This window comes from Rousettus aegyptiacus, unplaced genomic scaffold (assembly GCF_014176215.1).
Source record: "Rousettus aegyptiacus isolate mRouAeg1 unplaced genomic scaffold, mRouAeg1.p scaffold_m13_p_15, whole genome shotgun sequence".
In the NCBI taxonomy this organism is placed as follows: Eukaryota; Metazoa; Chordata; class Mammalia; order Chiroptera; family Pteropodidae; genus Rousettus; species Rousettus aegyptiacus.
Window position 1 is genome coordinate 1,414,896 of NW_023416290.1, and position 138,649 is coordinate 1,553,544.

General features: G+C 53.0%; 6 protein-coding genes across 11 annotated transcripts; 1 reads left to right on the forward strand and 5 right to left on the reverse strand.

Annotated features, from left to right (window-relative positions):
• Positions 1 to 5,508: 5,508 nt before the first annotated feature.
• On the reverse strand, positions 5,509 to 19,059 carry CA2 (carbonic anhydrase 2). The gene is made up of 7 exons (XM_016153140.2): positions 18,903 to 19,059; positions 17,804 to 18,001; positions 10,445 to 10,563; positions 9,374 to 9,466; positions 8,354 to 8,416; positions 7,233 to 7,388; positions 5,509 to 6,256 (listed from the first exon to the last, which is right to left on the reverse strand). The coding sequence occupies exons 1-7, from the start codon at positions 18,934 to 18,936 to the stop codon at positions 6,137 to 6,139; spliced, it is 783 nt and encodes a 260-aa protein (XP_016008626.2). The 5' UTR covers positions 18,937 to 19,059; the 3' UTR covers positions 5,509 to 6,136.
• A 7,547-nt stretch (positions 19,060 to 26,606) lies between these two features.
• CA3 (carbonic anhydrase 3) lies at positions 26,607 to 35,824 on the reverse strand. The gene is made up of 7 exons (XM_016153139.2): positions 35,743 to 35,824; positions 35,013 to 35,210; positions 32,823 to 32,941; positions 31,273 to 31,365; positions 30,142 to 30,204; positions 28,699 to 28,854; positions 26,607 to 27,459 (listed from the first exon to the last, which is right to left on the reverse strand). Exons 1-7 carry the CDS (start codon positions 35,774 to 35,776, stop codon positions 27,340 to 27,342), a joined length of 783 nt encoding a protein of 260 aa, XP_016008625.1. The 5' UTR covers positions 35,777 to 35,824; the 3' UTR covers positions 26,607 to 27,339.
• A 28,436-nt stretch (positions 35,825 to 64,260) lies between these two features.
• On the reverse strand, positions 64,261 to 76,231 carry LOC107514917 (carbonic anhydrase 13). The gene is made up of 7 exons (XM_016153138.2): positions 76,138 to 76,231; positions 73,569 to 73,766; positions 72,810 to 72,928; positions 70,657 to 70,752; positions 69,625 to 69,687; positions 68,946 to 69,101; positions 64,261 to 64,791 (listed from the first exon to the last, which is right to left on the reverse strand). The coding sequence occupies exons 1-7, from the start codon at positions 76,172 to 76,174 to the stop codon at positions 64,672 to 64,674; spliced, it is 789 nt and encodes a 262-aa protein (XP_016008624.1). The 5' UTR covers positions 76,175 to 76,231; the 3' UTR covers positions 64,261 to 64,671.
• Positions 76,232 to 81,769: 5,538 nt separating this feature from the next.
• Positions 81,770 to 89,495, forward strand: RBIS (ribosomal biogenesis factor). 3 transcript variants are annotated; one of them, XM_016153134.2, is made up of 4 exons: positions 81,770 to 81,869; positions 83,636 to 83,752; positions 85,570 to 85,686; positions 85,940 to 86,339. In XM_016153134.2, exons 2-4 carry the CDS (start codon positions 83,639 to 83,641, stop codon positions 86,009 to 86,011), a joined length of 303 nt encoding a protein of 100 aa, XP_016008620.1. In that variant the 5' UTR covers positions 81,770 to 81,869; positions 83,636 to 83,638; the 3' UTR covers positions 86,012 to 86,339. The 3 variants fall into 3 exon arrangements, with proteins under 3 accessions (XP_016008620.1, XP_036088667.1, XP_036088666.1); XM_036232774.1 differs by lacking the exon at positions 81,770 to 81,869 and adding an exon at positions 88,936 to 89,495 and having other exon boundaries at positions 85,940 to 86,018; XM_036232773.1 differs by lacking the exon at positions 81,770 to 81,869 and having other exon boundaries at positions 85,940 to 86,018; positions 86,148 to 86,339.
• Positions 86,058 to 96,668, reverse strand: E2F5 (E2F transcription factor 5). Of its 3 annotated transcripts, none has more exons than XM_036232770.1 (8): positions 96,372 to 96,666; positions 92,981 to 93,090; positions 91,997 to 92,158; positions 90,951 to 90,994; positions 89,794 to 89,858; positions 88,698 to 88,938; positions 87,749 to 87,796; positions 86,058 to 86,801 (listed from the first exon to the last, which is right to left on the reverse strand). In XM_036232770.1, the coding sequence occupies exons 1-8, from the start codon at positions 96,582 to 96,584 to the stop codon at positions 86,692 to 86,694; spliced, it is 993 nt and encodes a 330-aa protein (XP_036088663.1). In that variant the 5' UTR covers positions 96,585 to 96,666; the 3' UTR covers positions 86,058 to 86,691. The 3 variants fall into 3 exon arrangements, with proteins under 3 accessions (XP_036088663.1, XP_036088664.1, XP_036088665.1); XM_036232772.1 differs by having other exon boundaries at positions 86,681 to 86,932; positions 96,372 to 96,668; XM_036232771.1 differs by lacking the exon at positions 87,749 to 87,796 and having other exon boundaries at positions 96,372 to 96,667.
• Positions 96,669 to 98,969: 2,301 nt separating this feature from the next.
• LRRCC1 (leucine rich repeat and coiled-coil centrosomal protein 1) lies at positions 98,970 to 121,693 on the reverse strand. 2 transcript variants are annotated; one of them, XM_016153132.2, is made up of 19 exons: positions 121,508 to 121,689; positions 119,348 to 119,553; positions 118,970 to 119,035; positions 116,207 to 116,374; positions 114,293 to 114,468; positions 113,992 to 114,201; positions 112,467 to 112,663; positions 112,071 to 112,218; positions 111,023 to 111,171; positions 110,364 to 110,568; positions 109,759 to 109,898; positions 108,308 to 108,509; positions 107,656 to 107,841; positions 106,990 to 107,164; positions 106,064 to 106,227; positions 103,203 to 103,411; positions 102,983 to 103,120; positions 102,004 to 102,139; positions 98,970 to 99,489 (listed from the first exon to the last, which is right to left on the reverse strand). In XM_016153132.2, exons 1-19 carry the CDS (start codon positions 121,663 to 121,665, stop codon positions 99,343 to 99,345), a joined length of 3,180 nt encoding a protein of 1,059 aa, XP_016008618.2. In that variant the 5' UTR covers positions 121,666 to 121,689; the 3' UTR covers positions 98,970 to 99,342. The 2 variants fall into 2 exon arrangements, with proteins under 2 accessions (XP_016008618.2, XP_036088662.1); XM_036232769.1 differs by lacking the exons at positions 98,970 to 99,489; positions 102,004 to 102,139; positions 102,983 to 103,120; positions 103,203 to 103,411; positions 106,064 to 106,227 and adding an exon at positions 106,593 to 106,843 and having other exon boundaries at positions 106,907 to 107,164; positions 121,508 to 121,693.
• Positions 121,694 to 138,649: the final 16,956 nt, after the last annotated feature.

Below are 138,649 nucleotides of genomic sequence, written 5' to 3' on the forward strand. Positions count from 1 at the left end.
CCCAGCAGCTCTCGGTAACCGGAAAGACCCCAAGGCCAAGAGAATGGGAAAGAGGAAGTCGAGCCCATTTTTGCAGGAAGACAAGCAGACTTTCCCCAGGAACTGATAAGCGCAGCCTCCGCGGGGTGTTGCTGGCGGCAACTGATTCCTTGTGTTAGGTCTCAGCGTCTTACCGCGACTCTCAACTGTTTGTGTTCTATACTCCGCCTCACATCTTCTCAGAAACAGATGGAGCATAACTTTAAAATAAAGGTATAAGTTCGTCTATATGTAACTACAGAGTTGCCAACATTTATGCACATAATATGTAGATATTTCTATTTATACTTACGAGATTAAATTGATCAACGTTGTTACCTACAGGAAGAATATATTGCTTTATTTATGAGAGGTTTAAACATTGCTACCTAAATAGGGAATGTGTCTGGCTGCTTAATTTAAATAGTTCTCACCTTTGCCCTGTGCAATGCATGATAAAGAAAAGATAAGAAAAATTGGGCTCCTTTTAAGTTCCTGGGGAATATACATTTTTTAAAATACATTTAAGAATAATCTGTCTAAAATGTTATAATTCGAGCTCTAATTATTTGTTTTATATTTTTAGATATTTGCTATCATTTTCTTTATTATATTCTCTGCCATAGAAAGAGTTGGCCATCGCATCGGACAATATGTATTTTTAATAAGGCAATGGAAGAACTTTGCAGCTTTAAAACACATAAGGTCTTATAAAAGTTCTCCCGTCTGATTCTAAGAATAATAGGTAAAATTACAAGGCAGATTCGGAGTCAACAAACGTTTATTGAAAAGCCGCTGCATGTGCCAAGTGCTTTCTCACAAAACGTCCTTTGGTCTTTGTAACTATGCGAAAATGAAGATATTATCACCATCCCCCTTTTCCAGATGGGCAGCCGAGACTCCTGGGGACTGAGCAAGTCCCTTACTGTCACACGAATGGCACGGGAAATGCCCGTGAAGAGCGCGACGCACAGCGAGCATTCAGTCGGTGCTCGCTGACCTCGAAAGGAGCCTCTGAGGACAAACCCTGCTCGCTCTGCACGCTTAGACCTACCGCACTAAACGCGCTGAACGGGTGAGCACGAGGCTTGGCGAGCATCCGGCTTATTTACATTTTCATTTTTGTAATTTATTTCATCTGAACAGGATGTTAAACTATCTGCCTTTTTTTTTTTTTTTAACTCTCTCAGCATGATGGAGGTGCATCTTCTCCAATTATTTTGTATTATTGGCCCAACACATTTCTTTCCTTTATTGTTTTAACTTTTTTTTCAGCCAAAGGGGTTTGAGATTCTTTTAGGCCATCGGGAAGAACATCTATGTTTCATCAATGCGTACATGTTCTAACATTGAAGCCTGAGGTGTGCAAATGGCAAATCACGTTGAGGCCAAGCTTTCCTTTTTGCCAATTTTTTTTCACCCAATGCCTAGCACAGTGCCTAGCATATCACAGAGATTCAATAAATACCAGATAACTGAATGATGGATGAACAACGTCCATGAGGGACGCCCCCTCACACAGGAAGGTCGAATCTAAGGATGCAGAACAGAAGCAGCATCTGTCTGAAAAGCCTGTACCCGTTCTGAATGCCTTCTGTGTGTCACACTGTGTATAGGCATTTTCCATGCTATCATGTGACTGTAAGAGGCTTACTCAGTCCCCCCGAGTCTCGGGTGCCCATCTGTAAAGCAGGGATGGTAATAATTCCCTCCTCATCACATTGCTGTAAAGCTCACGTGAGGTATGAGAAAGCGTATTGATAGCAAGAGTTGGAAAGGAAGAAAAGAGGGAGGGAGGAAAGGAAAGAAGCTAACAATTATTGATCAGTCACGTGCCGGGCACTCTGCTACGTACTTTAAAATGCATTATCTTTTTTTGGCTCTCACAAGAGATCTTGCCGGGTTATTATCTACATTTTTCGAGATGGCAGAATCGAAGCTTGGGGAAGTCAATTTGCTTATGCAGCATATGGAGTCAATGCGTGGTCTAAGTTCCAACTGTAACATTAAATAGAATTTAATTGCTATTACTGATACAATCGTCATCAATGCAGGCAGAAATATTGTCACAGAACTATGGCGCATGGCTTTACTTCTTGCTTACATTGATTCTGAGTTATATAGAAATTCTTAGACTTCTAGGAAGCTCTGTTTCATTCCACCTCAACTGTTGACTGCAGGTTGTGTGTCCTTCATGTGGCCACACTCAAAGGAAGACATCCCATACCTCCGGTTCAAAACAGGCATGTTTACAAAGTCTTTCAGGAATACAGAAGGAGCAACTAAATTGTTCTTGCCACTGTCTTGATGGAAAACACACATTTAAGTGGTCACTTGTTTTAGGAAAATGTATAAACGATTTCTCCTGTGCACTCCTGGGAGACTAGGGCTCTGGCTCAGGGCCTGGCGTTGAGGAAGGGCTCAGCGAATAGTCACAAGACACGGCGACCTCTGATTCTGAGTGCGGGGGGCGCCTCGGACCGGCAGGAAGGAAGAATAACTCAGGCCGCCTCAGGAGAAGGGAGGCTGAGCGTCCACGCACGGGGCAGAGGCAGAGCGGGCGGACGGCCCGGCCTCCCCGCCTCTGCCGGGCGCCCGGGGCTTTGCGCCAGAGCGGGTGCCTGCTCCCCCCGCCCCCCGACTGCCGGACAATCCTCCTGCGGTCTCCAGGCCACTTTGCAGAGGAGGTGGGCCCGATAGGCTCAGCGACTCGCTGTTATCTCTGTGGGGCAGAAATCTTTGTTCCAGGCCTTTCTGGCTCTACGTTTGAGCTGGGTCCCCTCTTCAGTCCGATAGTGGCTGGCGGAGCCCAGAGAACAAGCACATGCTGCTTCCCGGAGCAGAGAACTGTGGGCCGGAAGGGGACCTGGCAGTGTGGTCGTGGCCTGACTTCCCGTGACCTTTACCCTGATGATCTCATGTAGTTGGCATCAGCAGCATGAATTTTGGCTAACTCTGCCCTGGATCATTGTAATACTCATTTAATGCTTTGCTTCCTGTTCCTGAACAAAACAAAACAAAGGGAAACTGTATCAAGTATTGATTCTGAATTCTTTTGAAAAGAAACCAGGTGTGCCGGACTATGAGACATTTAAGTAAGGAGTTTGAAAGTGAACTGTGTCTCCTCGGAGACTCAAGGAGTCATCATGAAACCAAATTCATGCACCACTTACTTTATACCAAAAGTGTTTTTGTCAACAAACAAAGCTGTTGGAGGTTTATTTTACCCGAAGATGACAGAAACGCGATATGCCGCGGCAGCAGCGTTGCATTCTGAGGCCCGAGGAGACAGCTCTGTCCTCGGTCGCCGAGTCTGCAGAATGACAAAAGGCCGTTGAAGCAGCATGCGAGCGAGGGGTTCTCTGCCCCCCCCAAAGTGAACGTTTCTAATGAAATACGTGTTCAGGCCTCGACGTGAGTGTAGCTTGGTAAGTGTTTACTTTGTTCAGTTTGGCACCTACTCAAGTATTCTGTAAAGATGTCTGCCTCCTGTGAAGACGTAAATTTACACAGAGTGTAAACACACAGGGAGCCCGGATTGCCCCCCTCCATCTCCCCGCTTTTCTAGTGAATTTCTGTTGCAGTGATTAAAACTTGCCATATTATTCCATATTTTTTTTTAGAAGAAAGTGATAATAATTAAAGTATAGGCCCAAACGGGCAATATAGGGAATTTCAGAAGGCTATCATTTCACTCTGTCACATAAAACAAATATTATGCGAAAGGACGTTTAAGGGTGTTACGGGTCGAATCCTGTCCCCCGCAAAAAAAGACACGTCGGAGTCAGGACCCCCCAGGACCCCAGAACAGGACCTCATCTGGAAACAAGGTCATTGCAGGTGCGACTGCTTAGGACGAGGACGTCATGGCGTAGCCTGGACCGCAAGCCGGTGTGACCAGTGACCTTACGAAAAAGAGGGATTTGGGTGCAAACACAGAGGGAGAACGGCCCGTGAAGAACGGAGCCACGTGGCCGCACGTCAGGGAAACAGCCGAGGCGGGTGGGGGCCTGGAGGGAAGGCTGCCCGTCCCCCAGCGGCCCGGCCAGGGCCTCGGGCTTGGACCTCCAGCCTCCGGAACTGTGAGATGCAGGGAAGTTTAAGTTGCTCAGTGTGTGGGCCTGTGTCGCAGAAGCCTGGTGAGCCAGTGCAGAAGGTCAGCTGCTGCCGTGAGTGGACCCAGGAGTCCAGAGGGACGGCCGGGGCCTCACGCGCCTGCCGAGCGCGTGCGTGTGCGTAGCCGCTGGAAATGTGCCCTTGAAGGACACGAATCGTTGGCCCGCCAGAAAGTCCCGTCTGTAGAAATATGCGAACCACGAGGCGTGTGAGTAAGACCAGAACGGACCACGAAAGGGGAAGCGGTGGAGGGCGGACGGGTCTGGAGCCTGAGCTGCCCCGCGGCCCGGGGCCACGCCGCCCTGGTGCCATGGAGCGTCCCAGAGAGGGTGACGTGAATGTGCGTGGTGTGAGAACTGTGCCCAGCGCCGTGACAGGCAGGGTGCCCAAGCGAGCCTGCGGCGCAGGGAGGGAGTCACCAGGAACCTCGCGCCGGCGTGCACGGAAGGCCCTCCGCACTGAGGTCACAGGCCTCGCGGCTTCCGCTGAAGGCCCGGCGGGGCTGGCGGGGCTGGCGGGGCTGCGCGTGGGTCCCCACCCCCTCACAGGTCGCAGGAGGGACAAGGAGACACGGACTCGGAGGCCGCCCAAGCCCTGTCGCCTGTGCAACTGCCCATGGGCGACCACAGTGAGTTACGCCCAGGGAGTGTTGTTTGAATAAACGGAGGCACTTTTCAGATGTGAAAGACGTGAATTTACACAGAGCGTAAACACGCAGGGAGCACAGAAATATCTGGAGAGAGGATCTATTTCTGTCCGGTAAAATAGAGGGGTTGAAAATTTAAACATTAAATAAACGTTGCCTGACTTGCATGCAAATTCAGATGTAGCAATCTTACTAGGTACATTTAAAATCAAGTTACTGTCTTCTACATAGATATGAGATGAATCGTTTAAAGGATGTTTAAGGGGTTTTCTGCAGACACCACTGCGATTCCCCAAAGACCGGGTGAAGCAGGTGCCTGCAGAGTTAGGCGGGGACCCTGACCGGCCCAGGCCAGCCACCACGTGGCAGAGGCCGGCTCGGATCAGGGGACATCTCGCAGATCCAGGCCGCTCTCCGGTCGCCCGGCACCATCTGTGTGGCCCCTGCGGGAGCGGAGATGAGAAATCTAAAACGCTGCTTGAAGCAGACGAGAGGGAGATGCCACTCTGTCCCCCAGGGGCATAGATTAGCCGGGCACGCTCCGCCGCCTCCCCCGGACGCACGCGGCAGAGGGCCTTCAGGGCTTTCCTTCTGCGCGGACGCCTGGGACTGTGCGTGAGCCAAGGACGATAGCTCAATCTTCATGAGGCGTCCACGCAATTCGTGAAAACAGACATTTGCTCCTCCACTACCACCCACTGCCCAACGTCAGATAAAATCGCCCAAAACAGAATTCCAGATTTTATTAGAGAATATATCTAAAATACAACATTTATTAACTTACGATATATTATTTGGATGGAAATATACTCTGTATGACAACTATAGTTATGACAACTTTTACCGATAAGACTTCATTTATAGCTCTGTGATTCAAAAGTCACTGAATTATAACAGAATTCATATCTAAGATAACTTCGCTACAAATATATAAGAACTGTAAAATTTTTCTTTAATATAACATCTTGGAGTCGTGTACACATGTTTTACCTGGCTTCCGTTACACGGCTCACTTTACCTCATGATATGGATCTATGCGCAATCATCCTACTCTCCTATGTTTATTAAAAATAGCATTTTAGCGTGGGTGCTAGCCACCCACGTGCTGCGAACAGAGTCAAGCTACGTTTTCCATTCTTGTTACAAAAGGCCACCCTGTAAGCAAAGCCCGGGTCACAGCAATTCTGCCAACCATGACGATCGGTCTGGCTCTTTGCGGTTTATTAGAGATCTCGGCAGGGAAGAGCTGAAGGACAGGAAGACCAGACGCCCGGCCATCAGAGCCCGGTGCGCCCGGCGGGTGGGTGCTGGGTAAGGGACACCCACTCGCCCTCCTCGGAGGCCGCCCCGGCGGCCTCACCGGAAGGACGCCTTGACCTGCCTGCAGTGCAGTGGCTGAGCCGGCCGCCAGTTGTCCACCATGAGTTGCTCGGCTTCGCCCTCCGCATTGAAGTTAAGTTTGCGGAATTTCAGCATCTAAAAGACAAAAGATTGAAAAATACCAAATAAAAGTTTCACAGTAGAGCACTGACTTCTGTGCTACTGTCAGCCCTCTGCAGCCACGGGCCCCACGCCCGCGTTCGGGGTTACACTCGCGCCCCGCGTCACGCACGCACACACGCACACTCACGCGCACGCACACACGCACACACACACTCACACGCACACTCACGCACACACGCACATTCACGCGCACGCACACACGCCGCTCTCCCTGAACCACTGGGTCTGCGGGGCGCACGCCGCGCCGTTGTGATTTGATGGACGTTCTCAGTTTCCCTCCCGTTTTCCTGTCAGAATCAAATATCCAAAGCCCAAGAAATACCTCTGGGAGGTAAAATGGTGGTGACTACTCTAGATGCGAGTTGGGGTTTCGTTTTCCGCCCCAGTCACGCCCGTGAAGTCAGCTCCCAGCTAAGCCGCGACGGTGACCAGCGACCCCACCACGACCGCAGGGCAGAAAGCAAGGGAAATGTGGGCGTCGGGCCTGCCCTGGTTCCCCCCAAGGCCTGCCCCTGCCCTGCGTTCCCCCCAAGGCCTGAGTGTTCCCCGCGTTCCCCCCAAGGCCTGCCCGTGCCCTTCTCGGGAAGTCAGAAGCGCTCTGGGACACACGGGAGGCGCAGTGAAGCGCCCAGCGGGGTCAGGGGTGGCGCGCATGGGCCGGACCTTGCACGTGAACCCTCACGGCTCCGCGCCCCGCCCGCGCCAGTTTACAGAGCTGACGGGCACCTTTCTCGTTCAGCCCTCCACGTCCTCCGCGCGTAAAGCGCGCCGCCTGCGGCGCTGGCGAATGGCGAATGGCCGCAGGGGTTTGGCCCGGGCTCGTCATCTGCTCGGCCCGTGGGCGCGGCCTGCAAGGCCAGAAGCAGCCAGGAGGGTGACCGGGCCTGGGACTCCCAAGCCAAGCGCCCGCGGGCCCGCCCACGCCCCGCGGGTTAGGGCGCGACCTGACCTGCTCCCTGCTCACGGTGATGGGCTCCCGCAGCACCAGCCAGGTCACGCACTCCAGCAGCGGCGGCGTGGTCAGCGAGCCGGGGTAGGTCCAGAAGTCCAGGCTGCAGGGGAGGAGGCCGCAAGGGTCGAAGTTCGGGAAGTCGGCGCTCTTACCCTGGCGGAGGCAAACGCAGGTGATCAGAGGCGGAGGAGGACGGGGAGGGGAGCCCCGGGTCTCCCCCGCAGAGCCCCGCGCTTTACGAGCGGGCCGCCTTCCCCAGACCGCAAAGCCAAAGGGCTGCACGGGAGACGTTTGACCTGGATCCACGGACGTGAGCGAGAACCTGACGCCCCTCGCTGAGCCCGGGGTCGCCGAGGCCCGGCCGCCCGGTCACGCGCGGTGACATTTCCTTTTCTGTGTCCGAATGCTGCGGCCCTGTAGCTATCTACGTCACATCCGCTTACCCGTCCCCCCGGGGACACTTAGGCCGCGTCCACGCCGCGCCCGCTGTAAGCCTCCCTGCAGGGCGCACGGCGCAGGGAGCTTTTTGCCTTGGGATTTTCGGTTTGGGTTTATGCTACGGGATTCAAGGGGGCGGAGCTACGAGAGACAGGTGAGCGCTCCGGAGGTCAGGTGCTCCAGCCTCACAGGGCCGGGGCTGCGGCTCCTGATGGCCACGCTCGAGCAGGTGACCTGCGCACGGGGCAGGTGAACTCAGCGAGGGCACAGAGCGGAGACGGCCGGGGAGCGGGGTCGCCCCGCCGCGTTCGCCCCGGCCTCCCGCGCCCCGCAGCACCCCGCACGCAGCATGTGCGGACCAACGCCCGCTGCGCGGGTGAGGGTGAGGGGCGGCCGGGCCAGGCGGCCTCGCGGCCTCGCGGCGCTCACCGCGCCTCCGAGTCGTGGACGCGGACGGCCAGGGGGCGAAGCGGGGTCACACGGCAGAGAAGGCCGAACGTTAGACCCGCATCTGGTTCAACGTGTGGAAGACGGAGAGTTCGATATGGAGGCGACATTCACTCTACCTCCGAACACCGCAGGTCAAACCCGGACTACTGCAGTCGACCGAAAGAACTTTCCAGAACCAGCGGGGTGTGGGGCGCGGGCGCCCCACGCAGGCGGCGGCGAGCGCGACGTACCTTCGTTTTGATGGAGTCCAGCGCGTCCGTGACCTTCTGCAGGCCGGGGTTAGCGTCGCCGATCTATGGGAGGACAGGGGCCAAGTGCGCCAGGTGGGACTGACCCCGCTGTGGCGTAAAATTTCTCCAGAGAGTGAACCGAACTCCCCGCTGGTCGCTCGGCACCCATGGGTCTCGGTCGGGTTCCACGGGCGCCGTGACTCCCCTCCCCGCCCCCCACCCCCAGGAAGGCAGCCGCCCCCGGCCGGGGCCCCTGCAACTCCCCCGGAGCGGCCTCTGGGGTGTCCCCGGTGATCCCGACCGGCAGAGCGCAGAACGCGGGTCGGGTCGCAGGAGTCTACACTACCGTCCTCCCTCCTTTTGAGCGTTTCTCCTCTGGCTTCCCGTCTGCCCCCCGCCCCCCGGAGTCGCCCGGAGTCTCGTGCCCCCTGCGGTGGGTGCTGCATTCGCATGGGTCGCCCGGGGCGCACTGCCTGCGGGGCCTCTCCCTCCCCTGCCCCGCGGCTCGTCGCCTCGCCCCGCATGCTCGCCCCATGGCCCTGCAGACACGCGCTCCCCGCTTCCCGCAGCTCGGGCCGCGACTCAGCCGGACCTGGCCCTCCAAGCTTCCGACCGCCCAGAGGGCCGCTCCGCCTGCGCGTCCTCTGCTGCCCCAAACTCTCCCCGGCCGAGCCACCGTCCCGCCGCCCTCCAGAGCCGCATCTGCGCTCAGCATCGTCCCTCGGAGCGCGGGCCATCCGGCTGCCGGTACCGTCGGCTCCGCCTCGGGTCGGGAGGCCCGGGAGCGCGCCCTTCACGTTCCCGCCTCCGCGGCACCCTATAAACTCAACGCGGCTCGGGCTGTCCGTGGCCCCGCGTCTTCACTGCCGCCCGCAGAGAGGAGGGCAAGGTCGGCCTGGAATCACTTCAGAGCCAACTGCGTTTCCCAGGCTCTTGGTGGAATGTCTGTTTGTTACAAATGTTCTGCCTGCTTCATTTTTTTTGAAAACAGGGGAGAAAAGAACCCAGCCATTCACTAACCTTCAGAAAAACGCCCAGAACGGCCAGTCCGTCGGGTTTCTGCACGGCTTCTTTAAAGTCCTTGTATTTGGTGTTCCAGTGAACCAAGTGAAGCTACAACAGGGAACAAAACCACAACAGTGACTCCCACCGAACACGCCCTCGGTCCCCTGGTGACCTTCACTGCTCAGCTAGAGACGGGAAGGAAGGGGATTTTTTTTTAATTTTAATATTTCAATTTGAGTTGACATACAATGTTATTTTATGTTAGTTTCAGGTATGGAGAGTAGTGGTTAGACATTCGCATAGTACACAAAGTAATTTCCCCCATTTAGTCTAGTATCCACCTGGCGCTATACGTAGTTATTACAATGTTACTGACCGTGTTCCGTACATCCTGTGACTACTTCGTAACCACCAATTTGCACTTCTAATCCCTTCCCCGTTTCCACCCATCCCCCCAAGCCATCTGGCAACCATGAGTTTATTCTCTGAGTCTGTTTCTGTTTTGTTTGTTCATTTATTTTGTTCTTTAGAGCCCACATATAAATGAGATCATATGGCATTTGTCAGACATTTGTAATACCCTCTTGGTCCATCCACGTTGTTGCAAATGGTAAGATTTCATTTTTTATGGCCAAGTAATATTCCCTGTATATATGTACCTCAACTTCTTTATCCAGCCATCTAGTGATAGGCACTCAGGTTGCTTCCATGTGATAATTTTAAATATAAACTTTTCATTCTAATTATCACTGTTTGGCACAGTAGCAAGTGATTCCATCAACAACTCTAAGACAAGGAGTTGCACATTCTGAGGGAACGCACAAACTCTATTTCTAGATTTATGTTGAAACAGGAGCCCCCCATTTGAATTCCTTTACTTTGTGCAAACGGTGTCCTTGGAGGAGGTAGAGAAAGCTTTGCAGCATTAGCCGTAATACCACGAATAAAGGTGATAAAGCGATTGTGAAGTTCTTTTGTAAAAAGAAGTCCCCTTGATGTGAGTCAAATTCACAAAATTAAGCTTTTGAAATTAACGCCAGATATCACCTTACGTTTTGCTCCGGAAAGAAAAACCGCGCGTCTTACCTCGGCAGCGTATTTCTTTTTGTTCACGGTGTGCTCAGAGCCTTGCCCGTCGGATGAGCCCCAGTGGAAGTGGAACTGGATCAGTCTGTAGGTGCCCTGCAGGGGCCCTCCCGCCAGCACTGGAAGTTGAAAGTGTATGTGTGTGCGCGCGTACACACGGGTCAACACGCACACCTACTCACCTGCGAGCACGGGACACACACATGCTTCTCAATATCACCATTTTTAATCCTGTTTTGTCCCTACTAAAGTTATGCCTGGAGCAATATTTTCGACCGGAAATGGAATCCGGACTCAGGTTTGGTCCAGTACTGAATGACGTTGTTTGAACAGCTCCTTCCCTCGTGTGCGTTGGGGGAAGGATGGGCGCCTTCCCGTGGGTCCTCCCAGCACAGTGACAGTCCTGGTTTGCTTCGGGGGTGCGCCGGGCGCTGGCCAGGGTGCTGAGCGCGCACCGCTGTAGACGTGGGGGCTCCGCAGCGCCCCCAGCCCTGCTCTGGGGCTTCCGAAACGGAAGCATCCTTGGTGGTAACAGTGCCAAATCCGATTTTCCAAAGTCTTTGGAATTCGGAGGGTCGCCGCTGCTAACCAGCTCGGTTCCCTTAAAGTGTTCTATTTAACCTCTCTGACCTTGATTCCCTCGTCTGTAAAATGGGCGCGACCGTCCACGGCCTCCCTAAGACCTCGACGACTGCCCACCGCACATGCTGCGACGCATAGGCTCCAGCGACTCCTGGAACTCAAAATTCTAACTTCACAACCCGCCCCACGGCACTGACGGAGGAGGTCACAGTAAAGCCAGCGCTGGAAACCGCAATGCCAGATCTGTCTGTCTGCAGATGATTAAGGAGTTGCATCTTAAGGGAGGGTTAAAGCAGTCAGAGATCACTGCTTCCCCCGCCCTCCCCAAAACTTACACGTGTGGATGGGATGTAATCGATATATTTTAAAGCTTTTAAAACTAGTTTAGTCTCACTATTTCAATTTTATTTGTCCAGACCTACATTAAAACACATTCCTATAAGTGCATTTTATTAGCTTTGGTTTGTAATTCTGGAAAGTGATGAGCCCAAACTTACTCTGACTTTGCAAAGCAGCGGGACTAAGTCGGTACCTACAACCAAATGTCCTGACTTGACTTTACCTAAATATGCTTAAATGGTAGCAACACTTCTGTTCAGTGGAAAGCTGAAGCCACAGGCAAGACATTTTGGGGGGGCCTCCGGCCGCCAGCTCTGCCTTACGACGGGCCAGGAGGAACAAGAATGGAAAAAAATTGTAAATGGCGTCACATTATAGATCTGGTAAGGAACATTCATTTGTATGTGTTCTGATGATATCATATCTCTTGAAACTTAAAAATAATATCATAAAAGTTTCTTTTTAATACGATAATTCTATAAGGAAAGAATTAGCATTATTCCCCAAGCTTTTTAAAATGGGAGAATTCTCATTTTTCACGATATACCCTTAAAACAAAATATACATTTATGAAATAAATTGATATGGAAACTAATTCCTTTATAATAACTTTTTAAAGTCGCTGAGTAGCTGATCATAAAAATTGTTAATTCTACCAAATGGCAAAACCGGCCACATAAAACCTTATTAAGCATCTGCAATAACTGATCTTTCTAAATTCATCTCCTTTCCCTGTGAAGAATCATATCAGAATCTTAAAATCGAAAAACAAAGCTTGTTGCCATTTCTTATTCTTATTCATTCCCTTACAGACCCTAAGATTCCATCCTAATTTACTTATTTCAAATAACATTCAGAATTAGGCAAGAATGTGCATGAGCTTTTGTTAAAGCTTGCTAATACTAAAAAAAAAGAGAAATGCTTGGGGTCTGATGATTAATCAGATTTGTGCTAACTAACCCATTAATACCAGATACCTGTGTTTTAGCTCCTACTAAAATAAAACTATGTCGCTAGGTAGATTGAAAGCCCGTTGTAATTTTTAAAAATTATTAGATTCTTAAGGTTTAACTGCTATCAAAAGCAGCATTTCTGGTTGTTTCTCAGCAAATTGTTAGCACGCAGTCTAGTCAATGAAGTCCCTCAAAAACATTATTATAATAATAAATTGCCATTAACTTGAATGAAGGTAGCATCTGTCTTTTTATTTGAAAAATAGAAAAGACAACATTTGGTTGAAAGACAGGAAGCTGATGCTATATTCCAGATCTATTTATTTATTTGCTTGTTTTGGTTGCCACATACTATTTTCCAAACGACTCCAGCTTACAATGAAACCTGTTTTTCTAGTACAAAAATAATTTTTAAAGAGAGAGGAAACTGCCCACGGCATATTTTTTTCCTCTGTAAAGAGCTACCTTGCTAGGGGCTCTGAATAGGCAGTGATTTATTGTACCACAGGAAGAAGTCCCACAAGCCTTGGAAAAAACTGAAATGGATTTTCTATTAAGCTTAATTTAAATCCAAATCTAATACCAAGCGGTCCAGCTGATTGTAATTTTCATGATCTGCCCTCGGTTGTACAAACCATATATGTAAAACCCAAAATAAGTACCAAGTATATTATAATCTGTCTTCCTGTATAGATTACATGGGAAAATTACATCACATATATGCTACTTGTGAAAATAAGATAGTCACTCCTGACGTACTCAAATAAATCAGAATACCTATACAAACCGAAAACTGAAAATTTATCATTTAAAAATTTTTTTCTTCCTAATCACTTTATTGCTACTTAACACAAGATGCATCCAGATAACAAACTTAAAGACCTTCATGGATGTCAGTAATTTCTCTTAAATCCAAAACACAAATAAAATATCCCCAAAAATCTCTTTTAAAATGCAAGGGCTCTCCTATTAATGAAGTAAATGAATAAGTCCACTAAAAACAGAACACTCCAGGCAGGTGCACAGACTTCTCTATATAATAACAGAATAACTGGAAAATTACTAAATCACGCGTTACCGCTTGGCTTTCTCCGCAGCGGCCGAGACTCCCGGGGAGGCCCACTAAAATTAAGAACATGCACGTCGTGCAGACCAATCTGAGAAAAAAAAAAAGCCCGCGTTTCCTCTTCTCTTAAAGGAGAGACATGTTCAGCTGTCACTTTGCGTACAGGAAACATTAAAATCCGAGAGAACACGCGTTTTTAGTTTCTGACATGTGACAACGACACGGGAGTAAAAACAAGAAGCCTCTGGCGTGAACGTCACTGACCCCGGCGTGGGCCCGGCGAGCAGGCGCTGAGCCCCCCGCCCCCCACCACCTGCCGCCGGGCCTGCTGGGTACGCGCGACAAGCCCCGTCTGCCCCTGGCTGCTCTGTTTCCTTTCAACCTCAGGTTGTTTATGGGAAGGAAGTTTCAAGCTTCAAAAGCAAGTCCCTGGAAATGGAGGACTCAGCTAATATATCACACAGAGGGTATGCCTGCACTGAGCCCAGGCCCTTGTTCTTAAACTGATAAAAAAAAAAAAAAAAAAAAAAGATAAAAAAAATTCGAATTTCTAAAACAAACGAACAAACAGAAATAATGTGAAGGTTGTGTATGGGTTGACTCAATGTTCCGGGCAATAATTTTTCAATGATATTTGCCTCTAACTCTATAATAAAGCAAAAGCATTTTAAACTCATTAATAACAGTTAATAATGAGTTAGCAGGAGTTAGTAAACTGGACTGCTATTCTTTACTCTCGGAGAAAGCTAATCATAAAAGATCTCAAGCAGGGAGAGTTATTTTTTAATAATAATAATTTTAAAAAACCTAACAGGATTAGCAGTTTTTCATTAATTTAAGGAGGTTTATTTTTAAAGGAATTTGGAAGGTCGATGAGAGCTTTAACCCAAGCTGCTAGTTACAGCCTATTAACTCCGCATCAAAAAAGAATTCTCTCAAGCTGAATCATAGCAATGAATTCTGATACCCACGTGTGTTTAAGTTCTGGTAGAAGATAACATTTAGAATACATTTGAAAATCTGACTCTATGAGAAATTCTAAAAGGCTGAAATCTCACTAAGGGGAGAAAAAAAAGAAAAAAAAATGAACAGAAGGCTTTAAAGCAGAAGGTAAGTTGCAGAGGACACCTAAAAACGTTAACAAAAAACAACCGATAGAAAGCAACGTTAGAACTCTGCCTTAAAAAAAATGAATGACCAAAATGAGACATTATTTTTAGACGTAAGCGTGCAGAAAAGCACATCGGTTTTTTGAAACATGGCATGCACACGCATGTACACACCTGTATGCACGCGTGCAAATGTTAGCCGCGGCTATCGTTCGGAGACGTTCAACTCCCACTTCTAAGTGACCGTCATTTGGTCTCCCTGCAACGAACTGGGGAGGAGACGGCCAGCAAGCTCCTTCCCCTCCGGCATTCGGTTCTCCATGTTTATTTTAAGAGGGTTTGGCTAGAGGTATCGCTGCCGTTTCTTCTAAGTCGAGAGTCTAGGGTCTTTTAAAAAAAAGGTTTAAAGAGTGCTTCTCTGCATGGTATGTTTTTTTTTTTTTATTCTGCAGAGGTATTTTCCCTTAATATCTGGATTTAATATAGTCTGCATTCTAGAAAAAAAAAGAAAGCCTCCTTGTTTAAGCAAAACAACCGAAAATGTTCAGAGAACGGACACGATTCTGAAGGAGGCCTTTCCGGACAAGGACTGCGGTTCTCCCCGCCGTCCGCTCCTCCCCTCACTCTGCCTCCCCGTTTACTCGCTCCGTCGCCTGCCCAGAGCAGGGTCCGCCTTTCTCATGTCCCCGGAGGCCCCTCTGAGCCACCAGAACCCTTGCGTCTCGGCCTCAGCCTTCCTCACCCTGGCCTGACTTACTCGGCCGCTCCCTAAGTCTCCTGTGTCTCCATTGTTTCTGATACTTCCTCATGGCACTTATCAGAGTGACTTCCATGTCTTTGTACTCGGGCAGGGCCAGCGTGGGCTCCAGGTACGGCGGGCGGACCCGGCCTCCTGCCCTCAGCCCGTACCTCATCATTCATTCATCACATCGTGTGAGTAAGGATTTCTTTTTTTTAATCTAAGAACTAAGCAAATAATACATCTGTCTCTGAAGGCATGGGTTTGAGCCCCCAACAAGACCACCTGGTTTTCACGTTTCGCAACTTAAACGTGACCACCTTTCATAAAATGTGTGTCACTCGCCAGGAGAAGTAGTTAGAAAATGTGCCTGGCTCCCATTAGTCACTGCTCGCGCAGAAATCCGTCAGAACGTGATAGATTTGTGGTCAGATGTGAAACTATAGAATAAGGCCACGCGGAATCAGCACTTGCCTTCCCATGACAAACGGGACATGCAGGGGCACAGGAAAATAAAATCATTCAATCTGCCTCATTCAAGACTTTCTTTAGAAATCCCACCAGAGGCGTGAGAGCGATCGCCAGTGAACACGGCCAGGGGCTGTGTAGACATGCCGCCAGCCGCAGTCCGCGCCCGAGGCGCGTTATGTGCCAGGCCCTGGGCCAGGCGCTCTATGTCCGCCGTCCCCGTTAACCTGTCCCCTGTGGAACCGTGCTACCGTCACTCCAATTTTACAGCTAAGAAAATAAAAATGGAGAGAGGTGGGTCATTGTCATTCCCTGGGCCGCCGGGCTAGTTGGTGGCAGGGCTGGAACCTGACCCCAGGCCTGCGTGACCCCGGTCTACGCTCGCACTTGCCAGACGAAATGCTTAAAGCCTGCCTCCCGGTAACGGGCACTCCGGGAACAATCTATTTTATGATCAGATTTATAAGGCGCGCAGAGAGTCACCTCGTCTGGTTCCATTTGTCAGGCTCTCGTTTCCTCATTGTTCCCGAACAGACTTTAAACACTTGATCGGCGTATCATTTTGTATCGGATTCTATGTAGCATCCAATGAGGCATGTAACTTGTCCGCCCACTGAAAACAATGCTTTTACTAGCAACATTGAAACATACATTCAATCTGCCTCTTAAAAAAAAAAAAGTTGACAGTCACAGACTAAAGTAGCTCACTTCTTTCTGTTTTTAGATAACTAAACATAAAATTTTATAGCATCCTTTCTATATGTGCAATACTGCCCAGACCTTTGGCCTTGTCCTGTTATAATCTAAACACATCACCTTGTTTATGTGAAGGAAAGGCATCATTTCCCTTACGTTCAACTTAATCACTTAATCAAAGGACCGATGTTCCTTTGGAGGGGGAGGTGGGCTTGGGGCGGGACTTAGCAGAACCCTTGAGGATGTGTCCTCAGCGAACATCCCCACTCAATCTCATACTCAAAATCTGATAAGTCCTGACACTGTGCCAGGACACGCGTGTGTGTGCGTGTCCTGGGCTGTTATCTCTGCATGACCCTCCACCAAACTATCTTCCAGAATCGGTATTTCATGAAGCCAAGCGTCAAAGCTTTTTCTAAAGTGGGAGGAGGGAAGAATCATCTTTTTCGAGATGGTGCTGCATCGCTGGGTAGCTGCCGAAGGAGGAGCCCACCTGACTGTAATGATTAGGGCCGCACTTCCACAGCAGCTCTGTAAGCCACCGCTGCAGAATTTGGACAGCACCAGGCGACGTTTTCCCTGCGGGGTCTCATTTCGCTCCAATGCCCCGACCCCCACACGCCCCGCAAGCCTAATGAGTTCGCATCACCGTTCATTCAATGACCTTCAGAGGAAGGCGCTTGGGAAAATAGGTCACTGGCCATAAACTCAACCAGGGGGCAAAGAAGGCCTCTGACGTCTGAATGAGGGTATTCTATTTCTAAATAAGGAAGAAAAAAAAAAAGCATGCAATGGCATGCTGTAAACAGCTCATTACGAGTAAATGATGGTAATTGGTTTTGTCTGTGACGGCCCAGTGATCTACCAACTCTAAAACGTCTTCGTTTGTGGAATGACTTTCTGGGTAGATACGAGACACACTGCCGCCTCCGTCCCCCTCGCCCGACGCCCAGAAAATATCCGTAAGTGCCATGTTTCCAGGAGTTTCGGCATTTTAAATAGTCAGGTGCTCACCACACCTCACTGCCTCGCTCAGATAATTTTACTGCACAAGCACCAATTCTGGAAAACAAATATTTTCGAAAGACTTAAAAGTTACAAGTTCTGATTTTGCAGATCCCATCGCTGCCAGGAGACCTTGCCTGCGGTGACCGCGCTCAGGGTCGGGTCGCCTCCCTTACCCAGCGCCCGGCGCAGACAGCAGGGCGCTGCGGGGAGAAACAGCCCCCGTTCAGCTCGGGGTGACCGGCCGGCTCCTGGGGGCCCCGGTGCAAGCCCCCGCCCGCCCGGAGCGGCTCCTCCTGGGCTGGGGAGGGGGCTCCACACCGCCCCCCCCACGCCCCGCCCCGGCGCAGGTGGGAAACCGGCTACTGGGTGACGGGCGCCGGGCCTTTTGTAAACACTGACCTGCTTTGTCCTGGGAGTCATCGAACTCCACGTTGAAAGAGTGACCGTTGTTGAGGATTCTCCGGGACGTGGCCCGCTCGTAGCCCACGCACAGCGGCTTCAGCGAGGGGTCGTGAGCGGCCGCTTTGGTGTCAATGTCCACAGGGGACTGGCGCTTGCCCTTGGCGATGGGGAAGTCCTCATGCCAGCGCTCCGGGCCTGCGTTCGGGAAGGCGCGGTGAGCTGCGCTGCGGGGAGGCGCCCCGAGCCCCGCGCCCCGCGCCCCGCGAGCGGGCTCCGACTCTGCTCCTGCTCGGCCCGAGGGGGCAGCATCTCGCGGCCGCGTTGCCGCCGGGGAAGCGCGCCGTGCCTCGGTTTCCCCGTTCGCATTGCGGCCGAATGAGGGCATCTAGCTCGTGGAGGCTGCTGCGGGGAACTGGGCTCCATGCGTGGGAGGCTCGTAGGGCGAACGGCGAGCGCCACGGCAGCGGGAGCCAGCTTCACGCGCCTGGCACGGAAACGCAGCCACCGAAACGCGGCGGGCGCTCGGGGCCGCGCGGCCGGGGCGTGCGCCGCGCCAGCTCGCCGAGGACGCCCGGCGGGTCCGGCGGGCTCCCTGCCGCCCTGACGCCGGGCGTCGGGCCGCGGCTCCGGGCAGGCCGCTCCCCGCCCCCCATGGCCAGAATCTCCACTACCTGGCCAGCCCCCGCCCCAGCGGGAGGCGCATCTTTCTCTTGCGTCCGCTGGCTCGGGAGAACCCAGACCCGTGGCGGGCAGAGCCGGGCTCCTGGTCACCCGCTACCGCTGGAGTCGAGGGGCGAAGGGAAAACTCAGCGGTCAGCGCGGCGGCTTCCAACCCGCCCCGAAACGTCCCGGGGCGGCCGGCGCTGCGCGCCCCAGCCACAGGTGGGGGCGGGGGGTCCCCAAATCCTCTGCCCTCGACACCTAACGTGCCGCGTCCCGGCCCTTGCTCGCGTCTCCCAGGTCCAGAGAGGACCGTCTCCTGCTCGGGACCCGGCGCCGACCCCGCGTCCGGCGCGGAGGCGGCGCGCCCTCGGGCGCGGGGCGCGGGGCGCGGGGGCCCCGGGCGGCGGCGGCGGGCGTCGCGCCGCGCACTCACCGTTGTGCGCGCCGTACCCCCAGTGGTGGGACATGGTGGCGCGGCGGGCGGCAGGGCAGGAGTTGGCGCGGGTCCAGCGGCGGCTGCGCGGGGCGGCGCGGTGTGTCCGCGGCCGCGCTGTCACCGGCTTTTATAGGCTCCCGCCAACTTGGTGCTCTGGGGCGGCCCGCGGAGGGGGCCCGGGCGGGCCCGGCGGCGGGGAGGTGAGGGCGGAGGTGCGGCCCCCGCGCGCAGGGCGGGCCGGGCGGGGACAGCGCCCTCTCGGCGGCGCCCGCTGCGCTCCGAGCGCCTCTCCCGCGGCCGCGCCCGCGTCCCTGGGCGGCACCGGCTCCGGGGCGCACCGGGCTGCGGGGCGTCTCCTCCCTCCGGGGCGCAGAGTCCGGCGGCGGCTCCCGCTGCCCGGGCCCGGGGCCCCGCGCCTTTCAGCCCCATTGTGATCGCATCCCTGGCGGCCAGCGCGCCCCGCCCCGCCCCGCCGGCCCCGCCCGCACCGGGGTCTCGGCCCCGGCGCTCGCCGTCCCCCCGCCGCGCCCCCGCCCCGGCCGGCGAGCTCGATCAGGAGCTGTGACCTTGGGGCAAGCGGCGCTGCGGTCCCGCGGGCGCCGGGAGCGAGCGGCTTCGCGGCCGGGAGCCGCGCGCCCCCCGGTGGCCGGCCGCGGAACAACGCCTCGGAGGCTCCGGCCGCGGCGCTGGGGCGGCGGCGCGACAGGGCGTCTGAAAAACGGGGCTCCGACCTGCGCTGGGCGCGCTCGGGTTTCCCACCGACCCCCTCCCCCGCCCCCAACCATCAAAGCGGCGGGAGAGGGCACGCGCTCCACATCCCGCACGCAGACCGGCTCCCTCCCCTCTCTCCTTGGAAAAATGCGTTTCATTCTTCCAAGTGTAGCTCCTAAATGTCTTTGTTTCTTCTTCGCTAGTAACATTGAAACTCTTCTCTAAGGAACCAAATCTCTCTCGCTTTGAAGAGGAGTTGAGGAATTTAGATATTGTTACCAAGTTTCGCTTTCAGCCAGAACTGGAATGGAAAAATTAAGTGCGACAATTACTCTAAACGATGCGAGTCGTGTATTTAGAATAGTTTATGTTCCACAAGAGCCGTCACAGGCACGTGGCACCAAGGAACGCTCAGCTCACCGAGAATAAAAGCCCACCTGGTGTCCGAGCGTTGGTCCTCAGCTGGGGCCATTTCGCCCCTCAGAGGATATTGACAATGGAGACATTCCACACATCACACTACGGGTGTGTGTGCTATTGGGGCTTGAGGATAAACACCCCGCAAGGCACGGCAGCCCCTAAAACAGGAAGTGTTCCATCCAAAATGCTAAGAGCATCAGGACCGGGACACCCTGTCTCCCGAGTGTCTATCCCGTGGTGCTTTCGTGAAAGGCCTGAAAAAGAGTTATGTGTGTGTCTTGTGAGCCCGGGGACAGGGCCTGGCCCAGGACGTGCCCTGGCTCATCCTTCCATTGGTCGGATTGGGTAGAGAAGAACAGAGCCTGCCTCTCTGCACCTCCATTCACTCCGCGGGAGCGTACCTGCGGCGGCGGCCTCCCTGCCCAAATCCTGGCAGCCTTTATCACCGGCAGCTTCGTCGTGGGAGGAAGCTTCCCTTTCGCTTATAAATCAGCACCTTATACGGGGGATTTTTTACTTCCTTTTAGCTACAAGAGCGACTGAGTGATTTCCGTGCGAGGGGAGGTGTGGGCATCGCAAGTTTCCCCCCTCCCCCATCCAGTGTGAGAGTCGGGGTTCCCCGGCATCATACATGGAGTGAACCCTCCCCAACTTTCCCTCTGCCTGCACCCTCAGCTCAGCCCACCTGGGCGAGACCTTGCATGAGGGCAGCCTGGATGGGGAGGGCCCACGACCGAGCCCAAGCCCACCCGCCGGCGGGAGGCCTGCGGCCTGACATCGTTGGCGGGAGGCTCTGCTGCACAGAGGGCACACCCGGGGTGCAGGGCGCACGCCTAGGGCGCAGGGCGCACACCTGCCGGGCAGGTACTGGGCCACTGCCCGGTGGGAAGAAAACAGGGCACCTCTGTCCATAGTTCTTCTTCACCCTTTAAAAATGCCCACTCCGCCTGTATTTCGCGATGCTCGCCATTGCGTAGTACTGTGTGAGCATCGCTGTGTCCGCCCGGTGCTGGGCGTCCGTGCTCTGTCGCCGGGCCCTGGAGGCCGCGTCACCTAGAGTCTGGAGCCGCCGCTGGCCAAGGGCACGGGAGACCTGAGCCACGCTTCACAGGTCGCCTGTGCCCTTGGCTCTGCTATCTGCTCCTTCCTTCGACTGGCACCGATATCGCTTTTAACATGTTTCTTGTGCCCAGCGTGCCGGGCACGGTGGCCATGCCTGATAAGCCCTTCCTGGTGCGGCCGCCATGCTTCCTGCTGCTTCTCTTCAGTGTCGTTTGGGGGTCACCCTACTCTCTGTTCGTCTCCTCGATGCTTCTACTAGTTCTTAGACGCAGTCGTCTTTCTTCCATGCTCTACACACGAACATGTTTGAAAACGTGAAATCTTTGTAAAAGAGGGGTGGTTTTTTTTTGGCCATTCGTGTATATGTCTAAGATTATATATCAAATATGGAATGCTTCTGCTCAGCTAAAAGCTCTACCCTCTTAGCGAGTTGCAAACTTTCCTCTTGATGCCTCGCGGCTGTTTCGTAATTCCTCTGAAACACTCCACCTCTCTCGGGGCCTAATCAATGTTTCATATCAATTAAGCTGCTCAGAACAAGAGGCTTAGTACAGCTCACCGTCTTGACAACAGACCCTTTGTTAGAGAAAACAACTTGAAAGGAAGACATCAGACTTCTCTGATGAAATATCATTAAAATGCTCCTTTAAACTAAAAAAAAAAAAAAAAAAAAAAAGAACTAACAACAGGCAGGCAGAGTGCACATAATCAAGTTATGAGCCGAGCCACAAAATTCCATCCCCACCACCACCAAAATAGGCCCTAAATTTGATTGCTGGTAAATTCGCTGAGTTAAAATTCTTTTTTCAAAGACTTCTCCACTGCGTTATAAAGTAAGCTCCATGCAGTAGTTGCAAGGACAGGCGTGGGTGGGAGGCGTACCTGGCTGTGCTGCTCGTGGGGGGCAGGAATTTACCGAGGTGGCCATCTAGTTGGCTGGGGCGGGGCGGGGTGTGTCAGTTGAAAACATTTATTGAATTTCCAAAAGTGTCTCACTCTGCTCACCTCTGGCCATGACATGAGCCTCTGAGTTAGGAAGAGTTACCTTTCTCACCCAGGTACGATTCCTGTGAGCATCTCCACATCAATCTGAGTAAATGGAGAAAATTCAGGCAAACTTAGGAAAGGTCAGGCAGTAGGACGGGCCCTGCCGCCTGGTGACCCGGCGTCCACTGCCCGGGCCCACTGCCAACCTGCCTCTTCGGTTTGCACATTGGAGGCGCAGGTGCTAAAAGAGATAAATTGCTGGGTAGAGGATCTCCTTTTATATCTCTTAAAACATGTTTCTTCTACACTAAGTCAGCGTCACTTTTAAAATTTAAATTCGCCAGTGATAAGGTCTAGATGCGCGTGAAGCCGCTGCTCCCATCCCCACCCTCTTTACAGAGAAGGCTGGAGGCAGCAGTAGAAACCCCTCTGAGGTGACATTCCTGGGATGGGGACACAGCTCCCGCCAGCTCGTGGTCTGAGAGTGGCATGCAGTGTTTTAGGATCCTCATCGCCTCATCTGTCCGTCCGTCCGTCCGTCCGTCCATCCATCCATCCCCCCACCCACCCATCTATCCGTGTGTCCGTCCATCCATTCCTCCCTCCATTTCACAAATACTTGTTGAGCACCGACTAGGTTTCAGATGCTGTGTTAGGTACCGGGGCCTTTGTGACATAACAAGACAAGACTCGTCACACACGCGCATCCGCTCAGATCACAGAGAGAGTTTAGAAGTTCTCTCATTGCTCCTAACCTTGGTTTCCAGTGCAGAAACCTGACCCTAGCTCTGACCCCTTCACGTGCCCCAGCGACCACCCCTGGTCCTCCGCCAAGCCGACCCGCCTAGGAGCAGAAAGGTGGATTCCGTGAGCTTAGCCTGCGCAGAGTCTCCAAACACTGCATTTGCGACAGACACGCTTTCGTGGGAGTTGAGTGCCCTTGGAGGAATGAAATCCCTTGAACAAACGTGTTTGGAACCATTAAAATTTCAGAGGAGTCAAGGGAGAGTGATAGAAATTTATAGACATGTTGGAACAGAGAATATGGATATTTAATGGCCGAAATATTTTCCTTGAGCCCCCAGGCTCTACCTGGGGTGATTTAAATACGAGGGAGAATTGGCTTCTCTGTTTACTGCCCAGAGTGGAACCTCACCTGGCTAAAATTAGCTTTTCAGGCACCGGGTGTTATGCCGCTGCAGTGAACTTGGTCCCCTGTGACCGCGCTGGTAGGCTCGCTCCGGCTGCTGCTGATCACCTGTGATTTTCACCTGGCTCGGTTGGCTGGTGGCCGCCATCAAGCACCGTTAAATCTAAAGCAGTTCACTGGCTCTCCATCCCAGATCGTACGCCTCGTCTCTTTGATTTCCTTTCATGCAAGAACTCGAGTCACTCCCAAGTGCATAAACGTGTCTCCCAGCTCGACATGTGCATCCGATTCGGGATTCTGATTTTACGACATGCTCAGACGAGCCCCAAATTAGTTTGGTGGCAGGAAACTTCCTGTGCCGAGGGGGTGGATGGATTTTCCACTCCAAGACCATCCTACCAACTCTGGAAAGTCAGGAGCACAGCGTGGCGCTGCCCCTCCTGCCTCTCACCTTCCTTTATTTGCTGACGTCCTGCTCTTCATACCTGTCCTCAGGTAAGGGGCTGTGCTCAGGAGCAGGACTGGCCTTGGGAAAAATTCTCTGGTCCCCCCCCCACCCCGAATCACCCATTCTGACATCGTGCTGGTTTCTGATGTGGCCCCATCGTAAGGGACAAGCGTTATCGTCTTGTCTTTAGACTCCATTTCCCCCGGCGCCTGTTATGGCCACCCCCTAAGTACTATCTGAGTGGACGAGTTGTGGATTCATGATGTTACTGATAGATACGTAAAGAAGGAAACACAATTTAGGGGCCGACTGAGCCATTAGAATTTTTCTCGGTTGAAGGAGAATCGATTTACAGAGATAGTTAATGGTTAACCACTATTGAGAGTTGAGGATGGTAGGAAAGCAAATCTAAGAGGTTGATATGTATTAACTCATTTAATGATCAAAACAGATCTCTGGGGAGGCGCTATATTATTTTTAGTCACAGATGAGGCACAGAGAAACAGACTCGCCTGCGGCCGTGCACACAGCAACCCCTAGGCCCTCTGGAGACTGGACAGGGTCGTGGGATGTTTCTTTCTCCTTTATTTGAGTTTCGTTTCAAGAACTGCTCCCATTTAGTAGCTCAGGCCTCACTTTGGGCTATTGAAATTCTCAAGAATATGCAGCAATCCCTTACACTCTTCTCTGTTGTACAGAAATATTAATGGTTAACGACAAGCACCTCAGAAGAGGAGCGAGGGTATTCAGGATTGTTAGGAAAATACCAACTAAACCTCTTTGCTCTGAGAGTTTAACAGGAATAAAACAGCGGGGCTTTTGATTTCATTCCTGCAATTGTTGTGCTGCCATCTAGTGGCACGAGTGGAAAATGACATGCAAACCGGTTTGCCTCATTTGCATTTTAAGTCTTTAAGTGCCGCCTTAAGAGTAGTTCTAAACAATCATTCAAATTGCACACATAAAATCTGAAAAGATTTAAATCTGAAATTCACAGTTATCATTCTTTTTTCCTTCTCACTTATCCTTCTTCTGCTAAAATAACGTATTTTGCGCATGTCCAGAATTCTTTAATATAAACAAGAAGACATTAGGAAAGAAAGTAACATCGATTTAATTTTACTTACATGTGGTCTTCAGTGTGGTTTTGGGCCATATGTATTTCCTTTAGACAAATTTTATTTTTGCCAATATCGACTTGAATAACGGCCATACTGATTTTTCTCATGTGTCCCAGTTTGTTTATAGATAATCTCAACTGTATTTATTTAATTATATAAGCAATTACAGGTAGATATTGAAACTGGCGGCCTTGCATGTTCTGTGCAGAATACTTCCCCTTTGTCTATGTAAATATCCCCTGACTGCACATGAAAAATGTAGGATCGGTGATCCTGAAGAGTCATTTGCCATTTCATAATTGTTTATGAAATATATATATATATTTCCCATTAAAAGGCACTGCAATATAGTCCCGCCTGCAAAGTTAGCAGGCCCCACATCCGGTACGTTCCTGGTGACCATGCTCTACTCACAGACTTTCGGGGATGTGGTCATCTGAATCTTATGACACACCTAATTCAAATGAGTTCCTGCCCTATCCCGAAATGTTAAAATATCTTCCATGATCACACTCCGAAGAACGGACAGTGGCTGGGGAGACACGTCGTCACCCTCCGAGCCACGTTCCCTCTGTGGGCTGTGTGCCTGAAATGCAACTGGTCAGAAGCCTGTGCACGACCAGGAAAATGGCCCCATGAATAAGGACACACGTGTGGTTTCAGTATTCTAACGGACACTTCCAAAACCTCAGCGCTTTGGCCCAGGGAGGAGACGGGAGGAAGTGTTACGCTGGACAGCAATCGTGAGTGCCGGCAATGACCCAGCCTGGGACAGGGGGTGGGGACAACGTTCCAGTGAAAAGCCACCGCCTGAAGCTAAGGAAATCATTCCCGAAGGAGGGCTGAGTAAGATGAACCAAACACCAGTGCCGGGCAGGGTGCTGGGTGCTGGGTGTCAGTGTACAGACGCACGTCGCCCCCGGCGGGGCTCGCAGCCTGGGGACCCAGCTCCCCCTGCCCCTGGAGACGGTTCCGGCCTGCCCGGCCCGCGTACTTCACGCCCGAGCTGGCGCTGGCAACCCTCGCCCCCACGCGGCGTGCGCCGGATCAGCTTGGCAGCGCCCTGGGCACGACCAGTAAGTGCCCGGAGAGGGCCAGCTGTGTCGCCGCTAATGACGGCAGCTCCGCACCTGCTAATTGCAAGGGATTTAATTAACACATCCGGCGCGCACTGACCGGCCTGGTTTCACTTCACCCAAGTGGTTATCTATGGAATTACGCCAGCCTCCCGGGATCTGTCAGGCGACTTCCGGCCTCCCAGGCCTCGCAGGCCCCGCCCGACTCGGCACCACTTCCATTTCTCAGGGGAATGAATTTATTGCTGCTGTTTGCTAAAGTGAGGTAACGTATTAGCCAGTGAGGTGGCGAGAAACACACCGAAGCCACTAACTGCAGTGTTAGAATTCAGGACTAAAGGTTATCAGTGTTTTGAAGGTCTAGGTAGATGAACTTTGGTAGTGTTGGACCCGAGTCATCCCAATGCACATTTAAAAAAGAAAGAACATAGAAGCCACAGCCTGACTGGACTCCACGCCCTTCAGGAGCACCCACGGTTCCAGTACCAACCCCAAACCCTAAACCAGCTTCGAGGTGTCTGGAAACTAGTCCATACTCTCAAGTTCAGGGCCACACATCCATCTCCGGGCCTGCAACTTCCACAGGAGCCTTAGGCACCCAGAGAGGAGCGGCGCCCCCGGCCGAACTCTGAACTCTGAACTCCAGTGGTCATCACTACCCCTCAGCTGTAAACACAGACTCACGAAGTTCGCCTTTCAATAAAAAAAAGAAACGCAATGCTCAGCTTCTTGCATTCACGTCTTTATTGGTTTGACGCTCGGCCCAGCTGCTGTGTGTTACCCGAAGCCCTTCACGCCTGTGTTCTAGAACCCTTAGCTCCGCCCTCAAACGCCAAAGATGCGGGAGGCAGCTTCCGTTTTAACAAGCATGCAAAAACAAAAGTAGCAAAATTAATAATAAATGGCCCTCTTTCAGGTAAAGACAGATAAGTATTAGGATAAAGTCGACCATCTTTATGAAGAAGACGTTACAATACTGGGTCAGATTTTTTAAAAACCCTTTGTTACGTGTGTGTGTGTGTGTGTATTGATAATCAAAACCAGGTCACCTTTACAGTAGCTAGAATTTTAATGAATGACAAACTCGTTGGTTTCATGTAAGGGTTAAAACACGTCACCTCAATTCAGGGCCATTGCGATCTCTGCTTAAGTCCAATCGCTGTCTGATCTACACACGCCTCTGCTCCTACATAACTACTCATTATTTCTTTAAGCCGAAGAACTCATAATGAAATGCGGGATGACAGAAACGTTCCCTCTCCCAGACCTTGCCGGAAACGCTACATTTGCAGGCAAGAGGGTTCCTACGAAGGCCAGATGCTTTCCTACTGGGTGTCGTCCGCGGTGACCTCGGTTTCGCGGTGAATGCGCCTCCCGCTCGTCGCGCAGCGTGGAAACCGAGGCCCGCGCGGCGAGGGCGCCACGGGCCGCACGGAGCTGGGCGGCGGCAGCGGTCCCGTCACTTGAAGGAAGCCCTCACCACCCTGCCCTTGATGGGCTGCGGGGGCCGCCAGTTGCCCACCAGCGGCACGGGCGGCTCGTTCTCGGCGCTGGACAGCAGGCTGCGCAGCTTGGCCATCTGCCGGAGCGGGGGACAAGGGTCAGGCGACAGCGCAGCGAGTGGACACGGGCCGCGCGTGCGCAGCAGAGTCGGGGCCCGCTGGCCTGTAAAGACCAGCGAGCCGCCAACCCTGTCTCGAGGCCCAGCCCCGAGCACCTGCAGCCCCGAGCTCCTGCAGCGACGGGGACCTGCCCTCGTCCAAGGCCGCGTGGCTTCGTCTCGTGCAGGGCTGCCCCGCCCCCAGATAAAGCCTTTTCCTGCTGAATTCTGAAATATCTAAGTTTGTTTGAGGGGTCAGTGTGGACCCTGCGCCATCAGCGCAAATAACACCTTTGCTTGGTCTTTGTCGGATGCATTTATAGAGTAAATATTTTTTTTTTTAAGCGCAGAAAAAAATGAGAGTCCTGCTACATTTTAATTTTTAAGAACTGATTTTTTCAGGGAGAAGAATTGAAGAAATCCTTATCAGTAATACTGTATTTCTACGTTTAAGAGTGTGTGTGTGTGTGTGTGTGTGTGTGGTTTAGCGTTTCTCCTTAAGAGAATTCCATTCCTCTTTCAAAATGCTTATATCAGTGAACCTGACGATTAAGTCTGACCTTTTGATGAAAACGATCTATGTGTACCTGAGTCCCCGCCCGGCCGCAATAGCAAAGTGAGGGGGTCACCGGCAAAGGACCGGACCGCACTGCAGGGCATTGGCCACCTGGGCTGGGAGGCCCCCAGCCCGCCACCTGCTGCCACGGGGCCTCCCCACGCCCGCCCGCTCGGGAAGGGGGGCGGGGGAGCGGGACCCGCAGAGAGGAGCGAGGTGCGGGGCGCAGGCAGCGCTCGGCTGCGCGATCCCCAGCAGCCCACTTGCCGTTTCCGGGCCTCGAGTCACCTCTGAGAAGCCAGGGGCGGGGTACCCCTCACGAGGACGGCGGACCCCTGCGGCTGGCGCCCTCCCCGGGCCCGTGTCTCCCCTCCCGGCCCCACACCAGTGCTCAGCGCTCCGGGGTCCCGCGAGTCGCACGTCAACCTAAACGCTGAGCGCTTAGCGTCACCATCACCGCGGAACGCCTGGCGCTGACCCCGGCACCTTAGGGGGTCAAGCTTTAGAGAGCGGGGCGGGCTGTCTGTCCGAACCACGCGGACGACGACAGCTCTGTCTGGCGCCAGGGCCCTGCAGCGCCCACTCCGCCGCCGGCACGTCCGCCGGGGCGGCGCGGCCTTCGGAGCGCGTGCGGTGGGCGCAGGGCCACGGCCGCCGCTCACCTGGTCGGAGCTCACGGTCATCGGCTCCTTGAGCAGCAGCCACACGATGCACTCTTCACAGGGCGGCGTCGTGAAGGAGCCGTGGTAGGTCCAGTAGTCCCGGCAGGCGGGGAACAGGCAGGACGGGTCGAAGTGCGTGAAGGGCGCCTCCTTGCCCTGCAGGGCGGGGCCAGCAGGTGCGTGAGTACGGCCTGCCCCCCCCCCCACGCCCCCGCGCCGCCTCCCGCCTCCCGGGTGAGAGCGAGGTCAAATGCAGCAGAGGAAAGGGAACTCAACAAAGCGCCTTTCAGAGACAAAGGGCAGAGGCGGAAGGAAGCTGGCCCAAGCTCTGACTAGACGGGTGCGGTCACGTGACACTGTGCTCCCTATTAACTGTCCCTGGGACTGTGTAGTTGGCACCTCTCAGCACAGAGTGGAAACGCAAATCTAAACTGCAACACAGGCATTTCACATCGTTGATGCTTTGGTCCTCAACGATTACCAGACGGGCTCGCTTCATTCTTGAATGTTGATTACTGGTGATAAAACTGACTAGCATTTGGTCAGAACTGTCCCACAGACGAGTAAAATGAGTCTGTTAATTAGAAGAGTCTACTGGTAAGACGAAAATGCCGGGGAGAGAGGGCGACCCCAGGAGCAGACGTGCACTACCTCTGTGAGTGTGTGCACACGTGCACGTGTGTGTGCACACCAGGACCCAGACGCGTACTACCTCTGCACTTATGTGTGTCGTGTGTCGTGTGTCTGTGTGGTGTGCGGTGTGTGTGCATGTGCACTGCATGTGTGTCCCTGTGTGTTGGTACATATGTACATGTGGCGCATCGTGTGTGTGCATGGGGTGTGTGTGCATGCAGTGTGTGTGTGCATGGGGTGTGTGTGCATGCAGTGTGTGTGTCCATGAGGTGTGTGCGCATACATCGTATGTGTGCATGCATCGTGTGTGTGCATGGGGTGTGTGTGCATGCATCGTGTGTGTGCATGGGGTGTGTGTGCATGCATCGTGTGTGTGCATGGGGTGTGTGTGCATGCATCGTATGTGTGCATGCATCGTGTGTGTGCATGCATCGTGTGTGTATGAAGGGTGTGTGTGTGTGCATGGGGTGTGTGTGCATGCATCGTGTGTGTGCATGGGGTGTGTGTGCGCACGTTGTGTGTGCTGGGCGTGTATCTGTCCGTGGGGATCGACTACTCCACTTCTCTCTTGTCCGCTTCATTGAGAAAGTAATTCTCTAAAAAATTGTGAGGATTCAAGAAGCTGATGTATATGAAATTGCTCTAAAAACTATAAACCATACAACTGTAACGGCATTTATTTTCATATATATGTTCAACATATTCATCAAACTTAGTAACAGATCTTAGGTGAAAGAAATATACTTGAAATGTAAAAAGAAAAAAACGACACACTGCTTTCTATTCTCAGAGAGAAAATGATTTTTTTACCTTTGTCTTAACTTTGTCCAGCGCGTCAAGGAGCAGCTGGAACTCTCCTTTCTCACGTCCTATCTACAAGAAAATAGGAAACCAATAATTATATCTTTCCCTTCTCCATCATTTCGAATTGTCTCGAAAACTGATTCTGATCCCTCCGTCTGCAACTAGGGTTTATAAATCTGCCAGAAAATTGTGCACTAAGCAAAAACATAAGTTTATTTCCTCCCCCTCAAAATTTTAGACTATTTTCTGAACTAAACTTGGACTCCAGGCCTCTGAAGCACAAAACCACAAAATTGCATGTTGATTTATCTCCATGTCCTTGACCTTCTCAGCAAAGTCATTCCACTTTTTTTTTTTTTTTTTTTTTTTTTTTTAAAGAATTCGAGCTAGGATGGACTCAATGTATCGAAAACAAAACTCATTGTCTTTCCATTCGGGCCCTCCCCACTTCCTGGTGTGTGGTATTCAAGCCCAGAAAATGGTCCAGTGAGTTAAGGACATAAAACAAAGTAGGTCATTCAAAAAGAAAGAAGCCGGATTTTCACCTCTGGCTTAAAACCTAGATTATGTTACTAGTAAATTCATGTGTTAATGACACTAAGTCCTCTCTAAACCGAGGCTGGCTCGACAACACACACATTCCAAGTGCTGTCTTATCCAGGGTCACGTGAGTGAGCGGTGGCCGCCCTAAGCCGCAGGGATGTGCAGCCAGGCGCCCCACACCGGGTGGCTCCCAGCATTGTTTTCCTGGTTTCCAGTGCAATGCAAATGGGATAGTGGCCTAGGATAAAGAAAATGCTCCCTCGCCCTCACCGCCACCGCAATGAGCCCCTTCAAGGACTCTCGTCCGCAAGCCGCCCAAAGGCACACATGCTCGTACATAACGCCCATAAACGCCACACCCCGAGAACCATCAGAGGTGCTGGGGGTCCCCGCGGGTGGCAAAAGGGACTTTGTTAAGGGAAAGCAAAACATTTTGAGCTGATCTCAGCAAAAATACCTCGATTAGTTGAATGAATAATGAAATCCATGCCTTTCTCCCCTTTAAACAAAAGGAAGAAGTGACTCTCATGCTATCCTAAGCGCTGATAAGAAAGTAAATTTGGAAAGAACAAATATGGTCAGCTCTTGCCTTACCTTCAGAAAAATGCCGACCACGGCGACCCCGTCAGGTTGCTTCAGAGCTTCTCCGAACGTGTTATACTTTGGGTTCCAGTGGACCAGATGCAGCTGCAAACACAAGACCGGCGGTGAGGTGCGTTTCCAAATGAGAGATGGCTGTCAGAGCACTCACGGTGAACCCCGGAACCGTATTGTCTGAGGTCCCTAACCACTCTCCTAGAGTGTGATGGAATTCCATTACCATCCAGTATTTTGGTGAAATTTTGAATGGTTCAAATCAAGATTTAGAACTTTAATAAACGATAAACAAAAGTTGAGCTTTTCGTTAAACGAATTCTAAAGATTTTATTTTTGCATAACATTACTCCTTTTTCTGACCAAATCTGACAGTGAAACACAGCTATGAGCAGGACCCTGCTAACATCCTAGAGTCACAATGAGTTAGGAAATAAAGGAGGAGAAATAAGGGGGAAAATTCTTGAACATTTTCGTACCTACCTCCTTTTAGCAGCCCGGGGTAACCTTATCTTAATTTAGAACGCAGGCTCCCGTTAGGTTAGTCAAATGTTCCACAATGAGTTACGTAGAATGGCGAGAGAATACAACAGTCCACAGCGGTTAAAACTATTTCATGCCAGGTCAGAAGTGCGAGATAATGCCATGCACAGAAGTCAGACTGCAAGCCTTGCCCGCGGGGTAAGGAACACACTCAGCCTCGCTGGCCAGTGGGGGAGGTGGCTAGGAGCATTCGCAGTAACAGCCAATCTAGTGACCTAGCCTGCCCTGGGCTCTCCGGCTGGCCCATGGAGAGATGGAATGATCTCGGGAAGCATTGTGAGTCTTCCAGAGTAAGTTTAACCGGTGAGGAAGCTGCCTAAGAGTCCCACAGAGCCCCTGTCACGCCTACCTCCAGGGCTTGTCACCTCTCGTAGACTCGGGTTTATGGCTGAACGTGGCGGGGGGCTTATCTTATTTCTCTGTCATTTGGGTCCTTGATCTGAGCTACAAATCATGCTTTCTTCTTTTAATGGGTTAACTGAGACAGAGTTGTGTGTGTGTGTGAGTCTGTGTGTGTGTGACAAGCACACCTCTCACGAGGAGACAAGGACGTGAGCTTCCACCCCCTTACGAGGTGCCATTCATTGTCACAGCGCCACATTCTCGTTTGAGGTGGCCTCGGGCGCGGCTGGCGGAGACACCTGCAAAGCCCCTCTGCGTAGGCAGAGCCGCAGGCCTGACACTGTCCGGCCTCAGTTTCCCCACCTGTGGCCTGTCCGTAGAGCTGCCAGAGGACCCAGAGCTCGGAATGAGTGTTGGCTGTGCCCGAGACCTTTTTTCCGTCCAGCTCCACAAAACCTCCCCCAGCGTCCTAACGCCCGGCGCTCACGCCCCCTCCCCCTCTCAACAGGCCAGCCTGGAACGTTCTGCAGCTTCATCTCGCTCGGGCCCAGAGACTCCAGCTCTTTCCCCTCCTGCAGGCCGGGAGCAAAGCGGCGCGCGCGGCTTGGCGAGAGTCGGGTTTTCACTGCGCGAGACCCGGAGTGGGCGACAGCGGTGCCACCTACCTCGGCGGCGAACTTGACCCCGTCCACGGTGTGCTCGGAGCCGTGGTCGTCGGCGGAGCCCCAGTGCAGGTGGAACTGGCGGAGCCGGTAGGGCCCGCTGAGAGGCCCGCCCCGCAGCACTGCGGGGGGCGGGGGGGACGCGGGGTCAGCGCGCCCTGCCCTGCGGCGCCCCCAAGGCCAAGGCGACGCTGCGCCCGCGCGGGGCCCAGTTTGCGGGGCGAAGGCCCGGCGCACTGGCCTCCCGCACAGAGCCAGGTCCCCGGACGCAGGCGAACGAAGGTCTCTCCCTTCTGCCTTGCTCGTTTGCTCGTTTTATTACGCTTAAAACGTCAATGTCATACATGCGAAAATAGACGTAACAGGGCAGGTGGGCGATTGGGGTGTAGACAAACCACGTGCGGGCGGCCGTGGGCGGCAGTGGCAGGAACGCGGGGGGCGGGGGGCTGCGCGCTCCGGCCCCCTCACGCCGCGTGCTGGTTGCGCGTCCTCGGGCAGGCGGCTAGACCCTTCTGAACCCGGTTTTGCATCTTTACGGAGGTGATAGTAATACTAACCTTTCGGAGCCGCTGTGAGGATTGACCGAGATCAAAGACTAGCACTGGGGGCGGGGGGGGGGGGGCGGTCACCACGCCCAGCGGGCAGCGGGCCAGCTCCCTCTCCGGGCCCTGCCGCCAAGCGCTTTCTTGAGGACCGAGCGGGAGCTTTAGTCCACGTCTGTTTTAGACTAGGTCTGCTGGGCGCGGGTGGGGTGGGGGGAGTTAGGGGCCTCCAGGCCATGGAGCTGTGTGGACGGATGAGCTAGGTGATTCTCGGGAGCACTGATTTGACCTTGGTGTCCAAATACCTCGACCCTGTTGCTAAACTTGGTTTCAGTCCAGCCAGCCGGGGTTCAGATATTTTCTAAAGGATAACGGAAACTATGCAGAAACCTTAAATGGAAGATTTCACAATACAAGCGAGATTGAGATAGAACCCATCAGGTAGCTATTCTAGAAAGGGCTGAAATGCATGCTGAGGCCACAGGACACCCTCACACAGCAGAGCACATCTCCCACGAGCTCCGTCCTGCAGAAACGACTGGTGTGATTTATTGCATTTTCCTGCAGGACCACTAGGGACATTTATTATTTGGACATGTGCATCCAATTTATTAGGATGAACCCTGTGAACCTGTCAATAGTCGACCGTTTTGCTTACAAAAAGAAATGAGATTTTGATGTGGTCTAACCTAATAGATACTGTTTAACTTTGTTGTTTATCCTTCAAAATGGAACTTGATTTAAATGTAGAGGGGAGAGAAGAGCAACCGTAACATGAGATCATTGTTTAAGGAAAGATAAGTTTCTATGCTATTCCCTGCAGGTTTACAGCATCATTGAGAATATTCATTTATCCACATCCTAAGGATGACTTGAACTTTTTTACAGGCGGAGTCATAAAATGTATTATATATGTCTAACACCACCATATTCAAGGAATATTCTTATTTCATTTACAGTGGAAAACAAAGCATTTCTAATTGGCTTCCTTTTAGTTCACTGATTTGCTTAATAGTGTAGGTGAAATGAGATTTTTTGAAAACGTGGTTTTTCACTTTCTCTCTCACACACACACACACATCATCATCATCATCATCATCGCCCAAGAAGAAAGTGCTGGATACTTCAAAAACACTCACCAAAACGATTAACCGGATAACCCCCACGCACCCCCGAACATCAGGGCCTGACTCCTGCACTCTCTGCCCAGCCTCGGCCCCACCCACGGGGAGTGGACCCCGAGTGGACAGAGCCCCCCACTCTGTCTTTGCCACTTCCTGCTCTGCAAAGCGAGTCCCTGCGACTCGGGAACAAAGCCTTGCTCCAGACGGTGATGAGGAAGCACAGGGACCCCCCCCACCCCGGGCGAGCCCTCGCCCATCCTCAGCCGTTTCGGGAATGCATTGCCACCTTGAGCGTGGCATAGGGCCAGGTCACAGAAGCAAAGTGACCAAGCCTAGACCACCTTGGTCACTTTGCTTCTTCGATGCATAAATACTGCTGTCACGACTAGAGCGAAGTCAAACGTCATCTCCACGTTCAGAAGTGAAGCGTCTCTGCTCCCCACTGATTCTGTTACTTTGTCACATGTCACCTTTCGTCAGTAGGGACTTCGAAACGTCCATGTGCTCTACCCAAGGGCCATACTTACTTGACCGATCAAAAGTATCATCAAACACGACCCTGCAGGTCTTCCCGTTGTTCAGGATGGTCTTGCAAGAGCCGGGGTCATAGGACACCGACCAGGGCGGCAGAGAGGGGTCGTGGTTGATGTCCTTGGTGTGCAGCTCGATGGGCGACTGGTTGTCTCCCTTGGCGATAGGGTACAGCTCGTGCCAGTGGTCCGGGCCTAGGAGGTCAGGGCGAGGGGATCGATTGATTTGGTGGCGCCGCCCAAACCCTCCTTCTCATTGTGGGGACCGTGAAAAGGCCTGGGATGCAGGGCAGTGCACAGCTTGGCGTTTGGGTCCCGCGCACAGGTGACCCCTCCACTGGCTCCAGAATGCGGCCTCAAAGGCTCCCTTTGAAACGGACTCATCCCCTGCTTTCCCGGCGCCCCCTGGGGCGAAAGCAAGGCCACCTGCGGTTCGCAGAGCGCGCCCACGCTCCCTCCCCGCGGGCCAGCCCGCAGCACCCGCGCAGAGCTGAGCGCTGCCGGGAGCCGTGGGAGCGGCGCTCCTGGCCTGACGTCTCGGCCAGGACAGTGTGGTCCTGGGCCGGCGACCCGGCCTCTCCGAGTAATGAATGACGGCTCCGCGCCGGCGGACCGAGGAGACGGAGGCCGGGCCGCAGCGTCCCGCACTGGTAAGCCTCGTGAGCGTCGCCCGGTCCCGTGCGCTGCGCGCTCCCACTCGCGCGCACGGCCGCGGCCTCGGACTCACCGTTGTGGCTGGCGTAGCCCCACTCCTTGGCCATGGCGCGCTCTGGCCGGCTGGCTGCTGCCCGCTGCCCGCGCGCAGTCCCGCGAGCTCGCCTTTTAAACTGGTCCCCACCCCGTCCTGCATGGCCTTATTAGGTCCGCAGGGGCGGGGGGGCTAAGCTGGCTCGGGGTGCTATTCGTGCGGGGGGGGGGGGCGAGGTGGGGCGAGCCAATGAATTCCCAGGGCTGGACAGCTGTCGGGATTGGGGGGAGCGGAGGTCCCCCACCCCCGCCGGTCTCCAGTCGCGTCCCCGGGAGCCGCAGGGCTGTCCAACCCCGGCGCTGGGTGGAGGGGCAGCGCCTTTCGCCCGGTTCCCCCTGCCGCCTCCATGCATTATTATTATTTTTTGTTTGTTTATTTGCGGGGACGGTGTGTGGCAGACGTGCTCAGCCGCTGGGGGCAGCGCCTCTGCCCCATCGCGCGCCGCGCCAAGTGACGCCGGCTGGAAGGAACTCGCTTATTTGCCTGGCGCGTTTGCGACTCCCCTGCAGGCAACTTGTAAAGTTATAGGGCCAAAGGATGGGGACGAGGGCCGGGAGGGCAGGTCCCCAACGCCGTTATCCCCAGCCTGAGAGCCACCTGCCGTGGAGCTGCACCAGGCTGCGTCCCCGCCCAGACCTGAGGTCCCCTGGGCTGGGCCCTGGGCTGGGTCGCGGGAGCCCCTGGTCCGCGCAGCACACAGCAGGGGCGGGGAACTGAGTGACCCCCGCGGCCTGAGCCGCACCTCCACTCCCCAAAGTCCAGGCTTCTGCGTCGCTGAGAGAGAGGGGCCTGAGCAGAAAGTGAGCCTGCTGTTTGAAACTGGAAACCTCACTCTCCCAGACGTCACCCTGTTGCCCTGAACGTTTGGGAGAAAAGGAAGAGCAGAGGGTTTCCAGATTGCCTGTATTTTTCCTGCGTCTTCCAAGTTGTTTTGCAACAGGATAAACCGGGGGAAAGGAGACTGCACGGGCTTGTGCAGTGTGCACATGTCAAAGATACATGTTTGCACGGCCGGTCATCACTGACGTTGGAGCGTCTGCGTAGGGGATACTTACTTATATTCCAAAAATACATTGTAAAGTTTCTTCTTTGTCCTGGGTCAATGATACCTTTATTTTTAAAAAGATAGCAGAGCAAGTTAAACCTAATTTCAGTGCTGTCTTGAGCAAGATTGCAATCTGCATACCCTAATTTACTCTGACTTTGACTGATGCTGGCGTTTTGCGTTTGAGGATTACCAGCCTTGAAAAGGAACTCTCTCATCATGGTAAAGCTAGCTCATCCACCAGGCATGCAGGATGGCTGGCCACACTCATAACCCAGACGCCAGGGAGTCACTCCCCAGGGTATTTTTGTGACCAGGGATTATTTGATCCACACAATAGCAGTGTTGGAATCAAGAAGTGATATAGTTTGGAAAATTGAAGCAAACACAGCAAGCAAATACCAACTCTTAGACTCTGAGCTCAAATATGGCAGTGCGGGATCAGAACGGCGGCTGAGTTGGGCTGTCCTGTCTGTCTTCTGCTTTGCCGTGACAGCGTGGTGTGTAGTTTGTGGTTAGTGAGGGTGTTTTAAAAATTCTTACTGAGGGCATAATTATTTATATTACCAAACTATGATCTTGTTCCAATTCATTAGATTGTTGCAATCTCGCTTTTTCTGGTATGTGTGGTTACATGACTGGTAACTAAATTTTATGTTGTTTATGATACAGTAGTAATATAGATAAAGGGTTTAATAAAGTCTTTATACCAAGCAAGGCCAACAATCTGGGAATTCATCATATTGTTACTATTTATGCATAGGAGCTTTACAAATGGGTTATTTGTCGTTAATTAAAATAAAAGACTGTGCACAGTGAATAAACAATAAATAAAAGACTTGGACAGCAGCAACATAATTTCAAATAAACACTAGGTAGAATTTGCAAAGTGGAATATTTAATAGTTTTAGGTGCAGTCTTGAAAAATGATGATTTCTTATAAGAAAGTTCATAAAATTAGGAATTCCAAGACAATTTATATCAAATCATGTTGTTTTAGACAACAGTACATTTTTCAGAAACCACAAATTAATCATCTACATCTTAATTGATTTACTCCAGCAGGTTTGTCTATAAATTTCAAAATTCCCTGTCAACAGAGCACAGAGATCATTTTAAATAGCATCCAAGACTGAGATTTCTGGAGTGGCTTAAAAAAGAAAGCCATGAAGTACACACTGAGATTATTAACGGCAGCAGAAGAGCTGGGAACCATGGACCAGCAATGGTCTCCTAGCATACGGACTGCGCTTCTCCCAGCACTGGTATTAGAAAGTGGATATATTAGGCAATTTATAGAATTCCGCCCTCCCCAAATGAATGTGCTCATATAGAGGGAGGGAGAGAAAGGGGTGATGGGAGGGGGGAGAGAGAGAGAGAGAGAGAGAGAGAGAGAGAGAGAGAGAGAGAGAGAGAGAGAGAAAGCATATGAACAGAGCAACCTAGGAAGGTAATTTGGGTAAACAGAAGTTGGAGCGCGGAGGTGGAGGTCTGAATGTGGAAGTTTCAACTAGGTTGTATATTAAAATTATAAACTTCAAGGATCTAAGGTGATACAATTTAAACATATTTTTACACTTGATTTGGCATTTTGTTTTTGCAAGATACCAGGTGGTATAACTAAGTCATGTCTTCTGCAAATTGGTATCAATAGGTGCTCCTACGGCATATGAAAAAAAAGAAAGTGAGAAACCGCCTACTCATTCACTTCTGAGACCGAAGCGTAAATTAAAATTTGAAGTAATTGTATAATTGTGCTTGAATATTTTATATTGTAGGGGCAATATTTTCTACTACATTTTTGTTTTCATAGAACAAGTTCTAAACTAGAAATGGAAAAATAATAAAAATCAAATCTAAAAATCTAAAAAATCTAAAAAAATGAAATCTAATTAAAATCGAACTTTTAAATTATTTAACTGTCATACATAATATAACTTTTGCCTTTTTACCTTCTCCCTGACAATGTTTTTTTTTTTTTCAAGCGGCTTGACTTAACTATATTATATATGAACATGACAGGCCCAGTTCTTGAGTTTGACACCAGTGACAGCTGAGCCACTTGGATGGGATCGTAAATTTTGACTCCTGTTCATGGCAAATTTGTAGGAGAGCAGCCTGAGGCCTTGTCTCAATCACCAGACAGAGACGGTCCCTTTACGTCAGAGTCGGAGCAGGGCCATACGGCAAGACCTCACAGATCCATGCAGTAAGATTTGATCATCGGGGTTCATAAATTCAAAACGTTTCTTCCAAATGCAAACTCTGTTTTTAAAAAATACAGTCAGGGCATCTTAAATGGAGAAAAACTCATTAAGTAAATTTCATGATCCCTTTCCTTAGGATCGAATTTAGATGATCAAGTCTCGTTTTCGATAACTTTATGATAGTAGTTGTTTGTAAAATTAAGAGGTGGCATTGTGTTTTCTCTTGCCATTTCATAGCATGTAGGTCTCTGAAATGCCAGCTCCCCAGGTCCCCAAGAAGCAGGCACGGCTTTCTCTCTGGGTTCTCGGAACGCAAAATGCAACACGAATGAGAATCACACGAACCCTGCACGTTGCACCGCGCTGGCCGAGATGCACGCCGTGCCCCACGTCTAGACCATGAGCGCCCTGCCGCGTGTGGGGGTGCACGTCCCGCGGCCCCCGACCCGCGGCCCACTCGGTGTCTGACCAGAACGGAAACTTTGGGAATGACGATTCCACATCAGAATAAACTGGAGTCGCAGGTGCTTTTCTTCACGCGTTGGAAGTATGGTGTGAATTCGAAAGACTTTAAAGAACGTACATTGAATACTAAAGCAAATGCTCTTGTGAGGTCCCATGTAGTGTAACCCTCACTTTGATTTGTTCGAAGGTGAGAACAAAATGTTCCTCGAGAGAAGCCAGAACTAGTCTTGGTCACTTTAGCTTTCGGAATACCCTGTTGGCAAGGAACTCGGAGCGGCGGCAGGTGCGGGGCCAGGTGCTCACGGGCGCGGGAGAGACGCGCGGGGCGGGGCGGGGCCAGCGCTTCCTGCCCGGGCGGGCACCGGAGGCGCCTCGCGCCGCACCCCGCACCCTGCACCCCGCACCCCGCAGGCAGAGAACCGCCGCGGGCGTCTGCGGGTGTCCGCGGCGTGGGGAATCGGGAAGCACATCCGCGCTTCGGGCCGAGGGAGTGTCAGGCTCGACCCAGGGGGACGCAGAGGGTCGGAGGGGGAATGACCCGACCGGAGGCCGGGGTGCCCCGCTCCCGCTGGGAGCAGATCTGCCCTTTGCTGCCCCAGCTAATGGCGCGCCACGCCCCGTGTCCGCGACAGTCCTCAAGGGCGGCCGTCAAGTCAGATCTTTGGTTTTCGGTATCGTGGGCCGCGGTGACATCCTTCTTTTCAGAAGGTGCCCCGGAGATGGGGGACCCCCCCCTGCACCGCAGGGGCCTGGGCGGGGCGCACGAACACGCCTCCCGCGCGCGCCCCCCGATCCGCGGGTATCGGACCCGCAATTTCTTGTGCAAGGCAACCCTTCTTCCACGAGGGGTGGTGACTGCGCTTGAGAGGAACAGCTGGTCAGGTCTTTGCGCCTTCGGCCTGAGTCGCAAACGCCCCAGATTGATGTTTGATTGACAGGGAGGCTAACGGGCGTCGTTGCCATTGCGGGGGTGGGGGCAGGACCCGTTACCCCGCAGCGTCGCCTGGTCTGCCCGTGACCGCGCGACACGGAGCCAGCTGGCTGCGCACTTGGGTCCCCGTGTCGTCACTAAGGAGTGGCAGGGCCCCAAGCTGAATTCAAGAAATGAGGCCGTCAGTCCTGACTCAGGAAGGGCCATTTCTCCACGCTGCGCGTGTGGAATGTCGCGTTACTCACGTCTGCGTGGATTTTTCTAAGGCACATTATTTACGGCAGCGAAGGAGGCCCCCCTACTCCCCCACCCCCACAGCGGAAAACTAGAAATTGTTCGGGTGACTGGCCCTGTGAAGAGTTTTATGGTTCTTTTACAAAATGGAGTAATAAAAAGAACCCAGATATGTAATTATTGAATTGCATGGAATATACAAACTACAAATTTTTTTTTCATAAATTTAATGTAATTCGACTTGAGTATATATCTTCAATTTAGATTTTACTGCCGATGTAGATCAATTGACATGTCACAGATCTTAGCATAAATCCCATCTCTCGGAATTGGTTTCTTTGCCAACCCACAGACAGACACTTCCGCGGTCCCCGAGTCCCGTTTCACGGTTTCTGAGTCACCGTGGTGCGGTCGGAGGTGATGACTGCTCCGACACCGCTCTCCAGCCCGTGACGCAGGTGACTCGCCGTGGTAACTGTTACTCTGGAGCTCCTGTGACCGCATTTGACACTGCGCTGGACGGTAGTGACCCAGGCAGAGGGCGAGGCCGGGGGAGGCTCAGGACGATGGTGGCCGTCAGGCCAGGCCAGGCCAGCCACGGGGGTCGCGGTGAGGAGCTGCTGTTTTCCTCCGGGACGGTGGCAACTTGTCAGGGGTGTAACGCTGGCGAGAAGCCTGCCCCGGGTCACCTCTGCTCTGACGACCGGGCGCTGCGGTGGACTCACGTGGACGGAGGTTGCCGGTGGGAGGGATAATTTGCACTATTATGATGCTGGCGAAACATTTCCATCACGGGATGAAGCTGCGGATCTCGGCGTTTACAGAGCCGCGAGTGAAACTCATACGGCCGCCGTGGAGCAGGGAACAAGAAACATGACTTGCTTCTTCATTTCAACACGGTTTCCACTCAAATAGGAACGAAAGTATGGAGAACACCTTGCTTTTCTCCTCAATCGGAGATAGGGGTAGTTACCGGCTAGAGACTTGGGGTAACTCGTAGGTCTGTGACTCGGACCCTGGTGGTCTCCGTTGGGTGACTTCTCTTGAAATACACCTGAAATGCTGTAGACTGGAAAGGCCTGAGAGAGGGAGGGAGGTATGGAGGTCCCCAGTTCCCAACCCCCCAAACCAAAGGAAGACAGGGATTCAGCCGAAGCCAGAAACGGCGGGTGCTAGAGCAAGATTTGCCTCCATCTGTGTACGTGGCTGGTTAGTTTTTACGTAGAATTTAGAGAGGCCACCAAGCCTTGCGGAGAAGAGCTGGGCTGAGACCGGCAGGACAGCTTGGCCACTGACCAGGGCTGGTGGCCGCGCAGGGCGTCCGCCCCTCATTGCAGAACCCCCGAATGGGCAGATACTTGTCTTAGGGATTAATTATGAGAACACGTGTGAGTATGCTGCCTGGCGTTTATAAGCATTTAGGAATTACTAGTTTAAAAAAACACAGAAGTGTGAAATAGAGAAAAATTTTGTCCTGGGTCCATCGGCTCCCAAGTAAATGAAACCTTCATGAAGGCAGGAAGGACTGTCTTGCTCACAGCCACGGGCTCGATGTCCCACCCAGGCCTCAGCGCCGGGCGGCCAGGTGTCCGCACTCTTGCAGGGAGGTGGCCGGCAGTGAGGAGGGGGTGTGGGGAATGTCGGGGGGCAGGCGGGGAGGGAGAGACCAGGAGATTCTCAAGAACAGCAAGTGAATCGTCTAAAGGGGCGGTCCCTTCTCACCCATTAAGGAAAACGAATTACTTTAGTCCAGAAGGTTTGACTGTCTTCCCGATGCTGCAGATCACATCCCCCCGACTTGTTTATTTTTATAACCGGTAGTTTGCATCGAATCACTGTGACGTGCACCTGAAACTAAAAGGCTACCGTATGCCAATTGTGTGACAGTAAAAAATAAGGATGAAAACATTTGGTAATTTCTCGAGATCATGGAGCGTGGGGACAGGCATCTAGGGTTATTTGTTCGCGAGTGCAATGCACTTGGGGTTTGCGCGTGTGCATAGGGTCCGTTCTGGCTTCCGATGTCAACTTCCACACTATGCCTTCGGCGAGCCCACTCGTCGGCACCCAGTGTTGTCACCCCGGAGCCGGCCGCAGGTAGCCGTCGCCTGGACTGCCACCGGCCCTTCCGTCCACGCCAGGAATGCTCGCGCCTCCTCCAGCCGCAAGCTCGCGGAGAGCCCTTTCGTCTGACGAAACCCTTCTGAATCCTGATTCTTTCCATCACTCAGGCTTCAGCTTAAAATAATCCAGGCTTAACGGTCGCCAGCTCGAGGTGGCCTTGGCTGGCCGTGCCTCCTCACTAGACCCCCCCGTTCGGCACGAACGCTTCGTATGCATATTCTTTCTCGTATCTATCAACAGTTACAGTTATTCAATGTCTCCGTTTGTTTCCTACGAGGAGTAAGTGAATGAGCGAAGACGTTATCTCCGATGCGATGGCCCAGAGTTACTCTGCACTGGACGAGAGCTTGCGAAAGCAAACGTTACTGCCCGCCCGCCCTCTTTTTCAGAGACTTACCCCTGGGGCGCATTGAAGTTAAACACAAATTTTTCCAAACAACATATCAGAGAGCCCCCGTTAGTCACTGGGTCACTATTTATAGGGACATAGCATCGCCGTGCAAGCTGCAGCCTGCCCCTCGCAAGAGTCAGTACGGTAATTTCCACCCTCTGGCAGGCAGCTGCTCGCATGGCACGGGCCCCGAAGTGCCGATTCAGGAATGAAAACCCGAAACCGAGCTATCTGCTTTTGTGTACTCTGGCAACGCCTCCGTCAAAATAATCCAAGAATGAAAATGTGAGTTAAGCCGTTTGCTTTTTTAAACACTGAACGTGTCGATCTCGAGATTCCACGGGTCGGGCATTTGCTCCCCACCCAGGTGAGCGTCCCCGTTGACCTTGTCTCGTTTGGGCATCTGACAACACAATAGCCTCCGACACACATTCGGCCTGAACAGAGAGAACCTGAGCCGCGTCAATGCAGCCCATCGACCCGTTATAACGCGAGGCATGAAACAGAGGCTGGAAACGCTTTAGGACAACATTTAAGACCTGAGGCCCCAAGACCACGGGGCGCTGAGTCTGAGAGCCGATTCCGGCGGTGACGCGCCGTGCCGCCTCGGGGAGCTCGCTCTGCCCACCTGCGAGCCCCGCTTCCTTGTCTGTAATGTGGGGATAGGACAATCTTCATTCAGTTCCCGTCAGAGCGAAATAGGGTATTGCACGTAGAGTTTTTACCATGTTAACTTTCTCAATATGTGTCAGCCGATAATAATGATTATTAAAACTCTTATTAGCTCTTTGAGTTCAAATGGACCTTACGGGCCCCTGAAGCCAGCCATCTGTGAAGTTCTGGGGATCTCCTCTAAATTTTTTACAAGTGACTGAATGATCCCCACGAGCACCGCTCACTAAATTACAAAGTAGACGATCCCATTTTCCACTACTCCGATGATGTGAAAATAATTTTGAGAGCATGAATCTGTCTTTGTGTCTCGTGTGGATCCTGGTCCTGTCTGTTGAACAGAATTGGATTAAACCGTCGGCCCTAAGGTCCCCGCTCCGATCTCGGGGAACAGACATTTGCTTCCCTCCTCCCACCTCTCACCCCCCACGGGGGGGTCTTCCCGCTGAGCCAAACAGCCCGGGGTCTTCACCTGACCCCGTCCACTCTCCGGATCTCGCTCTCCTGATCGAATCCGCTTTGTCAACACCCTCTTAGCAGCCGCTGACCGACACCGAGCAAGGCGCTCCAGGACTCGCCTGGCGAGAGCGGGGGCCAGAAGGGCGCTCCCCGCCTCTTCCTGGACGCGGTGTTTCTTTTAATGCAGGATAAGAAGGCCTCGGCTTCCCTGGCTCACACCTTCGGGTCATCGCGAGCTCACGCTCAATTAAAACATCAAACTCTTTTTCATGTGAATTCCTGTTAAGCCTGTCCCCCCTCCATCCGGTATTAATGTCAGCCCGAGTTCCAGTCCCACGAAATCTTCTCGAATCCCCATTCACTCTCTGGGCGTATTAACTATCACTTTGTGTCAACAATGAATGTGGTCAGCCGGCCTTGTGCGTCTTCATTTATGTTGTTGATAAGGCTATCAAAGAGGATCCGGCCATGCGACAGGTCACCAGCCTGGCTGTCCCTTCAGGGCGAGAGGCCTCCCCGAAGCAGCATTCTCTGCCTGCTGTCATTCGACTGTGTGACTCCCCATAACGATGCCCTCGGGCGTCTTGTGTGTGCTTCTCGGCCATTGGTGTCTTTTTTGGAGAAAAGTCTGTTCTAAAGTATTTGCCCATTTCCCAACTGCATTATTTGTCTTTGCATTGTTGAGTTGCGAGAGGTCTTTTACGTGCTGAGTACTCGTCCTTTACCAGACAGACGATTTGCGAACATTCTCTCCCGGTCTGTGAGTTGTCTCTTAGCTTTCCCGATAGTGTCTTTCGAAGCATTTTTCGGTCGGATCAAGTCCTTTTTCTTTCTTCTTTATCTTGTTTTTGTGCTTTCGGTGTTGCAGCAAGAAGCCACTGCCCAATCCACAGTCACAGAGCGTGATGTCTGTGTTTCCTTCTGAGATTGTCACAGTTTTTGCTCTTAAATCTAGGTCTTTGATCGATTTGGCGTTAATTTTCACGCGTGGTGCGAGATGGTGGTCCAGTTCCCTTTTATTTTTTATGTTTTTGTACCCAGCTGTCCCAGCACCATTTGTTGAAAAGGCTTTTCGTTCTGCATGGAAGATCCTCGGTGTTCTTGTTGAAAATCGATGGCCGGTCAGAGCGAGGCCCCCTCTGTCCTCACAGGGCTCTCCGACGCTCGGCACGTCTGTACCCACCCCAGCACTGCCCTGCTCTGCACGCGGGAGCTTCGCGGTCAGCTCTGTGACCGGCAAACATGAGTCCTGCATCTTCGTCCTTTTTCAAGTTCGTTGAGGCCATCTGGGCCCCTTGCGCTCCTATATGAATTTTAGGATCAGCTTGCCCATTTCTGCAAAAAAAGGCAGCTGGGATTTTGCTGGAAATTGCATTTACTTCGTGGGTCGCTGTGGGGGGCGCGGCCATTTCAGCATGGAGTCTTTCAATCCATGGACACGAAATGTCTTTCCATTGATTTAGGTCTTCTTTAATTTCTTTCAATGATGTTTTATGGTTTTTCATGTACAATTTCTAGATTCTTTTTGTTGAGTTCGTCTTTAATTATTTTATTCTTCTCGATGCTATTGTAAACGGAATTTTTAAAAAGTTTCCATTCAGACTATTCGTTGCCAGTGTATAGAAATATAGCTGATTTTTCATAATAGTCTTGTATCCCGAAACCTTATCGAATTTATTAACTCTAAAAGTATTTATTTGTTTCTTCCCTAGGATTTTCGTATATAAAATCATGTCACCTGCAAATGGAGGTAGTTTTACTCTTTCTTTCCAGCTGGTGTATCTCTTACTTCCTTGTCTTGGTCACTCGCTCTGGCCGAATCTCCGGTCCAATGTTGAGCTGTTTGTGGGGTGCTGAAGTGGCGAGCGCGGATGTCCTCGCCAGGTTCCTGATCTGAGAAGAGTTTCTGTCTCGCACTGTTAAGGACTGTGGTAGCCGCGGGTTTTCACAGCTGCCCTCTGTCACATGGGGGCCGTCCCTTTTATCCTTGGTTTGTCACATGTTTTGATGATGATGACGATGATGATGACGATGATGATGATGATGAAAGGCTGTTGAATTCTGTCAAACGCTTTTCTGCATTTATCGAGACAGTCGTGTAATTTCTGTGCTTTTATCCTCCCAATATGGTGCATTACATTGATTGATTTTCATATGTTAAAACAACCTTGCATCCTTGGATAAATTCCACTTGTCATGGAATATAATCCTCTTATTAACATTGCATTCTGTTTGCCAGTAACTCAATGAACCAGTATTTTCCAAATAGCTAAAAGATAATATTACAAAGCCATGCATGGGTAAACAACCTATTTAAAGCAGAAGATAGGCCATGTGTTTCAATGTGGCAGAGCGTGAAAAGCTTATCAATATGGTTTTAGATTCTACATTGAAGCTAATCTTTAAAGAGCCTACTGTTTGTTGAGTAGCCATAGTTAATGAAAAGGCTATTCAATGTAGGCACATTTTGCTTTAACGCATTTTAAAAAGTACCATATTCATTATCATATTTATTTATTCCTTAATCATACAACTTGTGTAAAACTGGGCTGCTAATTTTATTGGATACCTACCTGTTTTAAAATTAAACCCCATCTGCTTTTTATGTGGCCCTGGGAAGCTGGTGAGTATTGCATCCCTATTTCTCTATCAGCCTTGTGGGTCTTTTTCATTAAGGTAAAGTTTACTGAATATAAAATCCACCACTTTAAGGATTCTACAGTTCGCAACCAAGTGGCTTCCAGGGCATTCCCAACATGTGGAACCGTCGCCATCCCCCAAAGAAACCCCAAACCCTCACAGGGGTCCCCCGCCCCCGCCCCCACGAGCCCGGCAAGCACTGATCCGGTCTCCCTGGATTCGCCCGAGCTGAAGGCCGCGTGTGTGGAATCGTGCGACCTGCGGCCTGTGGTGTCTGGCCGCCTTCGCTCCTGCTGTGTGCAGTCTGCTCTGCGGGGTGGCGTGTGCCAGCACCTCTCTCCCTTTGATGACAGAGCGACATTCCCTTGCATGAACACATGACAGTTTGTTAATCCATTGTAGTCCGTTAGTTGATGGACATCTGGGTTGATTCCACTTCGGCTATTACCAACGGCGCTTCGATAAACACTGAGTTTCTCTTTGCAGTTCTGCGGGCTGCAACCCTCAGAGCAGGACTGCTGGGTCCCATGGCGACTCCGTGTGCCGCCGTGGGGCGGGTGGCCCTGTCGTGGCCGTCACAGCAACGTAGAGCCAGACCCAGACATCCCTGTGCGACACTGACACGCCGAGGTCTGAGAAGCTCAGTCACCTATCCCGGGTCACACGGTGGCGGACGGGCAGAGCTCGGGCTCCAAGCTGGCCCGGAGACCCGAAATGGCCGTTCTAGCAGTTCCCGTGACGCTGGGACCCAGACCAGGTGCACCCAGTGCGCAACAGCCGCGGACCCGGACATGCAAACTGCAGAGCTGGCCAGCCAAAGGGGGGGGGGGGGCGCCTCCACTCTGCACCGTGCCCAAGGAGAGTTCGTTGCAGGACCATCGATGCATGTAAACAATCGTCGCGTGGTTTGCGACATGGAAACAGAACAGAGACCCCAAGTCCCGCCCCCCACACGCACAAAACGGGGGCGGTCTCAGCCGGGTGCCTTACACGGCTCTCTGTAAGCCTTTCGTCCTCGGCACGACTGAGGACGGCGGCTGCGTATCTAACGAATACTCAGGCCCGACGTAGCACGGCAGTGAAAATCCAAGACGGGAGTGTGAACTTTCGCTCGGGTGCAAAGCGTAGTGAGGGAGGGTCCCCTCCCCTTAGCGGGGTGACAGCTGTCCAGCCGCCCCTGAGGCCGGTCAGTGCGGAGAGCCATGAGTCCCCAAGGGCACGGTGGTCACTCGGCCAGACGTCACGAAGGTTCAGGCCCTGGCCAGTAGGGACGGTGAGAGTGTGGGTGGCCTGGAGGCCACAGAGAGGCCCCTGCGGGGAACAGTGGCCCGGCTGCCAGCTTTAGCCGAGGACCAGTCACCCGTGTAAGCACGGCTACTGCACAGCCTGTCACCGACCACGCCCCCCAAGGGGTGTCCACGGTGCTCTGGCCGGCGGGCAGGGCCCAGGCACCCCAGGAAGCCGGGACCTGCACATTCCCACCCAGCACTGCCCAGGCCGCGAGGAGACAGGCGTCCGAGCTGTGTGGACACGGCGCGCTGTTGCCGCTCCCCGGCCGCCTTGGGCCGAGCGGGTCCAGCGGCAGCTCTGGCGGGAAGCCTCGCGGGTCGCCTGGGAGCAGAGGTGCACGTGCGCGCCAGGCAAGGACACCGTCCGCTCCACCCTTCGTCCCGAGACCCTGAGCCCGAGCGGGGGTGGGGGCAGGAGGGCAGAGGGGGCGGCGGGGGGGGGGGGGTGGCGGTGGGGGGGGGGCGCAGCATGCCACCGGGAGCCACGGCGAGCCTGGCAGCCTGGCGGCACCGCGCTCTCCGCTTCGAACAAGCGTCCCCTCGGTCCACAGTCATCGGTGCGCCACCCGCAGCCCTCGGCGGCCGGGGACAGCGCGCCCACCCTGCGAGACTGGCCACTGGACACGCCCCAGCCGCGGGGCGCGTCCCGCCCCCTCCCCGCGCGGTCACGGTCCCGCGCCGCATCGAGCCCACCGCGCGCTCTCGCCTCCTGCACGGAAAGTGACGGCCCGGGAGGGGGGAGGGCAGACGATCCGCGTCCGAGCGGCCAGGGCCCTGGGGCGAGGCGCCCCCCTTCGGCGTCGGCATCGTGTTTCTCGAGCACGCGTGGCCGGGTGGCCAGGACGCCGTCCGCTCCTCCCCGGCCGTGGCCGCGCCGGGCCGGCCTCGGGGGCGCACAAGCCGGTCGCAGCGAAGCCCCGCGGGAGGGGCCCGAGGTCATCCTGGAGATCCGCGGGCTGGGTGGCCCCCGAGCGGCCCGGCTCGTCGCGCCCCGACTTCATTCCGGAGCCAGCGGGCTCACGAGGCAGAAAAGGGGGCCCGCTGTGGGGTTACTGTCTCGGCAAACGTGCTTGGTTCCCACAGAGCGGGTTTTCTGGCGGGGAGAGATGGCCTGACAGACTCGGGAGGTGGACCGTGTGTGCGTGGACGTCGGGCGGGCGACTTGCCTGCAGGCAGCCGAGGCCTAATGATTGACACCTGCCAACGCGGCATCACTGCTCGGCATGAATAGAATAAGGAGTGACCTAAAATCATGTGCGCCCAGGAGGGACGTTATTCTGACATCGCCTTAGCTCACCGTTTATCTTCTAAAAGATTTGGCTGGTCGCGCTCCACCTGTCTCTCTCTTGTCAGAAGCAAACTGAACTCTGTATAAATATCAGATCACATTTCCCACAAGACGGGGTGGTCAGAGGAAGCCAGGGAAGACGAGGCCACACCAGCCTCGAAAACGGCCAGAAGCCAGACTTAAATGTCAGGGCGAGCCGCTTGTCCTGCGAGGGGAGCGTCATCACCGCCCAAGGGATTTCAGACTCTGCGTCCAGAGCCCTGGGTCTCCAGGGCTCCAGACGGCCGCTCAGAATCCGAGGGGGGAAGGAGCCGCGCCTGAAGTTTATAGTCGTGGCGCCGAGGCCGAGGGCAGGGCCGGCCCATCGAGCGTTTGCCAACGCGGCGGCTTTCGCAATGGTGATTTAGGGTGATCCACTTTCCCCCCTTCCTTTCCTCGGAGATTTAGGTGAATGTTTTTATTTTGGGAGAATTCTCTTACTTAGGGGAAATGATTCTTAGCTTCGACCTTGGGACTGACTCAGAAAAACACACCCAAGAGTTTAACGGCTTTCCGTAACAATCATATTAAGTGTTATAAACAAAAGGTGGAGAAGAAGTTACCCCTGAAGTGTCCACAGCTACTTCTAAACCGAAGTGAAAACTGAACACAGAATTTGTAAATGATCTAGACTGTGCCTCTCTCCTGCTGCTTTTACGTGGCTTTGTCTGGGCACTACGAGCCGCACGGAGACTGAGGACGCGGAACGGCTTTGCCTGTGCTGTTTAAAACGAACTCGAAATGAACACGGCCACGTTCTCACTGGCATTGGGTTACGCTTCGCTTTCGACGGATTTCAGTGGGCACATAGTTTTTCCTTTAGGAAACAAACCAAAAAAAAATGTAAATGGCTGAAGAAAAAAGTCGGATGCTATCGTTTGTCATTGGAATGGTTCGGAGTTCTCGTTTTTATTTTGGGTGACAAGGTGATCAGTCATCCCGTTCGCAAAGGAGATTTAGTCTGTAGGCGAGTTAAGTAAATTCGGAACAACATTTTCACCCCACGGCCCACACCTGGTGTTTTGGCCTTGGACGTCCTTCCTTCCCTTTGAATGTCCGGGCAAGTGCATGGCCATCGCCCTGAGCGAAGCGGTCGTCTACGGCGTTCGCGTATTGCCCAGGTGACATTCTCTCAGCCCGCCGACGCGTCCTCTGCAGCGACCTTCAGCTGGCCTGGTCTCGGCATTTATAGAAGAACGGGACATTAAGACATCCATGTGTGTGTTTGAAGAGTGACTTCAGAAAATTTACAGGACAGCTGCTCCATCTTCAAAGTGTCTGCAGACAGGTGTCAGGGACCCCCCCCCCCTCCAAAGGCGTCGGGAGCCGTCCAGGCACTATGTGCAACGCCAAAGCAGGCGAGTGACATTATTCACGGCACACAGTCACAGAGCTCACAGGCCGTCTGGTCCACCTCGCTGCCTAATTCAGGAATCCCTCTCTGTCGTGGGCGGAGGAAAGAGGGGTGAGCAGGGCGTTTGTGGGGCCCGCAGTCCTGGGCCTGCATCCTCGACTCTCATGTGACTTTTGATCTTGGGCAAAATTCAAACCATCTGAACCTCAGTTGCCATGTCAGTTCTTGGGAACACAGCAGGTGCTTAATAAGTACTCCTGAAGGGCGCGCGCGGCAGCCCGCCGGAGGCCCCCGGCGGTTCCCAGACCACCGCGTCTCGGCTGTGCTCCCGGGCGCCCGTGCCCTCTGGCTGGGGTTACCTTGGCTGGCTGTCTCTGCGCCACCTGGTTGGCTTGGCCGGGCACAGCAAACGCCAACACCGGCCTGGCCTCCCGCTCTGCCGCCCGAAACTCCCCCAAAGCCAAGTGTTTCCACAGACACCTGACCTGACGTGACCTGGACTCCCCCGCGAGGAACCCCGAGCGGACGCAAAGCTCGGGACAGCGGAGTTGGCTCCACATCGCTGACCGCGCGCGTTTTGCTGGAAAAGCGGTGCCGTCAGGTTGCAGGACGCGCTCCCCAGCCCCTCCGCGGGCACCGCCCCCGCGCTCGCCTGCGACCCCTCACTGCAGGCCGCACGGCTCCGACCTCTGCCACGCAGGCGGCCCGGGTTCACGCGGGGCTGGCAGTCCTAACGAGTCACGTTCGTGAACGACCGATCATGCCGGGCACGGTGCGTCCTCAGAGCTGACCGAGTTGCATTTTCTTTTTCTCTGGTGCATAAAAAGAAGTTATGGGATTTTTTTTTTTTCCCCCAAGTGCCCTTTTTTTTACTTGCCTACAAGACAAGCTTTATTTCCTGTTTTCAGGGTGTTTACCAGACTTGATTCCAAGGGAAGTTTTGGGTCATTTTTTTTCATGCAGAAAGACACTCATTTTTTAAATGATATAAAACGAAAAGGGGGAAAAAGAACTTTCCAGAGGCGCCGATGTTTATTTCGGTTAAATTAACTTTAAATTTTTAATTCCCTAAAATAATGCCTTAGAAGAACTTTAAAGTCAAGGCACTAAATGGATCCAGCAAAATGTATTCGAAGGTAATGATTAGATATTGGACAATAGAAGAAAATCATCGTGATCACAGAGTGGGTTCTCCTGGCAAGCGGCCCTCACGCTCAAGCGAGGTCCAGATGTCACCTCGTTAACGTAACACAAGACACCTTTTTGCTTTCATCACTTAGAAAATTCCAAGGCTCTCAGGAGCCCTGTGCCAGAAAAGGGAGAAAGACCAAATGTGCATGATAAATCACGATATCACACGCGGCCTTCTTGTCTCGGTGACTTCTACGGGCGACTCTAGCTCGAGTCTGCACTTGATAACATTAAACTAGTCAGTCCCTGTCCTACGAGCTGTTTGCTTTCTTTTACTTATACGCGGCTGGGGAACCGGATATTCCTGAAAGAGCCTGGAGAACAGAAAAGGGTCTCAGCACGCCTTTACCCGCACGCCTGTGCTAGAAGCAATACTGGGCTTCGCCAGCACGTGCCGGGCGGATCGGAGGTGACGTGCCTGCCAAGCTTCCCATCAAAGAAGGATGCCGCCTTCGCCTGTCCTGTGTGTTTCCCCTCAAGGGAAAAAAAAAAGCACATGTCACCTCCCCGGCCTGTAAGGATCATCGGGAGGATCTCAGTGACGGGTAGGTGGGAGCACATCGCAGAGCCGGCCGAGGGCGGCGCTCGCCGTGCCCGCGGTCCCCGGCGAAACGCGCCCTGGATTCCAGCACTCCTCACAGCGACTGGACGCGGTCCAGAGCCGCTAGTCATCGTGGAGACCCCAACAGCTGAGTGTCGTGACGCCCCAGGAACGTGTCCTCTACGCGGCGACGCAGCCACATTTCAACGTGTTAGGGCCCCAAAGTGTAGCTAGCATTTGTATTTTTAAAACAAAAGAAAACACGTGTATTTATTGTCATGTCGCGCATCGAATGTCTCTAGTAGAGTCCGAGAGAAATCCATGGCTCGGTTCTCTGTGGGATGGAGGAGAGAGAGAGAGTCTTCTACTGTGTACCCTGTTATACTTTGAAATTAGAACCCCACGAACAGCTTACCTATTCAAAAATAATTGAATTTATCAGTAAACATAGGCGTAAATGGTTTTTCTCGGCAGGCCGTGGCGCGTGGCCGATGGCTCCTGTTCTCGCTTCCGCGTTCTCCTCGTTTAGGTTGGATGTCGCCCCCATGTCGGCCCCCGGAGCTCACACGCTGCCCCCGGCTCCTGGCCCATGTCGGCCTGTGCTGTCCCCCTGCCACTGAGGCCCGTCCCTGAACTGTCGGCCTCTGGGCCAAGGAGTCATCTGGGCCTGGACTCTGGAGATGGTCAGTATTGGCCCCAGCACAGGGTGGGACGAGAGGGTCCTGGGCTGGGCTGGGCTGGGCTGAGGGTGGGAGACGGGGTCCCAAGGTGGGCAGCAGTCAGGGTCCGTGCTGGGAGGCCCAGCCCAAGTCAAAGGCAAGGTCAGGGTCCGGGTGGGGTTGGTGAGCTGAGGTCCAGAGAGCAAAGCTGCTCGGACGGCCCTGGGCAGGCCGAAGCGGCACACGGGCACAGGCTCACCACGCAGCCCAGGCACCGCGAGCAGAGGTCAGCTTCCAGAGAAGACGGGTCACAGACGTCCTCTCCAGAACAAACTGTGACCTTTCCCCTGGCCTGGCTTTACGTGCTTTTCCTGCAAAGGACAAACAAGACGGGGAGGCGGGCTCAGCAGGTGCGCTCGGAGCACGTAGTGGGGCCGCGTGGGGCTCCGGGCTCCCAGCTCAGGGCGTCTGCCCCACGTGGCATCCCCGAAGAAGCCAGGGGTCACTGCGTCCGTTCCTGGGAGCTGGGCTGAGTGACTTGGGGGGCGGCCCTGGCGGTTAAGGAGGCGGGCCGGGGACGCAGCGGCAGCGTGAGTAACCGTGGCACAAAACAAAGCCACGGTTCATTTCGGCGACCATGGGTGGCGGGGCCTAGGGCAGCGCCCGCCTTCCACGGCGCCCCGCGTTAGCTCCCGTGCGTGCCGTGAGGAAGGGACTGACTGCGTGCCATGGGACTGACTGTGTGCGCTTTAGCTTCCCGTGGACACAGTCCCACGTCAGCAGCTGCGTTTCGAGCCTCCCGAACGTAACGGCAGTGCTCAGAGTCCCTAAGGCTCGTCCACCGATCGCCGAACCTTTGCCTTGGTTCGACAGGCGCCTGCCTGACCAGTGACGGACACTGTGGCAGGTGGTCCCACCTCCAGGTCCTCCGCAGAGGTGGAGGAAGGGGCTGGCTTTTCAGCCTCCCTCTGCAAGAGGCGAGCAGGAAGGAGACTAAACCGAATCGTAAATCAGTTGCCTTAGGCAGGACACCTGGCCCGTCAGTCTCAGCGACGTCCACATGGAAAAATCAGTGATCTAGGATTACCGGTGGCATGCCAGGGGCCGCGGCCGGAAAGGTCAGGTCCACTCCCACTGGCATTCCGCCCCCCGGGCTGTCTTCTGAGTGGATGCGCAGGCATGTCATGCCGAAGGCACGTCCACCGCGTCACGGCCTCGCTGTGTGAACTCGATCTGAGCGAAGATGCTGGCCTTTCCTGCTTCCAACCCGGCCGTCTGGTGGCCGTGCAAAGGTGACCCTCACCACGTTGCCCGAAGGACTCGGGTCCTTAAGCGAAGTCTAGTTTGCCTTTTAAAGTTAAAGCGACTCTTTTAAAAACATTGCAGTACCCAGAATGCACGGCACCGTCAGCCCCGTGCCCAGAAGTGACGGATGCTTTTCTGGAAGAAGCCGCTGGCCCTGACCTCAGCCATATCATGTTCCGCAGTGAACGATTTGGCACCGTGCGCGTAATATCAGAAGTCGGGGGGAGGACTCGACACACAATCTTAACCAAGAAGCAAAATCAAGACGGAAAAGTGTGGTGGGGGCTGGTGCCAGCTGCAGGCCCCGCACAGCAGAGCCCCGCTCGGCTCTGCAGGGGTCTCCGATTCCGGCGGTGGGGGGGTGGGAATTGGAGCGATCGGTGAGCCCTCGGCCAGCGAGCACCCCAGGAAGCACCCACAGGAGGACTCGCTCGGAACTCACCTTCCTCAGATCAGATCACCGCGTGAGGTCACCCCCCCTTCTCCGGTGGCGTGCCCACTGCAGCTCGGCTCTTAGCCGGTCGGGCCCCGAGGGGACCCCTTTGGACTCGGTGGTTCTCCATTTTAAAAGCATTATTGGCATATATGATTTTGCTTACGTGTGGAATCTGAAGAACAAAGTAAATAAAGCAGAAACAAACTCATAGAGACAGGAAACATTTTGAGGGTCTCTGGATGGCGGGAGGCGTTGCGGGGGGTGGGTAAGAAAAGAGGAAGGGATTAAGAGGTACAAATGGGTAGTTACAAAATCGTCACAGGGCTGTAAGGTGCAGCGGAAGGAATACAGCCCGTAATATCGTGATACCTGCCTACAGTGTCAGGAGGGGCACTAGGCTTATCGGGGCGATCACTCCGTAAGTTATGGAAATGTTGGATTGCTCTGTTGTCCACCTGAAGCCCATTCCGTGTGCCAACTGTCACCGGAAATTTTTTTAAAATTTAAAAAGAAAAAGAAAAGAGAAGCGTCATCGGCATGAACCTGGGAGGTGTTTTACCCAGAGTCCTTTCTCGCCAGGTGGGTCCCGGCTGCCTCCGGGTGACGGTGGAAAGGCCGGGTGCTCACCACGTGCCATCCTCTTGTTGTGTAACCCCCGGGAGGCTGCGCAGAGGTCGCGTGGAACTCCACCAAGTCGTTCAGGCAGAGTCTGGGACAGTCCGAAAGGGTTTGGGGACGTTGCTGCAGGGCCCGGGCATTGCATATGAAGAAACTCCGCCCCAGGGCCAGACAAACTGGGTCTAAGGGGACGTGGCCGGCAGGCCTTCGCTCCACACCCCTCCTGCTGAGCCTGGAGCAGGGAGCCCCGGGCCCTCCCAGTGGCGGTCGGTCCAGCAGCCCCTCCGGAGTTTTCTGATTCCAGAAACTAAAGAAGCCCCGAGACACCGCGGAGGAAAATTCTGAGCACATTCCCTGCAGGCGGGCATCATGGCTGGAGGAAGTCACGCCCTGTCTGAGGCCTTCAAGAGTCCTTAAAACTCTTGGCTTAACTCACGGCCAAACCCCAGCGGAGAGCAGCTCAGTGTAAGTGAGTCACGCCTTTAGGTCACTCTCGCTGGCTTGGAGCAACTTGAAGAGAATCGAAAACCAGAGCAAATTCAGAGTGAGACGCGGGGCCTCTGCCGACCGGGCGAACTGCCGAGCCCCGTTCCGCGTGGGAGGGAGGCAGGGCCAGGAAGGGCCGCCGCGAAAGTCTTGCTGTTTTGCCTTGAGTTAAGAGGAGAGGAATCCTTTCTAAAACCTTGTTGAGGGAAGTCTAGTACAAATTTGCTGTTTTCCCCGCTTCCGGCCCCAGAAACAGCAGGCGGGAGGGCCTGCTTCCGTCCTGCCCTGTGCCCCCGGCCGGCAGCCCTAGGACTGGAAGAAATAACCGGATTTCTGTGGACGTGTGCGTTCACCAGCCGCACCGGACACGAGGGTCTGCATCGTGCGGTTTCTCCCCAGGATCGCCAGGCATGTGGCCGTGGGGGGCCCAACAGGGGCCCTGAGGGCCTGGCCGGGCCGGCCGTGGAGACCATGAAAAATGCCACGCGGTCTGCTCACCCGGGAGAGCCGGCGGCCCGCGCCGCGCCCGGGCCCACACGGGCGAAACCGAGCCCTGTCCGTGTGGACAGCGCGGGTCTATTTTAGGGACCCCGCAGTGACCGTTTGGGGTGCTGGGTGAGCATGTCGCTGCCCGCTTGTCACCGAGAAGCGGGAAGCGATGGCAGAAAAGCTGTTCTGCGTTTGGCGCAGTTCGAAGGCCTGAGGGACGCAGCGCCGGCTCTGGCCCCAGCCAGGCCCCGCCAGGCGCCGGTGTCCGCGGCTGACGATGGGCGGTGGGGGGGGGGCAGGGCTGGGTGGGGGGAAGGGGGGCTGCGAAACGCGCTCCTCGCGCTCGCCCTTCAGCGGCCCGTCGTTCCGCAAAACCCCGGCGCAGTTAGCGCCCTGGCTGCCTTTGCTGGAGAGACGCAGGGGCACGAGGCCCTGTGGAGAGGGCACTGGCCAGACGAGCCCTGCGGGGGTGATGGGCGCTCCCGCGACGGCGATGGGTCCCGGCATCGCGGACCTGACTCGAGCGCGCGCCTCAGACACCGCCGCGCGCGAAGGCTCCGTGTCTGGCATGTCCACCTGGTGGATGAAGGGGCGTCGCCAAAAATGGGGGCGACAAAGAAGAGCGAGCGTTCCCCTCCGCAGCGGGGAACTGGCGGAAGCATGAAAGGGTTTCAAAACTCTCGGGGAAAAGGACTGGCTTAGTAAAGCAGTGGATATTTTTTAAATGGCTGTGAGCATTCGGTCTGCTTCCTGAGAGAGAAGGCATGGGACAAGGTGGCGCTCGGGGTCTTTAAAACGTGTTGGTGAAAGTGTCCAGACGTGTCTTCAAAATACCACTCGAGAACGCTCGTTAGAAAGGCAGGTGCCCAGGCCCCGAGGGAGACGCCGATGCCGCCCGGCGTGTGTCCACGAGTTCGGTGCGGAGAACGCCCTGGTCCGCGTACCCTGATGCATGGCGAGGCCCGCCCAGGACCCCGCGCCTTCGCAGGCGGCCGCTCAGCATGTGGCAGCTAACGGAACACCGGAAGGCTTATGATTTACCACAGAGGGTGTTAGAAACAAGCTTGTGCTGGCGAAATTAGTGATACCAAGAGTACTAACTGGGGAGAATTCGCTCTTGCACAAACAGGACGCGTGAGTAGGCACATCCCTCACGTGTGCGCCATTGCAGCAGTGTGTAAGCGTGTAAGTCTAGGCCCCGCTGGACCCGGCGGCTGCCCCGGCAACAAAGGTCACCGGTCCTGATGCCATCGGAGCCTGTTTGGAGCGAGTCCTTCATGAAAGGCGCCGCTGGGGGCCCCTCACCTGCAGCCGGGCTTCCTGAAACATCACATGACTGCTCTGTGCCCGTCTGCCAATAACGAGTGCACAGCTGGGGAGTCTGGCCAAACTGGGGCTCAGTGTGCTTTCACCGAGACATGTCTTTTGGCAATTAGATTGTGGAGGTAGAGTCACACAGCCCGCAGGCGTGTCAAACAGGGTGCCAGCCAGTACTTACAGAGAGAGCTTGGTAATCGTCAGCCACCCAAATTGGCTTAGGTCGTTTCACAGAAGGATGGGGTGATACACACACCTGTGCATTTTAATTCACGCACACATGTGACTTTCAGGCAGGTGCCCTGCAGACCAGGCCCTACGACACACATTCAGTTGCGAATGTGTTTCACAGAGCTAGTCTTTGATAAGAGAGTTTGAGAGCTAACACAATTATTAGGGAGGTCAGCAGGAACTTTTGAAAAATCTTTAGATAACTTTGGGGTAGCTGGTCCCCAAAAAAAGTTTGCACAAAAGATGTTATGGCAACGTAACTAATATGACCGACCGTCACCTCCCGTGGTGTTTACACTTGAGAACTTATCTCCCTTCTTAGTCCCATGCAGGATTCGGTTTAGTCTGTGGCCAGTCGATTTCCGTTACGCAATCGTTTGACTTTCTGGCCACGTGCAATCACTTGAACTACTTTATTCTATTTAATCATGTATTTACTTGAGAGTTAAACATCAAGCTGCTTTCTGAGGGCAGAGGAGGTCGAGGTTGGTCATTTATATTCGCACAGTATTTTTTTTTTATGGTTTGCAAAGCATCGTGTGCGTCATTGTTTTTTACATGAGAAATATTGCTTAATAATGTCGTCTCACAGACGGGCGTATCGATTCCCTCGAACTGCTATGGGAGATAAGATAGAAATCATGTTTTGCCCAGGTTTGAAAATAAAAGTGGGAATGGTACCATTGAGCATTCAGCTAGTAGAAGAGGTCCCTAACCATCGCTTTAAAATTCACGAGCCTGTGTTCCCAGGGTTTCATCCTCTTTCCCACCATCGATTTCTGTGAGCATGATAGTCAACTAGATATATTTAAAATTTAATGCTCCCAAGAACATGAAATCGTAAGAAACTGCGAATGCCTCTGTGTGGTGCGTTAAAATAGCTACCTATGTAGAGGTGACTTGGTTGTTAACGACAACAACAAAAAAGCTCATTAATGGGTTAAAAATTGCCTTCGGAAATAGAAATGAAATGTTTCCAGACAGAAAACGTAAGGTTGAAAGTCTTTCTTGAATTACAGTAACAAAAGCCGTAAGAGTTAGGATTTTTGGAATTCGCAGGTCAAGAAGTTCAAACCACCTTTCAAGAGTTAAGTTTTGACACTTATCGAGTGTCATAAAATTTGACACTTGTGAAGACCGACTTTCTCACTCTGCCAGGAATGAGTGACAGGCGCAGGTGGGCCGCCTCATCCCTCCCCTGAATAGAACCGCGATGGGAAAGGCTCTCGTCCCTCAGTGCCAAATGCGAGCATGAGTTCACCCCCGCCCCCCAGCTCATTCCCACATCAGATGCCACAGGGCCCGGTTCAGGCCAGCGCATCTGGGCGCACGCCGGCCCTGGTGGGCATCCTGCCCCCCTCCCCCCCAGGTCTCTATGCAAGTACAACCGTCAGAGAGTTAAAAATGACTTGAATTGTTCCCTCTACAAGAATCTATCGGGCACTGGTGTATTTCCTGCATGTGGCAAGCCCGCGACCGCCGATTAAGACGGCCTGTTAGGGACGGCCGTGTGACTTAACAGAGACGAGGCGCACTCACCGGCTTTGGAGCTCGCTGGCGATGGGTCCAGATCCTGGTCCATCAGCTTGAATTCTCCGGGCCTCGGTTACTCCGCTTCAAAAGTGGGGCGAGACTAACCCAACTCCCAGGTCTGCGGTGAGCACCGACTTAGGTCTTTATTTTAAAGGCCGACAGATGGAAACGACTCCGCGAGCAGCAGTTTATTTCTCGCCTCCGCCTACCCCCTAGTATGACGCACCGTGAAAGGGTGTCCTTCATAATAACAACAGTAAATCCTGTAGCATTCTCCGAACTTCAGTTTAAGTTGTTGTTGCAAGAATTTTATTATTGTGGAGGAAGAGATAAAATTGTGGGGGGTAGAGCTGGGGCCCACACCACTGCGGGGTGGGGGGCGGGTGGCTGGAGCTGGGGATCGCGCGGATGCAGAAGGGAGCCCTGGAGCTGTGGGTGACACGGCCGCACGGGGGCGCCCCGGCGCCGGGGACGACAGCGCCGCAGAGGGGGCGCCCGCAGCGGAAGCCGAGCTCAGGACTCAGCACGCGGCCGCCGCCTGGCTCTGTGCGGGGCGCATGCGCGCTGCGGACTCCCGCGCCGCAGGCCGCCAAGGCCCGCGGTCCGCTCTCGCGTCCGCTCTCGGATCAGTCCCCACGCCCGGCCTTACGCGTCCGCAGACCCTCGCGAGGTGGCGCGGAGGTGGCGCAGGGCAGCCAGGGGGCACCGCGGGCCAAACGCCGCGCGGCTCTCTCGGTTTTGCATATAAACGGAGGTAACACGTGGGACGCGCCAGTCCAGTAGCAGCTGCGCCCACGCGGGTTTCAAGAATCGGGACTCATTTTATTTTTATAAAAATACTTAAGATAACTTACTAGGCAATAAGTAAACAATAATAATGTTTTACGTTATTTATGAATCGCTGACAGTTGGACATTTGACCTACTGTCAACATTTTTACGGCGGGCAATTTCGAGTTAACCGCCTAGCACGCCACGCACTCGAAGCCTTGCACGCTGCCTGCACGTTCCTCCCGGCGTGGATCTGATGACACGGTAGGCGTATTCTCATGCTTTCGGGGTGCCATTTCCTCTGAAGAGCAGACTGGTGTCATAGCCAACAGTGAGGGGCCGGTCACCTCTGCTCGGCAACCACCAACCGAATGTGGGCTCTAAGGTTTGATGAAGAGCCTCTCCTCGGGGAAAAGAGGAGGCTTGAGCTGCATTTTGGGGGAGACGTTACCTGCCCCGAGCCTCACAGACCCCGCGGCACCCACGCCGCCCCTGCCAGCCGAGGGGTGGCAGGCGGCTGGGGAGGTGTGTTCCCACGCTCACCCGGGGGCCAGGAGCCACCTGCCCGTCCTCGGGGGCGCGGGGCGCGGTCGGCCGTCCTTGAGCGGGAGCGAAGCAGCCAGGCGCGGGCTTCCCGCCGACGCCGACGCCTCGCGTCGCAGAGACGACACCGCTGCGCCCCCGCGTGGCCTACAACAGGGCGCAGCTGCCCCGGCCGCGCCCCCGTCACCGTTAGCTCCGTGAGCACGCCCGCGTGTCCCCCACTCGTGTCTGCACGCCTTCACCAGGCACGTGCCTCCTCCCACACGCCTTTCCTGCCCTCTCGGGTGTATCACGCTCGTTTCCCTGCCGCGCAAATCCCTCCACCGGCACGTTGTCTGCTGCAGTGCCCCGAGGACGGCCCCCGCCATCCCGGGGGCCCAGGGGCCCGTTCCCCTGCCCGGGTCCCCGTGACCCTGGCGAGGGTCCCGCGCCCAACGTCCGGCTTGACACGCAGCCCGCGGCCCTGGAAAGCCGCGCGGCCCCCCACACGCCGGTCCGCGCCGCCGTTCCGAGCTGGTGGCCGTTTTGTCTGGCGCTCGCTGTTAGCTTCGGGTTTGGGGGGCAAACGGGACTGTGCTGGGGTTGCCCCTGGCCGTGAGCGGCCTGGGACCGGCGGCTGGGCCACGCCGCTTAGAGTGCATGTGAATGCCCGCGCCCACGGGGCCTAAATAAGCTCCAGGAAATTCAGGGCAAGCGAACGATGGAAAGGGGGGAAGGAGTGCACGTACAGAGATGCTCCCGTTACAGTGCAGCGAGGGCAAAGCGGCGCTCAGACCAGGCGCCGCGCCCCGCCGGAAGCGGTCCCCTCTCCGCCAGCGCCACCTGGTGGCCAACGGGAGAACAGCGCCCGGCCGCCTCCCGCCCGCCGCCTGCCCTTTCCGCCATAGGGAGATTATGCTCTCATTTTCCTTCTTAAAGTTTCTTTTAATTCCTGTTAACATACTCTTTTGCCGCACAGTCTCCCTTTTACATGCTGACCATCTGCTGCGGGAACGTCCTTCCCCTCGCCCTCCTTGACCTCTCTTGTGCTTCCTTTCTCTTCGGGAGTGGGGCGCCCTGGCAGGACCCCTGGGGAAGAGACGGTCCCAGGCCAAGGAACCACCTCCGTTTGGAGATGCCGCACCCGTTAGTCGTGAGGAGGGCGTTCCAGGGAGTCCGCAACCTGACAGTAAGCCACACCTTTTGAACACTGCGGGCTGTTTCCACACTGGAAACAGACGAGGGACCGGACAGGCACGCGGTCTCCGCGCGAAGCCCCGGTGCCAGGGCCCGCGCATCGCAGAGGGCGCCGCAGCGGCCGCCAGGGGCCCGGGAGGCGGCGGGGCCTCCCGCCGAGAGCGCGTGAGCTCCGTGAGGGGGCGTGGGGCTCCCCGCCGTCCGTGCTGCTCTCGCCGCCATGCGCAACCCCCGGGGAACACGGGGCGCACCCAGACCGAGGGGCACCGAAAGCCCCGGCCCATCGTCTCCGCAAGGGCAGGACGGCCAGAAACCGCAGCCCGAGGGGCGGCGCCCGCACGCGGAGCCTGGTGGCTGAGCATGGTGGCCGAGCCTGGTGGCCGAGCGCGGGGCCCTGTCGAGGGAGCTGGCGGCGTCCGGATGCCCCTCTGGCTGCTGCTTCAGCCGCCTCACGGTCACAGGGTCATGTCCTGGCTCACGGGGCAGACACCGGAGCCTGCTGCAGCCGTCAGCAGCGTGGGCTCAGTAACCCAGGACCAACGTGGCTTTTGCTGCGTTTGCAATTATTCTGCGAGTCTGAAATGATTTTCCAAAAGGAGGTGTAGAAATGGCATCTCACTCTGTCATGCATGTGAAATCCCTGATGTAGTTCAAAACGTGTCTCACTTTCTATATTGTGGTTGAATCTGGTTTAAATGAAAATCCCAAATGGTTAACCCACACTCAGACCTTTGCCTCTGAGAGAGAAATTAGCAACCTTCAAGGACATCACTCAGAGTTACAAAGTCCAATTTGTAGCCTGGAGCCGATCCAGGCTGGATAGGAAGCCACAAGATACAAAGTGGCCACATGGTACTTAGCATCCTGGTCCCACACACCCCCCGGGAAGCCGCTGCCTTCTCCCGGTGTGAACCAGACCTCGTCCTCCAGCCGGGAGACCTCCCGGCGGGTCTTTGCAAACGAAAGGACAGGCGATACTTGCGGTTACACAAGCAGCGTTAATAAGTGTTCTTTTAAGAAGGACCGGTTTTCAAGGGATCACTTACATTTTACTTGTTAGGTTAACTTATAGTGCATTCGATCACAGGCAACAGGACGATTGCCAAAGACAAAACTAAAAAAAAATACTCCGCTCAGTACACATTTGGCAGGCGCCCTTCTCCTGCATGGCCTCAGGCTGGACTCAGGGGAAACAAACCCACCAGAAAAGAGGACGCTTCAGTGCATCTTATGCAACTGCACAGACCATCACACGATTTCCTGTCAAGTTGGCGATCCCAGGATCGTTTCCAGTTATTAAAATCTACATCTGGAGGAAGAGAGGTGTCTGAAACAGATCCTCGAACCCAAGGAAACTCAGTTAAACGTCCCTCGGAAAGGGGCAGACGTGTGGCATGTGGTTGTGTCTTGAGGTGGTAGCTAGGTTAGTGTTTGGTGTCACACCTGTACCAGAAAGCGCAACAGGACCCCCGTCCCACCCTCCTTCCCCCACATGAACCCCAGGACGCCAGAGCGACAGGCTCATGCGGGTCTCCAGAGCCAGCTCGCGACACTGCTCGAGAGGTCGCGGCACATGCGTGGGGGAGATGGGCTTTGGCTCGAGGATGGCCGGAAGGGTTCGTGGATGGCTCGCACCTTCGTCCGAGGCTCCGGTGGTTGTTTCCACCAGGTGACGGGACAGCGACCTGCCGGGACCGAGCCCGGCTCAGTGGCCAGCACACGGGACCAAAGCGGCAGCCAGCATGGCGTCCGGGGCGGCGGTGCCCGCAGGGCTCCGTGTGGTCCGTTAGTTCCGAGCCAGGTTAACGCCGTCGGATGGTGAGCGCCCGGCCCGCCAGCGCCGCCTGTTTCATCTGTAGCGTCTCGGTGACTGGGGTCCGTGGCATGACCCACCAAGGCTTCCGCAGGTCCCGAGGGAGTGCCCGCCAAACCGTGGGGCTGTTTCTGAGCCGCGGGAAGACACAGTGACTGGCTGTCCCCCGCCCCCGACACACACACGCACATGCTGTTCAGTCATTAAAGGCACCGTGCAAATCAGCAATGCAATCCAAACAAAAACTCACATCGGAAAAAAAACATCAACTTTTTATGAACTGCAGTGGTAGCAAGACAGGAAGCAGAAGCAGGTGCCCAGAAAGCGGGCCGCGGTTCTGCGGTTCTGGGCACGGGTTTCCCCTGGCGCCGCGGAGAGACGTGGTGAGCCCGAGGCCTGCGCCTCGCCCGCCGTGCAGCCGCGGATGCACCCGGTGGGTGTCAGTGTGTGTCGGCCGGGCTCTGTCACCTGGACCCCGTGACTACGAACCCGAGACGGACGAGGCCCTCTGATCCGGGGTCTGGTTTTCTTCACGGTGCCGAAGCCACCAGCAACCCGGGCCCGTCCGCTAGGCTTCTAGGAGGGTCGCCGGGGTTCGTGTGCACGGCTTGCTTGGCTGTCTCCCTGCAGACGTGAGTGGGGCGGCCCGCCGGGGACGACCGTCAGCGGAACGAGGCCCTGACCTCCCGGCCCCTCAGCGGCTGCGGCGGGCGGTGGTTGCTCAGCAGGAAGGCGGCGGCCTCGCCCTCCGCCGTGCACAGCAGGGAGCGGAAGGCGGCCAGCTGCGGGGAGAGGACGGGCCTCAGTCCGCGCGCGGCACACGCGTCGGGGTGGGGGGGCTCACGCGGGCCACGTCTGGGCATCAGGGGCCGTCCCCTACGAAGGCAGAGGGTGCAGGGCAAAGGGACACCGGCTCTGGGAGCGAGGTCCCATCCCCGGCTCTGTCCCTGGCTCTGTCACGGCCAGCGTGTGACCTCCAGTCCCCAGTCTTCAGTTTCCTCAGCGGGGAGGGGGAGTGGTGGGCTAGCTCCCCTCGGCAGGGGTCTTCCTGCCTTGGGAACCACTCCAAACACTTACAAGCACCCCAATACGGCGGGGCCCCGATGCTCACGGGAACCAGGGCGTCTCCACGGCATCTCCACACTTCCGAGTATTGTTTTCCTGTAGCTAGAACTTTCTTGTTTCTGCCATATTGTGCCTTGCAGACAACTACGGCAAAAGCCTGAGGTCCTTCGACCTCTGATAATGTTCAAATACAATTTAAGGCGTATAGATAAATCTCTGCACAAGTTATTCAACAGACGAAGAATCAAGAAAATGAAGCACATCCTCAAAGAAAGAGAACATCAACAGACTCAGACACAAGGCGAACCAAATTTGGAAGTTACAGGCTTTTAAAGTAGCTCTAACTACCGGGGATCGCGCGAAGTTAAACAGGGCACCTTCAAGGCACGAGAAACCTCTGCAGAGTAGCTGAAAGTCTCAGTAAAGAAACAGAAAGAACAAATGCCTAGCTATTGCCACGAGATATGAAAGGACGTGTCCACCCAGAGGCGCGCCTGTTGGTTATCCCTAGCATCCGAATATGGACAGCTGTCTTCCTAATAGCTCAAAACTAGAAGCAACCCAGATACCCTAGGTACCAAATGGTAAATGGATTCTTTTAAATAGCAGCATATCGGTACCACACAGTATTACTTAGTAACAAATATAAATCAGATGGCTGAGCCTTAAAAACAGGACGCTGAGCAGAAGAAGTCAGATGCGGAAGCCCACATACTGTACAATTCCATTTAAATCAAGTCCCGGGCAAGGCAAACGTCCAGTGACTGCATCGCAGAGGTCGCCCGAGGCCGTGGGTAAGGAAGGACATAGAATGCAAAACAGCACAAAGGACCCCTCTCGGCCAGGGGTCTAGTCCCTGCGTTGATTCTAGGGGTGGTGGTTTGCTTCCCCCCATGCTGCACTGTAATCCGCAGTAACCCAGATCATCTGCACACCAACATTCAGGAATTTTGTTGTATGCAAACGATTCCGTAACAAAAGAGGAAAGGAAAGTTTTCAAAGGAGGATAGAACTGCAGCCAAGTATTCTGCACATTGAATTCCAGAAGACGAGCGAGCCAGGATAAGCCAGATAGACTTGGCGAGAAAAGCCAGCCTTTCAAAGAAAATGACAGCTCTGTCGTCCAAAGCCTCAGAAAACGGTCTATCTGTCCACTGGCCTGGAAGTTAAATCAAGCGTTTCAGTAAGCGACTCTGGGGAGAAAAGTGGACTCGAAAAAGAAAAAAGAGAACGAAAACCATCTGACTTGCCCTTGAGGTCCAACAGTGACTTGGCAAGAAACAGCGGTTGCAAAAAAACTGGCACCGACTTACTAAAAAGAGGACTGAATCTTTGCGGCAAGTGACATTACATGGCTGGGTCGGAAAATGAATAATAAGAACGTTTCCCAGCGACTTCGAAAACAAAGAGCTGCCAAAACCGAGATTAAAAACGATCGTTCGGAAAGTGACTCTCACGGCAGTGGCAAACACACAAAAGACATGTTCGCGTCGCGTCACACGAGAGCCAGGCGACCGGACGATTTTATCGGCCCTCCCACGATTTGGATTTTTAGAAGAAACTAAGCTCACGGCAGCTTCGGACTTACAGGATCATCGCACACCCCGCACCCGGCTTCCTCTGTTATTGACCTTTACGTCATTAGCGTGATGCATTTTTCGCAAGTGATGAACCAGTGAACGAGGCGTCATGTAACCAAAGTCCATTCCCTACCCGGGCTCCCTTTGTTCCTCGGCCCGCGACCTTCTCTGCTCCGGCTGGGACCTGCCCCAGGCAGGCGGGGCCACACCTGCCAGTCCCTTCTCCTTGCGCGTTTCTCAGTGACGCCCGTTTCCCTCGCTGACCCTGTCCACGGTCCCCTCGAGAGTTTCCAGGGGTGCTGAGCAGGCCCCTCCCGCCCTCCATGGGGCTTTGTCTGGTGTTTTTCTCACGGTTAGACTGGGGTTGGACTTGAAAAATATCTTTTGCTTCGTTCTTTAACTCTTAAAATCTCCGTAATATCACATAATAATAATTTGGATTTTTAACTCAGATAATCATTTCGATGTGGTTAAAAATGGAAGCGTCGGAAAGCGCTCCCGCTACGGTAGGTTTAAGTGAGTGGTTCACAGTGAATTATCCATCACCTGCTGCTCTAAAGTACAGCTGCTGTGTTATATGCGCGCCTGTACAGAATAAAGCACATTAGGAGTTAATATTAAGAGAGCCTCAGATAGAGCCTCGGACGAGCTGCGGAGGTGAGCGCACAGCGGGGAGTCATGATTCCTAAGGTCACAGGGACTTACTTCTGACTAAGTTAACCTCATGCATTTTAGGGAACTAACATACATGTTGATATATTTTCATCCAAATCACGGGGGGATTTTTAAAAAGTTATTTCCCAGGTGGCTTTAAGGACATCCCTGAACTCCGAGGGGAGCCACGGCGCATCGTTACCGCCTTGATGTTGTAACGCTCACCGTTACCCCACTGTTCAGATTCGCCATCTACTGTGAACGCCAGCACCTCGGCACGTGGAGAGGAGCGAACGGGCCCCACTCATGAGGCCACCGACTCGGTGACAGGTCACTGCTCTCATGACGCAACACGCCTTCTTGCTGACGGGAAGAAAGCATTCGCAGGAGCTTCCGTGCCCGTCGAGCTCTGGGTTTTCATCCAGACCTTTACAACATTTTTAATGATTTGGCTGTCGTCCTGAAGACAAGACCGGCAGCAGTTGCAGGGGTTGTGCCTAGCAAGGGAGTTCCCTGACGGGACCTTGGTAGACGCGACCTTGGTCAAGGTGAACCAGCTCCAGTCTTGGGGGTGGGGTGAGGGGGAAGACAAACTCCTGGGCTGGTGGGCCGGCCAGGAACAGAAGTGCTTTATCAGGGGCAACAATTACTAGACTATGTTCTCGCTAAGATTTTGCAACGCGTAACTCAACCAGGAAAACAGAACACGACCCGCTACGCACAGAAGCCCGAACACACGGCTCCACCTGTCAGCAGCGTCAGGGGCCACGGCCCTGTGCCGAGCCCTGGCAGAGTCGTCCTGAGCTGCAGACGGCCTGGCCTGCCAGGGGTCTCTAATCACGCTTCGGAAAAATGAGTGGGGACACATCTTCCCAAGAAGAGCACAGGCCGCTCAGGAAAAGCGCGAGGCCCTCAGGCGGCCCCACAGAATCGTCAACAGACGCCGGCAGAGGACAGAGACGCCATCGCCTCGGCAGGCATGGGTCTCTTGGGGCCGCATCTACGGCCGGGGTCACTGCCCGCTTTCTGAGAGTGAAATCTATGCAGGGGCAGGCCGAGGGACCGAGGTCAGAGGGAAGAACGCCCCCTTGTAGGGCCCCCCACCTCCCGTTGCTCCCGTTTCTATCCCAGCCCGTTCGTATCCCAGACAGAACAAAACGGGAGTCAACGGCGACGGCTCGAGAGGGGCACCACGGGCGTGTCGGGGTCTGCAGCCCCCTCGGAGACCGAGGAAACGGTCCCGTCACAGGGCCAGAGAGAGAGCTCCTCCCGCTCCCCCACACTTCCCTTCGTGAAGGGAGGAACAGGCCTCATGACACGGCAGAACCCACGCGACCGGTGGCTTCGTTGGCTTGTTCGTTTTTAGAGACTCAGTCCTCCCCCGACTGTCTGTAAATCGCCCATTCTCACTTCTGAAATCTGTGACCAGGACCCCCACTTTCTCCCTTGTCCCAAAACATCATATATATTCGCAGCGTGGCCTCCCTGTCTTTGGAATGTTCATGCTTTTGTGAATTCCCTATGCACAGTGTAAAACATCTGGTTTTCTCCTGCTAAAAATAAACAAACATAAAAAATAAAAAAGATCCCGCCGTTCCCGCCAACGAATCAGGTTCAGCCTGGACATAGTCACGCACCTGTTGAGAGCTGATATTTATGGGCTGTTTTAAAACGATCCACGTGACGCTCTCAAGGAGAGGGGGGACCGTGAGGGAGCCCGGATACGTCCAGTAATCCCGCGATGGGGGAAGCAGAGATAATGGGTCGAAATTCGTGAATCGCGTTTGTTTGCCCTGGGAGAGAAAAGAGAGTGACACAGATTACAACGGAAAAGTCCTATGCGGACTTCAAAAAAAAAAAAGAAAGAAAGAAAATACACCCAATGAAACATAGTTTCACTGGAACTTATTCATTCGTGGAATTACTCAGTATCTGCCTTGTGTGCCTTAAAAAATGGATCTGCCTTCATCTGAACATTTTAGAGGAAGTAGGCCATCACTTGGATTTAAGAAGCGCTAGATTCATTTTCGCATAAGCGGCCATTAAAATGTGTTGCATGAAGGCTTATTCTGCTAAACTCCAATAACAGGCACTAATTGTGCATGCGTAGGCTGATTAGTGATGACGGTAGGTGATTCAGACACCTCCGTAATTTTCAGGAGGTAAGCGGAAACGGGTGAGCTGGTCAAGGACGTCGCAACCTGCGTCAGAGAAGGCAGCACGTGCTGGTCTGGAGTCTGCCTTCTCGAAGGGGCATGAGAGCTCGGGAGACAGCAAGGCATGCATCAGCCATCGGCCCTCAGGGACTGGTTTTACCTTTTCTTTAATGGAGTCCAAAATGTCAGTAATTTTTTGCAGCTGGGGATTAAGTTCGCCAATCTGAAAACACGAAATGTCAAAAGAAATGGTTACTGTATCAGATTGTGTCTGAATCACTCCCTTTCAGTCATTACTTTTAAATTCTTAAACAAAACAAAACAAAAGAAAACAAAACAAAAACAAAAACCCTGAGCCAGCCCCAGAATAAACAGTGGTTGTTTTAGAATGAAACTCTCTTTCACGTCTGGCCTCATCACACCTGAAGAATCTGAACACGATAGCAGGGCTCCTTGGCCGAACTGTAAATCTGGTCCCCAAACGAGCAGCAACAGCTTCCCATTTCTGCAGCTTTATGAAGGTTTTAGCTACAAGTTAACTCAAGAGAAACCTTGCTTAGGACACTCTGTAAAAGCTGCACCATGGAACCAGGTGAGGCGTTTGGAGCCTTGACCCGAACTGACTATTGTGAGGAAGACGTCCCCCCCTTCCAGCCCAAGATGATTTGAGGTCCGCCTCAAGGCAGTCCGTGGCTGGAGAGTCCTTCAGAAAAACAGGTGTGCTGCTGTAAAGAAGGTGCCCCACCCACCCGCCCACTGGTGTGACAACAGCCATACCTGTCTGACTGTGCGCGCAAGACAAAAATAAATAAATAAATGATAGAACAAGAAAGGGTCAGTGCGTTTGGGACAACGGACCGCCGGGGGCCCAGGAGGTCGCCCTTCGCTCCGAACTGGTCACTGGGCTGAGCCCAGAATGAACGTTTTCCTCTCGGCGGCTCGGTTCCTTCCGCTGCTCCCACCGCCGCTGTTTGGGCAGCAGGAGGAAACCCCAGGACGCGGCTCCCGGGGTGCCCCGGGCCCCTCGCTGAGCCTGGGCCATGAAGACGCTTAACAGCCGTTTCAAAGGGAACACTTTAGACCTGGGACGAAGCGTTGCCGTAAAGACAGTGGGTCGCCCGTCCGTTCCCGGCGGAAGCGCTCTGGGCGACACGGCGATGCGTCACTTCATACGAAGCCCGCGGGTGCTCACCTGTAGGAACACGCCCAGGACGGCCAGCCCGTCGGGCGCGTGCGCCGCCTCCACGAAGCTGGGGTACTTGTCCGAATTCCAGTGGACCACGTGCAGCTGGAGGGAGGAACGCGACGCGACGCCGGCGTCATTGTCCAAAACAGTCTCGAAGCGGAGGAGCAAACGCAGCAGCGGCACAGGTGTGCGGGTGACGCGCGCGCGCGCGCACGTGCGACGCGCCGGTCACGAGAACCCGGACAGGAGCCGCCTCTTCGCTCCGGTCCGAAAACCAAAGCAGAGAGGGGAGGGCGCGCGCGTGGCCAGCCAGGGTGCGGTGACCGGCAGATGGGGCTCCCGCGGATGGGGCTCCCGCACACCCCGCCAGCTCCGCCCCGCCTGCCCCGCCTGCCCCGCCCGCCTCCGGCCACTGTTCCGGGCCACAGGGGTCCCCAACGGAAAGCTTGGAAGAGGCCGAGCTGGTGAGCCAGCCGGGGAGCCACGAAGCCCGAAATCGCTGGATGGCAAAGCCACCTCCGCTGGGCTCACAGAAGGACGGTGTCCCAGAGGGAGGGGAGGGGAGGGGGGCAGCTAAGCGGCTTCGCGGGGCTCCAGGTCACCGCACCTGCTCCCTCAGTGAGAGGTGACAGGACAGGCCCAGAAAGATGCGCAGCCACTCCCTCGGGGTATGGCCAGGCTGGGCAGAAAACCGGGGAGCGGTGGGCAGAGGCGAGCCCCAGCGTCAGCCGCGGCTGCAGATCAACCGCGGTCTGGAAACCCCGGGGAAACGAGGGCAAGAAAGCCCCGTGTGTGTGTGTGTTTTTCTTACTCGAGTCTTTCTGCCTCCCACACACCCGGCGTAACCAGCAGAACTGCTGTCGCCTGCGCAGGCATCTGCCTTTGCCCTGAAACTCGGAGGTGCAGCGAACCGGCATTTCCTGACCCGCGATGCGGCAGTGATTTCAGCCGAAGGTCCGGTTTCTGCGGCTGCCGCGGAAGCAGAGGTGACGAGCCTCCCCCATCGAAGGCGAGTCCTGGATACTACTGTTACCCGACTGGAAAGCCCGCCCCGGACACCCTCAGGACAGCTCACGTGCCGTCGTCTCAAAGAGGCGCCTCCGGCCCCTGGGCACTCACTCCATCCGACCATGGGCCTCGTCCAGCAGGGAACTTACCACGGCCCCGACATGTTTATTTTCTACCGCAAGCGCCCACCCAGGCCGCACCCCCACGTCCTCTCTGGGCAGCCGCGTCCCCGTCTCAGCCAGCGAGAGGCGAAGCCCCAGGGGCCGCGCCTCCCACCGGCCCCCAACCGCAGGGACATCTGCCCCTCGCCTAAGTCTATCCTCAGGGTGTGGCTTACATGACACTGAAAACGCAGAGCGACCTCTTCACTCCCCTGAGGCCGCAGCCGCCCACTGCACTTGCAATGAGGTCCGTGCCCCTCCCGGACCCCCTCGGGGAGGTCCGGCCCCCTGGCCTCTCCCACTGAGCCCTGGCGCCTATCCCCTCTGCTGGCCCCGCGGGACCACTGCTGTGCCTTCCCTCTGCCCGGGTCACCCCTCCTCCACAGGGAGGCGACCCCCGACCCGGCCCCAGTTCCCGCCAGCAGCCCCTGCGGAAGGAGGAGGAGGAGTTCCCAGAGAACCCGAGGAAGGAGCTCAGGGCCGCTCTCGGGCGCAACGCGTCCCGCTGGCCGGACACCTCCGGGCCTGCGGACGTGGAGGGGAGGAGTTCGGGGTGCCGGGAGGCACCCTGCTGTTTACTGCCACCCCTGCAGAAGGGGCTTCACACGATTTTCGTGTATACTCGTGTCTGAACCAAGTACACGCACAGTTGGGCCTAAAACAGAGATTTCTTTCTCACCGGGGTTTGGGAAACGCAACAGGTCTTACGGGCAGAGTTGGTGGTTTGGGCCTGAGTGGAAACCCACAGCAGCGGCTTCTGGCTGCGCGTCATCCCGTCTCCAAGCCCCCCGTTCGCTGGCCTTCATAACGGGGCGCAGCCCCCCGCCGCTCCGAGACGCAGCCGGGCCGCCCCGCGAGCCCCCAACGGGGCCATCAGCACGAACACCGTCGGAGGAAGCAGCTTCGCGCGGCCGGGCCTGAGTGCGCCGAGGTCAGGGGCGCCCGTGCCCCGGGCCTGCGGGCAGGGGGAGCGCCGGGCCGGGGGCTCACCTCCGCGGCGAAGCGCACGCCGTCCACCAGGTGCTCGGAGCCGTGGTCGTCGCAGGAGCCCCAGTGCAGGTGGCACTGTCGCAGCCTGTAGGTCCCAGCGAGCGGGCCGCCTCGCAGCACTAGACGGCAACAGAGCAAGGCGTCAGCAAGGGGTCCGCACGCTGCCCCAGAGGAATTAATTTTACAAGCTTATAACTTTTGCTAAAATCATGGCCTTACATAAATATGGGAAATTATTACTAAAGCTGAGCTTAATGAATAAGTCAAAACTTTCTTCCAATTAGGGGCTTTTAAATTTTAACCATCTTTATCATTAATAGAGCAAATACGGCATCATCCTAATATTAGACAAAAAAATTTTTAAAAATTTCAGAAGGCTTAAAATATGATTCCGTCTAATCTTTCTCATTTTATTTTTAAGCTTGATACCGCATATTAAATTGGATTGTAGGTACGCTTGAAGAAGGATTAAATGCTCATTTTAAGGAAATATCCTTTTCTATTTCATATAGTTTATTATGTATAAGTGATACTAAAGTTTGATTTGCTGGGTCCATTATTTATTGACAGCGTGAAAGACACTAACTATCCCATAAAGTAACCCCCCCCAAAAAAAAAAACCTTCATTATGAGTTTCAGCAAAGGACTATCAAAAATATTCAATGCATACAAACATCAGAGACTAGAAAGTGCCACTCGATCCTCCAAGCCCCTCACCCCATGCCAAGAAAAAAGAGAAAAAGTAGCAAGGAGACCAACCTGATCTGTCCTCCGTGTCATCGAAGTCGACGCTGAAGGAATGGCCAGTGTTGCTGATGATTTTGGCCGAGTGCGGGTCGTACTGGATGCTAAGAGGCTGGAGGGAAGCGTCGTACTTTGCTTCCTCAGTTTTAATCTCAATCGGAGACTGCCGATCCCCGTCGGCAATAGGGAAAAATTCTTTCCAGCGAACGGGACCTGGAATGCATGGGCCCAAAAGGAAAGGACTGAAGTTACTTCACCCAACAAATACTCGCGGAGCGCAGCGGACTGTGCTTGAGATGGAAGAGAAACCAACGATGAATGAGATTAACGACAACGAGTACTTTCGAAAGACAAGATTTAGAATGGAATGTCAGGAAATGCAAACGTATCGCAATTTTCAACAGCTTCACGCTCTAAATCTAATGCCCCTTTTTACCCTTCATTTCTGCCTAGGAGAAAGCATACATTTCTTCCTTCGCATAGGCCGAGGTACAAAAACTCACAGCCTGGAGACCTAACCACGCACACACTTCAGAGTCATTCTGTGAATCTGACACTTTAGATTTCAAAGCACAAGCCCTTGCTTACCACTAGTTACAGAAAAAAGCAGTACATTTCCTTACTTATTAAATATTCTCATTTACCTTTCTAGTGCTCATTCTGTATACAAGCTAGTCCATTTTTTTTTATGTGAAAAAAGTTTTGTTTCACTGCCACCAAGGAGGAATTAACTTACAGAGAATCGGATTTCAAACATGAACGTGTCGCAACACGTAGTTGACTTTTTCCGATCAGGAACTGGTTTCACTCTTCTAATTCCTTTACACTCTTATTTCCAGGTCTTTCTAACCAGAACTATTTTTAAAAGCAGAGGCGAACCAAAGGAAGATATAAATGACACCACTTTACATCAAATACTCAATATTATATCTTAGAAATTGTGGTAGATCCAGTTCCCTGCTTCTTCAGAGCCCCCCCCCCACCTCTTTAAAATTTCCAAAACATCCAACTTTAAACCCATTTGAACTCAGTTCTTAAGTAGAGATACATGGCGTTCCACCGACTGGAGAACTTTTGACTCTCCATAGTGATACATAGTTTCAGTGATTGTCACGTTCCCTAAACCAAACCAAAAAACTATCATCAGTTCGCGGAAACAGTTCCACGAATTTTGTGAGGAGGCGGCCCCTCCAAGGCCTTTATCTGTCCACTCACTGCTTTCACCAGGATGCTAGCAACGGACTCAGCCCCTCAGGATACCACACTTCCAGCGGGCTTTTCTGCCAGCTGATCTGCTGGCAGGTGTGGTCCCCAGATTGTCACCGCCTCTCACAGCAGGGGATGGCCCCACAATTCTTTGTGGAACTATGAACTCACTCCTTGTCAATGGCTTTCCTAAGACGGGTTTTTTAAGTTCCTGAAGATGAGCTTCACTGTACCTTAACATGTTAAAGAGTCGTCGGTACTCATTGATCAAAAACACCTTTCTTCCTCACCATAGTGAGAGCACTACTGGCAAGCAGTAACTATTAATTAGCAATAATAAAAACTATTCCAGCAGAGAGGGAAAATTTTTTTAAGTTATCTATCATCCATATCTATCTTATTTTTTATATAACAGCATTGTTTTAAAAAGAAATTTATTTGGTGGGTCTCTTTCCCAAACATAAATTGGACTTTAGAAAATGTAAGACTATAATTACAGTCTCAGTGAAAAAGAAATCCACCTACACTATACCTTTCATTATAAAAATTCTAAATATCACCCACTGTCATTTTTAAACTGTCGAGTTAATCAAAATCTCAGAAGGCTATGATTAGAAACGAAACTTTCTTTGTGAAAGTAAACTTCCTGTAAAATCTGACTCCATGGTACTGTTCGATAATATACATGTTAATGCAAAAGCTATAGTTACCATTATCGCCTTTGTTCCCAGACTTAATTTTGACAGTGATTCACTATAGGACTCTCTTGGTGTCACTGCAATCAGTTCAAAATAACCAGCATTTGAAATAATCTGTTGAGCTTAATGTAAAAAAAAAAAAAAAAAAAAAAAAAAATGGTTTACTTTCAATAATTTAGAAAATACGAGAAGAACAGTTTGTATCGTATTACTGTTACTGTTGCTCCATCAATGAATACGTTTTGGCAACATGTAACTTCCAACCCCCTGGGCCAGCGCTCCGCGTTCGCGGGGACCAGAGGGGAAGGGGCGGGAGGCGGTGGAGACGAGCCCAGACCCAGCTCATTTTCCAGAAAGAATCTGAAGCGACAGTAGCCGTTGGCACAGTGCACCCCGCTGGGGGCACACGTCGCAGCGAGGAAGAGGCTCGCGGGGTCCCGGCTGCCGGGAAGGCGCCCCGCGCCTCCGGAGCTGAGTCCGAGTCAGGCAGATGTCGCGGATGGGTGTTCGAGGCTCTTCCACGACCAGACCCCGCCGAGCGAAGAGCGGGCTCGGAAGGCCGGAAGGGAGGCTGTCCCCAGCGCGGCGCCCCCGGCCGGCCCGGAACCGCGGAAAGCCCCCGGGGCGCTGCGGCGCGGGGACCCCGCTCCTGGCGCGGCGTCCGCGTGCGCCCCGCTCACCGTTGTGCTCGTCGTAGCCCCAGCTGAGCCGCGACATGGTCCAGGCGACGGGACGGGGTGGCGCGGCGACGGGACGGGGTGGCGCGGCGGCGGGCGGGAAGCGGCAGCGAGTGGCGGGGCGCGGCGGGGCGCGGCGGGGCGCGGCGGGGCGCGGCGGGGAGGGGTCGGGCGGCGGCGGGCGGGACGGGGCGGCACCGGCACGGCTCGCAGCCCGCGGGGCGCTCGCTGGCCTGCAGGGGGCGCGCACGGGGACCGCCCCGCGCTCTGACCCGCGAGGGACTCCGGGGGGCGGGGGAGCGCGCGGCGAGGACCGAAGGCGGACAGAAGTTCGGGGCTTCCCGCCCCGGACGGGGCCCCCCGGGAGGGCTGCCCCGGGCACTGGGGAGTCGCGGCCTGGGGGCCCGGCCGGGCGGGAGCCGGCGCTCGCGAACCCCGAGCCGGCCGGACGGCGGAGCGCGGGGGCCTGTTGCCCCTCACGGCCTCCTGCGCGCTCAGGAGGCGAACGAGGCTGCGGAGCAGCGGGCGACCGCCCGGGTCGCACGCGGCAGGCCCTGGGGGGCCCTCGCGCCCTGGTCCGGCTCGCTCTCTGTCACCCTCTGCAGGCGGCGGCCGGGAGAGAGGGGACCGGGCCTGGGCTCCGATCCTCCGGCCTCTGCCTGACGCCCGGGAGCTGGCGGCCTTGCGCGGACGGGCTCAGGGCCTTGGCGGCCCGTCCCGGAGGAGGGGGCGCGCTGGGCTCCGGTGACGCACGGAGACCCGTGTGACCCGCCAGGACCACGGTTACTGCCCCAGCTGCCGAAGGCTGTGAGCGGGTCAGTCAGCAATTTCACGGTGAGCTGTGCAGTGTTATTTACGAACAAACTAGAGCAAAGCGCTCATCGCGCACGAACCCCTAAAGGAGGGCGCGGTGGCTGTTTTTCCGGGTCCCCTGCCATCCACGGGGCTGCTGCAGGATGTGGTACCTGCGCGTCCCAGGGGTGCCTCTTGCGTAACCACTGCGTTGTTGGGGACCCCTAAATAAGGGTCAACTTGAACTCGTCTTCCCTAGATCTGACCTGAAAACCCCACAGTGCAGCCTGTGGCTCCCTGGGCTTCTGCAGTTCTCAACGCGCCGCGACTCCGCAGGGGCGCTGGGCCCAGCAAACGTCGGCTCCGGCGCGGCGCCCCCTCGTCCACCGCCTCTGGCACATTAGGGTTCCTTTACGCCGATATAATACGAGCCGAACTTTTAAAACTAAGATCTGGTCTACATTCACTTTCATCACAGAAGACAATGTACATACATATGTTTATATTTAAATGTCACATACAATACAAGACTGTTATCCAAAATATATTAAAACTCCGTAATAAGACAAGAACCTGGTGAGCATCAGTAACGGGAGTGAAAACTCCTGGGTGAAAGGTTATTGGGGGACAGGATACTCAGAGAGTTCAGGATTAAGAAATGATACGTAAAAACCAAACGCAATGCGTGCCCTTGGTTGGCTCCTCCCCTGGGGCGAAGCTGGGACGGGTGCTCCGAGTGGGTGCAAGGCCGATCCCGACGGTGCCGGCGGCCTCAGCGAACGCGCCTTGACCTTCGCAGCTGCGGGGCCGCGCTGGGAGGACCGGCGCCGGGGCCGTCCTCTGTGCCTGCCGCGGTCCGTCACCGCTGGGTCCCGCTGAAGGACGTCTGGCTGCTCACGGTGCCCGCGTTACAAATTTTCTTTACATTTTACACTTTTTCCGCCAAATTCTGGAGTGGCAATGAATCGCTTCACGTGCTAAGTTCTCCTTTTTGTGCGTTGCCTTCTTAACAAAGCGTCTCTGTCTCCAGGTTGCCAGCCACCAAGTGCGGACAAGGAAAAAATGATTGACACCTGACCAACGGTATGGAAGTCGTCACCGCGTCTCTGGTCAGCTGGACCCTGTGCTAGGAGCAGCACTTGTGAGTTGCGAGGCTAGCCGGAGAAATCGTTAGGTGTCGTGACGTATTGCGGAAAAAATCAAAGTGGTCGTTGATACCGTGTTATTAGAGTGGACGCACAGACGCTGAGGTGCACATTTTCCCGAGTGTTCTTAGGAAGTCTAACTGTGAACCCCACAGGCTAGTTTCCTCTGACTTTTACCGGGCAGAAAACCTTTCCCACAGAGGCAAGCCACGCAGGGGGCACAGAGCCCCCGCCGGCAGAGCCCCAAGGCCAACACGCTCTCCAGCTGTGCCGGGTTTCCTTCCCACAGCACTCCTGTGAATCGCGGGCGGGGACTTATTAACCACAGGAATGTCTTATCATCCAGTATCTCGTGGGGAGTGTTGACTTTATGGAGCTGACGATATATGGGGTTTCGATTGCTGTACCTTCCTGTTCCTGAGGTTCCCCTAAGGTGGGGATGGAATGAAGCAACCTGCCCAGGAGAGTCACCCCGGGAGCTTTGCAAGCTGATGGACTCACTGGAGGACCTGCGTGTCAGGCCTGGAGAGTTCCAGACCAAAAACTGCAAGGGCGGCACCCACGAATCGCCTGGGAAGTCGCCTTTCAGACGGCAGCCTTCCGAAACTGGAGCCTAACGCTTCGCCCTTGTTGCCAGACGAGACTACGGGGCCAAGACCCTGCATCTGACATTTTTGTTCTTCTGTTTACTCTCATAAGTTTCCTAGTAACTTATCCACATCCTATTTTTCATGTTCCGTATCTTAGTGGAGAGTATTGTGAAAGTGTAAAAGGAGAGAGCTAAGATGATTTAAAGGGAAGTAAAATTGTGTAGACATCAGGTCCATGTCGAAAAGTCCGGGCCATTCAAAAGAATTCAGGCAACAGAGAATTTAGTTCATTGTTTCTTGGCTTGGAATCAATAAGTCAATGTTACTCAATTGCTGTAGGATAAGTGTTTATAACCTTAGTTCTTATTTCTAGGCATGCTCCCCAAGAAAATGGTAGGAGGTGCCCTCACAGGATGTTCACCACAATGCTTTTATAACAGAAGAAAAACAAAACAAAACCTAGAAACAGAAATGCTAAGAGAGTTGCAATAACTTATTGTGTATCAAAAAGATGTAATTTTAGGAAAACATTATATTTTTAAATATACTTATTAACAATTGCGTTCGTATTTATAGGTTGTCCTTTTTACCTAGAAAGATACTGATTTATAATAAATAACATAGCATATTTGCCTTGGAAAAAAGGCCGCAAAGAAATATATTTTTAAAAATCCGAGTGGTGGAATCGATTCAGTGTTCAAAATACTGGCTGGGTTTCCTCTCCGCGCCGGCACTGTCTCAGGCATAGGGCACAGAGCAGCTGCACCAGTCGGCCTCTCGTGGCATCTCCCTCCTCGCTGAACTGGACTGGCACGATTAATAAAACACAGTGGCAGCGACAGCGTGTGAATTCTGAGTCCAGGTCACAAAAGATACGACAGTGTCTCCCTTACTCTCTCAGATCCCTCAGTCGGCGGGGCAGTCCACTTCCACTGAGGATACGCAAACAGCCCTGGGCAGACATCCTCCTGGAGAGGATTTGGCCACCTGGTGGTGGCCAGCATCAGTCGCAGCCATGTGAGCCAGGTGCTTTGTAAGCAGAACCCCCAGCCCCAGCCAAGCCTTCCAGCCAACAGCTAACTCTAAGAGTCTGAGCCAAGCCCCGCCCAAATTCCATCCCCACTGAAATCGTGAGATAATAAATGATGATTGTTGTTTTGAGCAACTAAATTTTGGGGTGATCTGTTACACTTTAGAAAACGAATACAGCAGCAGACAAAAAACAGCTAAAAACTCTGCTTTAGAGGGCTTACGAGGCTTTGCCAGCCATTGTAAATTCTTTGGCTTTTATTCTCAGTGATGTGGGGACATCGAAAGTTTGGAACTGAGGAATGACACGAGCTGATCAACATTTTAGCAGGATTCCTCTGGCTGTTGGGCTAGGTAAAGATTAAAGCAGGAGAACCAGTTAGGAAGCTATTACAATAATCCAAATGAGAAAAAGATGGTCCGTGCATTAGGTCACTACGCAAAAATTGTTGGTTGTTCCTTTTCTTCTTTATGCTTTTCTGGATTTTCCAATTTTCTACAATGATTCTTCATGACGTTTCTAGTCCAAAAGGAAAAAAAAAAAGTTTCGAAGAAGCCAAATGTTTGTGAAGATTTAGAGTTCTCAGTATTTTCGGTTGTATTCATCATAAATATAGACACCCATGTAATTCTTAACAAAATTTCAGCATAACAGGGTGGCTATAAGACAATGCAAAGAAGAGAGTCAAAAACTGTTGACTTTGGTCTGTTTAGAATCTGAACATAACAATTTCTACTGAAAAACAAAATCATTGTTAAGCTTTAAACGGCTTGGGTGATTCCTTATCAACTAAACTTGATAATTACACAGCCCAGCATGCTTTCAGTTTTTGTTTTAAACACTGGTGAAATTTGTTACTACCTTAGTAACACACTGCCTTCTTCACCTTTGCAGATTGTGAGTTTTAAACACGCACTTGCTAAATATTTCACAATTTCTGCAATTTTAACCATCACTTGCATTTTAAGCAAGCACTGTAAAAAATGTGAAAGGACTTCATGTACCTTTTGAATATTTTTATGGCCTTTGTGTTATCTATCTGACGCAAGCCCCGCCCAAATTCCATCCCCACTGAAATCGTGAGATATTTTATTATTTCATATGTAAGCCCTTCAATTATTTCATATGTAAGCCCTCCTTTGTGACTGTCATTAGCTCAGGTTCAGGATTTCTAGGCATTTGGCCAGGGGACCACGCTGGATAAAATCTCTTCCTTAAATTGAAAACATATTTGTCAGCACAGATTGCTTCAAGGAGCAGAGCTATGGGAAGATAAAAGGAAGGGCTCCTCTGAGTATTTCTTAGTCATTTTCAGTGGACTGGCTACAATCCCTTGTCTGCCTTTTACACGTTGGGGGAATTTTATGTCGTTCAGCAAATGTTTACGTCACATCGGAAATACGGAATCGTGGGTGGGGAATACAACGGTGACTAAGGGACCGGCTGCTGAAGAATGCATGGCCTGGCTGAGAGACAAGCAAGCATACAAGCCACGTGCTATCTGAATTACGGAAAATACAGTGAACTGCCAAAGCCTGGGACATACGTCCTGTGGAGGTGGGTCGTTTTTCCTTCACCACAAAGGCGCAAGCATCTTCATTTACTATGTAAAATGATATATAACTGTCAGTACATCCACATTTGTTTAAAACCTGGCTTCTCCTATGACTTCAACAAAAGAAAAGGAGAAACACGTGAACACTATTTTAATGCAGAAATTCTCTTGGAAGGATTGAGCCAACTTTTTAGAAAACTCGACCCAGAACATGTGGGGAAACGCACACAGACCCGCGACCGGAAGGCAAACACGTTTGTTCTGTTTTTAAGGTTGTTTGACATTTTTATACGTTCCCGCGCCCCGCAGTGCCGTCAGGAACCCTCCTTCCGCAGCGAGGACGCCACAGGGAAAACCTTCTGGCTCCTCGACCGCGGACGCGGCGGAGGCCAGGGACGCGGGGGCGGGGCTTGGCCCTGTGGGCGGGGCGTGGCTGCGCTCGGCGACGGGGTTCCCGTACGCGCAGGCTCGGTGGGCGGGGCTCCGCTCGGTGGGCGGGACCACGAGCTGGGAGCGGAATTTTTATTGGCTGCCTCCCCCGGAACTTCCGCGATCTTGCGCATGCCTCTGGCGTCACTTGAGGGCGCGGCGGCCGCACGAGCGCGTCCGGCGTCTGGCGAGAGGTTGGTGGGGAGCTTCCCCGCGGTCTGCCAGGGGGGCTTCGGGAGCTGGGGCTGGAGCTGCGGCGGGATGGGCGGCCCTCGCGCCGGAGCGACCCCGGGGCTCGGTTACTCCCCGCGCTGCCTCGGCGGCCGGCAGGCCGGCCAGGCCGACACCCCGGGCCCCTGGGACCAGTTTCTGGTCGTGTCTGTTGTCATGTTTCCACGTGGTTGCCAGGGACATTTCCTGCCCACTCCCCACTACGGTAGTACCTTCTTCACGAGCCTTCCTCAAGTCCCTGCAGTATGCAGCGCGTAACAGCACCTGTCACTGCGTGGCTCGTGTATATTTCATGTGTGTGTGCGTATAACTTCTTTAGCGTACCTGGCGCGTCCTAATTGATTAATGGTTGGATTTGGGTTACTATTGGGAGAATTTCAGATTATTTAATTTGGGAGGGGTTCTTATGTGTATTTTCTGCTTCTGTAATAATTATGTATTTTCTACTGGGTTCACTTTTTCAAGTAGGAGTACTTATATTGGGAAGGTACATTACATAGCACTGTGCTGTATAGACTGGAAGGCAGATGGCTCAAGCCAGGGGTTGCCATCTGTCTGTAAAGAACTAGATATTAAATATTTCAGGCTTTGCTGGCCACAGTTGTTGCAGGAAAGCATCCATAGACATGGAATACAACCAAATGAACATAGCAGTGTTCTAATAAAACTTTATTTACAAAGACAGGTGCATGACCTGATTTGGTCCATGGGTATAGTTTGCACAACCCATGGTCTAACCGAATAGACCTAGGGACTATACTGGCAATCCAGGCCGGAGCTAGACAGTGCCACAATGTTTTTGTCCTGCATTTTTATAGATGAGAGATTTATGGATCACATAACTACATATAGATCCTCATTTAGTCTGCCTGGCTTTGAAGCCTGCCAGTCCCTGAATACTAACAGTGTGACAGTGGGCAAATTAACTTCTCTTTGCATGTTTTTTTTTTTTTTTTTTTTTTTAATCCATAGATGGGGAGATAATAGTACCTCTCCTGAGGAGGAAATTAAAGTACATAAAATGTTAGCATTGCTTGTACCAATAGTAAAAGCTCAACAAATCTTCTATTAATATTTTGAAAATCGTTCCTCAGAGGCATTGTTAAAGACAGATCTGAGAGATATGTCTAAGGTAGAATTTACAGGCTTAGTGTGTGTTTAGCTATAAAACGAAGATAATAGCTAGTTTAAAAGACAAGAGCCATTCTCAAAGAGGTGATATGAAAGTCGTGAAGTAACTTAAGGGGTGGAGGGAGGAAGTGCAGGATTCAGGACTGCTTTTGAGGAGGAGAGAAAGTGAGGCAAGTAAAAACAAGAAAAAGGAGACAGAGGAGTCAGCTCTAGAGTGTGACAGGGACCAGGATGGTGCAGTGGCATGTGAGCTAGCAGGAGGCCGCATGGTGGTGGTCCCCACTGTCAGCTGCTGCAGAAAGCCGAGAAACGCTTGTGTCGATAACATCCATGAGTTCAGCCAGCAGAACTGATGCGGCACCTGCCATGGGCTAGGTGCTGGAGAAGCAGAAGAGAATTACATCCCCCACAGTCCGGCAGGAAATCCAGATGGGGCAGAAGACACGGAGATAATTTAATACATGCAGCAGCCTTAAAATAACCAGCAGTGGGATGCAATTGTTTAGATTTAAGTGGTACCTTTACTCTAAAAATTTAAATGGATTTACAGCGTGTAAACGTGTGCTGCTTCATTGAGCTCCTTTGCTTTCCTTCCTAGACAATGGCCAAGAACAAAGTAAGAGGCCCGAAGGCGAGGAATGTGTTTCACATAGCCAGCCAGAAAAACTTCAAGGTTAAGAGTAAAGCAAAACCAGTAACCACCAAACTCAAGAAGGTGAGTATTAATTAGTGAAGCACTCCGACTTTATATTTTACAAGTGAAGCAAACGGTAAAGCTACTGAAAAACTGAATGCTGTTATTTAAAACAAGTGCATAGCCTTTCCTGCAAAGGCAAGAGGTTTTAAACACTTGTTTTAAAAACTGGAGAAAAAGCACAACCCTTTCTTGAATCCAAATGTATGAAAAAAAAAATTAACTGCAAATGTGTGAGGGTCTTCACAGTTTAATAGCTTTATCAGAGAATAGAAATCAAAAAACACGGTATGGGAACCAGTCCTTATCTCTGAACTCAAATATATTCAAGAAACCTCTTAACTGAGCCATGACGTGGATGTCAGTCAGCACCCGTTTTTATATCAGGAATTCTTAGTTCTCTGAAAATATGTGCGACTCAGAAACCTGTAAAGTGAAGATAAAATGCTTTTTCTTAAAATGTAAAATTTGAAAAGAAAGGAGTTTATCTTCTTGGTTTTTATTGCAAAATGTTTGGGAAATGGGAAATTCCTTCATTTAGATTAATTCTTCAAGAAAATGTTTTTAACATTATGTAGTAGGCGGAGTCAGCTCTCTGGGACTTAGTATCATCATCATAGTCCACAGAAAGTAACATTTTTCAGTTTTCATGAACTAGCTAAGTTTTCAATCAAGTAATTTTATGACTTTGGAAATGCTTTGAAGGAAATGAAGCTGGGTGCTACGATGAGGGGTCGGGGGTGACAGTTCTACACAGAACTGTCTTCCGGGTTGACATCAGAGCCAAGAGCTGAGTGGTAAGGAGCTGGCGCCGCACAGAGCAGGGAAGCTCCAGGCAGTGGCGCGTGCGAGGCCCCAGGCAGGGAGGGCGTGGTGTCCGAGGAGGCCGCCAGCCCATTAGCCGGAGGGCTAGGAGCTTCCCGCGCACGACTGGAAAATACCAGGCGGTCTGTGGACGCCAGCGCGGTGGCGGTGTGCTCAGAAAGTGACGACTGACAGGGAGGGCGCAGGTGGCTGGGTACTGTGTAAACGGTGACCGGAAGTTCAAGGTCATGGACTTGAGGTGAAGCCGGTCAGCTAGTTAGGATTCCTGCAGCTTGTTTCAGGCTCAGGAAAGGCCGACAGTTGAGGCTAACTAGGTTGCCACGCAAGTCTGACTCAGGGATGTGAAGGTGTGGAAGGCAGCCGCTTGGAGGTTGCAGTGAGGTGTGAGCGAGCGAGCTGAGGGACAGGGGCGGGCAAGGGAGGCCTCGGGGAGATGCCCAGGGACGAGGCCGGAGGCCATAGGCTGAGTCCTGTCAAGCCATAGGCAGACTCCAGGCACGAGGCCCGTGAGCCGAGGTTTGAGAGCTCTCCCGAGGGAGCAGGTGGTGACAGCCGTGAGGCACGGGGTTGGGACACCCTGGTGCTTGTGCTCTGCCCCACTGTGGGGGGTGGGGAGGCCGGGTGGCAGGCCTCAGAGGTGGCCAGGGACTCCGAGGCGGGGCCGAGGAAGAGCTCAGAGACGCACTGTTCGCAGGACACTGGCGGCATCTGATCGGCCCCGAGTTCCACACGTGCGGTGGCAGCACCGCCACCTGCAGCGCCTGCAGCCGCTGGGGCTGCTCGTGCTAGCACAGTCCCGGCGAGCGTGTCGCCACCTAAGTCTCATTTCTTAAAAACCAGAGCCTTCGTCTAAATTGCCCGGTAGGGCTGTAAGAGTTTGAGTGTGAATCTGCCCCATAAATTTGCGTGTTTAAGTATTTTTAGGTTTAATAAGGTTAAATTAAGGTTGAATATATTTTGTCTTTAATGGCTGTGAGATCATGGATTAATGTTTTATTTCTTTTTTTTTAAAGATAAACATTGTGAATGCTGAAAAAGTTAACAGAGTGAATAAGGCTTTTGTAGATATACAAAAGGAGCTTGCAAACTTTTCAAAAGGCCTCTCCCTTGAACCGCTGCAGAAACAGCTGGTGAGTGGAAACTGCTTCCTTTTGTCCTGGCCGGGAAGGTAAACAGCTCGGAAGCCCGCGGGTGGGCGTGGCCGTGGGGCGTGTGCAGCCCGTGCAGTCACATGCAGGCGCGGAAACCCCGCGTCTAAGTGTGAGGACTCACCGTTCGGTCTCCCAGGGTGTGGCTAGAAGTTAACTTAATAGGTGACGTGTCGTTTTTGTTCGCTGTCGTGATCTAATTTTCAGACACCGTGTGATGCTTCTCTCTCTCCAGGTGCCTCAGCAGAGTCGGGAAAACAAACCAGTTAACGTGGACGAAGCTACACGATTAATGGCTCAGTTGTAATACGCTGGTAATGCAGCAGATTCCCCCCAGAGACCAGGAAATTCAATGTTTTATACAGTTTTATTTTTAAAAATCTTGTTAATGTACAGGAATTGGCACATTTTAAAAATAAACTACACAAACATCTTTCCTACAGGCCAGGAAAGTGGAGGGTCAGAAGTCGGCCAAATGCAATGAACTAAAGTGCTGAACCAGAAGGCACTTCGCAGACTGTTCACTGGGGGGGCGTCCTCGTCGCCCCCCGTCACTTCTGAGTGGCAGTGAAGGTCCTTTGGGTTGGAGGACACAGATTATGGACAATTTTGTGGCAGTAAAAACGTTAAGACAAGTGAAGAGTCCTTGGCCAATGCGTTTGTGTGGGATGACCTAAGTCTACTTTAATTTTCCTCTCGGAAGAGGAAAGAGATTGGAAGGATTCAGGATCGGAAGAAAAGTAGGAATCCAGAAGGCAGTTAGTTGAGGGTGGGGGTGGATATTACGTCACTTTTCCCCTGAAGCTGTCAGAGCCCTTTGTTTTTATGCTTGAAGTTTTGTGAAGTAAAAAAGAGTATTAGAGAAGAACACTTCAGAATCAGTGAACTAGAAAGGCGTTACATTCATTATTTTAAATACTTGGGTTATTAAGAAGTCTAAAACGTTACACAGGTAGAGGTAGATAACAGTCCCAGTTCCCTTGGAATCTAATAATTTAGTATCTGGACATCGAACAGATCACACACTCCTTCGTTATCATCCAGGTTGAAGTTGTAGTCGTCGGCCGGGGTGGGAGAGAGCCGCAGGAGAGGAAACACTGCAGGCGAAACACGGGCCCAGCGTCAGCCGTGGCTTCTGCGCCAGGTCGTGACGCTACGCGTGAAACGCCCCCCGACGCACCCGTCCAGCTACGCCGCTTCCTGCGCTACGCACGCCCCTAGATGTACGCTAGGAAAAGTGGTGACGAAATTAGTGGCTCGAGGTCAGTGAGCATCTTGAGGTTCTCGTTTCAAGACAGTTTAAGACAGTTTAAGCCTTGAATATCGATTACAGGTATTGGCTTGAGAACCAGGGGCTAAGAATTTTACTGGCAGACCTCATCACTGAAGTACGTGATTCAGGACCTTGGCTCACAGTATGCGACCTGGTGATAAGCTCCTGCTGTGACAAGAGTAGGGAGCAGACTCCGGCCAGTACACGTGTCCACGTTCTCTGCTGCTCAGAGGTCTGAGTGGTCACCGCGCCGTGTGCTAACGTAAAGCTGCCCCCGCCGGGCCTTGGCTGGTGGCGTCAGGAGCCAGGGCCTGCATCCCGGAGCCTGCAGAAAGCCCAGGCCGGAAGCGCTTCCACTCAGGTAGCTGCGCTACCGTAGCTACGGATTCTGAAGTGGGTCACAGCGCGGTGACCTCCCACGGGGTAATGCACACAGCGGGTTTGCACATCGCCTGTTTGTGAGATTCGTCACTGCACGCTTTTGGGCCAGCGTCTTCAGGAGTGAAAAGCGACTGCGCCCACAGCTGGGGGGTTCATTCGGTGCAGTGTGTGTCCTTCACGGAGTCTCCCCTCAACGCGGGCCAAGGAAAATGCTGACGGGCGACTAGGGTTTACTATAAAGTATTACAGGACGCTTTTCATGAACTGTCATAGTACAGTGCATTAAGCAGTTAAAAAACAAGTGCTTCATTTTTTTTAAATCATGCAGCACTTAGACATCAGTAAGGCTTTTCTGGAACTTACAAGGTAGTAAGGTTCTACGCCACTCACCGTCAGAAGACATTAACTCGTCAATGATGTCTGCGCTCACAGACCCGGCTGGGGACAGAAACGTGACATGGGTTACAGGTCTGTCTCTGCCTCAGCAGCGCAGGGCGGCTGTTTGGACCGCACGCAGTGAACAGCAGGGCCGGAGGGCAGTGGGGCTCACGGCACTGGACCTCGGGGCGAGGGTTCCAGGGGCGCCTGCTCCCTGGGCGCGGCCTCCGAGCCTCAGACCCGAGGGGAAGACGGAGCCCGCCGCCTCCCACCCCAGCGTCACCCGCGGCTCCCGTGCCCCTCGCCCCAGGTCTCGCGCCTGCTGCCGACCTGGCCTGCGCAGCACTCCGCCCGTGTCCTCTGTCTGACCCCGGCGCCCCGGCTCTGGCCTTGGTCCACGCGCCCCCTGCCGCGCCCCAGGCCCGTCTCCCGGTCCCGCCCCCGCCGCGGCCCTGTCACGGTTCCCGCGGACTGTCGGCTCGGTCCTACCTTGGTCATGTGCCCTGAGCTGGCCCCAAGTCACTGCTCCTGTCTCTAGACACGAGACCACACACTCTAACTGCTCAGGCTGTGGCCGGTGGGAGCCGGTGGCCGCGCGGGTCTGGGCCACCCGCGGGTGACCGGCCTTCGAGGCTCAGCACACCTCTCGTCATCTGCCCTGGGGTTTCTAAGAGGCAACCTTACAAAGGAGGCCAGGGACGACAGGCTGACGTGCAGGTAGTCAAGGGGGCGGAGGAACAAACGTGGCTCAGGAAGCGACAGACAGGCCGCGGGTGCCCCTCACGAACCCCGCCCCAGTGCCGGCGCACGCCGAGCACAGGCTGGTTAAACTGAGGGACCGTTTCGCCTCCTGCCTCAGCTGACAGTCACAACACAACCAGCGAATTCAGAGGAGCCCCGCGACTTGTCCATTCTGTTCTCGCCCCTCCCGGGCGACCGTCAAACGAGGCTCTGGACCCACCTGAGGACATGTCTCCGGCCACTGTCTGCTGCAGACTCTGGCTCCTCTCGCAGAACAGCGGCCCGGGCGGGCTGGGCACGGGGGCCGGGGTCGGGGCGGGGGGCTGCGTGAGGTCGTCGGGCGGGGGCACGGGGAACGCCACGGGCTTGGCCGAGCTGGCCTCCTTGTTGATGAGCAGCACGTGGATGGGGCCCGCGTGGCTCTTCAGGTTGATCTGGTATTTCTTCTGTCCGTTCAGGCCCTGGGACAAATGGACGGACGGAGGCCACGTCAGCACCACGACACCCCTGCCAGGGACGGCCCGAGTCCACGCACCGCGACGAGGGCTGGGAGTGGAGCGGGGTGCGGGGGGCGCCGAGCCCCGCGTCCCAAACACTGCTTGCCAGCGCCCTCCGGTGCGGTCTCCTCAGGCACCCCCCGTTTCCACCGGGGCCGCACGCCCCAAGCGTGGGCGCCGGGCACGGGCCCCGCGCTGCCCTGAACGGCAGCTGTTTCGCAGGTCAACACTCTTTCTCCAGCCGGCACGCACGGGGCCCTGACGCCCCAGCACCCAGACCCACACTTCGGGGGTCGCTGGGGCAGGGGGTGGACGGCAGCAGGAATCGGCCCCACTCCCTTCTTTGCCACATCAGTTTGTTTTAGGAACTCCGAGTCCAAAAACTAAAACCATGATACCCACACATATAGAGCACAGAGTCAAACATATTTGACTCAGTAAGCCAGAAGATGTTTTTGAAAAAGACCTACTATAAAGCATTATGTTATTGTTGATACTTAGATTAAAATTTTCCTCAGGTTGTTGTACTGGTTATAGATACAGTTACAGGGACTTTTTCAAACCGTCGATGTCACCATGACTCATTCCTTGATATCCTGGACACACATTAAATCCAATCAAAAAAGTTAAACACCGAAGGACCCATTTGGTGACACAATTTTACCACAGTGCTGAACACACCCTAGTCTGGGACCAACTCTCTCAAAAGTCGTGTGTGACAACTCAAAAGTGTCGCACCCAATGAGCTCACGTTCAGCTGAGGAGAACGCGCCCGCCCCCCCGAGAGCAGACCATCTGAGGGGACGCCGTCCCACAGACCTTCTCCGGGATGGGCACCTCCAGCTGTGTTCCCGAAGGTGCTTGAATGGCCAAAAGTGTATCACCTGGTCAAAAAAAGTAAAGATTTTTAAATTTCAGAACACACGACTGACCCTGGCCTGGAGGTGAGTGTGGGCCTGGGAGCCAGGTGCCTGGTCTGACCCTGGGCTTAGTGCCCTTGGACTCCGGCCCTGCCTTCCACAGAATGGGGTGAAGTGACGAGCCACAAGGGGCTGTCTGGGGGGGGGGGGCAGACGCGGTGCGGGCTGCAGCGGCAGGCCTCGGAGCAGGGGACGTGCTCAGCGTCAGGGTTATCATCACGGACACACTCGGCTCAAGTTGAGTTTGCTTTCACTCAGTCTCACGTGAAGTCTGACTTTCTGCAAACCTGTTAGCCACAATTAAAACAATGGTGTTCACTTGAAATATTTCAGCCACTTAAATGACTGGGGACACTCGGGACTGGCTATGATGACTGAAATCTTCAGCTAAAGGGAGCTTCCCCGTGAAGCCAGCTCTACAGTGGGCTCTGCTGAGATCTAAGGACATTTCCCCCAACTTCCTCGGGACGCGCAAGAGACATGGCAGCAAAGCAGAGCGGCAGACACACGCACGGCCACCCGCACGGCCACGGCCACACGCACGGCCACCGCCTCAGCGCGCGGCCGAGTCCCGCTGCGGGTCCCCGTGCATGCGTGACGCAGGCTGTCCTTTCAGCAGGTGTGACTAAATACAAACACGCGTGCTCGACCTCACCCACCTGCGCACACATCGCACGGGGGCACAGCCCCCACCCTGGGAGCTGTCAACGCCGCGCGCTGTCATTCCCAGGGCAGCGCACGGAAGCGGGGGATGGGACGGCACTAGGCCCGCTCTCCCTGGCTGGGAAACGGCCCCCCTGACGGTCTGCCCGAGAGCAGCGCGCCTGCCGTGCCGCTTCCCGAGCAGTGCCGATGCAGGCCGTGGCATCACGAGGACGCACACAGAGCCACCCACCCACACCCCGCACTGCAGGGCGGGACACAGCGGGACACAGCGGCCCCGCTCCTGACGCCGGCGGCGCGGGCCGAGCGCACGGGCGTCTGCGTCACTCTGCGCGCTGCCTTCAACGGCTCGAGCGGGGAAGGACGTCAGGGCCAGCCTGCGGCGGCACTCACCTTCGAAGCAATCGCAGACATCCTCGTGCGTCACGTAGGAGAACGTGCTGTCGCAAGGGTTAAGGAACAACGTTTATCGAGGTCTAGGCAACTCAGCTAAGGTGGCGGGTCTGAGGCCAAAGCAGACAAAACCACCGGACGTGCGTCAGATGGAAAGGGACAGAAGTCTGTGGCCCGACGGCAAGGCAGCTGGATGGAGGGCCCTAAAGCGGGGTCCATCCTTCGCTGAGAAGCCACTCCGGGTTTTGGTGGCATCTGCAGGCCCCTGGGAGCACACAGACAGCACCCCTCAAGGAGACGGGCGAGGCCGTCGCCACAGGAGCCTGCACTGCGAGGCCGCTGCGGCAGCTGGGCTGGCCACGTCCACGGCCACGTCCATGGTCAGCTGGTGCAGCGGCACCTGGCTCGGGGCCCACAGCGCAGTCTGCACCCCCATGTTATCAAACGTAAGGCGCCCTGGTCTGCAGGGAGGAAGTAACGAAGGGATCGGGGACCCGGGCACGGAGCCGGCGCGGGATGAACCGCCCGCGGCAGTCTGGGGCTCGCGGCCGGGGAGTAGACGTTCCTCAGACGGCGGGACGCTCACGTATCTGGGCGTCATGGTCATCGGGGAAGGTGCAGGTCCCCCTGTGCTGCGCGGTGGGCGCGCGGTCCCGGCCCCCGCCGGCGGGCATCATCTCCACATTAGCATCAGGCAGAAGCGCCGTGGACTGACACGGGCCCACGCGACTTCGTTTTTAAACCAGCACTCATTTTTTGAGGCTCCGAGATGGGCTCTTCGCCTCGCAGAACACGGGGCGCCACGGTTCCGCGCGCCCGTGGACATCGCGCCGCCCTCCGCACCTGCTGCGCGGCCCGGCCCGGCCCTCGGCGCCCGGCGGGAGCGATGCCGGGGGACGCGCCGTGCAGCTCAAAAGCGGAAACGGCCTGAAGCATTTGTGAAAGTCATCAGAAGCGTCGCAAAATGAAAACGTGACATTCTGTCCCACAACTTCAGTCCCTAGCAGCCGCCCCCGCCCGCCCCGCCGTGCGCCCCGCAAGGATATCGGCTGCTGACCGCGTCGCTCACCACGTTCCGGATGCTCTGCTGCACCCACAGCTTGTGCTGGTCCAGCTCGCGCTCCTTGCGCTCCAGGTCTTTGATCTCGGCCTTGAGGCAGCGCAGTCTGTCCACCACTTCCGTCGAGTTGCTGCCGGCGCCTACGCCTCTGCGGTCGGGCGACAACCAGCGGCTTAACACGGCTGGACTTTCACGGCATTGACAATCTCTACACTCTTCTAAAACCAAGGATTAAAACCCCTGGAAAATTTTTACACTACACCTCTGAACAGGCTTGCTTAGAAAACTTTTTGTAAGAACAATCAAATCGCAAAATTATCAACATGTTTTAGAATAGTTTTTGTCATCTGCAAGGTAAGGCTGGTGACTGAGGCACTAAAAAGCTGTCACGGCCAAACAGTCACACCTGGACGTTGCATGTGTCGACTGAGATGCAGGTAAAATAACCACCTTTAAGTGTTTGGGGGGGATTTTAACTAACCAAATGAACAAACACAACAAAAAACACCCCGGGCCCAAGAGGAAACCCTGAAGAACAGAAGGGATCTGCACATTTGAATGCACAGCCACACGGCAGCCAACGAGGGGCAACGTGTGCTTCGGTCAACTGCGGCTGGCGAGGTGCACGTTCCTGCGTGTGGGGCCGAGTGTCTGCCCGTGCGGGGCGCACTCGGTGAACGGCCGGTCCGCACTGTGCAGAGAGGGCGGGGCGAGGCGGTGGGCCGTGGGCCGTGTGGCACGTGAGCAGCTGGAGGGAGCCTCGGATGGGAACTTTAAGAGCCCGAGTTAAACGGCAGAGAGAGCAACGCCATGCCCTAGGACGGGGTGACATGCAGGGACACACAGGCCGGCGAGCAGGCAGGGGGGAGGGAGGGAGGACCTGGGAGAGGCGCTGGCAGCGAGGCCGCACCTCCCAGCAGGGCGTCGGGAGGAGAAGCAGGGGCTTCGGCGGAGTCCGCGCCTGACTTACTTCCACTGGATGCTATTTTTTGACTTTTTTTCAATCAAGTCAATTCCTTCCAAGACATTGGTGATGTCATAAATTCTTCTTTTTTGCCTCACGGCCAAAGTGTCTGCAGCCTGTTTCCAGAAGGGAGGTGGGGGGAGGGGCGGGGAGAGAACAGTGACTCGTCACAGCTCGGATCCGACGGCCGCGCCCCGCGATGGGGTGCGCCCCGCGGCCCGCAGGAAAGGGGGCCGGAACACGCTGCGGACGGGCCCCGAGGCGCTGCCGCCCGTGCGCCGTGTCGCTTCCCATCCGGCCCCTGTCCGTCAGCGGTCCGGTCCCCGGACAGCCTGGGCTACTTTCTGAAACTCCGAAAAGCTGTATCTCAGCAGTTTCTAAAAATGCGAAGTCGAGCGGCTCGGGGGAAGTTCTGAGTCTCACGTGCACTGGGAAACCCCGAGGCATGACTCGCACCTTTCAGGCCCGCAGAGAAGGCAGGACCGAGCCGGCCGGCCCCGGCCCCACCGCTCACCCTCGGGAGGCCCAGGAACAGCGCTTTGCCCCCAGGGACGAGGCCGGCGCCCCATGCGTTCCTGACTGCATGCCCCGCAGAGCAGAGAGCAGGAGGAAGAGTCGGCCCCCAGAGCGGACCAGGCCAGACTGTCTGGACGTGGAGAGTTCCCAGGCACCCCGGCTCGCCCACCGCCCTCTGACCCGGCCGTGCTCAGTGGACCGCTGGGAGGGCTGAGCTGAGTTCGTTCGGCCAGGGTTGGCTGCAGCTCGTTCGCCCGAGGGAGGGCTTCTGAGCCCGCCGAGGGAGGCCGCACTCACGGCGCGAACACCGAGCCGTGATGGCAGACAACGCCTGCCGGGTCCTCCACCTGCCAGGCAGGAAGCGCCCCGCGCGCCCCCTCCGGCCAGGGCCACAGCTGCCGGCCCTGCGCTCTCAGCCACAGGGCCGCTGGGCTTTGGAAGCTGCCAAGACCACCAGGTGCTGCGTGCGCCCGGCCACAGACATGCGCACTCGCGCACTGCCTGGCCCTGAGGATAAGGCGGAAGGGCCCCAAGTGACCCCAAGTGACCCGGCGAGATCCCCTACGGAATGTTCCCACGGGAATTAAAAAAAAAAAGGGTGGCATGAACCCGCTTTCCACGGTGCCCCGGACAAGCTGTTCATCAGTTTCACAATGAGGTTTAGACTAAACTTAGCTATTTTCAAACACTGTTAAAGGTAATAAAATGTAGAATGTCTGATGCCCACCCACAGGCCAGAGGGCCTTTCACAAGCCCTTACGGCCGGCTGTGTCACCGGGCCGTCCACAGCTGTTTCCGGTGTGAAGCTCAGCCACGGCAGGTGCCACGCGCCCTGTCCCACAGGGGAAGGGTTCCGAAAGCTAATGGGCAATCGGGTGGAATTTCGCACTTATGACACATTCACGAAATAAATTTGTGGCAAAACGTTTTAGAACGGGTTCCCATGATTCAAGGGGCTCTGAGGCCCTTGGGTGGGACGGTGCAGGTGGCCCCACCAGGAGGGGGCGTGGCCGGAAAGGGCAGGCCGCACTCCCATTCAAGTCGTTATGCGAAACACACACAGTAACAAAAACGCTGTCTACATATCTAAGGCTGTGAGGCCGCGGCTGACACACGTGAAAAGAGTTTTAAAAAATGCAGGTCTCACGGGGAGAGAACGCGATCAAAGAGAAAGATCACTTAAGTGGCGGTGGACAGGTTCCTGGAGAGGCCACCGCCCTGTGCTCTCAAAGGGTCTGCAGGGGGCAGCGAATCAATCGGAAACCAAAACCCTCGAAACCCTCGAAACCCTCGGCATAAATACCTTTCCTCAAGAACGAAAAGGGCCGGGCCCCTCCCGAAGCAGCTCGTTGCTTCGATGCCCTCCGCTCACAGGACCCTCTCCCAAACACCCCCGGCGCCTCCCGCCCCAAGCGGCCATGTTTTACGCTAGTTCTAAGTTTTACTTTTTGATTTTTAATAAACTGCAAAAATTTTTTAAGTGGAACTTCATTTTCACTCTCACTTAAGACAGGCCTCACTAAGAAATGTTCTTACGCTTCGGTAAGTTAGGAAAAGAAGGGCGTCCAGGTGGTCCCCGACAGTTTGTGGGTCTCCGAGGGACTGGATGTAAAGGTTTAGATTTTTATGTTCATGATGTTCACAAAAATGATGTCTCGTTCACTGCTTCTTAAAAGGTACCAGTTGGATAACTAACTTATCCTGAAATAACACCCCCACCAAAGTAAAGACATAAGAAAAAATGGGATTTTATAATTTGCACTAGAGGAAATTTATAACTGCCAGGGTTAGTCCACCTTCGACATATGCTATCAGAGTCTTAACCGCCTTATACTAGAGTGCACAGAGGAAACATCGTTGGAAAGATGGGAATGTAAGACTTTTATCGTAAACATGCGAGTAAGTAAAAACTGTATGTAAAAGAATATTTCCACATATATGTGAAAAAGGATAAGCTATTCTCTGGGAGTAGAAGCCCCACTGACATAGCGAGGCGAACGTCAGGGCCGCGCGGGCGCAGGAGCAAAGCTGGGAGCGAGCGGGGACCCAGGCGCGACACCGGCCCGCGCAGCCGGCGTCCGGCCACTCTACCCGGGAGGCCGGCGCGCCCAGGGCCGGCAGGGGCGCCGCTCGCCCTGTCCCGGGCAGGCTGGGGCGCGGGTCTCCCAGTCACACCGCAGCGTTGTTTCACCTGGAAAACCCCAAACTCGCCGGGCTGCCTTTACTGATGTCACAGGCTACAGGTGGCTTTCGGGCCTTTGCACGGCAGGGCACGAGCTGCCTGTCGTGCTGCTTCGCTGGAGCCCTGCTGACTCCCTGCGACGTTCCTGACACAGAACGCGCTCGGCTCGCGACCACTCAGACGCGACACCGCACGTGCCACGGGGCAGCCCAGGGGGCTGCGGGGAAGGGGCCGTGGGCGGGAGCGCAGGAAGCTCCCGGGGGGGGGGGAAGCTCCAGGAATAACTCTTCGAAGAGGGGGGGAACTGCTTCCGGTGCGGGCGCGTGGGGCGCCGAGCGGCCCCGACCCCAGCGGCCCCGCGCCGGGCACCGGGGGCACAGGCCGGGGGCGCCGGGGGCCCAGGGGCGCGCCCAGGGGGCCCGGGGCTCTGCGGAGGCCCGTGCGCCGGGCAGGGGGGACGCGCGGCGTCCGCGGTCACCGCGTTCACGGCCGCCCCGCGTGCCGGGGCGCTGGGGTCCCCCCCCCCGCCCCAAGCCGCCCGGCGCCGAGGCCCCCGCGCAGCCGCGCCGCGTCCCCCGCGCCAGGGACAACGCGCCCCGCGCCGCACGGCGCATGTCCCGCGGCCGCCGGGCGAGGAGGGGGGAGGCGGTGGCCGCGGCGCCCGGGGCCCCGGGGCGCCCGTTCCCCGCGCGCGCTCACCGCCTTGAGGTCCAGCACGCCGTCCTCGGCCTCCTGCAGCAGCGACACGAAGCGGGTGGTCAGCAGCCCCAGGCTCTTCTCGTGCCGGCTGCTGCCGCCCGCCGGGGCCCCGGGCGGCGGCGGCGCGGACGGCGCGGACGGCGGCGGCCGCGGGCCCTGCGCCGGGCCCGGCGGCGCCGGCTGCCCCGAGCTCGCGGGCTCGGCCGCCGCCATCGCCCCGCGTCCGGCCCGGCCCAGCCCGAGCGCCAACGAGCCCGCGGCGGGACGGCGGACGCGGCGAGGCCGGCGGGGACCCGAGTTTAAATGGCCGGAAGTGACGCCGCGGCCGCCGTTGCCGGGAGACGCGCTCCTGCGGGAGGCGGGGCGCCGGGCGCGCGCCCCCCGCCCCCCAACCCCCGCCGGGCCCCCGACCTCCCCCGCCCCCCGCACTCCGGACTCCCGCACCCCGCCAGGCCCCCGACCCCCACCTATCACCCCAAACCCCGCCTGGCCCCAGACCTCCCCTCCCCCCGGCGCCCCCTGCCTGGCCCCCGACCCCAAACTATCCCCCCAGCCGCCGCCGGGCCCCCGCGGCCCCCCCCCCCCAGCCGCCGCGTGCCCGGGCCCGGGGTCCCCACGCCGCCAGCTCCCTCTTCCTGGCCCCGCGCTGTGCCGGCCACTTCGGGTCCCTTGAATCTGCGACCGCAGGGGCTTCCGGCCCGCGCGCGGCCCTGCGGGCCGGGCCGTCCTGGCCACGGCGTTCGCTCTGCACGCAGGTTGGGGCGAATCACCTTCTCCACGGGCTGGAGTCTTCCAATCCGGGGACACTGGCGCTTTTTGTTTTCTGTTATGGTTTTGCACTTGTCATTAGCACTTCTTTTGTTAAGTTTAACCGGAGAATGTGTTTTTGATGCTAATGCCAAAGGATTTTTTCTTTTAAACTATTTTCTTGAGGTCTAATTCACATGTAAAAGAAGTACATACTTACACAACTTAACGAGTGGGGATAAGTATACACCCATCAAGTTTATCACCACCGAGGCCATAAACACGTTTATCACCTCCTAGTCTCCTCCTTAGCCCCATATGTCCTTGCTTTCCTTCCCAATTTTACTAATTGGAATCTTCTTGGCGAGTGAAGCTCAAGGTTTAACCTTGGCCCCGCAACACAGCTGGAGAGGATGGAAGGCTGACGGCCCGCCCACCAGTGGGATTTCCGGCCACCCGCCGGAAGGTGAGGGGGGATGGCCCAGTGCCACCTGGCTTGGACCACATTCCCTTGAATGTTTCATTCACGCTTTGCTCTTAGGACAATTTTCAGACCTTAATGGATGTTTTAAAATACTTTTTGTCAGTTTTGGTGCTTTTATGCTGCCACATGGAACCTACTCTTTTTTGAACTATAACTTTGGGTTATTTTCTTACTGGCTGTTCTAGAGATCATAATACACATTTTAATTTACCAGTCTTTCAATTAGTGTTAATTTGGTAAAGCTACAATATTATATTTCCCTGCCCCAACTTCACACTATTTTTCACACATACCGTATATAAATTCAACAAGTATTATAATTGCTTCGTCTAATACGTTCCTCATAAAAGTCGACCGTTTGTTGTTTCCATTATTTATTTCTTCCAGTGGATTTGTTACTGATACCATTTCCTTTCAGTCTCTAGGGCTGTCTTTTAACTTTTTCGGGTAAGAGGCCAGCAGTAAACTTTGTCTGGGAATGCCTTTATTCTGCAGGATGGTTTTACTGGATATGAAATCCTTGGACAGATACTGTTCTTCCCATACTTCGAATATGTCATCCTCTGCCTTCTGACAAGTCAGCTGTCAATTATACTGCTCTTCTACATGAGGCAAACCATTTTCTTACTGCTTTCAAGATTTTCCCAGGTTCGACTAAAATATCTAGGTGTGGTTCTCTTTGTTTATCCTAGATTTTACTGAAGTTCTTGGATCTGTAGGTTGATCTTTTGTTGGGGGCAAATTTTAGTAAGTTTCAGCTATTATTTTCCCAAATTATATATGCCCTCCCCCAGCCCCGACTCTCGTCACGCATGCTGGCGGCTCAGAGCTGCCTGGCAGAGTGCAGCATGAAGCTGACCATGAGATGTGGCCTTCTCTTTCAGAAGCATTAATTTTTTTTTCTTTTATGATTCCATTTAGTTTTTAAAACTTGGTTCGCTGGCTACGAGTTAAATATGTGGTATTATGTATTCTTTTAGAAACATTAAGAGTAGTTTTCAGCTTTTTGTTCTGCACACATAGGAACATAAGAGATGATGATAAAGTGAAATAGTAATAAATGTCCTGACATGAAATGAACGATTATTTCTAGTTGCAAGAGCGCTCTCCATATATAGTGATTAAAAGGGAAAATGAGAAAGTGAGAGGGGAACAGTTTTCCTCCTGAGGAACAAGTAATGTCTATAAAACCTGAAATGTGATCTTTAATGGAAAGCCAAATCTCTATCAACAGGGGTCACGGTGAGTGACGTGGAGTCGGCTGCAGGTGCCGTCTACCGGCGCCAGATGGCTCATACGATTTCAGATGCTTGGCTGCCTATACTTCTGAACATATGAACATTTTAAAGGAATGGAACTACATCAACTAAAGGACAACCAATAAATGTAATTAGTTCTTCATTAACAAAAAGCAACAATAATCGATAAAGTACTTTCCCTAATATAGTCAAATGCTGACCCTAATTTTCATTTACATTCATTGGCAAATGCTTAACTCCCAAACAATGCACAGCACAGAAACAAGAAAAAATGGCTTAAGTCTAGTTATTTTGATAGGTTTTTCTAATACACATAATTATGAACAATTTATTATAAAATCCTACATATACAATTAAATTCTTTATCAAAAATCTTTTAAAATATAATCAGAATGAAATGTGTAGAAAGAGACATTTCCAAGTCATAGCAGTTACTACTGTTGCAGTATTTAATCATTTTTACAATGTCTGCTGGTCCATTTCAGTTAAGTCCTGTCTCAGAATTATCACAATCTTGCTGAATTTCATTCAGAACGAAAGCAAGTCGCTTGATTTTCGCTTCCATTGCTTTTTTGTTCTTGCATGTTTCTTGCAGAAGTTCACGCATTTCTTCTTCAACCTGATGAACCTAAATAAAAATTTCTTAAATTTAAAAAATGCATTCTGAAAAAAGTCAGATTTTTTTCTTACGCATTTTGCAATTTGTGACGTTTATTTAAAGCCGAGAGGTTAGTGAAATGTAACTTGTTCAAATGCTACCTGGGGAAATGATGGCCACGCAGCATGCAGAACGCGGACGCGCGTATCACCCTCGCCCACAGGCTCCCTGCTAAACACACGGCGATGTACTGAAACTCTGCTTCAAGCTTGGAAAATTTATTCGAGGTTGTGCAGCGTCTCAGCGGCCCGTGTGGACAGAAGCCCAGCCTCTGACTCCAGCCTCCCACTGCCCTGTGCTGCCGTCTAGGCTCTCCAGCCTGCGGCAGCCTCCCCGCTGCCCCCGACGCTGTACTGGGGTCCCTGCTGCATCCTCAGGCCACCGGTGCTGGCTAGGGACTACCGCCTCCCCGAGCGACCACTGTATCATCAGGCCTCCGTCCTCCTCGGAGTCTCTGTTTGATACTGTCCCCTCCTGCTTGACACCCTGTTGGGTGACATGACAGCCCTGACGGCACCCGCAAACCGACCGTCCCTTTCTGCTCACTCGCCTCTCCCTAATCTCTGAGACAGATTCCCTGATCTCTCTCCGAAGGCTAGTATTTCTCCTAATTTAAAGGATCACCGCTACACGATGCCTCGCGATTTCCCTTATTATCACGTTCACGCTCCGGTGCCATTTCTCTTGCTCCCCACAGACGTGTCCCTGAGACGTCACAGTGGACTGGCAGCAGGTCCGCCGCGGAGCCCAGGACGTCCTCCCAGCTGAGGGCCCAACCTCACCCTTTAGCTCGTGGTCCCCAGGGGGCCTGGAAAACATGTGGGAGATTTTAGATAAAACATCTGAAACCTCTGTGGACTTGAAACAAAGAGCTGAATCTGGACAAGTCACGCTTCCTCGTTCACTGTGACTGCGGCCCGGCCCCAGCCCGCCGCCCTCCGGGGCAGTGTCACGCGGTCACAGGCCCACGGCAGCCGGGGCGAGGAGCGCTGGTTCCCGTCTGCCGCTGAACTCGCTCCTGGCTGCTGCTCTCTGGCCCGTCTTGCAGGGACAGCCGGCGCCCCCTATCCGCTGACCGTGGGCAGCAGTGGCCGCTGCACGTTACGCCTTTTCCTATGCACAGCTCCCCACGGCGACGCCTGCAAGTTGGGCAGAGGTTTCCACCAGCGACACAGAGCGACCACGCTGACAGCTCGGTGAGCGCGGCCTCTCTCGCTCCTCGTCTTCCTGCGCTGTCCTCACCCTTCTCGTTCCCGTGACGGCGTGAGACGCTACAAGGCCGAGCCTGCCCCCGGGTCTGAGCGCCCCTCACGGGCAGTGCGTGCTCCGGTGTCACTGGTCTCGGGGGTGGGCCCCTTGCTGCAGTCCCTGCACAGGCTCGACGCGTCCCGGTGCGACGCGCTGCCTTCTGTGTCTTCCGCCCACAAATCTGACGCCTTTTCCACCTTAACTGAGCACGTACCACGCACTGTGGCCGTGACCTTCGCAGTCTGAGGTGCGACAGCAAAGCTAGCACGGATCTTCGTCCTTCTCCCCGATTTCACCACAGCAGATCCATTCTGACCGCAGATCTCAGCAACCCCAGCACGTGGCTTTTCTTTATTGAGTCCAGAACGTTCACCTCTGCACTTAAAGGGAGCACTGTACGCCTCTGCCAGGATCTCTACTATGCGCTTTGGGGCCATCACTAAAATCAACGTTACCTGAACACAAGGCCTGTGATACCGAGACCGCCCCTCTGATCACGGGCACAGTGACTGACTACCAGGCGGGGAGCACGGGGTGTGGAGGTGCCGGACGGAGGGGTGGCCGGCGTCCGGGGCAGGATGGGGTGGGAGGGTTTCCCACGCACTCAGAAAGGCGCGCCGCTGCAAACTTAACCACTTGCTGAGTTTTCAAGATACCTGCGTCTGACACCGAACTCTGAATGGAAACTTCAGGGGGGGCGCATGCACTTCAGGGGGGCGCATGCACTTCAGGGGGGCGCATGCACTTCAGGGGGGCGCATGTACGTGTACTGTTAAAAAGCTGCACAGGCGATTCTGAGCTCTGCCCCCCGCTAGCATCGCTCTAAATTCATTCCTTTGTCAGTGATGTTAAAACGATACACTCCATGGCCTGGAACCCGAGTTACGATAAAGCACTGCTCCCCGGGGACTGCTCGGAGGCGGTGGCCGGCCACGTTCTCCGTGTTCGCACGCGCACCCTGCTGCATGGGGCCGAGGGGCTCCCGGCCGAGACGCGGCAGGGAGGGGAATTCTGATCTGGAGGTCGCGGGGCGGGCGCACACCAGGCTCAAACTTACAATTCTGCTTTCTGCAGAATTAGGTCCTGCAAGCAACCTGAGCACCATGGCCGTCTGGCCTGGCTTCACGGCCGCCGAGGCCATTAAATCATGCTGCCTCTTCTTGTGATAATATATCTCAAATTTATTTAGCTGTAACAATTCAGTGCTGATAATCAAGTGCATTCTACTTACAGTACCTTTAGGTTTGCAGAATCGATATATTTCTGCTTTTCACTTGCCATTTTTATGATTTCAGCTTGGTGAGCTTCGACAATTGCGTTGACTTGTTTTTTAAAGGCGTCGTCCATACTTTGAAGCTTCTCCAGCGTGTCCCTTAAAAATGGAAAACAAAACCATGTACCCGTGTGTGTAAAACTCGGGGTCTTTCAGGGTTAGATGGCAGTCCTCACGTTCGCGCTTCGGTGGCGGCGTAGCGCCACTAAGCAGCGAGAGGCAGGCGGGCTCATCGCCCAGCAGCCTTCTAGAACGGGGATGACGCTCGCGGGAGTGGGGCGCGTTCTCGCCCCCCGAAAGGTCGCGCGCTCGGATCCCACGCGTTCTGAGCCCAAGACATGTCACACAAGCGCCTCCACGGCCGACTGCTGCCAGCGTCTTTTTCTCCAAGGAGGTGAAGTGTGATAGGAATTGTTTATGAACAGGCAGGTCGGACTTCCCTGTGCTAACGCTTAACACATCAAACCCTATGTTAATAAACACACGAAATAGCAGCTGAAAAAGTTTAGTGCTAGAAGTTTCTTGGAGGCAAAACGCCATTTCCTGTACGTTAGCACATTTCTTCCCTCTTTAAAATCGGCCCTTGCCGTCGGTCAGCGTGTCGGGTCGGCTGCGTCTCCGGGGGCCCGGGACCCTCCTGAAGCCACAGGCAGCAGCCCGGACGCCGGCAGCCGCGCAGTCGGAGCACGGAAGCGCCATGCAGCACATGCCGTTGGGTGAACACGCAAAACCCAGAGCCCCACCTCACATGCCGATGGCGGGGACCCCGATCTTCATCTTGTGGACTGAATGATGGAATAGAAATCACACACTGGGCAAATGACGACCCCCGACACGTTCCAGCTCCCCTCCCTGCCCTTGCCCGCACCCCAGCCCCAGGCCCGGCCCCTCCAGGCGCCCCGCGAGCTCCAGGTGCCCCGTGAGCTCCAGGCGCGCGCTTACCTCTGCAGTTCAACGCTTCTGTCTCTTTCCGCCTTCAGTATCCTTTCCTTGTTGTCAAATTTTTCTTTCACCTCTTTGACTTGCATTTCGAGGTTACTTAGAAGTTCTCCTTTATTGTGCCACTTCTGGTTAAGGGTGCTAACACGGGAAGAAATCATTTGAGAAGCAAGCCACAACGTGCGGCCACACGGCATTTCTCAGCGCGAAGGCCACGGAGTACCTGTAGGCTTTTCTGATTTCCTCGAGTTCCAGTTCCTTTGCTTGCAACTGCTGCTTCAGTTTTTCCTTTCTCTCATTGTGCCTTTCCAGCTTCTCGATGATGTCATCCAGCTGCAAAGACTTTTCTTCAAGCTGTTCTTGAGTGCACTTCTGAATTTCGGTGATCTTTTCTTCTAACGTTTTGATTTGTTCCTCTCTTTCCTGTACACACTTTGAAAAAACAATCAGTAGCTTATTAATCCTAAATGCCTCATTTCCTAATTATAGTTTACAATTATTATAAAAACTACCAATTAAAAATCACATGTTCAACGAGTGTCTTAGAGCAGATTTACAGGACGTTGCTTATTGCAGCAAAGAGAAACTTCGCTGCTACGTTAAGTGAAAGTAAGAAACGGGAACCGCCCCGCTCAGGCTTTGCTTCGGCAAGTTAGCAATGATTAGTCGCACAGGGAGCAGAAGGGAAGGAAATGACAGCAGCACGCTCGCTGGAAACGTCCCGTAACCCGATTTTGCTCCGGGAAGGGGAAGGATCGACGCTTTCATGACAGACAGAACCGAGGGGCCGGGCGCAACACAGGGAGACGGACGCCGCCTGCGGACGGGACGGCGGGAATCAAACTCCCTCCGCCGTGATGCGCAGGGTCTTCCGCATCAGTGAGAAAATACCTTAAAGAAAGTGTGACTTCGTCACTGTCAAGAGGTCACGTGCGAACAGGCTTTACAGCCCCGAACGTCCTTTCGCTGTCTCCCGTGCTGGGCCCGAGACCGTCCTGCGTTTGCCTCCTGCACACCAGAGGTCAAGGCCGCCGGCGGCGCTGTGGACGCCTGCAGGCTCGAGGCTAGCTCGCCCCGCTGCACGCCCGGCCGGGGTGTTGGCCGGGGCACTGGCCGGGGCGCTCTCGGGGGCTGAGGGGACGCCTGGGACAGCCGCGCCGTGCTCCGGCGTCAGGCCGCAGCGCAGGGACGAGGAAGGCGGCGGCCCTTGTTTTTGCCCGGGTTCGTCCCCTAGCTTTTTTCCTTTTGGGAAGATGGAGGCACACACTAGAGTACTCTAACTTAAGTCTGGATTGCGGAGTGTGATGCAGGATGTGGCTCAATTCCTCAGTGTTTAGATCTAAACGTTCTCAGCAAAGACAGTCTTTTAACCTTGACCGACATTTGCATAAAAATCATAAATTATTTATTTCCCCATAGGACTCTCTGAGGTAACTGACACATATTACCAGGAATCCCCAAAAGCTGGAAGAGAATCGTATGAAAGAACCCTATTAACAAAAGGAATAGCATCGTAGCATCAGAGCCTCGTGACTCACGTGTACTGGAAAGTCAAAATAATACATGGGGAAAAACACAGATTTTCAAAAAGAACTTGTTTCTGAATTCCGCAGTCAGAAGCTAACCACAGAACCTACTTAGCTGGAGACAGTAAACGCCACATTTTGCAGGCTAAAGCGTCGCCCCCCCCCGCCCCCCACGCTGTGAGCTGTGTGGGGTCCGCCGCGGGAGGGCCTGTCTGGCCGCTGCTGCGGGGTGTGTGTGGCTGGCTGGGACGCACCACAGTGCTCACGCCGTCACGGCCCATACGATGCTCCTTGACGTATTCAATCATGGGAGACAATGCTGCGTTGAAAATCTAAAAGCTTAATTTTTAGCAAAAATCTAAAACTAAAATCTGATTTTTGGCTCCACCACGTCATTCATTAATGGCCATTCCCCTCCAGCTCCGCTCAGACTGACCAGGCAGCAGTCTCGCCGTGAAAGCAGCTGTGCCCAACACGACACACCGTCCTGACGGGCCACCTGCTCTGCCTTCTGCAATGCAAATGCGGACAACTAGTCTTGCCGTTTCATATTTACCTGAACTCTAAAGAAAATAAGCTTGACCAGATTTTTAAAAGAAGAAAAAAGGTTTACTGCTAAAAAAAAATTTCAATAATTTTGAATGCTGCGTGGCACATGTGACATATCTGAAATTTTGGATACGTTGAAACCAAATTTTCGACGGAGTCCACACCGGTATAATTGATGAGGGTAACGGAGCTCAGGCGCCCAAACCCAGCCACAGATGCAGCAGTGGGCGGAACCGGCTTACCTTCCGAACCTGACGAAGTTAAGCCCTCAAGGAGTTTCTTAAAAGTGACTAAGGAAAAAAAAAGTCAAACCCTAGTAGTTATAATCCCTTTAAAGAACGCATTCCTAACTTTATGGGTGACAATCACATTTAGAAACTTCTTAATCCTTTTTTTGTTACTTTGCGTTTTAAGATATAATCTCTATAGAAAAATTTTGGAATTCACATTTGATTCAGTGTTCAAGATAATTGTCAGAAAATTTCTCTGAAGAAATTTTAAGTAAGATGCTTTGAAACAAGTGATCCTGTGCGTTCTCTCCTGAGACAGGCCAAACAGAAGAAGGGGGTCACAGTGGGGTCCCCTGGGAACAAGCATGCCTCTCTTACGATCCACTCACAAACCTTCGAGCATAGCAGAGTAGGTTCTGTTGTCACTTTGAGAAGTGACGACAATATCGGGAGATACAAAACAGTGCTTAAAGGGCGTATTTTAAACGTAGAAAGTGTTAATTTTCTTGTGATTCCTAACCCTTCGTCAACACTATTTCCGGTTATTCCGAAGGGCCATAATAATGTGCCCCATAAAATACTCAAGAAAAAGTAATTTCGAGATAATAAATGAATGTTATTTTGCAGGCGAAGGGGCAACTGCTGTAGAAGGAGGCCGTGACGCCCTGCCCCAAGTGCCACGGCAGCTGAGAGCCTCCCGGACGAACGCTGACCGGATGCTCTGATCCAGATTTCCGGACCCGCTCCCCGTCCTTTCCCGAAGTAGCTGGCGCACTTACGACTTTCAGCTTTGTGATGGTCTCGGTTTGGTCCTCTATGATTTTGCACTTAATCCTTAACGTGTCATTGTCACGCTCGTTTGTCTTCCGCAGACATTCGTTCTCTCTGCACAAACTTTCAATTTGAGCCTCTAGTTTCCCACGATTTTGAGCCAGACAAGATCCTAAGAAACAAAAAGCCCCAGGAACAAACTTTAAGAGACCGTGGGGGATTTGTATTTGAAGGTGACCTCATTTAACAATGCAGTAAACAAAACGCCAGAAACCGAGACACAAAGTGCGTGCGGAGCGGCAGGACGTGAGGATGGGGGCGAGGACGAGGCTCTCAGCGCCCCGGCTTCGGAAACCGCGCCCCGCGCACCGGCAGGGGCTGTGGCGCTGGTCAGGGTCGGGCACCCGAGCGAAACGGTACGGGACGCTGCCACGTGGGCTGCCACGTGGGCCACGCCGCAGGGGACCGCACCCCGCTGCGCCGAAGCGTCTGTCGCGGCCACAGATCGCAGTTTGTCTCTTGCTTCGCAGCGATGGGAGGGAGACGGAGCGAGCTCACTCCGGATTTCCCCACGGGCGGCGAGGGGAGCGCCCCCATCGGCAGACAAGGCCGGGGTGCCGCTCACCGCACGGACTCGCGATCGGTGCACGGGACGGGACTGTTCGCAACACCTCCTCTGGCTGCAGCGACGCGAAAGCGTGTGCTTCAGAAAGGACCCGGGTCCCACCGGGAGGAAGGCGACCACGGGCGGCGGAGCCACCGCCTCGGGGCTGATGCGGGGCCGCCCCCTCCGGCCGGTCACGCCGCATCACGGTTGCCACCACTTCTCCCGGGGGCCCGAGGGCCGAGCCCGTCCGGACCTTCCTCTCCGACACGCGGATTTGCTGGTTTAGGAACACGGGCTGTTTCCCCTCCGAGAGTCTGAGGGTCTTACCTTGCTGCGCCAGCTCGTGCCCCCACACTTTCCTTTCTGTCCGCAAACCGTAAATCAGCGACTCCTTGGCCGCCAGCTCCGAAATAAGCTGGACTTTCTCGTGCTTGAGGATCTCTATTTGGATGCTCTTCTGCTTGTCGTCTTCGATTAAAATTTCAAGGGTGTTGATTTGATTCTGTAAACTCCCCAAAAACATTGGAAAAAGGTGGAATTATTATAATTAAGTGCATTGTTTTCCATTTTTTCATTTTACGAGAAAAAAATGTTAAGTACAAAGCAAATGTTTCTCAGTCTCACATCAGGAAAAGTTCTAATTTTACTAACTAAAGATACACGTGGGCCAGAAAACGAACAGTCACACTGTGCGAGGCCACTCCTTCGCACACTCCGCATTTCACGCTCACGCCCCGCAGAGCGTCTGCGCCTGTGACACTCACACCTGCTCACCTAGCACCTGCACCAGCGCCCAAAGCTCACCTTCGGGCAGTAAGTTCTCTTGGGCAAAATGTCACTCATGTTTAAAATGGACACAGCAGCAATAAAGAAATTAATTTAAAAATCACAATGGGCAGATATACCTATAAAAACCCCCGTTACCATAGAATGAATATCGGCAATTCAAACGCCATGCCCTAAAATCGTGACGATGCCCTTGAGACGTCTCACCTGTAAATTTGCTGTGGTTTCCTGCTTCAGCTTGGAAACCTCGGCGAGTTTTGTCTTCTGCTCCTTCACTAAGCAGGTGAGGTCTTTGATCAGGGAGGAAGACTCGTTTTCCTTCCGCTGCGCCCAGACAAGAGCGTACTTGCTCTTTGCTAACTCGGTGGCAACGTTTTCAAAACCATCTTTAACCTACGTTTCAAAATTGTATTATAAATAGCACGTCTCTCAAAAACGTAGAAAGCATCTCTGGAAACAGCTCACGTCTCTTTGTTTTTAGAAGGAGAGACGTTCGGCAGAAGCACGGGACGCACAGGTAACGGGCTCTGCAGGCCACGTGGTCTGTGCTGTGAGGACGCGGCTCTGCCGCGGCGACACACGGGGAGCCCCCGGCAGAGTGACCGCGAGCTCGGCTGCGTGCTGGTAACACTTTCCAAAAACAGGCCGAGGGCCAAAGGCGCCAGTCCCCGCAGCACATTGTAGCGACAGGAGGGGGCCCGCTCCCCAGCCCCGCCCCGGCCCCCCGCGCGGGCCGCTCAGCGTCTGCACCCGCTGGAGCTCACGGCGCCAGCACGGACAGAGCCGGGACCCTCCAACGCGCCTGTCACACCACGGCTCGCCGACGGCTTCCAACGGGCAGCTGCACGCGCATCCTTACGTCTCTGAACCTTTTGGCTTCCACGGTGAGCGCGATGCGGAACTCGTTCTCCAGGTCCAGGTACTGCTGGCTCAGCGCCTCCACCTTGCCCTGGTACTCCTTGATCAACTCCTCGTGCTTTGCCTCCTCCTTGGCCACCTCTTTGGCCACGGCTTCCTGGAACTCAGCATCGCTAAAAAACTCCCTTGTTTCAAGTTCTTTCCTAGAGCGAAAAACAAATAAAAATCACAGGGCTCTGTTCACCTGCAAAGAAAAACCTTCAAGGTCTTTAAACAGTCATTAACTGGTCTATATTCCCTAATTTTAATTTAAAGCAAGCGCCTCACTGCTGGGGACGGAAAAGGATAAAGACGCGGGCTTGACCTGACTGCTCCGCACACTGGGGGGGATGGGGGCGCGGAGGGGCAGGCCCCGGCTTAGCCCCGAGGCTCAGGGGCCTCCTGGCTCGGGCCACCTGCAGTTCTGCTTCTCTGCACCTCCCACCCTGGCTGAGCCTCCGACACACAGTCGGAGTTGGTACGGTGGTTGGTTCATGGGAAAAACTCCGTGGCAGTACGGAAGGAGGCACCGATCTGATACGGGGCCGGATTTTCATGTAAGTATCATGCATTCCTTAGACTTCGCCACTATTTCTCTGGAGTAAATCAAGCCCGTGATACGAAATCCATTATTTCTAGTTTTGGTTTCTTGAAACTAGTACAACAGGTTAAACGATATATAAAGAACACAAAGTACAACATTTCAGAGCTGCGATTCATTTCCCTGATTCTATAGCTGTCCCGCCTACACGTATGAGGACAACTTGCCCCGGAGGATCGAAATTTAATCCATACGTTACAGTTCACGTAGGACACAAGCAGAACGGGCCTGGAGACAAACAGGACCGGCCCACGGCCATCGCCCCGTTGCGCAGGCGGGGCGGGCGGGGGAGACACCGCCCGCATGTCCGCCTCCCTGCGGACTCACAGGGCAGGTGTGGCCGTTGCCTTCCCCTGGAAAGGCCCCTTGGCTGGGCCGCAGGCCCGCCTGCCGGTCTGGTGCCACAAAGGCCCCGCCAGGCACGGCCTGCGAAGCCTCAAATTCTGCAGCCTGGCCCTTCGCAGAAAAAGCTGTGCTGACCCGCATTTCAGAGGAATGAAGAATCTTATTAATGGTCACCTGGAGGTCAAGGAACAGTTTTCTGTATGTCGCACGACCAATTTTGGTTGGGTTTGGGGAAATGCAGACTGGCTTTGTCGTGACAAGCCCGTCCACGGGGCCACCCGCTCGTCTGGAAGCTCCCGGCACTCGGTGGGTGAGGTGCAGGCGCCCCCGGGCCTGTCCGCCCCCTAGAGCCACGGCCGCCAGGCTCCGCCCTGCCAGGTTGCCCCCAGCTTTGCCGGGGAGGGCAGTGCGGAGTGGCCTCTTCTCCGCGGCACGCACCCGAGTTGTCCGACGTGGTGCTCGCCTACCTGTGCTCCTCCTCCTTCAGCGACAGCAGCTCGTGAAGCTGCTGCACCTGCTCCTTCTCCTGGTGCAGCGATGTGCGCAGCAGGCTGATCTCCCGGTCGGCGGCGGCGGCTTTGAGCTCCGCCTCCTGGATGAGCCGCATCTAGGCACACACAACCGGGGTTCAGGCCACGATCCCGCGGCTCCCCGGAGAAACCCGCCTAGCGACTCGGTTCCCTTTGAGAACTCAGACGCCCGACACCGTGGTGGAGGCCAAGCCTTGGCGGCCCACACGCAGCGCCACCTTCTGCTGCCTGCCGGCATCGCAGACTCAAGGGCGAGTCCCACTCAAAGCAGGAGAACGAGACGCCTCCGCGTCTGGGGCTTTTGAAGGTGGCGCCTCGCGGACCCAAGGTGATGGCCCTCAGTGTATCCCCCAGTTCTCGTGCTGCTCTGTCGCTGCCAGCGGCCTTCACTCCGACCCCCACGGGGCACATTAGCTACCAATGAAACGAATTTCTGCATAGAGCCTAACACCTTTTGCATTTACTGTGAGGACACAGTTTCAGGCCGGAAGCTCGGACTGCGTGTGCGTGGCTGACCCGCGGAGGCGGAGGCGGAGGCGTACCTGCGCCGCCTGCTGCTGCCCCTTCTGCCTCTCCACCTTTTCCAACGCCTTTTCCAGGGTTCTCAGGTGTCTAATGTGGTCCTCTTGCTGATCTCTCGCTTTAATCAACTCAATCGTTAGCTTTTTAATTTCACTTTGAAGTTTGTGAACCATAACTTCGAGCTGTACTTTGGAACTTCTCTCTTTAACAATAATGTCCTTTAGCCTAAAGCAGAAAGCAAATGTGGCTTTAAAGTACGTTACCCACAAAAAAGCCTAAAAATTGTAGTCAACATCAAAGATCACAGTCGAGAAGATCTGACGTACGCCTTGAACTCTCATTGGATTAAGAAACGGCGGAGACACAGGACAACGTGCCTCTCCGCCCCTGAAACTGACGGCGAGGAGCACGGAGAACAGTCTACCCGGCTCGCCGCAGCGTCACTCACGTGACCTCCGCTGTGCAACAGGGCCCCCCGCGCATCCGGCCGGCGGCTCGGCCTGCCGGCCCGCGGCGACACAGCCGGAGTTCTGCTCATGCGGCAAGCTCATCCTGAGATGAGATCAGCTCCAGCTGAACGACCGCCACACGCACCGTGACCCCACGCCAGCCGGTTCAGGGGGCGGCCTCCCAGGCCGGCAGCCCGCATGCGGCGGCAGCCCCAGGGCCGGCCCCTCACCTGTCCGTGGTGAGCAGGGCCAGGCACTGGATGTCTTTCTTCTCGTTCGCCTGTTTTTGCAGCTCGTCAACATAGTCCATGAGCTTCTTTTCGGCCTGCTCAGCTTTCCACCTCTTCTCTCTCTCCTGGTCCAGCTGTTCGACTAGTACCTATGAGACGACAACGGCGTCAGGCGACCTTGGACACGTCCCTCTCGCTGCCCTGACGTCACACTCAGAGCAGGGAGACAACGGCCTCTCACGCGACGGGCCGTGTGAGAAGCAAACGAAATGCCGGGCGTGGAGCACGCAGCCGCGCTGGCGCGTGACCACTGCTTGGTAAGGGTCAGCTGTCACGACTGCCAGGGACCAGCGCCACTACCTGGTCAAGGCCAAACCCTCTGGGCTCGAGAATACGAGGAGGAAACCAGCACCCCGAAATGCCTAAAAGCAGCCACGCCACTGGGGAGCAGCGCGCACTGCGATCAACACCCGTCCCCACGAAGTGCACGGGGCGAGCCACAGACGCACAAATAGCGCAGCTCGCGTCGGCAGCTCTCACTGACGGAGGACGGCCACGGCGGGCAGGGAGGAATCCTCAAACTCCCACGTGCCTCCTGATCTGAAATCCAGGGCCCACACCGGCTGTCAGGACAGTCCGTGGCGTGCGTGTGCGTGCGTGTGCGTGCGTGTGTCACAGCTACTCTTCTGGGGACACAGAGCCCTCCTTACACATCTGAAAGGGCCTGAGACGTGAGGAGCCACTGCTTTAGGAAGTAAGTTTGAAACTTTCGACTGTTTCCTCCTCCATAAGCACTTCACACATGATTTCACGGAAACCTGATCTCAAATAAATGTGTAATTTCCACTCCTTTAAAAAGTACAAAAATAACAACGCTCCACAAAATCTGGAAGCCAGAAAGGGAAAAATAAACCATCTCGTCACTCCAATAAAAATACGCACAATAGTTTTGGCTCATAAAAACATGCGCTATTTTTCTGAAACTCACTACGTATTTAAAATCCGAGACCGTTTGCAATCATTTTCTTCCGAATCCCGCCCGTCCTACCCGGTAGGTGTTGTCTTCTGAGTGACTCTTTTCTACTTTAATCAGTTCTGTCTTCTGCTCTTCCGTTTCTTCCAATATTTCATAGTTCGCTAACGATGACCTTATGTATAATTCTTTAAAAATAGGTTGCTTCATTTTACGATTACCACTGCAAAATAAAGCACAGGAAACCACCCGGAGATGTACAGCGTCTCTGTTTCTCGCACGCAGGCACTCACACCGTCGCAGAGACAGGGCCCTGCCGCACGCGCCTGGCCAACCGCGCTGGCCGAGGCGGAGCAGGCGCGCCGCTGCCGCGGGGAGGGAGAGGACCCACCGCGGGCCGGCGCTGAGCGGGGGCCAGCACCGCCGGCCTGCCTGGTGCCTCGCCTAACTTCCTAAAACGGAAGCGAGTACCTTATAAAGGGATTGCTGTTCTTATTGTGGTGCTTAATAGTCTGGATCGTTTTGGAATAATATGGGATTTTTGATCTTCGAGGAATTTTTCTATTACATTCTTTCCTGTGTCCACAGTCACTTTCAGAAGTCACATCTGTGTCTCTTTTAGGTCTGATATCTTTCTCGGGAACAGTGTCTATTAAAGAATTAGAAGTCTAGAATAAAAAAGTGAACAAAGTTTGTTAAGAGTTTGGTTCAGTACATAAAATTGAAATTTGTTCTTAAAATACTGTAACTTTTACAAGATTAAGGTGTATAAACCAGGTATGTTTGGGATGAAGCTCCTCTGTGGCTGACTCTCTCAAAATGATCATCATCGACTCTGGGAAAACTGCAAACGACACGACGGGCACTGCCTGGAGGGCCTGCCAAGGGGACAGGAGGCTCCCCGCGGAGGGCGCTGCCGCCGGGGAAAGAGCTGGGTGGGTGCTTCGGCTGCCACGTCCCAGCCCGGGAGCGATCCCACGGAGCACGGTGCAGGCAGCCTCAGACCTCGCGAAGAGAACCTGGGCTTTGGGGCCGAGGAATCAGAGGGCAGTGCAGGGTAGATGGCAAGAAGCCCAGGAAAGGACAAAAGAATGGAGTGCTGGCCAAGGGACAAAGTGACAGTGAAAGTCAAAGCAAGTTAAGCGCTTGCTACGACAAAAACGTCAGCGCTCCTGGGAGGCCCATGACAGCCTCTCGAGTCTCCACGACAGTCACAATGTCCAGAATAAAATGAGAAATGCTCACAACAGTAAGAGCCAGGGAAATATGACCAACTCTCGAGAGAAAGGGGGTCCACAGGAACCAACCTGAGAGGGCCATGTGTTCAAGCAAGCAGGCAAGAACTGCGCAACAGTGATCACGGCTGTGCTTGATGATATAAAATGATGTGTTTATCACGCGCAGAGACAAGAAAACTCAGTGGAGAAACAGAAATTATTAAAAAAAAAAAAAAAAAAGGAAATTTCACAACCGAAAAATACATCTGAAGTAAAAATTCATTGGTTGGGCTTAAAAGAAGAATGAAATGATAAAAGAAAGAATAAGCGAACTCGAAGACAAGTGGGTAGAAATCATTCGACGTGTAGAACACCGGAAAAAGCTGGTACGAGGTACAGAGCCTCAGGGGACTGCGGGACTAGAGCGAAAGGGCCACGCGGAGTCTGCGGGGAAGGACGGAGAACGAGACAGAAACACGCTTGCAGAAACGATGTCCAGAACTCCCCCACGCGGGCGAAGACGCACGTTTACGGATTCGAGCCGCTCGGAGCAGCCCGGAGCGGGATGAGCGAGACGCGGGATGGACGGAGCTAGGCCACGCGGACCTGACGGCCGGGGAAACGGAGCGGCAGGCACGGCCCCGCCTCTCTCGCACGCCGGCCCGTGGGCGACAAACGCGGCCGCTGCTGGTGGGCCGGCCTGCGCGCAGCGTTTGCTTCCCTTTCCTTAACCGCGTTTCCTTAACCAAATCACTCAGAAAAATGGACTGCATGGTTACCTCGTTGAGGAGCTGGATAAATTGATCATCTAATTTCTGAAGTTTCATCTCATTCTCAAAATCAGTTTCCTGGTTAACTTTCTCTTGCTGAGAAGACGGACACACGGACGTAAAGGACGCCACACCGGCAGCTGCTGGTGAGTCCGCAAACTGAACCGAGGGCACCATGTCGCTGACGGGCAGGGTCGCCACTGGCACGCTGTCGGCGACCTGTGACACAGACACAAGCCGAAGCCCTTACAGTTCACTCACTAGTTAGATGCGGAGCGAAAACCAGATGCGAAAAAGCACATCACTATACCTCGTCTTCACTTATATTCAGGGGAGAATCAGAAGAAACCAAATTGTCCAAGAGGCCTTCGAAGCACTGGAGACGCGACGAGTTCACTTCCGACAGGGTCGCCGGCTCGCCGAATATGTTCTTGCAATCTAGGACCCGGAGCTGAGGCAAAGTCTGGAGCATAACTGCCCTGTACCCTGGGAAACAAGTCGTTCGCGATGAAAACACACAGTTAAAAAAGAATAAGCTGAATTACTTCTAAAGTAAACTAAATTCATCGGCTACCAGACATATCGCCCGAATGACAAGCGAGTCCTGGAACACGGCTCCGTGGAGTATCACGGACGCTGCTGGTCCCGCCCCAGCAGGTGGCCGGTAACCAGAAAGCGAGCATGGGCCACACCGCACGCCCTCCCGAAGGCCAGCTGCTTCAAGTCGTCGCCGTGGGGCTCAGCTCTCGTGAAAGTGCTTTAAAGCCGCACGCGTGTGTGCACTCGGGCCAGGAAGCCGGCATGCCACCGTCACGTGCCGCGCGACGGGCGGGGGCCGGAGCACCCTGCTGCTGAGGCCTCGACGCTGCTGCGATGACAGAGCCCCATTTCCCTGAAGTCCAGCAGCCTGCGACTTAGGCAGCCCACCAAGTGTGCAAGGATGTGTTTATTTTCTGTAAGTGCGGTTAAATGTGAGAAATCTGGCAAGTTAATGTTAATTTGATATTTAGGCTTGAAACTTTTTTTGTTTAAAACTACGTAGTTAGAAATAAAAACACCAATGAAGAACTCCAAAAGAAAGTCTGGTAAATTAATATTAGAAATTTTGAGGGGAGAAATGTCATTTTGGTGGTGAGCAGCCCTCCCTTTCCGGGCGGAGAGCGACTGTGTTGGGGAAGAGTGGAGAACAAAGGTCCAAACGGCAAGAGGCACAGGCGCTCGAGACGAGACTGTCAGGGGAAAAACCCAACCGTGGGACAGGAGGAAAAACGTGAAGCTGTTTTAAAAACAAGATCTTCTTCCAAGAGCTTGCCTGGAAGACTGAAATCCGCGCTGACTCTGAGGGTGACCCTCGCGGTCAGGCCCACGGCGCTCCGCTGGCCAAGCCGTCGGACAGGTCTCCACCCGGGGAGGGGCCATCTGGGGGCCGCGAGGAGCCCCAGCAGGTCTGCGGCGGGCAGCGTGCTCCGCCCTGTCCCTCACCACCATGCGAGCTGTCAGCTCACAGAGCGGGTTCCAGGGAGGGCCGTCTGGTCGGCCTTGGCTCTGCCAACCTCGATGATGCTGGACTAGGTCAGGTGACATGTCGGCAGCATCTCCTATATATCATATTAAGTTTTCTTGAAAAATTCATTTATTAAAAAATATCAGTACAGTCACATGATGTAAATTCGAAGCGTGCACAGTGAACAGTGTGGCTAACGTTCCCTAACTGCCAGCTCCCTCCCCGCCCCCACGGCATTTCCCGATCCCCGCTGGCTGGCCCCGGAGAAGCCATTATCATCCGTCTGGGCATTCTGCTAGCTGTTGCGTGTGTGCCCGGCAAACGCACACACTGCCCTTTACACACAAGGGGCAGCCCATCACATGAAATGTTTTCGCAATTTGGTTGCTTTTCTTCTCGTAACAGTGTATCTTAGAGATCCCACAGCTAAAAAGATTCTATTCCTCCATCACGGCTGCTTAGTGTTATACTGTGAGAATATCATAGTGACATAATTTAATTCTGAGGCATTCACTTATCAAATATAAAACTGTGTAAATTATCTGTCCCCTCTGTGTTTTTTTAACAATTCAGTTTTGTCAAATAAAATAACGTATTGTAATTATGCTTTTTTCAGATATGTAATAAAAAGTTGCGAAGCTCAAGACAAACAAACGCCAGCCAGTGGAAGGAAATAAGATCTGAACGTGAACTGTTACGAAAAGCACCAACTGTTCCTACCTGGCACCCGACAGACGGGATTGTCCTCTCCGTCCTTCTCCAGAACGAGGCTGGCCAGGAAGTGCAGGCCCACCACGCACTGGAGCAGGTGGTGGATGCTGTCGACGCAGTTGCTGTGCAGGTCGACGTGCCGCAGCTTATGCCTGATGCCGTGAAGGGGCAGAAAACCTGCAGGACGGACAGACCCTTTGTGACGCCACGGCAGCGACTTCTCCGACAGCGCAGCGAAGGTGTGCACAGCTGTTCCGAGGGGCGAGGGGGCAGCGTGCAGGAGACCTGCAGCGAAGAGCTATGTCCACTGAACAGGGCTCCGTGGAGCTGACTGCGTCCTGAAGAAACGCAGGTGGCCTCTCGGAGGCGGCAGCCCGAGGTCCCTGGTCTCTGGTTCTCTCCAAAGCAAACAAACAGGCCTCGCTGGCCACGCGTGGGGACAAGCCCGCAGCAACAGCGCGAGGCTCCCAATCCACGCACCGGCTTAACCGCAGAGTAAGCAAACGTGGTTTGCGCATAGCGTGCAAACATCGGCCGTGTGACTCGGCTCCGGGCAGCACTTCCTTGCCTGTCCCAAGGTGGGGGGCAGGCTGCGGCTGGGGTCCAGCCGGGCTGTCTGCCAGCAGCCTGACTCCGGGCAGCCGTGGGGACCGGGGGCCCAGCCCCGCCAGCCCAGCCGCTGGCTCGGCGCTCTCCCCGCGTCCCGGGGGCCGCCCCGCCCGGGCGAACGCTCTGGCCTCCTGCTCCGGAAGGAGCATGCCTGGCGCTGTCAAAGCCCTCGCCCTGCGTCCTGGCTGTCCCCCTCCCAGCTTGCAGCGCCCCTGGGTTCGGCCCGGCCCGGCCCCTCCTGGACCCACGTCTCCCCGGGGCCTCCCACAGCTCCAGCTCCATGGAGGCGCCCCGCCCCGAACCTGCGGGCTGAGCACACGGGCGCACGTGCCGGACAGGGCTCTCGCGTGTCACGCGGGACCCTCAGGCCTCATGCCCTCGCCCTGCACCCGTTCTTCCCCAGGCTGCCCCGAGTCGGGAAGCAGCGCTGTCACCCACCCACCCGTCACTGCAGAGAAAACTCATGTTCATTATCTCCGGTTCCCTTCTCCGTCACTGCCCCTCTCCGACCCATCGCTGGGTCCTGTGGAACATACCCCACGCACCCCCTGCCCAGCCTCCTGACCGCCGCTGGCTTCCACGCCAGTCCTCCTAAAATCCGTCCTTCCCCGCTCAGCGCCCAAGGGTCCTCTAAACACACGCGGCGCGTCACGAACTTGTTTAAAGCCCTCCAACGGCTTTCGATTGCAGCTAGAACACGCAAAGCTTTACCTCAAATGCCTTCCGCGACCTGGCCTCTGCCTACCTCATCTCTCTCCTCACACGCTAACCCTCATTTGCTCTGTTCCTGCCACACTGGTCTTCTTTCTGGTCCCTTACCATGGCAAGCCTGCTCGCGCCTTTGTTTCTTCGCATGCTCTTATACAACTATCGTATTTATCAAGATGTGTAACATATAAAGTGTCAAAGAATTATCTGTGAGCACTTACAGGGTTGCCTGTTGTATTTTCTTCATATTCCCTATCATTATCTGCTATGAGTCACTACACTTCACCCTTTTTTAAGCGTGGAGTTCGATGCGCTTTAATACACCCGTGTAGCCACCACGACTGAGATCGAGGATGTTCCCATCGCCCTCGGAGATGTGTCCCCATGTAGTCGGTCCTCTCCGCCACCGCCCCCATCTGATTTCTAACCCTGTAACTTCGCCTCTGTCAGGGAGTCACACAGATGGGACCGTGCGTTACCGTCTCTGCGTCTGGCTTGCACCTAGCATCACTCTTTTTAGAGCCATCCATGCTGCTACAAGCATCCTTCCCTTATGTTCTTTTTCTTACTCTCAGATATTATTCCATCGTGTGGCTATATCATGATTTGTTTACCTGTTTGCCAGGTGATAGACACATGGGTGTTTCCAGTTTTTGGAGATTATATATAAACTAAACACAATTACACAGAGAACAACGTAATCGTAAAAACACTCATGCGTAGGTCTTTGATTAACCACGTTTTCATTTCTCTTAGGTGGGACTCCTAGAGTGGGACTGCGCGACATGCTAAGTGTCTATTTAACATTATGAGAAACTTTCAAACTGCTTCCGCAGCAGGTGCACCGTTCTGCATTCTACCAGCAATGACTGCAAGCCCCACCTGCTCCACGGCCTCACCCGCGCTGTGTGCTGTTGTCTCTAAAGCTGTCTGTTCCGGCAGGTGTGACTGGGTCTCTGTGGTTTTCCTGGGCACTGGCTTAGTCACTAAGGACCGACGTCTCTCTTTCATGTGTTTGTCTGCCATCTGGATATATTCTCAGGCAGTGTCTGCTCAACTCTTTGCTTATTTTTGGGAGGTTGACCTGATCTCATCTATTTCCCCCAGCAATGTAATAAGACCTGTGGCAACGTGAACCTTACCTGTTTGTTGTTCTTTGTTATAACTACAGAAGAGTGTTTGATACAGCGATCTTCGGTAAATAATTGAGTAAATAAATGACCTATCTTATCCAAGACACACATTTTTCAGATAAACTTCATCCACAAAATAATATATTTTTCTCAACAGCATCCAGCAGTGACAGACCTACAGTTAACACTCAATTCTAATACTTTCACATCTTTGAAAACGTTTTAAAGAATTAAAATTGTTTTTCAACACGTTGAGCTCAGTCTAACTCATCACACGTGGCAAATATTCAGCATTACAGAAGAATTAAGCACTTCTACTTACCACTAAGATCATTTATGTGGTTATAAGATAAGTTCAGTCTTGTCAAATTAATTAGTGCGTCAAGTCCTAAAATAAAATAAAATAAAATAAAATACAATAAAGCTTTTATAAGATTCAAACAATCAATTAGTCATAGTATAATACTATTTCAGACTGTTTGGAATCAAAACTATAGTGTGGTAACTGTAAAATTAATTTTATTGGCATTTTGCAAAATATTTTAAAAAGACTGATAACTTTTCTAGAATACATTTTACATAATAAAATTTAGGTCAGTTTTCAAAAGTTTATACTATTTATTCCATTCTCTGGGGGAGAAGAAAGATGGACTTAAATCATTTTCCTTGTCCAAGTATTATATGAAAATCACTTACAAACCTTCTACTCTTGTGATCAAATTGCAGGACAAATTTAAAGTGCATAGTTTTGTGAGTGTGCTAAGCCCTTCGATTTGACTTATTTGATTAGATGACAGATCTAAATGTTGTAAATTCCAAACATGATCAATGGCTTCGATCTTCGCGATGTTATTGCAATGAAGGTTGATGGCGTGAAGGGTTGACTCTAAGGATAACTCTGATATGCTATAAAATAAAATACATATTATCACAAACAAGTAAAAACTGGACTTTGAAATCATGACCAGTTAACCGTACCCCAACAGCACGCAGATAATGGGTATGGGCCCTACTCATTCCATAACAATGGCATCCCCACTTGGTGGCCTGGAAACATCTCGTAGGGAACAGTGCTCCTTACCACTGACCGGCATTCTGGACCATTTGTACAAGCAAGGAACACACTCGAGACAGGCAAGTGACCCTACCCTGGATGTTTCCAGCTGCTATCTGCAAACGGTCATCAGCACACAGTAAAGGCAGCACTGAGATGGCCCTGGAACCCTAACACCCCAGTTCAAGTCTGCGCTCTTCCAAGTTTTTGCTGTGTCGAGTAAATGGGTTAACCTTTCTGAGCCCCGGTTTCCTCTCATTTAATCTGCACCTCTCTAAGCAGTAGGTATCATAAGGCACTGAAGATTACTGAAATTAAATTTCTTGCCCAAGTTCTTAGTTATTACCTGACTGAGCTGGTGTGAATCTGGATGTGGCACTGGCGTTTACAGCCTTACTTCCTTCACCACGTGCAAGGCTGCTTGGCCCAGAACGTAGCTGATTTCAAAACAAAACACTGGGCATTGGTATTTCCAGTGCCACAGTGCCTGCTCCCCGCCCCCCCCCGGAAATCTAGAATGCATCGCTGCTAAAAAGTACTCCTGTCTTCATTCTCTCAGTCACTGCCACTTAAACGGAACCTCTTCTGAAGAAAGAAGCTCCAGGAAAACAAATCGTAGCACACAGAGCTCAGAAGAGCTGGATGGAGGAGTCAGGAACCGGGACACGACGTCCCCAGCATCTGTTCCACGTTGTGTGCTTGTGACAGAAAAAGACGACACATTTCTAAACTTCCAACTAGTAATCTCTAAATGTGACCGTCTGAAGTACTTTCCTACTATCTAACTTCTGTCATCTCTGAACTATTACTTAGTCCTCACCTTATGCTATTAGCAAATGCTCCTTATGACATTTGTTTTCTGATATATTTTGGCTTACGGAAATTAATATCGTGCAGATAACGTGGCACAGCAGAAAAAGCAGACAGCAAATTTAAACCAAAATGGGTTTGAATTTCAACATAGTCGTTCATCAGGTGCCTGAAGTTGGTGAAGTTATTTAGATGCTGAGCCTCAGACTTGTCACCTGTAAAATTACTACCCTGCAGAACTGCTGTGAGGATCAGTGGTGACATATGTGACGTACACGCACAGACGGCACTCTATAACTGACAGCTGCTACTAAGTTAAACTGTACACATCCCTTTGAAAAACATCTCCCTGGGGTCTCCTGGCAAATTTTACATCAGGATCTAGAACAAGATGCTTCAATAACCAGCAGCGAGGTTCGCGTAGAGGAAGCCGCGCCACAAAGGAACAGCTCATGCAAAGGCACAGAGAAGCCTAGGCTGGCTCACCCGCAGCCCAGCACAGCCAACCAGAGTGCGGGTGGAGACGCGCCGAGGGGGAGGGTGGGCAGGGCCGATGCGGGCCGCGGCACCCAGGGCCCGCTGTGCCAGGCGGAAGCTTGGGTTGCACGAAAGAGAGAAACGGTGAACTAAATAGGGTTGCGTCTAGTACTTTCAGAAAGTATACGAATACGTGCATCACAGCGCTCCGCGGAGGAGGACTGAGAACGGGGGCAGAGAGCGCCGAGGCCGGACCCGCGGGGCGCGGCAAACCCTCCTGCACGGCCGCCACTTCGTGCCAGGGCAGGAGCGGCCGATGCCGGGGCGAGCAAGAGACTCGCAGGCGGGAAAGCGGAGCAGGGGACCGGCCCGCAGCCTCTCGGACGCCCCGGGAGACGGGAGCGCGGGGCCAGCGCCGCCGCCTCGGCGGGCACGGTCGGGGCCCGGCCCCCGGCGCCCCGCCGCCCACGCCCCGCCCCTCCCGGGGTGCGCGGGCCCCCGCCGCAGAGCGCCCGGCACCTCCGCAAGCCTTTGTCCATGAAGCACAGGTCCCCGCAGCTGCTGTCGCCGTCTTCATTCTCGCCTTCCGCCACCACCGGCGCCTCCATGGCACCTGCGGCCGAAAGCGGGGTCCCAACCGGCGCCCAGGGCTGGATCCGAGGGCCCGGAACACGCATCCCGGCGGGCGGAAGTGCGGCCGAGGGGCGGGGCCGGCCCCTCCAACGGCCGGCGGCCGCTCGTCGCCCGGCCGCGCCGCCAGGCCGGAAGCCGGGCGCTCGGCGGCAGGCCCCGCCCCCTTTCACGGCAGCCCCGGCGCCCTGGGCGCTGGCCGTAAAGCGAAGCCGTTTCCGGCGCGAGCTGCCGGGCCGTGGCGGGCCGCGCCGCCGCGCGCTCGCATTGGGGGCGGCGGGTCGCGCGCACGCGCACGCGCACGCGCGCAGCCGGGCCCTGGCGGCCTCGGCCGCGGTTCAGCCGGGCCCGGAGCCACGCCGGTTCCCGGCCTCGCCGTCCCCTGCGCGTCCTGCAGTGCGGAGGCGACTCCCGGCGCCGCGGCGTCTGAGCCCACTGTGTCCCGCCGGGGACGGGTCCTGCCGGGGAGTTAGTGGCGGCTGAGCAGCCTCGCTGGGTTCAGGGGCGCTCGGGGCATGAATGGCACCCAGAAAGAAAACACCACCGAATGAGGTCAAAGAACCTCCTGATTAGATTGCTCTTTGAGTTACGGGAATATTTAAAAATGGAGACAAAATGTATAGGTCGACTCTGAACCTGTCATTACTGAGCTAAACTCTAACGTGCCCTCCTATCGGTAATCAAATAAAGGCCTAACTTTCTGACCGAATATCGAAGGTATTTCCAGGTTTACCTGCCATCGGTCTATTGTTCAGCTCTGCCTACGGTGATCTAAAACTTGCAGCCACAGCTCTGTTTCCTATAGCACATGCTTTGCCATGTGTCTGCAGCGCCTTCCAAGAGATGAACTTAGAAACGGGCTTCTTGATTCTGGGCTTGCTGGTGATGTTTTTTTTCTTTTTTTTTTTTAAACCGATGGATTTGGAATTCTAGTGCTTGTCCCAATACGTCTAGTGCTGAGCATCAAGACATCGTGCATGTTTCTGCTCCCTCTCTTGGGAGACTATCTGAACTGCTATTTGAACAAGCGAGGGCTTGCCTACTGGAGAATGACAACCCAGGCAGCAGAAGCAAATCACCCACCTCAGGACACAGACGCCCCATGAGCCCAGAGGTGCTTAGCCGAAACCAGCCCAAACTGTCAAATAACAGAAATGGGAACTAAAGAAAAGGTTTTGTTTTAAACCAGTAAATTCTGGAGGGGGGTGTGTTATGTATGCTAAACTGTAACCGAATATCAATTAGAATAGAGATTTTCAGTGGGGATCAGTATTAGGGTCTTACCTAAGACAGGTAACTGATGTAATGATATTAAACGAACTGGATCTTTCCTCCAAAATCATGGGCACTATAATCAAAATCCTGCCTATAGTTGGTGGAGTTCAAAAATTGCAGGTTGTGCCTGAGGCGCGTCTTCCTGGCCCCCCCACAGCTTTCCTTGGCTTTCCACTCCTAATGGCAATTTCAGTTACCACTTATTCTCATTTCTAAGTTCCAAAATTTTGTTACCTCTCTTACCTGCTAGTGGTTCCTATGCTGTCCTCTTGATCATGACGCTTATTGGATTTCTTTCATGTCATGTTAGTGGGGTTTCAGGAGGGAGCAGGTAGCACATTTATTCAGCATACTATGTCAATCAGCTAGCTCTTGTCAAATTTCTAATTAACGGAATTCTAGAATGACTAATATAGTGTGTATGTGGTGAAGGGCAGAGGAAGCTCAGGAAAAAAAGTCATTCGAGAGGCCAGTTGATGCACTAATTTGCTACTGCCACATGGAGATTATGCATTCCTCACTATCAAGCATATTAAGGATTTTGTGGGCCCCATTTCATTTTCAGCCTCGCTAAACAGTTGGACACTAGGTGGCTCTATGAAAGCATCTATGTTCACAACATTCCATTTAGTTCAAGAATGTGAAGTCATCATAATGTCTTTCATAACAAAAGAAACTTTATATATTTGTTTAGTTACGAGAAAGTGATTTTAAAACCACTATGAGTCGTTAAGGAATGAATTCAGAAATTTGTAAACTTTCAGAGTGTCCTTTGTTATTACTAAATATTTACTATCTGGTAGGTGCCAGGCACTGTGAGAGTTGCTGGGGTCATTGGGATAAGCAAGAGAAAGTGGGTCTGTCCACAAGCAATTCACTGGCAACAAGAATTCATAAATGAAACAATAATTACGAATGACAAGTCGAACAGTTTTAAATACCACCCTTGCAGTGTGGATTAGATTTTGTAAAGTTTCCACCATTTCTTGAGTTGTTGAAATCCCTGGATTAATACTGGTCACCAAGGAATAATTGAAATCAGTGTATAGGAATAGTGGTTTTGGGGGTCTAAGACCTAGTGAGGGACATAGATGCCCCCAAAATGAAACAATCAAAGGAAATCTTGGAAGAATAATATATATGAATACAGGACTATATACTGTATGTATGAGTATATATGAATGTATGAATACATAATGTTTGCATGAGTACACATTTTTATATACATCTCAAGCATCACAGCTACATGTTCAAGGTCAATGTGACCTATATTATAATTCTATTTTTTTATGATAATCCTTCATATTCAGTTGGTATTTGGTTTGGATTATATCACGAGATGTGAAGGGATTGAGAATGAGTTACAATGGCATAGCTTTGCCTACTTTTTCTCATTTCTCTTATATTATGGATAACATAATACTGTCCTCTGCTATGAGTTTTTACTAGTTTAGCTGTTATTGTCTGAGCCTTCGCTTGGTCTAATTGAACAGCCCAAGCGGTAGAAAGGCGTTGCAGAATTTTTATAGGATCGTTGGAGCTTTCGATTTTTAGATCCTAGTGACCATATTTTTTGTGGATCGCACACCGTTAAGTCGTTCCTTGAGGTGTCTCCAAGTCGACTGGGATGCAGACGACGGTTCAGCGGGCGGTGCTCTACCTCCCCTCCCCTTCCCTAGAGAGCACTGCTTATCTGTTGACCTTTCGTGCAAAAGTTTCTTTGAAGAGAGCTTTATGCTGCTACACGGTTGAAGCTCCCGTCTTGTCCGTATGCCCATTTTTAGGGAGGACACTGAGGACAGGGTTGTGAAGGGCTCTTCCAAGTTCCCATGAAAGAAATAAGTCTTACCTGTCGACATCCAGACGCCTACTGTGAGCTCCCCCATAATTCCATGGCCCACAGATGTGCTGGTGTGACATGAATTCGCCTGGTTGTCTTAGTGAGAAAGCCCTACCACTCCAGTAAGGAACAGAGTTCCCGGAGAAAACTAGATATGAGTTGACAAAAGGCCCATGGAAGATAAATTGTTGTAGCTACTTGTGAGAAAATAGTTTTCTGATTTTAGTTGTGCTTTGTTTAGCTCTATGTTTAAATGTAATAGCATTTACCATAGGCTCTTACAGATAAACAGATGTCCAATAATTTTTTTTTTCTGGCTGTTTTTAGAAGTATTTAGAAGGAAGCTGCACAGGAATTAATAGAAAAGAAGTAGTAAAACATTTTTCAGTTATGAATTGACAAAAAAAATTACAACCCCTGTTTAGTGCGCTATCTCATTTTATAGTCACAGTGCAAATGTAAGGACATGGCTGCCGTTTTCAGGACAACGAGACACAAAGGCTCAAATTCTGGCATAACAAGACAAATGCTCATTTTTTTTCTAAGAGAGAGTGGATCTCTTCTTGGCAGTCTCAAGAGTCTGGGCGAGAGTGCCATGAAGACTCAGGGGAGGCATCCCGTGGGCGCACGTATCAATCACGGCATTTAACCACAGGTAGAACGTGGGCTCGGAGCAGTCAGAACGGTCCCTGGCGGCAGGTCTGTTAAACCCTTTTAGAAGGTAATCTCTGTCACGGAGCAGAGTTTGGGGGTCCTCTGCTCTGTCAGATATTAGCCCTTCTGTCGCTGGATGCCGGGCTGGCACGGAGGAAGGGGTGGGGGGCTTAGGATAGCAACCGTTCACCGAGTAGTATAGAAATATCGCCACGGGCTGGTGTGTGCCGGCCAAGATTTAGCCCTTGTTATGGGAATGGTATCTCTGTGAAGAATGCTGTGCTTGAAATGCATCTGGATCTACCATAGTTGTTTCTTAACCCTCCCATCTTGCCCATTTGTGCACTCGTGCAAAATCTGATCCTGGATTTGCTCTTCGGATTCAGGTATTAATGTGACTTATGATCTTATCTTTGCCTCTCCCCATATCTGCTAATATTTTAGGCTTTGGTGGATCAGCTGTCTCTGCTATTACTGGTGACCGACCTCGATCTGTGGCTTGTTATCACTTTGCTATAATTTTGGTGGCTCGGAGGATGCTATCACACTATACAACATAAGGTGAGGAAAATGTAGAGGTTGCACAGGGACCTTAGGAAGTTAAATGGCAGGGGCTTCAGATGCAATTCATATTTAAACTCTGGAAAATGCATAAATAATCTGGGAGACAATAAGAGGGCATAAATTTAGACTTTCTCAAAAAAAAAAAAAAAAAAAGACCTGATAAACTTTTTGGTTAAATCAAAGGTTAATTAAGAATTGTTTAATTAATTTAAGAATACTCAAAACTATGTTTAGTTATTATATTATTTTCAGCTTTACTTTAATTAAACACTTCCCAACTTGCTTAATCAGAAAAATCATGTACAGCGCTTGTTAAAAAAGTTTGTATCCAGGTCCCTTCTCATATGTACCGAATGAGAATTTCCAGGGAGAGATCCCGAAATGCGAATGTTAAGAAGCACCCTGACTAAATCTTATGAACAGATGTGGAAGACTCTGTTCTACTTTTCAGGACATGTCATTATAAGGTGGCAGTGAAGGACAATCAGAATATTGAGTAGGATACCCAGGAAAAGTACGTGCTGCTAAATCTAGAAAAGTACTATTTCTATAGAAAACGCACTAGCACATTGATACATCGATGCATTAGGGTGATACTGTAGGAAAAAATTGTAAAAGGCTTAGAAATGGACAAAAAAGATTATTGGATGTGCTCAGTGGAAAGTTAGGCATCGTCTAACACACACTCCCAGGGTGTATATTGTAGATTTAGGGGTATTTTACGACTTTCCAAATGGTGGCACACTGCTAACCATGTGAGCAGTTCTCTCCCATAGGAAGGCAAGTTTTGTCCCCTGGAGATGCCTTTGGTTACTGTCCTGTTGATATTGGCCAATTTTTCATGTTTTAAGGAAGTCTGTTATTTTATCACATCTATGCATGTAGTATGTATGTATGTAGTATGTATGTAGCATGTATGTATCCATCCACCCATGATCTACCATCATCTGTCTTCTACCTATCATTATCTGTCAATCATCCATCTATCTCTGCTCTTAGATTACCTTTTAAAAGGGTTTAACATCTCTCTGTTTTCCTCAAGAATTGATGAGTCAATAATACCTTTGAGACATGTTCATTTACTATGACATTCATAATTATACCCTCTTTTAAAAGCCGCTGGCAAACGGCATGCTGTCCACGTCCTTCTTATCCACCCAAGAACGGGAACGAAGGCCTCGCTGCCTCTAACGTCACTTTGCCACCAGGATCACAGGCTGAAGAGCAGCCACAGTGCCTAGCAAAATGAATCGACTCACCCTGGCTGATTAAAAAGCACGTCTGGCCGTAACTGGGCGAGCGGGCGTGGGGCGTCACCGAAGCATCCCGTGATTCCGCTGCTCTCTTTGTACGGCGAGGAGGTTGGTCTCGCTTATTTCTAGGGTCCTTTACAACCCTAAATGTCTGTGTCTCTTCATAAACACCACCGTCGTATGTTTGGAGAGAGTGTCACGGAGCATGTGAGCCTCCTCGGTGTCTGACAGGTCAGGGGCTCAGTGTGTGTAGCCATGTCGCATGAGCTCCAAATGAGAGAACAGGTACCCCAACAGCCCAGCTTTTAGAAGGAAGCCACCCACCCCGGGCACGAGAAGTCACAGAAGTGCCTGTGGCACTGGGCTCTCGTCCATCTCTAGTGACCCTGTGTTCCAGCCTTACGAGCCAGTTACATGATGACGCTCGAGCTACTTAAATGTCTATCTTTTTTTTTTTTTTTTCATCAAGAAAAGTATTTCAAGGGCAAAAAACTCATTACTTCTCCAAACTTACTTTATAAGCTGTGGTGTTTTTCCAGTTACAGTAAAAAAAGAAAAATGCCAGCGTGGGTTTAAGTCTTATCGGCGAGTTGCCCGGCTTCCTTAATCTCTCCTGAGCTTGTCCTTCCCCGATTATCTAATCACGTTACACAGTGACCGCGCGCCTTCCACAGCCCAGGCGGCTGAGCCATCATTTTCAATTTTCAATTTATCTTGGAAACAGCTGTAAGAAGGAAAGAGAAAAAAAAAAAAAATCCTCGGCCAAGACATGTTGGTTTAAACTCCTCTTGCTTGTACCACGAATTGTGCAATCTCTGGTTGCTTTGTCCCCAGACCCCTCTGGGCGAGACCGGCAAACGGCTGTACCGCAGACCCGGAGCTCCACACGAATGTTCAGAAAATGACTCTGCGAGGCTCTAATGACTCCACGTGGTTTTTCCCTCCCTCGTGTTTAATGCCACGGAGTGTCACTTCGTCCATGTCTCTTCTGGATTACGATAGTTAGACTTCCTCGGAAGTAAACACCTGTGAATGTCTAAACGGGATCCGAATCTAGTCGTACACGGTGGTATCTATTACAGACTTTCCTCCAAACAGATTCAGGTCTTCCGTGTTTGTGGGCCGAAACGTGATAATGGACGTGTGACCAGTGAAACAGAAACACGCAGGGATGACATCGAGAGGGCGGGCTCCGGGACCCCAGCCCGCACTCGGTCCCGGTTCTGCCCCCCGCCCTGCCAGTTTTACCTCCGCGGCAGCTTCCCTTATCTGGGAGTCAGGGTTCCGGTCCTTGAAGTGAGGCGTGATACCAGGGCCCAGAGTTCTTGTGACGCACTTAGCACAGGATTCGGGCCCCAGGAAGCTCAAAATAAATGTTAGCTTGCAAAGTAAACACATAATGGATCAGTAAAGCTCATGCGGATACATATTAGGCATATTATTCATATGATGCAGCCAAAAGTATGGTTAGCTGTTTCGGAATTCATTTCTTAAGGGAACGTCCTTGCTTGATTTCTCATCAGCATGCTCAGGCAACCCTGGTGTCGCGTCCGAGGACTGCCCCCTCCGTCCAGGTAGGTGTCACCGGGACCCCCCACCCCTTTACCGTGTAAACCGTAATGTCTCGAATCCTTCCAACAATGACGAGCTGCCCCCCGCCTCTCCCGTGAACGATTTCCAAGGGCGTCTCTCTCTCCGGCTTTTCCTTCTCAAGCGGCCGGCTGTCCTCGCATCTTGTCCTGGACTCCTGGTCTTTTCTCGCCGCTCAGGTCCACCCTAATGGTCACCATCCTTTTCCTTCTTGGGATCGTGTGTTGGGTGATCCGAAACTGACCACTTCACATTTTTTCCTGAGTGTCCTCTCCTCGCCCCAGGAAGTGGACCGTGTCCCCGCATCTCCCGCCCTCTTGGCCTTGGCTGCCCACCCTCTCCTGAGGCTCCCTGTCCCCCGGGGCCCTGTCACCCAGGCCACGGAGCTCGGTGCTTCCCCAGCTCTCTCAGGCACAGCCATTCTGGTTTCTCTCGGTCTGTCTGGGCCATTTTGGCCATGCTCCCGAGGGCTTTATTTTTCTAAACACGTATTTTCTCCTTAAGAGGAAATCAGCTTTATAGTAGTATTGTCTTATACCCTTAACTCGAAGATAGGCCATAATTCCTGCTTTTGCAGCCACAGTTCACTCTCGACAGAGCGACTCTTGGAAATAAGGAGTCGTTCACTTCAGCCCTCTGTGCACACCTGCGCCTGGCTTCCCGGCTCACTCGGGGTGGGGGGGGGAGGCAGGCTCCTCATGGCGTCGCTTGGTCATCTCTGGCTCCGCGTCGTCCTGCCCCCCACCCCTCCCCTTCTCCAGCAGCGCTGGCTTCTCTGCTGTCCCCTGGACCCGAAATCGGCCAGCCGCATGGTCAGCATGGAGGTGCCATCATCGGGCATCGGTCTTTGCAGGCAGGCGTGGGGTCATTGCTCCCCGTCTGCAGAGTCGTGATGTGACGCTCGGGGACTCACCGACGGGCATTCTCCTGGGGGCGAATTGACTCGAACCGTCCCTCTCCCCCCCACGGCCACCCCCACACTGACCTTTGAGAATCCTGTGTGTCTCGCGGCCTTCATTTGTCTCGTCTGAGCTTAGCGGAGGGGATCAAAACATCCCCCCCCCCCAATATTGATGTAATCCTATTAAAAACACAGCCTGCATTTGGTTAAATTCCACTGAACTTTAAAGAGGAGAAGCATGTGGCCTAACGCAAAACCGAACCCGGAGTCAAAGGACCAGGGTGCTGGTACCGGGTGCTGGATCCTTCAATGATTTGAGGGGGGTCCCTGGAGACACAACCTCAGAGCCTTGTTTTTTATCCCAAAGGGGCAAGTTTGAAAATTTGCATTCTATTCCTTGGTTAACTATTGATTTTTTTTTTTTTTTTTTTTACCAGGAGCCGTTTTGACACCTGCTAGCCGGGCTCCTGCGGAGAGACCCCCGTGAAGGCGTCGCCTGAGGAGGCGGCCGAGAGGCACCGTCTGCAGCGTGCCCATCACGAGCAGCTGCTGCAGGATGGGGCGGGATGAAGGGCGGGGGTTAGAAGGTGAAGCAGGCTAATCACACCCCCTGCTGGAGAGAGGAGCAACTGGGCATTGACCCCGGGCGGGGTCAGGGGGTAACAGCAACGGTGGATAAGATGATCCAAGTTCTCGTTTAAGACTTTTAGGAAACAGAATGGTCCCTGGAGCTCCCTACAGCTGCAAGAATTCCTTCTGTCCCGTGAGAGAGGTGGAAGGATTTGGCGGCACCCCGGGTGCGACTAAGGAAGGCAGTTCCAGGGACAGTGTGGGGTTGGCCTGGGCTTCTCGAGGGACAGGCGTCTGCTTCCGATATGCCTTCTCTTCCTCCACACACTCGAACTCATAAGGCTATGGCTTTGACAGACGCTAAGGTCGAACGAAAGATCAAGTGCTTGGCCTACCGCGCGACTTTTCAATAAAAACCACTTCCTGCCTCTGAGACATTTATTCATAAGCTATTTCACAGTTTTAGATGTTCTATGGACCTTATGGACGAATCGCCTCTCTTGCCCCGTCCCACATCGACTGCAAAGCGGGCTCATTTATTTTATTCTCTAATTTTCTGGAAGAATCACTTAATTCCTGATTTTGACAGACAGCGTGAAACTATTCAAATAACTGTCTCTGAAATGATAGTTTTTATATTTGTGGTCGACTAGGTTCCTAATGGATGTGTTTACTTGCGTGTTGAAGGTGCTGTTGAAATGCTGTGAGACAGAGCCCCTTTTGAGAGCGATGTTGCCAGATTTCTTTAAAATGTCTCCCAGCGTGTTAATAAAATGCGGAGCCGGAACCGGGCGTCCTGTGCCCGAGGAGATCTCTCTCTAGAGCTTTCCTTCCGCTCGGCTGTGCTGCATGCGTGGTCGGGCCGCCCTCACGGTCCGGCTCTTTCGAAGCAGGAGTCGTTTCTTGCTTATCCTTGAGTAAGCGAGGACAGCGGTCATCTAGGGAGGTCTTCATTTTGGTCCTCTTTTCGCTGGTAATTGCCATGGGCAGGTACTTGCTCGGCCAAGCATTCACTGTGCATATCATGACCCTATGAGGTGGGGACATCGTCAACCTCATTTCATAGAAAGGGAACCCAGGAATCAGGGGCGGTGAGGACTCACCCGACTTCATGCTGCTAGACAGGGACGGAGCTGACATTCGAGCCGGGCCTTGCCGCGTCCAAGGGCCAGGCTCTCGACGTCTGGGCTCTGCTGTCGCCCGGGCCTGGGAGCCCTTGTGTTTCGCTCAGTGCCGTCGAACCCCAGTCTGTCTTCCTGAGGCTTGCGAGAGTAATTTTACTTTTTCTCTGGAATCCTTCTTGCATTTCTGCTTGAAGAGATGATGCTGTTTTCTCAGCTATATCCTTTCTCTCCCTCGCTCCCCGATGTGAGATTTTAGTATTCAGAGTTAATTTTAGGGTTTTTACAAACATTTCGTTTGAGCTTTTCCGTGCTGTGTTTTCGGCTTGCGTGTTTCGTCTTCCGTGAATATTTCTTTTATGTGTGTCCATGACTCATTGAACAGGAAAATAGTTACCGAATTGAAAAATAATACTATAATCGTAAAACTTAATGAGTTAATTTAGATTTTTTGGGGGTTTCAATCAAAAGCTTAGACAATTTTAGCTATTTCTGTAAGAAAGAGTCCCCACACAAGAAAAGTGAATGAGCTATTAGATAAAATATGTGGTCAGAAGTTCATTAGCCTTGGGCTATTATTCGAATTTTCCTTTGCAGGTATTTATTGTTAGATCCATGCAATGAAAACAAAAACCAACAAACACACAGACAAACACCCCAAAAACAAATCCCCGAAAGCCAAAACAACCCCCCCAAATCCCAAAACCAAAATAAAGCACCCCCCAAAACCCCAACTTCCTTCATGTTCTCAGCCATAATCTCCGACGACAAGGCAGCGCCCGGCGTGACAGCTGTATCGTTGGCCATGTTATTGAATCGTCGCTGCCTGTCGATGCCGCCATTCGACGCATCAGCGACCACGAGGTTTCCAAAAGTGCTGGAGAAATTTTAAGATGAAGCTCGTGTCGAAGGGCCTTTGGTTTCAGATGCTGGGCTTCACGAGTACTCCGCAAACCCCGTAGCTTCTTGGGATGCAGAAATTAACCCACCCCTCTGCTCCTCTGCTGCCGGGCTGACGATTAATGGCTTCGAAGGGGGAAAAGCCTGTCTCGCTTGAAACTGCTTTCTCTAAATGGTAAAAGGCAGCATTAAACTTCATTTTGAACATCATCCTGTGCCCACTCAACCTTATTTTTGCAAAGCTATTTACTGTACTCAAATACATTTTCCCTAAAAAAAAAAAATTAAGTTTTTTTTTTTAAAAAAGAAACAATTATAGCTAAGGATTATATGCTTCATGTAAGTTTCATAAAGAATGTAGAAATGGAGCTACTGTAATGGAATAATAAAAAATTTAAAAAAGTGGAGAAACGAAAAGAATATTTTTAAAACTCTCTTTCGTTTCGCCTCAAAGACCAATACGACTTTTGAATTTTATGCCGAAAGCTCCAAAATTGCCTACCCAGAGAAAGAACTGGAGACTCCGGTGCGAGACACAGCGCCCAGGCCACACCTGCCCTTTTCTCGGACAGGCGCGACGCAAAACCCGGCCCGCCATCCGGCAGTGCGATTGCTCTCCCGTCCAGTGCCGTCCGGAAGCGGAGTCTGGGACTAGTTACAGGCGAGGGAGAGTGTGCAGCCCCGAGACGCATGGGGACCTCGGGCGGCGTCCGCCGCCGCTCCGACGCTTTGCCCTCGCGTTTGGGGACCCGGAGTCCTGCTTCTCCCCGACGCCGAGGCGCTGACCGCTCGCCATCTTCTTCCCACCCACCCCGGTCCCCAGACGCTTCCGCTGCAGGTGGTCTTCCTCGTCCCGAGAGTTAAAACTTTGTCCAGAAAGCGGCAGTTAATAATCTACCCTCTAAAATCATTCACCCATCGCTCGATGTTTCTCATAAGCGTCATTTCTACACGACCCCCATGTAACTGTTTCTGAAAAAAAAATCTAAACATTTAGAGTTATAAGAGAACCAGGACACTCGGCATGACCCTGCTCAAGGTGATCGGAGCACACGCGGGCGCCTGTCGGCAGCGATGACGGCCCCGCCTTCCGAGCGATGCTCCCGGCCCTGCGGTCGCGGGGCACCCGCGTTTTGTGTCCTTCAGATGACCTCGGGCGGTTGTGGGGGCAAAGGCCCCCTCAGGGGCCGGATGCTGCTCGTGGTGGGCGCTCTCGGGTCAGGTGCGAGAGGAGGGTGTGCCGTGGGGTGCGGTCACACCCCCCCATCCACGCTCCACATCACCGCGGCCTGCACAGCACACGTGTGCACACTCGCGCACACATGTGCGCACGCGCACACACACACTCAGAGTGCTGCTTGCACGGTCAACATCTGTTGTCTGGTGTCAGAACCAAAATGGAAAGTAGCCATCTTCGTTTGTATAGGAAAATGTGGTCCTTCATCGAACAGCGCGATGCTTAACAGCTTTATATTTTGGGGGTGCTACAGCCACTCTTCCCTTTACATGCAGGGGAGGAGCCCATTAGAAACGCGGCCCATGCGCTTCGAATGGCCCGGGCAGAGCTTCCCGCTGCCACTTCGGGGCTCTAATGACCTGACTTGAAAAACTGGAGAGATGTCAAGGTGATCATCTAAGTATTTTGTTTATACCGACAAAGCATTTCTGTTTTACATTCCATCTAAAATTCAAAGGTTTCGTACTCATGTTTGGGTAGGACGGCTCCATTTGTTTCGGGCTTTTTTTTTTATTTATGGAAATGGCAGTATTGCAGATTTCTATCCTTGGAATTGGAAATACAGATGGGCAAGTCACAAAAACAGCAAAGCACTTACTTCAGAAAATACCCCGAATGCGGTAATTGGTCACTAAAAAGATAAGGTTATAATTGAGGCTTCTCGGAAAATGGGAACCTGAGGATTCTGTAATGAGATCATTTCTCCTCTCTGGCAGGCTTCATTTCCACAAATTCCGTTTTAATGTACATATGGGTTATTTCATTCTAGGTTACTTTATTTCTACCATCCAGGGGACTACGTATGGTCTTTCTTTTATCTATGAGAGTGACTGTATAATACCCTGATAAATTTAATACACTCTTTATATTATGGTGGCAACCATGCAGAACAGCACATGAATAATTTAAATATCTTCTCTCTAAAAGGAGACATTTTATTATAATTAGATCATTAACTGCAATGAATTGGTCATATTTACAGGAGAAAAAAATCTATTTTTTCTTGGTCATGAACCCTTAGTTCATATCTAAAAAAAAAAAAATAGGACTTCATAAAATTTTTTTGGCCATCCTGGTGAGAAATTTGGCTGCTTCTCGGACTCTTATTTAATGTCCATGAATCAATATTAAATAGTTGTCTGCAGGTCCCCTTTAGGCCAGACACTTCAGAAGCATTTCTTCACCACGAATTACTTCACATTTTGGGGCTGACTTGGTGTAGAAGACATTCATGTGACGTTTTTTTCCCTTAACATTATTTTCTTATCTATCGGCCCAGCATTATATAGTGATGAGATTTAACTGGTGACAGCGACCTGAAGAAAAAGACCATCTGCTGGATTTTTAAATACACTGTTTACAGTCACTTCAAAACAGGCCGGGCTTCCTCAGAATCCTCTGCTCCCCGATCCTGGCTTGATTATCAACAGCCTGCCTTCGACAGAGGATACATTATGTGGCTTGATGTACACATCAATGAGAAATTAGGACTCATGGAGTGGTTCCTGTTTCAAGGGTGCTGCGCTTTCCTGTGCTTTTAAATTAAATTATTATTATTATTATTATTTTACAAAAAAGCTTTTCGGCTGTTTACAGGGTAACCTTCACCTTCGAGGCGTCCCTTACAGATCACCGCGACAGCGGGCCCAGCGGGCGCTCTGACCCGCCACGTTTGAAGGTTCTGTAATAGCCAGCAAAGCGAGGGGCCTGGATCCCGGGGTCGTCACCTGAAACCGTGCCGGATATCAATCCGTCGTGCCCACAGAAAGAAGTCTGCTGCTGTCCACGTCGGCCACAGGAGCTACGACTCGCTCCCACCGTCAAGAGAACTCGGTGCCGTCCGACGTAAAAATCTCTCGTTTTTCCCGGTATAGTCAGTAACAAGCGGTGATTCCGTGTTGTTTAACTTGCATTTCCTGATTTTTAAAATATATTTCTGGGCCATTCTGTTTTTTTTTCTTTTTCCCTACGAATGGTATCTTCATATGCTTCACTCTCTCACGTGAATTGTTAATCTTTCGGTTTTTGTTTCATAGGACCTTTTTTTTTTCAGTTATATAGATTACGAAAAAATTCTCCTAGACTATTACGACTTGTTTTAAAATGGCTCTCAGTGGCTCGTATTCTCTTGTCTTGTTTTACTGCATCGGCATTGGCCGTATCGAGCACGGCGCATGCACGGGCTGCAGGCTCTGTGTCGCATTGACGAGCAGCGAGGGCAGACGCTTGCCTCGGTTTAAACAGACGCTCTCTGTCACACGAAGGTTCACTCTGAGTCCTACTTGGATAAGAACTTTTATTGTTAATAAATATATTTTTTCGGATGTTTTTATCGGTATCAAATGAGATGTTCGCGGGATTTTCCGCTTTAATATTTTTAAATGCCGAATTACGTTTTGTGTTTTAAAACTGTTTTTGCAGCACTGAGAAATACTCTGGGAGGTCATGATGGATTTTGTGCGATTTCAGGTTTTAAAAGTTTACTCCCGCCTCCCTTCGTTCCTGGTCCAGAGACGGCCGACTTTCCCCCAAGGGCATGCCGCTTTCCGGGAGGGAATTTTCACCAGACGAGACTCCGTTCAGGCCCGCTCGTTACCTGCTGGTGTCCTGGGACTAGTTCTTATTAGTGGCATTTAATGAAAAATGCCGTTGGTCGCCTACCAGTCGAGCTGGCTAGGAGGGTCTCTTTTCACTTCCTCTCGTCCACGGAACCAGGCGAACTCCTGTCTGCGCACCGCCTCTGGGCCCTGGCCCGCTTTTGCAGTTTGTCAATGAAGGATATATTTGTACTTTCAAGAATTGTATTTTTAAAAAGGAATATACGGCAGATGGCACGTGTAGGCTGCAAAGCCTGAAATATTTACTCTCGGGCCCTTTACAGACAAAGTCTAGTCTAGATATGCGTAAGCACCAGGGGATGCCCGGGCTCCGAGGCGGAGAAGGCTGCGTTCCTAGACAGAATGTCTGCGCTCAGCTGGGGGGGACTTTCACTTTGTTAGGTTTCTTCCGTTTTGGAGTTCATATCAGCAATTAGCATTACGTAAATATTAAACGCATCATTGCTAATATCGCTAATTGATCTATTCTCCTTTTTTATATTGATCAACCATGGCAGAGATTTGTCTATTTTGTTAATATTTTTAAGAAACGTCTTCTGTGTTCGACACCGCTCTCTATCATTTCTTTGCTTTCTATTAATTTGTTTAACCTGCCTTCAACATTTCTTTCCTTTCATTTGGGTTTCATCTTTTGTTCTTTTATCTAGGTTCTTAAATTGCTTGCGTAGATCGTAATTCATAATCTTTGTTATATTTTAATCTACATACCCAGGCCTATAAATCATCCTCTAAGTGTTAATTTAGGTGCATTTTGTAAGTAGTGCTAATAATTTCATAATGTTCATTATGATTTTTTTATAGTCTTCACACGTGCGTTTTATTCTTTCTCTACTGTACAAGCTTTGGGGACCCAGTTTTGTCATTGCTTTCCAGTCGTCCCTTAGCGTGGTAGTATTTTCGTTAAGATTTGTTTCGTGGCCTAAGCCCCCGTCAGCTCGACAAATGTTTTCTGGGTGCTTCCCAAGCACGAATGCGCCCTGATGTGGAGACTCCCACGTACACTCCCCAGGCCCTTTGTCTCTGACCTGGGTGTCTTGTGTCTTCTGTCAGTATCAATAAAATAATAACAGGCTAATGTAGCAGAGTAACATTGGAGATTGTCACCGTTCTTGTCCAACACGACACATTCTGTCACTCCCTCTAAATAAATTCTTTAATAAATTATGCCTTTACTAACACGAGTTAACAACGACCGCTTCTGAAGTGTGCTTTGATGGTGCCGTATTTTAAAATGCAAAGTCTAGTGACCTCCTTACAGTTGAAATGAATAAATAGTATTAAATTTACTATGGGTTTATTAATACTTGATGTGCACAGATATGCACTTGGGCCAGTGAAGCAGGTAGCAATGACTTAGTAATATTAAAAAAACTCTGGGCTGAGGTAGTGACAGAAATTACCCTCTTTCCTTTCCTTCTGCAGCCGTCCACGGCACCGGAGATGATTCTAAGTCTGTGTAGTGATTCAGAGGGAGAGATTTATTTTGTCCTTGTAAGGTTTTGTTCTCCCCAATAAACCGTTCATGTGTCTTTATGCATTCCTGAATATCTTCTATAACTCTGTTCTAAACACATTTGCTTTTATATTATTTAAGATAAAAATAAGTAATTTATTGAGGCATCTATCAATTCTATGTAGGCCTATTGACAAAAATTGCCTTTTGAAAACTGATGTTTATGGGACAGAAAATAACCGAGGCTGGAGGATCTGGAGACAGAAGATGCTCCGTGCTCCGTGACACACGGTCTCCCTCGTTATCACGTCCTGGTTGGGTTTCGGGTTTTCGGAATAAATATCGAATGCAAATCTCAAGGATAGCGTCATTAATTAGTTAAATTAATAAAATAGGGATAGTTTTTAGACCTCGGTGAGCTTATGGATAAAACTGCAATCGAGTTAATCACACATTCATACAGTGTTCACTATTTGCCGGGGGCAAACCGTCAATGCTTTTTAATAATCTACAGACGCGCTGGACAGCCTCGAACGCCGCGCATTCAAATTCATTGACGTTTTCCTTCTGCTATGCCTAATCTGCTCTCAACCCCACGCGATGTGGGCCTCACCTCCGACCTTGCACATTTTCATTTCCAGGAGTGCGACCTGGGTTACTTAAAACATTCGAACCTCGTCTGGCTTCTCGAACGTAAGCCATGCAGCGTGATGACCGTTATGCTGTCCTCTGCCCCTTCTCTGGCTCAGCTTCATTTGATCCATTTTTCTCCACATTACGGGTCATGTCATCTGTATTTTTCACGTCTGATGATTTTTTTTTTTTTAATGCCAGAAGACAGTTTGATCTCTTGGGGCTTGTCGAAGCTCTGTTAGGTGGCACCATTTTCTCTACGCTGAGGCGAAGCCTTTTTAATACTGTAACCGCCATTCGGTGCATCATGGTCTCCCACTGGCCCTGTGCCCGACACTGGGAGATTTCCAGGCACGGGTCCCTTTTCGGGAATGGTGACAATCTCAAACTCCGGCAGCTCCTTGGTATGCGAGTGCTGCTCG

Excerpts from the sequence above, each read along its gene's own strand:
- CA2 (XM_016153140.2), bottom strand. The coding sequence starts at position 18,936 with ATGTCCCACCACTGGGGGTACGGCGCGCACAACG. Across the intron at positions 8,417-9,373 it reads TTCTGGGCGTTTTTCTGAAG|ATCGGCGACGCTAACCCCGG; the intron begins GTTAGTGAATGG and ends GTCCTCCCATAG. Across the intron at positions 7,389-8,353 it reads TGGACTCCATCAAAACGAAG|GGTAAGAGCGCCGACTTCCC; the intron begins GTACGTCGCGCT and ends TGCCTCCGCCAG.
- CA3 (XM_016153139.2), bottom strand. The coding sequence starts at position 35,776 with ATGGCCAAGGAGTGGGGCTACGCCAGCCACAACG. Across the intron at positions 32,942-35,012 it reads TGATACTTTTGATCGGTCAA|TGCTGCGGGGCGGGCCTCTC; the intron begins GTAAGTATGGCC and ends CGCCCCCCGCAG. Across the intron at positions 27,460-28,698 it reads TGACCGTGAGCTCCGACCAG|ATGGCCAAGCTGCGCAGCCT; the intron begins GTGAGCGGCGGC and ends CCGCTCCGGCAG.
- LOC107514917 (XM_016153138.2), bottom strand. The coding sequence starts at position 76,174 with ATGTCGCGGCTCAGCTGGGGCTACGACGAGCACAACG. Across the intron at positions 70,753-72,809 it reads GCGTGCGCTTCGCCGCGGAG|CTGCACGTGGTCCACTGGAA; the intron begins GTGAGCCCCCGG and ends TCCTCCCTCCAG. Across the intron at positions 69,102-69,624 it reads TGGACTCCATTAAAGAAAAG|GGCAAACAAACGCGATTCAC; the intron begins GTAAAACCAGTC and ends TTTCTCTCCCAG.
- RBIS (XM_016153134.2), top strand. The coding sequence starts at position 83,639 with ATGGCCAAGAACAAAGTAAGAGGCCCGAAGGCGAGGAATGTGTTTCAC. Across the intron at positions 83,753-85,569 it reads TAACCACCAAACTCAAGAAG|ATAAACATTGTGAATGCTGA; the intron begins GTGAGTATTAAT and ends TTTTTTTTAAAG. Across the intron at positions 85,687-85,939 it reads AACCGCTGCAGAAACAGCTG|GTGCCTCAGCAGAGTCGGGA; the intron begins GTGAGTGGAAAC and ends CTCTCTCTCCAG.
- E2F5 (XM_036232770.1), bottom strand. The coding sequence starts at position 96,584 with ATGGCGGCGGCCGAGCCCGCGAGCTCGGGGCAGCCGGCGCCGCCGGGC. Across the intron at positions 90,995-91,996 it reads AGCGACGCGGTCAGCAGCCG|GTTCTCCTACGTGACGCACG; the intron begins ATATCCTTGCGG and ends TTGCGACAGCAC. Across the intron at positions 89,859-90,950 it reads TGTCTGCGATTGCTTCGAAG|GTGATACACTTTTGGCCATT; the intron begins GTGAGTGCCGCC and ends TTTTTTGACCAG.
- LRRCC1 (XM_016153132.2), bottom strand. The coding sequence starts at position 121,665 with ATGCGTGTTCCGGGCCCTCGGATCCAGCCCTGGGCGCCGGTTGGGACC. Across the intron at positions 112,219-112,466 it reads AACAGCAATCCCTTTATAAG|TGGTAATCGTAAAATGAAGC; the intron begins GTACTCGCTTCC and ends TTTATTTTGCAG. Across the intron at positions 99,490-102,003 it reads TCGATTCTGCAAACCTAAAG|GTTCATCAGGTTGAAGAAGA; the intron begins GTACTGTAAGTA and ends ATTTTTATTTAG.